Here is a 144179-nt window from a genome sequence, read left to right as displayed (position 1 = left end):
ACTTTTAAACAAATATTTGTCCTAGGATTTTTTAGGATAAAAATCAGTTCAAAGACATGAAACGTCATTGTGAAAATCTGTCTAAATCATATAAAAATTAATTTTGTCTTTTAAAATGTATTCTCAATATTTGCCTTCTAAATTAAATATTTGTGTGGCATCCATTCTAGATTCTGAAAAATACTCTCATGCAACTGCCAAAATTCTGATAGCTCCTCTCACTTAAACAGATGTAGTAATTGCTAGAAATTTCCTGAAAGAGTCAATCCTCCTGAGATTTCCTCCGCATGTGCCAATTAATATGGATAGTTGGAGAAGTGGCCAAATTTTTGTGATGTTTATCTGAAACAAATCACTGAGCCTGTCGTGGTTCATCCATTGCTAATGAGAGAATTAAATTTAAGCTTGTGTATTTATACTGTTGAGAATATTATTGGCAAAATCTGTATCACTCAGAAGCCAGGGTATATTTTATCATTAATTTCAATGGGGCCAGACTTTAATCCATTGTGAAAAAGCATAGTATAAAGCAGGCAGTTCTAAATGAAGCTACAGAGCGTTGCCTGTGATAGAATTTTGCAATCTTGCAAGAAGGTAAAGCACATAAACAGAACACAGCAGTGAAAATTTTCAAATTCTCTATTACCTTACACATTGAGGAAGTTGGATATAACACATATATTTAACAACTGCGAAGAAATTCTGTTCTACTCAAATTATGTCAATAGAAGTAAAACCAAGATTTGGACTTAGCAAGTAGTAAATTATAAATCGAGGGGGTCTTTTATTTTTCTCACATCAGTAATTTTTTATAATTTGTCATAAAGATACAGGCCCCTTTGACGTTTTGATCCACTTGTCCTTATTTAGCTTCCCAGTGTTAATTAATGAAATCAGCTGCTCTCCAGGTTTTCCTAAACATCCCAAAATTTTATCTTGTGCATTCGAGCTATTTCGCTAACTTCACCTTGGAGACTTTTTTGTCCTCTTTTTGGACATATAAATTTATATTCACTGTAATGCAAATTCATACAGCCTATTCTCATTATGTAGTGATAATGTTGCTTCATCTTCAAATCTCTTCCTCCTAATCAGATTGATTCCACTAGTTCAAAGACTTCACTGCATGGTTTTGCAATGCCCTTCCATATGAGATCACGAACAGTGGGTTGACTGTATTTTCTAGTCAAAATTAAACACCCATTCGTTCAACTTGATTTATGCTTAGTGACAGCTCTATGTATTTCTCATTGTGATGTGAATACATGAAGGGCACAGTATAAAGATGTGCTGAATTATATTGCATTGTGTGGAAAATGTGATTGGAATAATTACCAGTGTCCAAGTTTTTATCCCTTTTTTCATTAAAGTAGCTATTATGTCAATGGCAGAGACAAATAATAGAATTGTTTTATTAGTGTCTGTCTTGCCTAAAATGTGAATGACTAAAAAAGCAATAAAGACAACAAAAATATAACATAAAAAAAGAAAAGCACTTTTTAACAGGGTAGATGTAAATGTCACCAATGATGTAAGACCACATACGTTGTATTAATTATTCTGGCTTACATAAGTGCAAGTCAGAATATAAAAAGTGAGGGATTCTCGTAAAAAAGAAAATCAGATAAGATAACCACTATATTGTATCGTGCTTTCTGTTGAACAATATATTCAATTTCCTCTACAGTGTAGCACTTTAGAGCATGTTGTGCTGCATGAGCCAATGTTGACTAAATGTTCCAAATATATGTGGGATTTTTTCTATTTCTATAGTGTTTACAGAAATTTTGGATTGAAAAAAACCTGTCTGAACCAGTTCCAGACAAACTATGTGTCCTCTTAGGCTGTATATCACATTGCTACAATTATTATTATTCAGCATTAGTTACTAATATTTTTAGTAATGTTAACATTTTTTTCACAGTCATATATTATTGGCATGACATTATTATGGGTTTACTGCTTGCATCTCTGGCGAAACTATAACATTATGTACTTGTCATTGTCCATAGTACTTCTCCAGCTGTTGGGTAAATCTCAAAGTTTGGGCTATAATTTCAACTATAGACTCATTATTCCAGTCTGACAATGTACTGTTCTTTTCTGGGGGATGAAACTATAGTTCATAATCAAGCACAGATCACAAAGCTTCACTAAATGCTCTGTCCACAGATGGGTTGTGTAGTGTGGTCACCTTGTTTTTTATGAATGCACTTATTTCGACATCTTCTACGTGTTCTGTTTGAAAAATGACAATTCCTGAAGGGGTTTTTTCCTTGCATGGGAGTCATGATTCAGTAGTTTGCTCCAATTCAACAGAGTGTTTAAATGTGTTCTTTCAGACTATTCCAATTTGAAGCTAGTGTGAAATTTAAATTAGTTTTTAGCTGATCTATTTCTATGAAGCTAGGATAATTTACACCAGCTCAGAATATGTCGATAATACTTATGGTTTCATTCACAAAATTACCATCATAACAAGATGATTTTGCAGACTGATTAAAATTACAAGTTAATAAATTTTGACAAGAAAGGATGAAAAATTTTTGAAAGTTTGAAGTCAGCATTTTGTTTTAAAACAAGTCAGCAAGGACCAACTGCTGCAAGAAAGCACCAAGAGCAACTCTTATAATAAAAATTCCTTCCTGAGATGTGCTAAAGAATCAATATTTAAAGTCTCTTGCTCATTAATGTCATTGTTTAATGAAGATGGCAATTAGGAGTCGTGTGCTGTGCCCTTCACACTGAATGGCAGTAGTGAGAGTCACAGCACAAAATACTAATACTATCAAAACAATCACGTTCTTATGTAAATTGAAGTAACACTAGCAGAAATATAATTTAAAATTATAGTCTGGAAGGGCTATATTTGGAAATAACCATTTCTTAGATGACTATCACAGCATAATTCATTCAGTATCTAAAATCGGTTTTAAAATAATTGTCAAATTAAGCACTGGTCATACGGAACTACAAGACATTGAAAGCGAAGTGTCATAATAGTCAGAATTTACTTGTCCATGCTCCAAATGTTCTAAAAATAACATCACAGCTGTTTAAATTGTAAAATACCTATAACATTTTTCCATTAATATTTTTAATTTTTTTAATGAGGACACACTCATGAAAACAACAAAAAAAAAGATGTTGCTTTTTTTTATTTTATACAAAATGCATGAAAAAGTAAAACCCCATAATTCTCAGAAATAGAGAACAAAGTAGAATATTATTTTAAATATAACAAAACTATACTAGAGGATAAAAGAAAAAGTAAATTCTTTATAAACATTACAATGAATGATTTGAATATTGTGACTCATAAGCTTTAATCCCTGGAATCTATGAAAATTTCATAGCCTTTTAGGTATTTAAATCACATTTTAAAACTTCTCTTAACCTTAAGTCTGTTAGTGAAAGTTGATTTAATTTCTAAATCATTTAGACATGTCTGAAAATTTTACTTCTGGCTAAAGAAATTACTGAAGCTGTTTCATTACAAAGATTTCTACTTTGACTGCTTCTATTTTACAGTGTTCTCATGCAATAATAAAAGAGCAGAGGGAAGATGTAGGTCCCCAAGTTAATTTCAAAGTTAACAGGTGGATTTTCTGTTCCTTGTCAGCTGGATATAAAAATCTGTGCTGATCTTTGACAATGTGAATCTGTGAAGTATATTGGCTGTTATTTTCTTCATCCACAGTAAAACCAGAAAAGTATATTGACTGGTGCTTTCATTTTTAGTATGTGATTCCAAGTGCTGAATGCAGTCTTGTTACAATCTGTAGTTGCTGATAAGAATTAACAGTGTGAAAGATACGCTTGGCCTAGAGTTATGCAGCCTTTTATATTTCATGTAAGACATAGACAAGAATACTGCATGTTCACTCAAGTATTTGATTATGAGGCTGAAAAGCTGTTACATTAGTATGGCAGATAAATTATAAGATTCAGACCTTTGCAGTGAACAAAGGAAGAGGATGAATCAAAACAAACAGCAGTCTGCACATCTCTCCTAACCAAACCAAGAGAAAAAAAAGCCACAACAGTGTTAATCCAAATACAATGTAGACTGATAAACATATAATCTCAGTAGATAAAATATAACCTTTCTTTTAGAGTTAAGGATGCAGAGGAGGAAAGAAAAGAACAATAGCACAGATTATGTGGTGTTTATCATCTTTAGATATACATAGCTGAAGTTAAGCAAAGAAAAACTGCATAAAGGCTATTCCTTTTGTGACAGACTGAAATCTTTGCTGATTTCAGACAAGGGAACCTTGTACTATCTGAAACTGCAAATCCTACTCCAGAAATTCAATTCATCAGAGCATAGAGGATTAAGTAGGACTGAAGTGTGAACACTAAAAGGAAATGCTGATTAGTTGATTCCTCTCTCCTTTTTCCAGAAAATACCCCAACCTTTGCTCTGTTCAAACATTGTAAAATCTTTCTTTAGTGATGCAATCTTTTGAATGTTAGAACCGATTTTCTTTCCCACTGACCTGCATGGCACACCACTTTTAAATGATAGTTAATCACAGAGCAAACTTCTCGTAGGCCAGTACACATGGTGATGTACTGTTCAGCTCTTAGCTCTTTCCCAGACAATGCTTCACACTGCTGCACTGAACAAATCGCTATGGTGAAAGCCTTAATTTGATATAATTTCCTATTTTCTGAAAGCCCAGGCTGTGCCATCAGAAAGTAAACACAGTGTAATTCCTGTAGTTGAACAATTTAGGTAGCAGAAAGAGAAGGTTCATATATATATATATATAAAATTGTCTTGAATAGTTAAAGAAAAGAAGAAGCTGATGTTGTGGAGAAAATCTGCATTCTTTCTCAGATCCTTCTTTTCTGGTGGAGCCTAACTGATCAGAAATTTTTGACTGTTAGAAAAAGGACAACAGTGGAAGGCAATTTACTCATATCTGGACACATACTCACAGGGGTATAGTTTTCTTATTTGAAAAAACATCAAACAAAGGACTGAAGGAAAGATAAAAGTTCGAGATATGTAAGGAAGTCCTACATTATTCTGTGCATTAATATCTTACGTTTTTCTTAAGGATTTCTTTCCCTATTTCCATATACCTCAAAGCACTTTAAAAATCACATTTTCAGCAGGTGATAAGTATTCTCTCTTAAAATCTAAGACCTCTCTTTCCTTTCCTTTAAATGAGAAAACCAGAAAGAGAGACATCATAAATCATTGTCTTAAGTTTGTGAGAGGTTAAGTTTGTTAAGTAGAGGTGAAAGCTTTGTGGTGGGGTATAACTGAAAGAATTTTATTTCTATATTATGACATAAAATGTCGTGTCTACATTACAAAATGAAGCTCAGCCAGGAAAAGTATCTAACCAAAATAAGGAACCTGTTGATTAAATAGATTGCTAATGCCTTCACCACTCCATCGGCTTTAAACATTATATTATGTTACTTTTATGGCTAAGGCAAAAGCAATGAGATTGTTAAGTATTGAAAAAGTATAAGTCAGCAGTTCATAATTGTTTATGATTGCTACAACTGGAAAAAAAAAAAAATCCCAGTTATACTTCTGATTCATTTTCATGATCCATTGACCAGATGGTATGAGAAGCACCATTAATGAAGTATGAGTTTTCATGCAGTTTGGCCACCCAGCAAGAGATATGCTTTACCTTCTGCTGATTCTCTTTTTTAGTAAGCTCCCACAGCCAGGAAAGTCAATGTGTTAGGGACACATTAAAAAAAAATATGTATATATAATTTATAATTCAGTCGTCTTTGGATATCACTGACAACTACCATACTGCTTTTTAGAGTGACAGATTTCAACAGAGCATTGCCCTGTGAAATAGAGTACAGAGCCACACACTGTGAAAGGAAAAATGTAAAATCAAAGGAGTTTTGTAACAGCTACTATTCAGTGAGGTTTTAGATATTCTTAACAAAAGCAATCCAGGACTTTTTCTTTCTCATAAGAAGTTTGAAAACAAAATATATTTTATATATATTAACTCCGTAACAACATTAAAAACAAAAGGAAGTGGTTTTAAAAAAAGGCTTTCACATTTACACAAACATGAATGCATGGGCATATATGATAGAATTTTTTAGCTGTGCCATTCTATGTATTACCTGTATTTTCTTCATAAACCAATCTCATTATAGAAAAAATTCCTTTTGACATTTTTGCGCAACAGGTATAAAATAATGACCAAAATCCTAGTTCTAGTTTGGACCCCAAGACTCTTTTTAAAGTATTTCACTACTGCCCTTTGCATATCCTGGTAACTTAAGATGAAGGATGAACTGAAGGGTTTTGTTGAACTGTATATGGAAATTAACAAATGGTATCAAAGTACATTCTTACTTAGTTTTTGTATTCATTTCTGTTTTAACATCTCAAACTTGAATTTTCAAAATACTGCTGAATTAATGTACATAAACTGTAGTAGAAAAATTGACAAAGGAAATCACTAAGGTGGGACCAGGCATCTGAGGGGTGTGTGACATCAGTTATAATTCCCCAAGCCTACATATCAGATTTCAAAGTCAAGAAGGCAACATTTAGTACTCTGTTCATTACACTGGGAGGAGACGTTGTTGACCACTTTGTAGGAGAGTTTTTTAGTGGTTCAAAGAGCAATAGAAAGATATAATTTCATTACAGTAAGAGGTTATTACCTATGCTATTATAGACATTATTTTAAATAACTTTCATTATTACAGAGATTCATATTTGGGTCAAAAGCAATGCGAAGAGCAAGCAGCAAGAAATTTTGTAAAATGGCATTTATAAATAATATGGGAAGATATATACGGCCTAGTAATAAGTAAGTGTGCTCTTCGTGCTACTGTATGGATACCCATATATCGTGGTTTGAGAAGGCCCCCTTCCCTGGGTCTGAAAGTGGTTTGCTCCAGAGTGGCTCTTCTGATGCAGAGCCAATCAAAAGCTGTAGTTACACCTCTGTGAAATGACATATTTTGATGCACTGGAAGAGAAGCTTGGTGGCGCAGCAGGAATTAGAGACCACGAGTTAGAGAGAGAGAGGGGGCTGTACGGCCCATGGGGACCGGCAGCTTTCCCCCGGCTCCGGCCTGGGGCCAGGCACGGCACTGAACGTGAACGCAGAAAGAATTAGCTCCAGGGGTGACCGAGGGGGGATGGCTGAATTCGGGGGGGACCCCTGGGCCCCCGCAGCTTGGCTTGGCCGGGGGTGTGACAGTTTCCCCTCCATTTCCCCTCAGCAATCGTGAAGCAGAGCAGAAAGATACTCCTCAGGAGTTCTCTGGTCGGCCTCATTGACTTCCCTCACCATGAAGCAGGGGTGGTGATAGGCTGGCTGGACCCTGCCAGCCTTGGCAGGGAGGACGCTGGGCTGGTACCATGACTCTGAGCCAACAGCAGCTCAGAGTAGAGAAGCCCCTGCAAAGAAGCAGCAGAAGCAGCAATGAAACAGATGAACAAAGAGAGAAGCCTGTGTCCGGGACCTGAAACCAAGCTGGAACCTTCTTGGGGTATGGACTGAGCCAAAACCCCAAGAAGCCTTTGTCCCGGGGAGGGGTGGATCCTATTTAGGGGGACCCCGAAACTCTCGTGGAAGGAAACCTCCACGTGTCAGGGAAAAAACTTAAAGCTTTAGGTCCCTGTAACCCATGGTGAAGACATGGTGATGACACGTGTTTCCCTTGAAGCCCATGGTGAACTCTCAGTGGAAGCCGAGTGGTTAGAGGTGGGGTACTGAGGCCCCACACCCTATAGAAGACAGAGAGAGAAGATTTTCCAGCTACAGCAAATCGGAATGTGGCCCTGAGAGTGAAGGAGAGACTTCTTTCTCCTCCTGGACTTCTCTCCTGGGGGTAGAAGGCGTGATTTTTGTAAATACATGGGTTTATCATCATAGGAGGATTAGTTAGGATTGGTGTATATATTATCCTATAGTTTCTATTCTGTTAACCATAAATTTTGGTATTATTTCCCCATGCTGAGTTTGTTTGCCTGTCTGGAAACTTCTCTTACCTTTGAGCAACTTTGTGGGGGTTTGAAAAATTGGCACCTGGGTCAAACCATGACACTACATTCTCTGACCTCCATTGTTCATTTTATACCCAAAATTATACCCAATCTATTCCTACAAGAACTGTCACTACTGTAGATAATTTATGCATATCTAAAGGCTAAGGAAGAAAAAAAGACTAAAATTCAAAACAAGTCCTGTTGTTCTTTAAGAAGACAAAACTGTGTATATTGGCTTCACCCCTTTCAGCTCTGCTGTGAAATATTGAAGAAGATTTAGACAAAAGAAAAAGCTGGAAAAAATTGACATCCCAAATTGTGGCTAGACGAAACAGAGAGAGAAATTCAGAACAACAAAATCAAACTAACCTCAGAAAAACCTACAAAGTTTAATTCTCTGAGTAACTGAAAACAGAGAAAGTTAAATTGTTGCATGCGGCTTCTAAAGAATGTAGCATACTTGAAGTGTATGGACTAAACGTTTCAATAAACCACAGAGGGGTCATATGGAAATTATGAGGTCGTATTTAACTAAGTAGAATCACAAATGTACATTACAAAACCACAGAAAAATACAATGGTGATTTATGTCATAATCTCAGCTGAAGATTTCTGAACAATTTAATATTAGTTACAGTACTTCTGCACTGATGTGGTTTTGCATTTCTCCCAGTCTCCCTTCCTAAAAAGACAATGGTGCCAGAAGACTTCCAAGTTAATTATCTGCTGAGCACACTCATAGGCTGGCTACAGCTATTTGTAGGTGTCACTCACTACTCCAAGGTGTTGAACAAACTATTGGATCAGAAAGTACAAAAAGAAAAACAATAACTTCCTTTTTCCACACTGAAATACCAGGGGAAACAAAATGTTGCTTAGAATCTACAAGTGAAATTGGAATTTGCCAGTGTTAGGCCACTTGAATACTCTTATTTTCCTAAAAACTGTCCCAAGACTGTAAATTACCACAGTAATCGGTACCTCCATTTTCTCACTACTAAAATATGCAAAAGATAATTATTATCTACTCTATATTAGACATAGCACATGAACTGGTGTATAGTGATTATTGAGGTTGTTTCAAAATTATTCAGTGAGCCAAAGAAGGTTCATCACAGCTGTTAGGGATAAGAAACATCTGTCAGAAATTATATTTTAAATAAATTGAAATAGTTTTATAATGAGAAGACATCAATAGTGTGCTATGAAAGAATTCTCTTGGAATTCTGACATTTGTTGCAATAGAAAAAGCCAAAAAATAAATGAATAAAGCAATTATTAATATGAAATGAAATAATGATGAGATGTCACTTGCTTCATTTGAGATATTAATTGGGTGATAAGACAGAAATGATACAGATTAAAGCATATAAAAAGTAATTAATTTTCAAAAAAAAGTTAAAAAATATGAACATAGCATTAATGAATGCAGAGGCTTTCTTTGGGAGAGCAAGGAATGAATCTATCTTCTGCAGTGCTGAAGAGAAGAAATAGCTTTACACGTGTGCAAAAAGATACAAATAAACTGGACACCTGCAAAACCCTCTTATTTTAAATATTTAATCCTTAGAAATCTACTTCAGTACTGTTTTCAGAGCATCTGGCATAAAGCCAGGCATATCAAGTTTAGTGCCATACTGAAGATTATCAAAATTCAGAACTCAATTAACATGAAGATCTTTTAAACATAAGTTTCAGAACAGTGCTGCTTAGATAACAAAGGCAGGTGTAACAGTTCTGTAAGGTGATGAAATGAGCCTCGGAAGTGAATTGTGAGTCCGCAAACATAATAAAGAAGTAGTTCTGTGCATTATGAAATACCCCAGGCAACTCCCTGGAGCCTTGAAGAATATTTTTGTCTGTCCTTTTAATTTCAAATGTGGTGTTTGTTTTTTTCTGCAGAGAGAATAGAGTTTCACAAATTAATTTTTTTGTGAAACACTCTTTATCTGAAAAAAATTATCAAACAATTCAGTTAATATCTTCATGCAAGGCTACCTCAAAAGACATCTCTTGGTGAATCTTGTAAAGAGGAATGAAGGTTACCCAGTCTGTTACTTATTCAGACACAAATGAAATAATAATGAGACAAACAGTGGAAAGTGTTCCCATTCTTTCTTCTGTAAATACAGGAAACAAAGAAAAGGAATTTTAGTCTGGTTATTATTTGGAAGAATAAATTATTGGGGTGCAAACAGAAGACAGAAGAGATTCGCGTTGCTGTTGAAGAGTGACAGGCAAATACTCCTAATGATATCTAGACTGACCTTACCATGGAAACCAAAAAAGGGGAAAGAAATTAACAGGAGATAAAAGTAGCCAATTATCCTTCTGCAAGAACTTATGCTCTTACAATCATGACAGACCCTGGAGGAATCTAAATTTTTGAGACTGCCTTTTCTCACATGCTTTCATGTAGTGACAGAATGTATTCCACAGCAGCAGTGAGAAGTTAGCCAATAAGAAATAAGAGTTTTATTGTCTATTTTTATAAAATATTCACTGCCATTGAGCTGCAGAACGTGGAAAGATGTTATGAAATACCCATGTTCCAAATACCTCTAAAATTTTGCGTGTGTAAACTAATAATTTGTGCCTCTTTAGTGAAACTGCTTTGGCTGCTGATAGGAAACACTCTTGCTTACATTTGAACACACCTTTGTGTTTTAATGATGCAACAAAGGGCTCTTAGCTCTACTTGTATTGCAAAAGCTGGTCAAAATCTTGGGCTCCTGGTTCATGACAAATGCAATTTTTATGTAGAGGGTAATAATTTCTCCCTTTGGTGCCCTGTCTTTGCCTCTATGAATACCTCCCAAGGTGCAAGGACAGTAGCCTAATGCTCAGTTTGTGTCTGCCAAGGCCCCCAGATCCCTCCTTGAAGAGCTACTACCAATCAGGCAGCACCCAGACTGTGTCTGTACATCAGTGTTTCCTGCCCCAGAGCAGTGCTTGGCTTTGTCCTCATTGAAATACATGAGGTTCCTGTTGGCCTCTTCCTCCAGCCTGTCTACTTTTCTCTGGGTGGCAAGACTGTCCTTGAGTGCACCCTGTGGCACTGCCCCCCCCTTCCCTCCCCTCACCTCTGACTTTGATGCCACCTCTAAGATTTATCAGAATGCTCTCCCTCACCTTCTTCTTCAGGTCATTTAGATAGAGATGCTAAACAAAATGTGTCCTAGACAGACCCTTGCAATAGATGCTTGCCATAGATCTCCACGTAGAATAAGAACAATTAACAGCTACTCACTGATCCTGATCATCAAATCTGTTATTTAGGCATCTAGTTCTCTACTGATCCAAAACAGAAGTCCTAATTTTGATACAAATGTTGCTTTTCAGCTATCCACAGATGGAGACCATTTTATGCTGTTTACCTTGACTTTAGTAAAACTTTCAAAGCTGTATCATGCTCTGGATTTAGGGAATTTTGAAGTTAACTAATTAGAAATTCAACCTTTTCAAACAATACTCCTTAATCTCTTTGAAAACAAGACTTCAAAGCATGGTTGTGCTGTATGTACCTCAGTGGCACCTCAGTTTAGGAGCAAAGATCTTATCAGAGATTTCAAGATCCTTATTTAAAATGTAGCAATTAGTAAGAACAGTTTTTGTAGCAGTTACTAAATTTCCTAGAATTTTTTGGTTTCAAATACTTGAAGTTTAGTGACTTTAAATGAAAAAACCTTATTCACTCTCTTTTTGTCTATGCATTGCTTTATGATGCAATTTTTAAGACTGAAGCACCCTGTGATTCTTCAAATGTATAATCTACACTGCACAGATGAAAACAGAGAGGGTTTTTTATGGTGACTTCCATTTACCTGTTCTCCAAGATGTTTTTTTTTTTTCTTCTCATCTTTAAACTCATTCAACATGTATCTTACATATTAAAAATGCGCAAATCAGTGGCCTCATTAAAAGGGTCCATTTGTGTAGTAATATCACATATGAGCTGTCTGGACTCTGTCTGGTTTTAGTTTTCTCTGCTTACCAATATTATTTCACCTCTCCTGCTACAGGGCCTGATCACGTTTGTCTCACAAACTTCTCTTCCTCTTTTTACAGTTTCCCCTGGCTTAAGATGATTTTTTTTTACCCTGGTAACTTGTGTCATTGCCCACTCAGCTCATACCTGGTCCCTTTTCTTAATCCATATTTCATTACTCAGTCACAACCATAGTGTGTTTTAAAACTTTTACGGATAGTTACAATACTTTCTTCCCTTCTCACAAGTCTGCACTTAACAGAATTTATTTTTATCTCCTCAGGTTTTTTTATGGCAACATATTTCAATTTTGCCCGTACTCTTCTAAGATTGCTCTTTTTCATTCATTTGTTCAAGTGCTGGTGCATTCAGCTACAGGAAATAAAATTTTCCTGGTATCACTGCCAGCCTACATCCCAGCAGACAAGCAATACTGAGACACAGATGCCAAGGAGAACAGCTTGTCTATTGAAAGTGTTGGTTGTGGTAATACCTCAGATATATTTCCTCCACCTCTTAAAGAGAATATTATGCCCCTGAAGGAAGAAGGTGATCCAGAAGCCATAGACAGCTGGTCAACAGAAGGCCAGACTATTTGTCAAATTATTAAAGTGGGACAGTCAGTTGTGTTTCAGAATTGCTTTCTTATCTGGACTAGTTTTACAGGAAAATCTAAGTGACTACTCTGGCAACATTTACCTGAGAGATGAATCTCCCCTGTAAGGTAACTCTTACTTCTGGAGAAATGTCTGTATGACTATATTAGTGTGAGGTTATATTGCTCATAACCCAGGGAGGACACGGCATAATCAAACCTTACTTTGTTTCTTACGCTTTGAGAAGATTTATTTAGAAGATGTGAGACATCTTAAATATTTTAAATGGTGACATACTGATAGCAACATATGCTACGGTGACCTTAAAGATTGTTTATTAATATTCTTTTTCATTTAATTATTAGCAAGACTAATCTACTGCTTGCAGCACATTTAGAGTATAGTATTATGAGTGCCTATGAGCTTGAAACACTGATAATATCCTCTTCAACCTTGAAGCAAGTAGTTTTATGAACTACATATCTAATGCATATCATAGAATCATAGAATATGCTGATTTGGAAGGGACCCATCAGGATCATCCAGTCCAACCCCTGGCCCTACACAGAACATCCCAAGAATCATACCATGTGTCTGAGAGCATTATCCAAATGCTCTTTGAACTCAGAGAGGCTTGGTGTTGTCACCATTTCCCTGGGGAGCCTGGGAAAATCGTATTCTAATATACCCTTTTTGAATCTTTGACTGTGTCAGCTGCACTGTCTCTCTGCTTAATTTCCTCAAGGATTCACATGTCTGAAATTTCTTTCCTTCAAAGATGTGATCGGGTGCTTCATTTGTTTTGAGAGTACTGTGACACTTAATTATGAAATAATTTAAGGTTTCCTAAATGCTTATGCTTATAGTTTCTTTCCTCCAGACTTGTATTCATGATAATAAGAACAGCACTATTTTAGAAGCAAAAGAAAACAAACAAAAGAACCTTATCTCTAAACAATGAATTTTAAATTTTTTATTTATTTGGGTGCTTGTTTGTTTGTTATATGGGGTCTGTGTCCTGGGTCTGCTTGGAAAAGAAAACTTTTTTCAGGACCGCTATGGTCCTGTGTTTTAGATCTGTGTGGAAAAGAGTGTTGATAACATACCTGTGTTTTAATTATTTCTGAACAGTACTTGCACAGCATCAAGGCCTTCTCTGTTTATCACTAGCCTCCCCTAGGAAGTAGGCTGTGGATCAGAGTTTAGGAGGAGAAACAGCTGGAACAGTGGACCCAAACCGAGTAGAGGGATATACCATTCCATATAACATCATGCTCACTAATATAACTTGGGGGTGAGGGTGGGGGTTTCAAGGTAACTATTACTCAGAGACTGGTTGGCACCAGTTGGTAGTTGTGTTTGCATCACTTTTGGGGTTTTGGGTGTCTTTTTTAATTCACTTATTAAAATGTCTTTATCTCAATCCATGAGTTTTTCTTACATTTGCCCTTCAATTCTCTCTCCCATGATCCTGGGAGTGGGGAGTGAACAATTGGCTGGTGGGTGCTTAGTTGCTAGCTGGGATCAATCCACCACTCTCTGGGACTGAACAAGTTCTGTTTCTGTAAGATAAGATGCATATGGAAAACAGAAGATGTTATCATTCCACACACAAATATTTTTATGATGCTGTTAGCTTGACTTGTTCTGGATAATTTTGAACGTTGCTCATTTTTCAGATATAGTCTCATTTTTTTCGTAGTCATAAAGAATATTTTTATGGTTATTCCTAATGTTTCTATGTACCTGTGTATTCTTGATCTCCCAAGTACCATAGCACTTCCTGTAAACAGGAATTACAATTCAATATCTTGTAGCCATTTTCAAAAGTACTCCAAATTAGTCAATATATCTAAGTCTTTATTAAGAACTTCTTTTAAACTTCTGGAGAATGGAATTAACATTCAAAGATAAGACAGACTTGAAGCCAGAGATGTTTTATAGTTTTGGGGTCATTTGAATTGGAAATGAGAAATATTTATTTTCTAGCCTGAAAAGGGTGTCTCATGAGGACATATGTATTTATAAGTGTCCTTAACTTTAGAGGTTTGAAATGTCATGAAAGTAATGGCTCTTGGAATATTTCCACTGGTGGAGAAAATAAGCCTCTTGTTAGGTATTGACATGGGATCTAGCTGTTTGGTAGAGTTAAGTCAGGAACAATTTTCCACATCTAATTTTTAATCTTGATTTGAGTTCAAATTCTCTCTGAAGTTTCACATCCCCGAGCAGTGTCATGACTGAAATTTAGTGACAGGTCACATCACAGAGTTTTCAAAATGAGGTTTAAAAAATCTCACAGAACAGTCAAAACACTTTTTGAATGTTTTCCAACGCTATTAATTACATAAAAGGTGGCAGACTCTTCTAACATGTTTTCAGATCAACCAAATTTTGTAAGATATTTTGGCCTTTGCTTCAGTAATAAGAACAGAAGTTACATGGTAATCTTGCCCATCTTTCTTACCAGTGGAATACCCATTTGATCTAAATGCATGATGATTTATTTCTCTGTAAACTCAATCTTCCAATAAATCATATTTGTCTCCAGACTAGGTTCTTCCCTGTTTTAATTTTTGTTTACGCTGCTTTTTGATGTAATTTGCACAAATTTTGGCAATTCACTGACTCATCCTGTCTACTTAGCACCATAGTTCAGAGATGTTTCGTAGGAAGAGGAATTTCCTTGAAACTCATACTTTAACATTTAACAACTTCAGATATGAAAGAATATGTTTGTTTATCATGAAAATATGTAGCTTTATTAATTGAACAATAACTGAAATTGCACTCACAATTTGTTTTCTGGTTGATACCACCTAACAGAGATATAATGTTTGTCCAAATGAGAAGTATTACAGAATAAACCACCATATTTGTCAGCACCAGACTTTTAGCACGATATTCAAAAGTCTTCTCTTGTGAAAGAGGACATTTTCATAATAACAAAAGCAGGGTAAAGGAGACATCCTGTGCTGAAGGGACTATATCAGAAGCTTCACCTGCTAGTAGGTGTTACAGGTTTCAGAGAGGACTAGTCCTCCTGAAGATAGCCAGGGAAGTGCCTGAAAATAATCCTCAGTGGCATCTGGAATTCAAAAGATAAAACTGTGCAGCAGTAACAAGCTGGCGCATGGGAAAAATTCCCACTGATTAAAAGAAATGCATACTGCAGTGGAGTGATACAACTTGTGCAACATAGTGTCACATGTTAGGGCTGTTCTCTGGTTCTTATTCTAGGAAATAAAATCACTGGGGTTTTGACTTCTCAACAGGTTGGCTATTATGAAGGTCCACAAAGGCTATTGGTGACTATAGTTTTTGTATATTTTTCCTGCAGAAAAAGAATTTTTTGTTTGTGTTGATAGTGTATAATTGATCATGGTACTTAACTGTCACAGTTCTGAAACATCATCATAGGAGGCAATGCCAAACTGCTGTAAAATAATTAAAAACTTCTGTACCACAGAGCTCACATTCCAGTCATAAAAAAAGAAGTATGAGAAGAATAAGGTAAAAATTATGGATATGTGCTGCCCTGGAAGTCAGTAATTTTGAAACATTAAGAGCCTAAATACTGTCAAATTTCCTGGGGAAATTTTTGACAAAGGGTTTTGACAAGTGACAATGAAACACATATACTTAAGTTAGAGGACTAGCATTATAAATAATATTGAAGCTGTTTATTTCAATGTTTAGAAAAACAACAATGGTGTAGAGAATATTGAATACTGGTAGAGAATAAAGAACGATAAGTAGAGTTGCGATTGATGCCCTTAAAAGTAGTGCTTTTTTAGATAAGATATAGAGAGGTAAGTCAGAGAAAGAAGATGAAAACAAGGAAGTATTTATGGCTTTGATAACAGACAACATAAATAAACTTTGCAGCAGGATTTTATATGAATCCTAGAAAAAAAAATTATTTGTTTATTTATCAAGTCTAGGTGGTATAATGTTGCAGTACCTGAGACAGGACCTCAGCTTTGTGGGCAGTCATCAAAGGAAATGTCTTACAGATATATAGAACAAATTGAAAGATTAGTAAATTTCCAAATTAATAATGATATCCAGAGGGAATTGAATGTCATTTAGGATGATGATGTCAACAGGAAAAAAAAATATTCTTGGTGGATAAGAGAAGTTCAGGGCAATCTTCTGGATAAAAAGGAATGTGAGAAGAAAACCTACAAAATATAATGCATCCACTGATTTTAATGGTGGAAGAGCAAAGGAAGATTAGATGGTTATAAGAAGAGCAAAACAGAATTGTCATGAGAGAGGTCAGGGGAAGAAAGAGGATGAGGCAGAAGAAGGTATTAGAGGGAAAAAAAGATGAGTAGAAATGGATGGATAAATGAGGTGTGAGCATTGCAGTATGAGATAAAGGCATAAGCCCTAAACAAACAAAAAAAAGGTGAAAAAAACCCCATGAAACATGTAAGACAGTGACTCACCTAATGAATTAGCATTTTTAAGTGAAAATCTTTCCCAAAACACCTTGCAATTAATTCAATACAAATATGTTACAAATAAACCCCTATTCAGTTTTGAAGTCTTATAAAATTTTCTGACTTCTGATCTGGTTGTGTGAAGGGCATTGCTGCCCATTAAATCACTTCCCACAGTAAAAAAACACTTCTTTTATGACTCTGTCTGCATTGGCAACCAAACCCTAACTTTTAAGATCATTTTAATAGAGTGACATTGCTGCTGAATAGAAGTAAAGTGAAAATGCTGGAGGGCAAAGTGCAGGTACAATGGGACTTTAATCACGTTTCTGACCAAGGTATACTTCAGTTTTCATTGAAGTCAAGAGAAGACTGCTACTACTAACAGAGGATTTGGATCAAAAATACATGACAAGATGAAAATTCCATGGGATTATTTGTCCTTCCTTCTTTTTAATAGAGAAGGCAAACTCATAATTTTTCTTTTAGGGTTCTAATAATGTTTGGACTTATTTTCACATATTTAATGAAGAAAAAAATAAGATGAAAAATTATTTGTTTTGTTTCCTCTGCTTTGTCAGTTTTTTTTCCTTCCTAGACTAAAAAAATCAGAAGGAAAACAATTTAGAAGAGTCTTCAGAAAAGTGATACTTAGATGCCATTTTTAAAAAATGTTTCCCTTACCCCCATATATTTCTCTCTCTCCAACAAATATTTTTATATTATCTGGTTGGTTTAAATAGTTGCAGTACATTCCCTGCATGTGAAAAAACATACATGTTTTGACCTCCCTGCCCTCCTTGTTGGGTTAAGGTAAATGAAAACTCCTCTATTCTTTGCCTTTCACTGTTTCCTGAAAGAGCCTGCCTCTGTAGGTAATTAGGTATAAATGAGAGCAAGCTTTTCAATAAGATAGTGTTAATCAGAAAAGGAACAGTTACTTGGCAATGTCAGAACTGGTGGACAGAAAATTTACCATTTAGTTAGATATACTTGGATTATTCCTTTTTGTCAAGCCATGGTGATCAAGAATTATATAAAATACTATCTTTCAATAATATTTCCTTATGACTTTTTTCAGGCAGAAATGCCCTCTGGGCTTCTAATTCGATTAATGGAAACTGAATTCTAAAGAAATAAATCCATAAATAAAATATATGAATACTGAAGGTGCCTGTGGTCTAAAGCAATTAATATATGGATTTTTGGAAATCATCAAGATAAACTATTTAAACTGAAGTTTCTTGCTTATTCTTTAGCTATATAAGCACATTCTCCTTGCAAGCTACAGATACAACTATAGAAGAAATGTCAGTTAGAAAAGCAGTAGTCATTTTGCTACAGTCACTTCTTTTAGCTCAAAAATAGGAAAAAATAATCACAAATCTACTAAATATGGGGAGACTCAGACGCTGTAGGATGAATTGAGCATAACTGGAGAAGCCTAGGTATCTCAAAAAAACAAACTAAAAAATCCTCAATTTCCCTCCATTACATTTTCTATTGTCTCCATCATTCTTTCTACATCTCACAATAAATTTTTTTAGCAAAACCTCCACTGGTTTCTTTAAATAATTTTCAAATTAGAATAAGGTATAATATGAGGAATTGTTGTATCTTTATTATATCCCTGCTTGCCTTGCAGCAATTGCTATGTGGCTTCACTGCAGGGTTCAACTAATGTGAGGACAAGACAAGGTAACATGTAATTTTCACATGGGTAAACATGTCAAAGTAAACTCTTCACCTTAAAGACTTTAACTTGCACTAGTAACTCATATTAAAGCAACAAGCACCTTTGCTTTCACTGATTTTTTTTGTTGTATCCTGATTCCTTTGAGCTAAAAAAGGAATTCTGGGTACAAGAAAGTCAGATTCATTTTGAGATAAGAGCTTCAGCCCCATCTGAAAGAGAAGAAAGTATTTCTGTGTCACCTATTTCTTGACATTTCTTATACTTCCAACCTTTATTTATCTCCTTCTTTCAAAAAAAATTGGTGTCATTTACTGTCACCCAAACAATCATAACCCTTAGCTAAGCACTATGGCTTTGCTCAAATAACAGCCAAAATGAGCTGAAAATACTACTATAAAACAAGGGTTGTCAGTTTTGTCCCTTAGTCACATTTGAATTTGAAGAGAACTCAAGTAGAAGAAGAATTGAGAAGGATAAGGGGAAAGTAGGTTAAGATAGTAACAAATACAATGCAGTCTGGGATTACCAAGTAATTTCTATGCAAGCAAGGATTTTTTTTTCCTACTATATATAAAATAATTTGGCAGAGAAGAGTAATTTTTAAAGCCTTTTTGTCAAGTGACAGTAAAGTCTTAAACCCTGGCAGTACAGATAATAATAATGCCCCATAGTTATTTAAATAAATAGGATTCTTTCTCTAATCATCCTGACCTGAGACAATTAATAGCTGTAAACCCTTCTAATTGCTTCCTAGAATGGGATTACTTTCACCTGACTGAGTAAACTGACATTTTAAATTCCTTTTTACAGTATAACAGGATGTGTTCTGTTCAATGCTGCATTTCTAATGCTCCAGTGTTTGGAAGAAGGATATTTTGAATTTCATTCAAAATACCGAGGCAGGTGTTTACATAGATATCCCAAACTCAAAGAAAACACAACAAAAGCTAGCATTTAACTTTCAATAAGGAAGGACAGGCAATGAAACATGTCAAGTTCTGCAATCCTTAATAAACAGAATAACACAGTAGCTACTTAAACTTGTATCAAATTCATCTACCTGGTATGCAAACCTTGTCCCAAAGTAATTTTATTTCTTTAGAGTTACACTTTGTATGAAAAAATCACATGCTGACTTCAGAGGTTGTCTCTGCTGAATGAAAATGAATTGCACGTATTCTCAACAATGCAACTCAATTATAATAATTGAAACTGCCCTTGAAATTTAGAATTTGGTCTCTGATTACTCAAATATGCAAAAATATTACTTTTCCCCACCAAATTCTTACTGAAGAAGGAATGAATCTTATTGAAGATTTTGAAATATAAGGTAGACAAAAAGACTAAGGATATCAGTTTGGCAAGGATACACAAAACATTGTAACAAGTGAGTCATCTCACAAAGTCAAAGGAACAGCTTATCTTAGAAGCCTAACATATATGTTGAGGGAAAATAAAGGTTCACTTCAGATGAAAAAAGGCTATACTTAATGTATTCCTAAATCCAGAGAACGTGTCCTGTGGCAACATATGGTCTACATATTTAAAGGGTGTTAAAATGAGTTGAAAGTACTGATCAGTAACCTGGGATTCAAATGAAAGAAACCCTAAAATATCCTTAAAAACTGGACATTGTTGTAGCAGAGAAAGGTGAAAGTTTGGCTCCATAGCAATCATTATATGATTTTTTATGAACTCCAACAGATGTAGAATTCCAGTCAGATAGTTTAAATGTCCTTCAGAAGATTTTCAGAATTAAAAGTGATCTTAAAAAAATTAAATTCATTATTACATTAAAATATATAGTCAAGGCCACTAAAACCATTTTTTTTAATTATACAACACAAAATACAATTAGGAGAAATTAAAAAGTTTTTCAGGTCTCTTCATGAGGCATGCGTTACAATTTTTTCTCTCTAACATCATAGCAATGAGAGTTTTGACAGTTTAGAGTCGACTTAAATATTTTAACATAAGTTTTTATTTCTTTTAATATAAATATTAGCACTACATTTTCTGAATGTGTAGTACTTGGCCTTATAATAATTATATTAGCATACTCATTTCTTCTCTGGAAGTATAAATACGCACTTCTAACTTTTCCAAGTTTCTGAGAATCTCCCATGAAAATATTTTAATCATAGACAAATACAGATCAAAGGCATTCTGGAAGAAAATGTTGTTATGAAATATTTCTGACAATTTATGGATTTGTATTATGAAACTGTAAGCTAAACTGAACATTAAAAAAAACCCCAAATCTACTGCTTTTGGTTTACTTGTGTTACGTGGATCTTTTGTTTAATTTAGAGTAATGAAGGGATGTTGTCCAAATTGAAATGCTTCTACATCAGATTTAGATTTCCAAGTATATCTCTTAGTTCAAGGCTGAAAATTCTATTATACTGCACTAGAACAACAAGGTATATTTCTTCAAACAATGTAGATTGCACATTTTTGCTTTCGCAAGGTGATTTACATTGTAGCCACAGGTAGCAGGAGAACGCCTCCTTCTGTTATCTAATATTTGTGATGTTAAATGCAATTTAGGCAAAGAGACAGACACAGTCAGTTTTGTGTGTTCAGCAATACCATCCTAATCATGAGCAATTGTATTGTGAAGCAGACAGAATTTTCCATGGAGAAAGCATCAGCTGATTTCCAAACTGATTATAGGGCAGCTGGGCCAGTGAAATGGTTGCTGAAGGCAGTGCCACAGATGCTGTGAGAGGAGCAGAAGAGTAAAAATGGTTTGCTAGTGAGATGGGAACATACATGCATCTAGTGGATTAATCAGAGCTCTATTGCCAGTAGAGCCCCATATTCCTATCTCTTGATTCATCTGTCAAAAACATTGGTAAATAGTGGCCTGTGAGTATGTCACACCAGAAGGAAGAGCAGCATTGCTGCAATGACATCATGGCATTTGATAGCATGTTAGGGAATCTGACATCTTCTTAAAAATGGTACTTCTATATTTCTATATTTGTGAAGAGGTTAATCACTGATTTGTTTAGCTCATATAATCAAAACTTTCAAACATTGTGAAGGTAAATGGTTCATATTAGTTTTGTGTGAAATAAAAAATTTACTTTGAATCAAAAGCAATTTCCACAGACAGTATGTGTCTTCTGGATTTTTATTTTAGTTTTAATTTAAAGAAATTAGAACTCTAGGAAACAAAAAGGATCTTCAGAAAAATAGCAGAATTTTTATGTTAAATCATTTTCAAATTTGAATTTAAAGGAAAAAAATCCTTGTTTGGCTTGTCACTTAAATTTACTATCAAAATAAGCAATTTTTACATTATTTTTTGATGGTGTTGTTTTTCACCCAAAAAGTACTTATTTGAAAATCTTTTTGGTAGCAAAGCAAAGTATAAGTTCTCCTACCTAAATGAATTAACCTCCCATACTTTTGCTCATGATTTGAAAACCCCACTGTCTAATGCACGTGCTTTGCATGCAGCTCTTGTGGACTTAGTGCAACTGATGCACGTGACACATACCATTCATATTCAGATGTGCAATTCACCACACAACAGTAGTTTGGCTGTGTCTGGAAAGCCTTGGAACTACTATACACATACTGTACTTCTGATCTGTTTGTAAAGAATAAGACTGAAACCTCCAACCAAGCTGTAGCAGACATGACTGCTGGCATCAGGATGCCAAAAAACCATTGACAAGGGACTAAAACTGTTGAATGTTGCATGTTTTCGAAGGCCAGAAACACAGACAATCATTGATACATGGTTGTTCTGTATGCAATTCTTCTGATGTAACCATAAAATAAAACATACATCAACTTAGTTTATTTCAGAAAGCAAAAGCTAGCAAAGTTAAATAAAAGAAACATAGATGTCTGTTTCTCTCCTACAAAGAGGAACCAAGTTTCCTATCATCACAAAAATCATGCACTCTAGATCAGTTATTGACATTTCAACAGTTGTTATTATGGCTTATCAGGCCTCACATTCCTAACATTAGGAACATTATAGATGAGGTGCTCCAGTGTTGGGTAAAAAGATGGGGTGGTATGAGGAAGGATTTAGTGCAGGAATGTGATCACAGGTGGAAAGGAGGAGGGTGCAACACTAGTATTTCAAGGAATCTGGACCTGCTCTGCATATTGCACTCACAGTGCACATCAAAGCATTAGAGAAAGTTTCCAACTTTTTTATTGTGGAATGCATTTATTTTATCACCTTATAATACACGGCAATGCTACAAGGTGCTAATGTGCTTAAGTGATAAAGCATTAGCTGGTGAGTATTCAAGAAAGAACTGAGTGTTGAGTTACCTCTTTAAAGTTTAATGTGTAGGCATCAAGTTTTCCCTAATTCATAAATAAATTACGGTTCTTGAATTAACTGTTTTGTTTGCCCAGGAAGAAAATTTGCCTCTTCTGGCAGGCCTCTGCTCATTCTGTTTGCTGTATTTGCATCATGATTTTGTTCATTTATTTGGTTTCCTTCCTTTCTTTATACAGGTTTGCATCCTCGGGTGGTGTTCTTCTGAAAGCCAAATAGCCAAATCATGTAGTATACATCACCACATATCCTCAGATGCCTCCCCAGATGCTGTTTTAACCATGCCACCTAATTTACTGTAGTATTAGAACACTGAAAAAACATCACAGGAAAACAATCATACACACATCCTAAACCCTCTGAAATTTCTCACTGAGAGATCTGAAAGCATGATGTGCTTACTCACCACACAGAACATTACTCAATCTATCTTCACTAGCATCCATCATCTCCTCTTTTGAAGCTCATGCTGAGTTAAAGGCTGCTTTGTGTGTAAAAAGGCAATAATTAATAACATATTTGTATGTGAGAAGAGAGTTTTAATATTATCTTAAACAAGCAATTAGATGGAAAACAATGACACACTGACAACATTAGTACGTATAAAAAGGAGAATGAGTTAATCTTTTCATGTCAAAGAAAAACCTATTATTTTAATGCCTTGTCCAGTACACTTACATAATAGCACTATCATGATGTGTAGTTTATGTTCAATTTTAAACATATACTTATCCTAACAGTTCATATTCATTTAGTATGAACATACTTATTCTTTTTCCATGCTACTTTGAAAAATATTCTATAATATCATGCCATACATCAATTTCAGTGTTGAAAGGATAACTTAATTTATAGCCTGAAGCTATACAAACTTGATCTTATCAGTACAGCTGTCAAGAAATAATTTACTTGTCCTTTGAGAATTTTTGACCTATGAAATTTTTCCTATTTAAAATGAGACCAGAAAAGTCAAAATCCCTAAAACAAAATAGTGAGAGCTGATTAATCCTTCAGTCCATATCCAGTTTAATCACACATATTGTGTTTTTCATAGGCAACAACAGCCAAAAAATCTCACCACTGACTGGTTGCTTTAAAACATTTTTTTTTCTCTTTTTCACTTTGATAATTTTCATTTACACCATTCACCCCTAAAATTAGAAATATTAGTTAGCACTACTAGAATCTGCTCTATTTACAAGATCCCCAAATCTACACAGAGAAGAGCCATGGAAAACTGATTTTTTTGTCAATAAGTATACGACAGTTATGGATCTGTCTATGTGCTTAAAGGCAATTGTTAAACTTGAGAAACATCACACACACACATAGAAGACCAAAAATCAGAAAATGAGTAATTCTTGTCTACTTATTAAAAATCTGCAGTGACTCTACACTTTTTTGAAGCCCAACTCACACCTTTGGATTTGTAATTCTAAAAGTACACTCATTATTAAAAAGATGGGAGAATCAATACTATATATTCAGCACCTGATTAGCAGACACTAATCATGGTAATAATAAATCCTAAACAAATATTTTTTAAGTGTGTTTTAGACAAAAAACCCTCATGTTATTTTCTAAAAAATTGTGGACATCTATTGGTAGTTGTGTGATTATTTACACTTTGGGCGTTAAAAGTCTGATTATTAAAAATGAATTAGTGAAATCAAACCTTATGGCAACAGAGGAACACAACACAATGAAATGGAAACTGTCAGAATAAAGCAAATCTGCCCTGAAGTCCTATTAATCTGAGGCTTTATGATTGCCTACTGCTTGTACTAAGATGTGAACAACTGAAGTGTTGTAGGTTTGGGATATTTTTAATCTCTAAATGCAACAGCCATCAGTCAGAGGAGAAATTACATTTGACTAAATGAGTGTAGCTCTCCTTTGGGGTAAAAGGAACGTGTCATAATTATCACAATGAGGCTGGCATGGTGTCTGGGCTGCATTAATTTGTCTTGGAGGTCTTTAATGTCTCCAGAACGGTAGTTCACACAGACTGCATGCTTTTCCTGACACATCGAGCAATTTCCCAGGAGACCTTGTTTTGCTCTACAGTTTTAGGCAGCTTGACACAGACTGAGTTTCAGCAGTGCTCTGATTTCCCTAGGATTTATATTCTCCTTAATGCCAACAACAGTTTTTGTCCTTGGGGAAAGTTGCACATAGATGGATTTTTTTTTTTCATTTTTCATTAGGATTACGAATAAAACTGTGGTTCGAACTAGTAATAATACATAGTTTAAAACTAATCAGTGACATGTAGAATATTATCAAATTCTGTTCTCACTCTCACTGCATCCCTAACTTAAAAGGGGAGCAAATTCAATTTAATCTTTTAAGAAGCTTGGCAGAAGGTATATAAACTGAAAGGCAACAAGACAACTAATGTAGAACTTAGAGAAGGGAGTCTTGAAATAAATCCCAGAGGGTAGTTTTAAAAGAATGAAACCTACACTAGAGGAAATCTAGCAGCCACTGGTAAGCTAGTCCCTGCATTGATTCTGACCACAGGTCTGAAGAATGAAAGATCATTGCATTTTCCCTGACATGAAGGACCCTTTGACTTCACTAGTTTTGCAACTTAGCAGGAGTGAACTAATTTTGCAATACAAGCTTTTCAGAGTCATGTAGAGGAAATTCTTCTAATTCAGAGCCCCATTTTTAACAGTCCTTCAGCTCTTTTTGTATGTGTAAAACATACATTTGCAAGCTAAAGAGCAGCAGAGTGGTGCTTAGGGCTTAGACACTGGAGAAGAGTGTGTGAAAGTCCCCTCATACCTTATCAGATGCAGAAGGAAAAGAGCAGTGCAGTAACAGGAGAGCAAGTCTTGAGGCAGGATCATACCAGGCATCTGGTTGAAGTGATCAACAAAAGAGTGGCTGCTCCTTTTTAGTCTTTCCAGCAGGGCCCATATCAGTGCCTGAGGAGAAGAATTGTGACTGGTGATATGGTAAGATCAGGTCAGTGTTTGCTATTTGTTAATCTATTTGATCAGCTATGAGGGCCTCTAACATGCAGATTTCCTTATTACAGTGCCCTCAGCTCTCTGCTTGGCTTGAGAGGACAGAAGAGAATTCACTGTATTAACACCACATACACTAAATAGATAAGTTTGTCATCAAGGCAATGGAGTAACTTTTATGCATATAATGAAGATGATTTCTTGGTGGCAACTAGACAACATTGTCATTGAAGATTTAAAATTTGAGCAATAATAAAACTTACACAAGTCTTAATATTTTAATTTGCTACTATATATTTCAACAATCAAAATTACAGACTCAATACCCAGAAATAACTGAGGTAATTGGAAATGGTTGTACTCTTATTTACAAAAGAAATAAACTCTTTACTAACAAAACAGAAAAAGTGTTACTGGCAACATAATTATTGCAACACATTACTTAGGACTTGTATTGCTTATTCCCATACTTTAACTCTTTCAAGAATTGTGGTTTGCTTTGATTTGAGTCTTTTAATTTTTTTTTTCTTACTGCTACAGCTGATGCAACTTTAATTTTAAGTTTTCATCTTTATTTGTTTGTTATAGGTTAGAAATCCAAGAGGGGGAATTTTTTCTTCCCCCTGCCCCCACTGTAGGAAAGACGGAGTTTGAATGGAAAGGGGGAAGGGAGTCAATTATCCTTACAAAAGAACTAGCTGGCCAGGCCACATTCCTAGCTGATGGCCCATCAGAGGCTGGGGGGAGAGGGGAGGAGTTTTGGGGGGACGGGCTCTGCTCAGAGGGGAGAGAACAGACTGTGGAGTTTGCTCTCTAGAAGGGAGACAGAGTCTGCGTGTGGGCAGTTTTGGGAGAGGAGAGCCTTGAGGTCGGTTTTCTTTTGCTGGCCTCAGCTTCCTCGTAGGCTGCCTTTGCCTCCGGCCCGAGGTGTGTTTTCATCGGAGAGACCTTTGTGCTCACTGGGAGAAAAAGGAGGAGCCCTGAGACACCGTCATCTGAGGACCACAGTGAGTTCCATGGGGGTGGACTGTTTTCCCTTTCCCCCTTCTTCCATTGGGGGAAGGGTCCCCATATTCTTTTCGGCTTCTCCGGCGATCCAAGACCACCCCCTCAGACCCCCTTTCCCGCGTGATGACCACCAGAGCCCAACAGAGCCTCCTGCAGGTAAACTCAGAGAACTGAAGGCCCTGCACCTCCAGTGATCCAACAGTGCCCCCCGCCAACTGTGATTAGAACTGCTCTAGAAGACAGAGAATTATTCAGACTTTTGTTTGAAGGGAACTTCTGGGTACAGGACTATTGTTACTACAGTTATTGTTACTGTTCTTACCAATATAAATACTTCTTTTAATAAAGGGTTGTTATTTCTTCTTTTTTTTTTTCCCCACACTTCCTCGATTAAAGCCCCTTAATTTTTGAATTTACAATTGCTGAGAGAGAGGAGTTCGGTTTGTGTCATAATTCATCCTCTTTAGCAAACATTCCAGTCTCTTCAAACTGAGACATTGTTCCAAAACAAAATTTTAAAAGCGATGTGCACAACAGCTAAGATCAGAAACAGTAACACTTACTTTTTCCAGCTCATCTTTTCAGAGCAATGTCTTTGGACATGTTTTGGTTTAATTCCAGTAACTGGCTTCACAGGTTTTGATCTTTGGTTGCACAAATTCTTCTGGCCACTCTTTTAATCAAATAATAAATAATTTTCTAAAGACAGAGGACTCTAAAAAGAAAGAAATGGGAAACTGGCAGGATTCACATGAATATATTCATGTGAATGCTGTGATTTGCAACTGGATAAAATGTGCAAGCAAATGGAGCTCTGTTATCGCTACTTTAGCTTCCTGAACAATGTGTGTAACAGTCATTTGGCCACTGAATGCAGTGGTTAAAGCTGAGAAACACTGAATGTCTCCTGACAAGATAGAAGACAGCTCAACATTGCCAAAGGTAAGCTACATTTTTGCCGATGATAGTCTAATGCTGTATGAGCTTTAGAGGAAAAAATCCTCATCTAGGCACAGGTGGTATGTTGAACTGTACTGGAGAAAGACATACCTGTCCCCTCTCCCATCCCCAAACAACAGCAACAACAACAAAAACAAACAAGCAAACAAAAACTAGCAAAAAAACCACAATAAAAACTCCAATACAACCACCACCAAAACAAAACAAAACAAAACAAAACAACCCATCCTAAACAACCTCCCAAAAAGTCCCACAGACAGACAGAAAATTCTAAAACATCTCCATGCCAAAAACTGCTGCTGCTCAACTGGCAGGCAGCACACTGCTGAAGTTCTTACTGTTGTGTTAGAGAGCAGAAGCTGCATATTCTCTATCCGCTAACCAGGGCAATGTGGTGACAATTAAGTTTCCACAGGTTCAACTAAAGTGGTTTGAAATCAGCATTATCAGGGGAAGACGCAGTGCACAAGGGGAAATGCCTTAAGGTACTTTATGACTGAGAGGAGTAATCTCAGAAGTTTTATATGTGCTGTTACTTTGCATCCTTTACACTCACATTAAAATATCTTTGTCTATTTAAATTGTACCTTAGAATTACAGAATTGTTTAGTTTGGAAAAGACCGCTAAGATCATCAAGTCTAACTGTTAACCCAGCACTGCCAAATCCATCACTAAATTATGTCCCGAAGCACCACAACTACATGTCTTTTAAATACCTCCAAGGATGGTGAATCATTTATTTCCTTAGGCAGCCTGTTCCAGTGCTTGACAATCCTTTCCACGATGGAGTTTTTCTCAATATCTAGTCTAAACTTACACTCCATAATGTAAAATCAGTGTCTTGCCACATGCTTTCAAAACACTTTGCATAATATGTTGTCAAGTCCTTCAAAAGCCCTCTATTCTCCACAATAATAGAAATAGGTAATAGTAAAGACTGACTGTCACAACATAGAGACCCATTCAAACACAAGTTTATAAAGCCAGCTACGTCTAAACCACTTCTAGTCTGTCTGCTAAAGTAACTTGAATGTTTTGCTGTTTGGGGGGACTCAGAAACAAAGCACTCCAACACTCCATTTGGCCTTCATCCTAAGAGGGTGCCTATTCATTCCAGGACATTATTTTGAAGCTTGAGTTGTTCTGTACCTCTTAGAATAATGCTTTTTTGAGCACTGTATAGTGTTGTTCATAACATGCAAATATATTTTGGACTTTGAATAAATTCTGAATCTGAATAATTTCTGGATGCTTTATTAGAAAAGAAGATAACCAGATAATCAGGTCTCGTATTTGGATGCATTTATCTAATATATTTTCTGCTCATCCATCTCTTCTTTTTATTCTTATTGTGAGCTATGGTGCCTCCTGTTTTCTTTTTTTCTCCCCATTTCCATACCTAATTTAAGGTGCTTGGAAAACAACAGTTACTGATTTCAGGTCATGTAAAGACAATAGGTAAATAAAAAGTATAGCATTTTCATGTTAACCTCTATAAGTTCAAGTGTTGCTGTGTACATACTTACAGAATATGATAATGGGGTTTCCATTACCCTCCTGATAATATCCAGGATTTCAATATAACCTAGACAATATTGCCTCTGATATTTGTAAATAACTTACACAGCCCCCACAAGGGGCTCTCCTTTAAAAATTATGCTACTGTGACTAGAGTAACATTTATCAAAAATGCCTGTATTTTAGAGAAAACTGATTATATGAGACTTGGAGCCACATAAGTTTTCTAGTTAAGATAATTCACATTAAAACAATCACAGTTTTATGAAAATAAAGGCCAGGAAAACAAGAACTGTGTAGTTTACAATTCTGAAAAAGAAGGCATAGGGTTTTCATAATAAAAGGGTAGGCATATAAACATGAAAGCACAATATTAGTTCTCTTTCTCCTCTCCTCCTATCAGAGAGCACTGCTATTAGAGTTGACTGAAACAGAAATTTTTGTAAGTAGTCGAGAGTGGCTTTTATATTTTCAAACCAAAATTAAAGGGAAAAAAGCTAATAATTGAAACAAAAATCAAGAGTAATAAATATGATGTTGTTCTTTGCTTGTTTTTCTACTTTAAAATATTTAAATTAGAAAAATCTGAATCATCTGCTAATGCATGCCCAACCAGTAGAATCTATGAATCATTAAACACAACTGGTGTGACCACGTCAAACCACTTGCTTAACCTCTCAGTACTGCTATGTTTGTATGATCTACATAGATACCTTCTTGTAATTCAGCAGTATGACAAAGCCAAGCTCTGAGATAACATTGACCATCATACTTTTTTACAAATAACAATATGTCAAAATCTTCTTTCTTGCCCTTTTTTTCTGGTTGCCCTTTCATTCTTTCCTTCCAACCATGATGACTAGGAACATACTTAAATAAGAAATTGGGGAAAAATATGAATCTCAAATAATCAACATCATGAATTATAGACATTTCAGAACTCTGAGAGCTGGAACTGGAGGACAGGACTCATCTCACCTATCAGGAGTAGTTGAAAGTTAGGCAAAGAGCTGAGTTCCTCAGCAGGGTTCCCTCCATAGACAGCAGAGAGAAAGAAAAAAAAAATCCAGATGAGGTTGCTTAGCAACTTCAATTTTCTTCAAATATCTTAGACAGATATCTTAAAATGGGATGAATCTTCCTCTGGAGACCTCTTTTACCTTCCAATCATTATACATGAAATAACTTGAGGTGGCTGCCTAACTTCTGGATTAGTAAAAGACGTGAAATTAATTCCATCTCAAGATCCAATTACAGCAAAATTAGAGATTTTGGCAGTGCTCCAAGGACTGTAGTGGAAGGAAACTTGAATATTGCCACACAGAAGGTAAAGAATTCCATCCAAATAACCTGATGTTAAAAGAATAGATATTTCCCAAACTGGTGGAGTACAGCAATGGCGCGTGCTGAGAAGATTATGCATTTATGCGTTGTTTTACATCCATAAGCACAGAGCAACATGGGAGAGGTCTGGGAATATTTTGCACCAACAGACTAAGATCACTGTTAATAGACTTATTTATGCATGCACATTTATCCCAGTTTAAAAAGAGTGAAAGCTAATTTATTCAGTTTTGGGTTCATGCTTTACCTTTGTCATATCAAGGGGCAAAACATCATCTGACAGAGCTTTGTTTCATTTTAAAAAAAGATCATGCTTCTGCTATTTCCTTTATTCTAAACCAGCTTCTTCTCCAATATTAGAGGAAAAGAACTCTCCTCCCACGATTTTTTTCAGAAACTCTTCACAACTGTCATATATCACACACTCTAAGCAAAGAATCTCGGCATCAAGTTTATGAAGAAATGACAGCTGAACAGTTAGCTGTTTGCCTTGATTAATTTTTGAATGCACATACAAAGCTCCTAAGGACTCTTGCTGTGGAATTAAGAATGGAAATTTCACGTGGAGTTAACATACTTTCTGGTTGTGCCTTAGCAATCAGAAATACCACAGTATTTATTTTTATTTTCAGAAATTTTAACTGTGTCTATAGTTAACTGGTGACATTTACAATCCAGAGCACTTTACTTATGTCTCTTCTGAACTACAAGTATTTCTATTGTGCCCTGATTTTTTTTGTGTGTGTGTATAAACCTGAATGAGAGTGGGAGCAGTCTGAGATCAGTGTGCCTGATCTAAGATGAGTGCTTTGCTGTGGACCATTAAAATTGTGTTTCTATAATATGAAAGTGAGGGTGAGTAATGTTTGCCCATGGAAGTGGCACTGTTTCTAAAAGGTACTACATGTTTTGTTTATCTGCTTATTTTCTCTAGAAGATACTTAAACACTATTGTAGATTTAGTCTTCTGTTCTGTAAGTGGTATATGTGGAGGTTTATCCTGTACTGGGGCATATGTTCCATTGGAGTCTTGCATATTTTTATTAATATTTAATATTTAAGAAACCTTATTTTCTTAATGTTTGGAGATCAGTGTGATTTTTGTTTTTGAGTAGAAAGTGGATTCAGATTATCCAGATCAAATTATTGCCTTAACTTTATTTCCTGTACCAGAAGAATATTTAACTTCATTATTTCACCTCTGCAGGTAAACTAATTTGCTTCACAAGTACATCTTGTAAAAGTGTATTGCTATTGCAATTAATTGGATAGTTACTGTAGAGAGGTCAATAAATTTTCCACTCAGTGTGATTTTTCAAATTTCTGGGAAATGAGAGGCTTTATTCCCAAGCAAAATAATTTCAAAACATTTGCAGACTAAGATGCAAATGAAAGCTATTAGGATTAGGTCAATCAAATCAGTGCATTTAAATAATTTTATGAAGTTGCATTTCATGCATGAATCATATGCTCACAATTTTGTTCCCAAAAGAATTGATACAGGAAAAAAACAAGGAGCAACCAATATTTGTCAATACTTTCAGTGAATCAGTATTTCCAAGAAAAAATCTGTGTTAAAGATTGTTACCAGGTCTACAAATTCATGCAAAAAATGTTTATATAAGAATAAAAAATAAAGTTCTAAGCAAGTCAGTTTATAAAGCAGTTGTGACTTGAAACTCAACTTGACACACTTTCATGTAGATGACTATTTTCACTTTCTCTTCAAGTGTCAGTACCATCCATCCAATATTTGTCATTTTTACTTTAGTATACTTTAGTACTTTACTTTTTGTGTATGCAATAAATCATACTCTATGACAACTTTGGTAAATTGATTGAAAATCTGAACATTTCAGTTCTTATACATAGTTCCATTGGTTATTATGTACTTTCAAAATCTTAACCAGCTTTGAACTGATTAAAGGTGTGGAAATCATTAAGGCCTTGCTGCTGTAAAATCTGGTCTGATGTTTTAAAACTTCAGTCAGTTCAGCAGAACCTAACCCAGATTTATCTTATCGTAATATTTCAAAACAGTACATCTGCAGACCGAGGAAAGAAAGCAAGATAGCAGTGGTCAATACCATTGATTTATGGATGATGAAAAAAACAATTCAAAATAAATTAATAAATTTGAAACTACTAGGTTTTTCTAAAACTATTTTTCTACATATTTAACCCATAAAATCAAGTTAAATATGATATTGAATTCAAGTTTTGAATCTTGACTTACTAAGATAAATAAGCTTTCTCATTGAAATAAATGGATAAAGGGTGCATGTATGTAAATATGCATATGCACATGTACATATGCAAAAAACTCCAATAATTTTGCACCAACTATCTAAATAATCACTAGGTTTTTACCAAGCCAGGAAATATTTAAATTTAGGGAATTAATTTACTTTAAAAATACTGTATACAGACTAAGCTATGAAATGGATTATCACATATATTCTTATCTAAATATTTTACTCCTGTATTTCTCAAACCAGAAATATAAATAAGTCTGGAAATGTTAGCCTAATTCAATGATCTGTGTTACACCAGATTGCTTTATACATGTGTTTTAACTTTGAGCTGTTTAAAACAAAACAAAGTTTAGCAATGTCTAATTGTTCTTATCACGTTTTGATCTTGATGTATGTTGCTTCCCACATACATGTCTTCCATCCTCTCATGTCTTTTTTGGGAATTTGGAGCCATATAAAAAAATATATTTCTCCTTCAAACAAGACAGAGTGGCTGTTCCTTGCATAATTGTATCAAAGGAAGAGGTTCAGAAGTGGGAAAGAAGTAGGAGATTTTTTATTCTCTCTCTTATGACCCATCCTCTGTGTAGGATACACGTAGGCTGGGGCCAGCCAAAATCTAGTGCTTGCCAGGTCTGATTTAGCAATTCTTGGGAAGAAAGGGTTAAAACTGGAAGAATGGTAAGGAGGATGGTAGATTCACTCAAGTGACCTTGCAGCTGGGATTGCTGAGGCCTGGACAATAACAGTGTGGGAAATCGCCTATATTACACCTGCCGCTGTTTATCTTCTATCTGTTTTGAGAAGCAGAATTTCTGTGTAGAGATAACGTAGGTGTTTTGAGAGACTGGGAGGCACTCTCACTGATATTCTTGAGCTTCCTGTTTTGGGAGAGAGAAGATCAAAACTTAGAGATCATGAAAAAGCACAGAGATGACAGCATAGTGGTAAACTACACATGCATGGGCCCTTGATAAATGGGTTCAAATAGCAGACCTGCCTCCCGCCAGAATGGACTGAGCCTTACAATGCCTGTGGTCCTACTTGTGTGTGTCTGCCCAGGTGTTGCTTCGTGATCCTCCAGTTAGTGAGGTAATGAAATAAATTTACTCTTTGCATTGCAGTAGTGGTTTTGTGGTGTTCTGACTGCCTGCCTGTGGCTATTCACACAATGATGTTCCAACAGTCTTTCAAAGTTATGCACTTTATCATATTCTTTGACAAATGGATCATACAAATTCTTTCACAGAAAGAGAGAAGAAAGCTAGGAGAAAAGCTGGAAAAGAAGCTAATGGCAATCTTTTGAAATTATTAACTAAGCAAAAATATAGGTATGTTTCAGATTAGTTTTTCAACTAGTGGTAATTATTTGATCCTGTTTCTTTATGTGTCAGAATCTTAAAGGCTCTGGTGAAAACAAGCAGAGCTGAAGCTATCCAACTGTTAGCTTTGTTCATGTGTATCTCAGGGAGCTTTTCTTATTTATATGTTTCTTGATTGTTCCATTCTGTTCAGCACTGTTCTTTTTTGGCATCACACAGGGTCTCTTATTTAAGAAAGATTAAATACATATTTAAGATTTCTGACTATGGAAAAAACTCGAAGTGGCATAATGAAGGGAAGTTGTTACTACTAAACCCCAGACTAAGATTTCTTTACAGACCCTAGGAGATTTGTGGAAACATAGATTTGTGAAAATTCAGCTCTGCCTTGGCTTATAGGAAGCATGAGAAGGGATCACATAAGATATCAGTTCCACTGGCAGATTTCTGGATATCATCTGCTGACTACATATAGGTAGAAAAACCTAAGGATAAAAATAGATTATTCCTTTCCTCTTCTGAAGTTTTATTTGCTTTTAGTTTTGCTTAAACTGGTTAAGTACAAACATGTCAGGAAACGAAAAACCGATGGGAAACCGTGATTGAACTCCAAATGATTTAACATGGCAACCAGCCCAACTCTGTGCACTGCTGAGTGATCTTAGCCTCCGTGAAACAAGCAAATGTTTGGAATTTCAACGAAGAGTGGATATGTAATCGCTGTTTCCCATGAATGCTAGCAGACAAATCTTTATAAATGTAAAAAAAGAAAGATGAATATAATATTTATATGAAATATGAAACACAAGTACAGCCTGTCTTGCAATAAAAGCAATCCTGCCTTATCCTTTTGGTGCACTTTCTGTTTTTCCATATCTTTCCACTGCCCACGCTTTTTCAGAAGAAGCATTTTGTATTCCTCCCCTATATGGAGTAGCCTTTTGCGTGTTAGAGCACAGGCTTAGATTTCCACCCATCTCTCCCTATTTGCTGTCACACCTACGCTTTTTTCCTTTTTGGCCTACTTTTGATGTATATTCCATTTACAGTGTATGTTACAAAACTTTTTACCCCCATCATGCAACACCATTTGCATTAAAAAATGCTTCTTTTTTTTGGTGAACGCACGTAATTTCAATATTTTTTCTCTGTAGTAGTCACTGTGCCATATTTACAACACAATGAAAAATATATGTTAGAGAGTAGGCATTACACTGTCTAATATAAATAAAGTTGCTTGTTTTACTGCAAACCTGTAGATGGCATTAAGAAAAATGGGGCCACTCCCATTTATCTGAGTGTCCTATGACTGTTATGAACAGATCTATGACAGTCTTTAATCAGGGGTCCATTCCTCAGATGCCACTGAATAAACTCAAGACAGTATTGTGAAAAGATACTTTGTTCCTCTCACATTTCAGGGATTCCTCTGTGCCTGGATGATCTTGTATTATTGATTAGAGTAGCCACAATGTTCCCAGACAGAAGCCAAAAGAGCAAAAAAAAGCCAATACAATGAAAAAAGTAGAGCAATTACTCATGCCTTCTTATCATCCAGACATCTTCCTATTAGGAAAATACATTTTAGGATCCACAAGATTTAAGGCTACACTGGGACCTTGGGACATCAGAGATATACACTTGTCTGTAACTTTTCTTTTTGCTCTCTCATAGAACTACTGAAACAGAAGTTATGCTAAGTACTTTTTTTTCAGTAGTTCCACTGCTAAAGTGGACCAACTTTGGGATGAAACTACTAATTAAAACTTTGCTTCATGTGTTTTACCCAAAGTACATTAATTGATTTTTTTTCTGGCTCTAGATTTGGTTTTTAATTTTAGAAATATTAGACCAAATTCTGCAGTCCGTTATGGATACACAAATATTGTTTTCATGGATGTGTAGCATTCACAGAGAAGACCTAGTTCATTCAGAGCCAAATTTGACTCCCATCTAAATCGATGAAAGGCTCTGACTTATGTCTATGTGAATTGCATTAGTCACTTAATAATTTCAGAGGAGATCTAATGGTGAATTGGTTCTCGCTAAGAACAGTATACAGTGAATATTAGTCTGTTGAGCTCCTAAATGGTAGTATTAAAGCAATAATAAGAGCCTAAAGAAAAAATAAATAGTTTGCTTAGGTTTCCCACTTGTCTATTTGATGTAAACCTTCCTTTTGTTACAGTACAGTTTCTCCACAAGAATAAACTGGTATCTTCTTTCACTCCAACTACTGAAAGCACAGCCCTAATAACATTTCATAACTACAAATTAGACTCATGATTCATCTAAGAGGAAATTTTGGTCCTAAATTAATTATGCAACAAGACTGGAAAACTACACTTTGCAGCATTTCGTGTTATTCTATTGATGCCCGCAATGGACTTTTGATGAAAACTATCTTCAGGGCTTGTCAGTACAGCAACCAGCTCCTGAGAGTCCCATTTCAAATGTTTGTCTTATGTTGTTGACTGAAATAGTCATTAGTACCCAGAAACCCACAAAAAAATGAACAAATACATATATATATATATACATATGTATATCCAAATCCAGAACTTACAATACTTTAGTTCTCTCATTTTATTAGGAGACATGTTATGCTTCACTTGAAATGCTAGTTCAAGCAAACCACAATATTCTGTGATATTGAACATCTATAGTAGTACGGAGCAGTGATTACTTGTACCCAAACAGGCTGCACCAGAAAGCAGGAAACTCATTACTGTCCTGGTAAAACTGTGTATTTCAGACAATGACTTGAACAATATTAGTCACAATTCCCAAAACATCCCTTGCAACTTTATATTATGTCCACTTTCAGGTACAATGACAAGTTCATCATTATCAATAGCTGTAAGTGATGCTAGAGCTGTAAACCTACTGAGTTCAGGGGGAAATCTCACACACCTTGCCTTCTTTCACCTTAAAATCATTTGTCACTGTAGTAGTGTTAGATGATAATTTTGCATTATCCAATGTGTATTGCACACAAATAACACTGTATTGCTAGAGTAGATATTTAAAGTGATTTTTTTCTCCACATAATGCACAGGTTATGGGTATGCCTTTACTCCTATTATCAAAACACACCAAACTGAGGTGATAGCATGAGTCTCTGTATTTAAGCCTCATTTAATAAGAGGGTCCTTAACAAAGCCCTCCTCTTTGAACCCTCCCACTGCATTCAGTTGCAAATCACTGTTTGGCTGACAAAGCCGTCGTCCTGTCCCCCACAGCCCCAAACCTTCTCACGCTGAGCACTGCGGCTCTATCAGCAGTAACATCTCTGTGAGGGGCAGCAACACCTCTTCCTGTGAGGGACTGTTCTTATTAATCAGGGGCACTGAATGGAAACCAATCAGATAGAGAGTCCCTTTTGCTTCTGCTCGCTGCCTGCCTGACTTAAAAGTGATGCTGGGAGAGAGAGAGCCCTAGAGAGATGCAAGTGCATTCAGCGCTGGAGATACGGTAACATGCAGAAGGGAGGAAGCAGGTAGAGAAGCAGCAATGAACGGACAGAGCTAGGCTCACGCTGACAGACTCGGTGAGTAGATTAACTTTCTTTAGCACCGGAATTCCTGACAGCAGAAGAGCAGATGCTTTCTTTAAGAGTGTGTTAAAGATGTCTTACAGACACTTTTTAGGGAGGGTGTGTGTGGAGGGGCAGAATCAGCAGAACACTTTGGGGGTATTTCTCTTATACAATTCAGAAACACCTCCCTGCACACTAAATTGCTGAAATCTAAACATTTGTTGCTGTATATATGACAACTGATGTGCATATTAGAAAACTAGCAATGCATATGCTATTTGGCAATACTATTTGACGTTACTCAGTTTTTATTGCCATATAGCAGTAATGATACAGCCTAACTTTTGTGCAGGATGCTTTTTCACCTGTCCAGATAGAAGCTATCCTCTTTTTCTTTCTTTCATATTTGTTTTTCTGATAAACATCTAGGATGAAAAAATAGAGGTCTTTACTACTACTAAGAATGAAGTACCAATGCTTTAGCTTGTTTTTCTTTCGTGGGAGTAGCAAAATTAGCGGGGTTTTTTAATGTGTTGTAGGGAGAAGTGGCAACTCAGGGTTCAGAAAGACTGAGATCTGAGGGAGATGTCCCTTTGGATATCCATAGCAGTAAGTCAACAGGCTTAAAGTGCAAGGATGCTTTCCAGAAGTGCTTCCAAACAACCTTGTCAGCCCAATATATATAATCAGAGATTCACACAAGAAAGCAAGACAGAAAGCACAAAAGGTCACACTGACCACTTGATTCTGAAGTAACCAGCAGAAAACAATTGCCCGATGAATGACATTTTGCCTTTTCTTCTCACATGCAAGAAACACGCTGTCACATCCACTCAATTTCACTCTATAAGCTTAAAAAACAGAATGATGCTTATGAATTAAAAGGAAATTTATATACTTTGCTGTTGTAAGGCGATGTGCATACAGTAGCTACTCACCTTGTCACAGAATTAAGTCATAGGTCAGAAAATAGAATGGTATTTTCTTAAGATAATTTCCATTTTCAGTAGACAAATTTACAACCAATGTGTCAGTCTTGCTTTTATTAAAGTCAGTGTTAAAACTTGTATTTTACTGAAATTACAGCAAGATTATATTTCATTGCTGAATGTTACACTAGCTACTCATGGTAAGGATAAGTATGGATAAAAACACAAGTGTGATACTTGTAATAGTTTCAGTGATATGATCAAAAGGTTTGTTTAATAAATAATGTTGGCTGTAGCGATAGGAATTGTTAATGACAGATCTTTAAAAATTGTTGTTTCCAAGTCATTTTCCCTATTTGAAATGTTAATTTCTATTCCAAAAATTGAGTGGACTAATTAAATATTAATAAGCCTTGTGTTATTATTTTTCTATGATTTTTAAGAACTCTATTTAAAGAACTATGTTAGTTTTAAAAAAAAGTATTTTGCTATCTGTATGTCAATTTGACAGGTAAAATACGTTACCCTGTCATTTGTACTTCACTATGTAATAATGTAAATTCAAGACAGAATTAAATATGTTTATAGCTAATGTGATTTTTTTATTAAAAAACATAAAACTTTTACAAGGTCACATAATAAAGTCAAATATCTATGAAAGAAATGATTCTTTTTTAAAGTTAGATAAACAAGATTAATTTTAAATGGAGAAATGTAACTGTATTAGTATTACTAATACGTACTAATCTTGTACCTAAAATTGTTGCCAAGTCTTTTTAAACTTGATGAGGTGATTTCAGCAATCAAATTTTTTCATGTTTATCCTGTGAATGAAGTAGAGTATTTAATTTCAGAGGTTGTCTTGCAGCCATTATTGTGGAAAATTATGTTTTGTATGCAACCAATACCTCTCACCTAAACATGAAAAGCAGTTTGGTGATGCAGTTTGTAGAGAAAATGTGGAGAGAAACAGCTCTGTCATATGTTTTGGACAGCTCCACAGTAAAAGTGCTTCAAGCTTTCAGCATTTGCATGCTTTTCAGCAGAATTGACCATTTTGAAAAGGCTTTCCTTCCCTTCAGGCAGCAGCCCATGTGCAGGGATCTGTGCTCTACCCTCACCTAGCTGTTGCTCCACAAGGATGCTGATCCCAGCAGCAGTTGCATGGTGCTGGCAGAGACGCCCTCTCATCATGAGATTAGCCAAAAAGGATGACTGCATTCCCCAATTTATGCACCAAAAAAATGTAATAACTCAAATCCACTAGTTTAAATGTCATCACCCACAATGCTGCAGAAAGAACTTAATTCTGACAGTCATTTATACCCTGGCATCAGGACATGGTTTCTGAATTTGTAAAATATGGGTTGCAAGTAATCTACTGGCAGAAGCATTTGAGAAGTAGAGCCAGAAAGTAACAGGACTGACAATTTCCTCTGAAGACAAGATTGTTTGGGAGATAAAACAAGGTAGACTAATGTCTCCTGTTGACTGATGATAACCGGACACGTGAAGGAACAACCATTACCTCAGAATTTTCATTTATTATAGGATGCCACAAACACACAGATTCTTACAACTGTTTTCAGAGAGAAACAGAAGCACAGAACTGTTCTCCTTTTCTTTCTCCTTCCCCATCTTTTCCCAGTTTTGAAAACTGTTCTGCAGTCATGGGAGGACCTTACTGAAAATCAGAATTCAGTAATGATCACTGACTAAAAATTCTCCCAATTTCTGCACAAACCTCATGCTTATAAAAAACCTGGATTATATAGACTGGGATATAAGACAGTAAGACACTATAGATATATAATGTTATGTGTTTCTTCTATGAAGTCAGAGCTATTTAACTGCAGAAGGCAACTGGAGCAAAAGCCTAGAGAAAAATGCATCTCCCACTCATATCAGAACGTCTTCTGAATTTCTAAGGCTTGCAGCAGGTGTTACATGCAAATGTTATCTGTAGAAGCACTAATGTTTGAACATGAATAGGGATGCCTGAAAGCTAACTGCATTCCACATGTGAGAGAGTTTATGAAAAGTCATTTGTAGGAATAAATCCAAAATTTTGCTAAAGGGGGTGGGAAGAGAAGGAAAATAAAGCAAGGAAATGAATAAAAAGGATTTTTATAAAAGCAGTCATTGTCATTTTAACAACCTTCTCATTTTGCCTTTTAAACACATGTGAAATTTCTGAATGGCAAAAGATGACTTATTTTCCTGACTCTCAGTGACTGATCATGATAAAAACCCCAGTGGCATCAAGGACTACTTGCTGAGCGTGATTGGAGAAGCATATCTTAAGCAGATCATATCACGTGTTTGCAGTACAAAATCCCAGCAAAACTGAGCCTTGGTTACTCCCAGGAAAATGTTGTTACTAACTTCAGGAGAAAGAAAAAATACTGGATGTATGGTGCAGCTCAAAAGAAAGCTCTAAAATGAGTATGTTTTGGAAAGAAAATAATTCTTTAATGCCTAGTATGTAAAGTTATTATAGAAAAGATAGGAAATTAAGTATACTACTTATAATCTCTGATCCACAATCTTGGAAAGATAACAAAAGGACGTGGGTGGCACTGTTTTCATCCCACACACAGGTATTATTGCACAGAAGGTTGACTTGATCTCAGTTATGGAGTAGCTCTGTGTCAGAGCCAGGGGTAGAATGGGGTCTCCCCTTTCACAATCCTTCAATTTCTCTGTATGAGTACATCAATATTCATATATCCTTGAATACTTAAATTTGATACCATAAACAACCACAGATGTTTCTCTGGAAATATATTTCTGCCACTGCAAAATAGAATGCTTAAAGTGATGGCTAATGTATTCCATTGTTAGTAAAATGCAAAAGTCTATAATTAAGTTTCACACTTTTTAACAGTAAGAGTAATAGCAACATGAAGACAGAATCATTTTAGATTCTGTTTCCCTATCTCATACAAACATAGCTTTCATATTCGCTAACTCCTGATACGAAAATGCAAATACTAGAGAGGTTTATGTAAGTAAAAATTTTGTGTGTGCTGGACAATATTCAAGTTGCTTTGTCCTCAAAAACCCTATTTGAGGGAAAAAAAACCCCAGCTTCATGAAAATTCTGCCTGGAAGGATATTACAGTTTTAGACCATGCATGTTGATACTTAGAGATTCCAATTTCCAAAAAATACTAACAGCATTTTCCTGTTGTATATAAGGATGTTAAGAAAAGCTTCTAAACCAATTGCCCAAATTCAAAACATGATCTTTGTAAATAACACTCAAGAAAGACTCTGTGAAATAAAGAAAACTGGGAATAAAGAAAACTGGGAATAGTATTTTTATGTTTGGGGATGGAAACAGTAGGCCTTTCCATCCTTTTAGACAAACTACACAACAACTTTCATAAGGAGATTATCTCAATTTACATATTTTTAATAGTTCAGTTGAAGTCAATTAATAATGCATACAGGTCTATTGGCAATACATACATGAATAATTAGATTTAGCCATTACTTTCAAAAAATTATGACCTATAATACTGATAATCAGTGGTGTAGAATTTGACATTTATATTTTGGCACCTCTTAAAAAAGAATTCAATAAAACATCGAGTTGTAAAAGACTGTTCAATAAAGGAAATGTAAAAAATATAGTGATCTAACAACCTCAGTTAAAGATCTTACCAAAATAATTGTTCTTTATTTCCTCTGTATTCCATCATTCAATATTTGCTCCTAGGGAGATGATGAAGAGGTAAAGTGAAAAAGATGTGAGTTGGGGATAAAGGAGAAGTTAATCCCATTACTTCTGTTTGAAAGAAAAGTAGGTTCAGTAGAAATTAAAATTAGTATTTTGAAATCCAGCAGTGATAAGTTCTGTATGACTGGAAAGTATCAGTAAACTATTCAAAGCTGGTTTTAACAAATACAAATAACCTCAGTTTATGAACAGAACTTTTATATATGTATATATATACATATATATACATTTATACATATATACATACAAATAGAAATGTAAACCCAAGCATAACTTATGCAAATTCTAAGAGGAATGATAAAATATTTTTAAAAAGAATATATTAAAATGGGTTTGTTTAAGTTTGCAGTGCTGTTTTCTGGATGAATTTGCCTGCTTACTTTGTTGTTTATCAAAATACTTTTACATGGTTTGAATTATTCTTTGTAATTTTTTTTTATATTAATAGATTTAAATATCAAGCTTTGCAGTGAGAAGCTATTGCAAAAAAGTTCTTTCTTCTGATTCTTAAGACATAGGTGCTGGTTGTGGGTAATCTCCTGGAACTCATTTTGCCTGTGTAGTAAAAGAAAAACAATCAGGAAAACATACTTATTTCAAAAGGAAACTCTTGTAGTTGTTTAAACTACATGTCAGGAGAGCTGTTTGTACTTGTGCCACATTCCGGAACCCGTATTTAGAATGACTAACATTTTGCAATAAGACTAGTCCCACTGAAGCCAGTGAAATTGCTTTTGTGCATTTCCCTTACCCAGAGTAAAAATAAGTGCTGAATCTGTGTTCTTATAACAATTCTATCTGATGAAAATTTCTATTTCCCTCAGAGTAAACATAAAAATATTATGTTACAGAAAATATTTTCCCATTTCCTGAAAGATTTGCAATAATCCTTACATTTGCTTCCCAAATGTAAAAGGTAATTTCACTCTTAATGAGAATTCAGACTTGCTGAAAAAATGGAAATATATTTAAAAAATAATGTAGACTCTTCATTCCTTTCTGTTAATAGCATCCCATGGATTACCAGAAACTAAGCCAGATCTTGCTCTTAGTGGTTTTAAATTTTTGTTATACATGACTTCTGTCCTTACTAAGACAGCTTTCCGGATTGTATTTATACCTTTTCTAGGGGTAAGATAATAAGTAAAACTTGTATTCTAAATAAAATTAACTAATCTCTTCAATTTCCTTAATGGAAATAGAACTACTTTATCTATAGCACTGAAGATATTGTTCTTTGCTTAGTAGTAGTAGTAGTAGTAGTAGTAGTAATAGCAGCAGCAGCAAGGCTGAGAACTCATGTATCACTTGAAGTAATGATTTTGTAACGTTTTAATAGCATTTGTCACATTTTGATAAAATCCAAGCTTCTGGTAGTGCCTGCTGTTCCCATTATTGTCCTTCTGAAAAATCTACCCATGATGGTGAACCATCCATGCGGCAAACAAAAGGACTTTCAAATAAGAAAAGTATATAATGCCTTTAATGTACTTCTAACCACTTTTTAAGGCAATTAAAGACGAGAAACTCTCAAAGAGGTTGGTACAGCTACAAGTGGCCAAAAAAACCCTACTGGTTAAGAACCTTTCCCTGAAGCTTTAATTCAAGAAAGGGGGAAATATCATCAGTGAAGTCAAAAGGGGGAGTAAATTAGGAAGTGGCTAGACTGCACCATAGTTTGATGGTTTTGTCCAAAAAAAAAAAAGAAACAAAAATTAAAATAAAAGATGTTCACCCATACTGAAAGGTTAAATTTAATAGATAATGCCTTAGGAATATACATAGTGTTGCACATTCAGAAATGTAACTCTTAGCACTGCTAGAATGAAAGATTTAGCACTTCTGACAATGGTGCTCATTATAATAATTTATTTGCCATTTGAACTTGTGCTCATGCAACTCACATTTACATTTCAGAGCAAATTTTCCTAACAGCTCCCTACAATGTAGATCCACAAAAAATAAACTTCTCAAATTCATAAGGGCCCTCTACGTTTTTTCTGTCCCAAATATGTTGAGACTCTAGTTCATAACGCTCCCAAAACTAGAAGCCTACAGGTTGAATAGATTTTTAACTACTTTAAAGATTATGTTTGCAAAGCATTTGTTTGATTAAATAGTGAACTGCAGTTATACACAGACACAGGACCATAGTTACCTTGATTACTCAAGAGATACACTCAGTAACGTCTAGTAATATATAAATGACGATTTCAAATAAATAGAAAAGATTTCCTAAAAATTGCATATGAGAACAAATGGTTCCTGTGTAGTTTGTGTCTAACACACTAGGAGAAGCATATATTCATAGTTTAAGTTTTGATTAGAACTAAAATGGGTCTTAAGGATTAACCAGTACAGGATTAAAGTTCCTGGTCTCATGACATAAAATGGATCTCAATTTCTATTTAAAAAGTATTTCACTACTTTTTAACTGGCAGATAAAGTGTATAAACTCAGGAGAAAGTGATACTTTTCTGAAAGTGCAGATAGTTAGAAACAGTAGCATTGTATGTCACTGAGAACTTTCATGAGATCTACATGTGGTGGTCCCAAACAATACAAAGCCAAGGCTTTGTATTTACATGCATTGACTAACCCCGTGTAATTGGTAAAGTGCTGAGAGCTATTAGAAGAAACCTTACCAACCTGGTACAAAGTATCACTAGCTGGAAGGAACGAAGGAAGGGAGAAAGGAAGGAGAGAAGGAAGGAAGGCAGGCTTCCTCTCCAAGAAGAGTAGATTAACAAAGTTGAAGCAGCATAAAGATGTATGCAAACAAGGAGAAGATTCTGGATTACTTGTTTTGAGGTAATTTAAAATGCAATAGTGTGGGTAGCTATAATAAAAATAGGACCAAAATGAATGCTATAATTTATCTATACCCTTTCTGTGCAAATAGCATCAGAATCAATAATTTGTACAGACTGAAAACCGAAATCTGAAAAAAATGCTTTAAGGAACATAAATAGGGGGACATTGCAGTAGAATTGAAAATAAATGAGTCACATTAATTTTCTGCTTCCTTCACCTCTAGTTAATTGGCACTAATTAAATTTCATGCTAGTCAGCCTGTGAGTTTAGTAGGTAATTAAAAAAAGCCCTGAAATTTCATTGCTTGTGGTGAAAATATACATGTATTAGTGTATACATATATCTATATCAGTATCTGTGTCACTACTGATATAATTTTAGAGGCAGAGGTGACATAGAGAGATTTAGAGATCTAGATATATCCACACGTATCTACATATATCTGTGTAAATATAGCTATACCTTTATATGTATAATTACATCAATAGAGATTTTTAAATTTTTGTTTTATTTTTTATTTGCTCAGCATCTGTGTCATGAAAGTCATGCATGTATTTGCACTGTAAGGTCTCCAGTGGCAAACTGAGTTCTAAACAGGAACTGGTAAGGTAAGATGCCTACATGCTCTGCGTTGAGGAGGACTCTGAAGGTCGTTTCAAGTTTCTATTCTATCACATCAAACCCAGAGAGGTAAATATCAGAGGAAAACACAGCAAAACATCTGTTCTGTCTACATTATCAATCCAGAATCATAGAATGGTTTGAGTTGGAAGGCAACTTTAAAGAACATCTAGTTCAACCCCTCTGCCGTGGACAGGGACACCTTGCACTAGATCAGGTTGCTCTAAGCCCCATTCAACCTAGTCTTGAACACTGTCAGTAACAGAACTTCTACAACTTCTCTGGGCAACCTGTTCCAGTGTCTCAACACCTTTGCTGTAAAATATTTCTTCCTTATGTCCAATCTAAACCTTTTCCTGTTTCAGTTTAAAGTCATTGTTTCGCATTGAGTTTTTTATCTACCAGTGCTCCCAAGTCCTTCTCAATGGGGCTGCTCTCAATTTTTTCATCCCAGTCTGTAATACTGGGAATTGCCCCAACCAAGGTGCAGGACCTTGGAATTGACCTTGCTGAACTTCATGAGATTTGCACAGGCAGAATCCTCAAGCCTGTCGAGGTCCCTCTGGATGATGTTCCTTCCCTCAAGTATATCAACTGCACCACTCATCTTAGTCTCATCTGAAAACTCTCTGAGTGTGCATTTAATCTCACTGTCTATATGGTTAATAAAGACATAAAATAGTATTGGTCCCATTAGAGAGCCTTAAGGAACACCACTGATTACTGGTTTCCACTTGGACATTGAGACATTGACAGTAAATTTTTGGATGAGGCCATCCAGCCAATTCCTTATCCATCCAACCTGTATGTCTCCAATTTAGCAGCAGGACTATTGTGGAGGCCTCAAAGGCCTTACAGAAGTCCAGGTACATGACCTTTGTAGGTCCTTGTCCACTGATGCAGTCAGTCCATCACTGAAGGCCACGAGATTAGTCAGGCAGGAGTCACCCTTGGTAAAGCCGTGTTGGCTGTCCCTAATTACCTCTTTGCCTTCCTTATGCTTTAACAGGAGGATCTGTTTCATAATCATACCAGGCACAGAGGTGAAGCTGACTGGCCAGCAGTTCCCAGGATCCTCTGTCAAATCAGCGTCATTTTATTCCTTCAAGATTATAGAAAAAAAATTCCAGTTCATTCAATAAATTTCTTTTTGAGGGAAAAATTCCATGAAAGAGGAACTTTTGACTATATCACATTAATACAATTACATGGCATGACTGGTTGGTAACTTTCAGTGAAGCACTTAAATAGCCATACACTGTCTACCTCATTACATGTATTGACAATTTTTGTACCTTCAGAAAATTCAAGCAATATTTTCAACATGGGCTTTTTAGCTTCTATCACTGTTTCTCATCTGAAAGAGTAAAGATTCAGGAAATCTGGAATCTTTTAGCTACAATGCAGTTTTTGGAATATCTTCAGCCTTACTGTGTGGTCATCTAAATGATCAGCCCCAAGGTAGACAAAGCAATATCTCTAATGACTTGAATTTAAATGTCCCTTTACAATGCAAATAAAAGTTGACTTCTTATTCCTACTTCACTTAATCTGTCCTGAAGTTTAGCTGTATCCTAATAACTGACAAGTCAAATGATGTGAGCATCTACTTTAAACAGAAATTTTCAACCCAGTAACCACTATCAAGTATCTGAAGGACAGCAAGGACAAGGAAGACATAGACATGTTCTTTGGGTTTTTGTAGGTAGTCAGTAGTCATTAATTCTAGGGCACACTGAACGAAGAATGAGATTTTCATCATTACCACAGAGCATCCAAGATTTTTTATACTATTTATAAAAAAAGACAATTGAAGATTTCAAGATTTAAATATGAAAGTAGTCATAGAACAAAGTTACCAAACAAGCAATTGCTTTCTCAGGTGTGGATGGCAAACAGCAGCACCAATCTCGTTTAAAAGATGGAGAACTGTTATTTGCCCTGAAATATAATGGTGTTCATATTTGAAGGCAGCATGTATTGTAGTGGTTTTTTTTTCTTCAAGACATGGAATGTTACCATATGATATGTTAAACAGTTGTAACTAGGAATTGATTTACCTTAATACTCTTCCGGTAATATTCATTACTGTATGTTAAAACTTGTAGGTTGCCTCACTGAGAATTTAATGAGTATTTGTCAATGTTCATTTGTTTTATTGACTACGGTCCTACAAAAGTACATGCAAAAGAAATTTAAACTCAGTGTAAAAAACTCAATATTAAATGCAAAAACTTACATATCCTATATTTTGGTGATATATATATATATTTATATTTATGTGCATTTATGAGCATAAATAAGTGTAATTAAAAAGTAGCAGCTGAAGTACTTAGTCATGAGAGTCATGTACATTATAATTTCTTAGAGTGCATTTGGTCGTGAGCGGGAGTACCACAATATCCCAGTAGAAACTTAATTTACATGAAGCCACTTACAAAAATTATTATCTGAAAGAATGGCAGCAGTATCGTAACATTTCCAACATTTATCTCTTTTCATACTCTGTACAACTCCCTTGGATCTAGCCTCACTGCCTTCTGGAGCAACCAGCCCCATTGTATTCCTGCTGTGGTTTGAGCCAGAAAACTATTGAGTTTTATGGGGACAGAGAGACCTGCTGATTTGAAGAGAGGAAAGTAGAGAGTTCAGAGGTATCCTTGAGTGATCCTCAACCTGAAGGAAGCGAGGAAAAAGAGGGTGGCAGCCTCCACTGTAGTGTGATGTATCAGCAAAAAAATCCTTTTCCCTTATTCTGGAGATGAAACTGGTGCAACAAGTGTAGGAAAAGATCTTTCTCCTTACTCCAAGTCTCACTGATCTGTTATCCAAAAGAATTAATGTCATCATCATGTTTATCTTAACAATTTATTGATATGACATATTGAGAAGGTTAAGATTAAGAATCGTTACTGTCTGTACTCCATCATTAGGAGAACTCCAGGAAAGGCCAAGAATTGGGCTAAAGCAACCCGGCCTAAGTACATGTACCCACAGCACTGGATATCCAGAGCTTATCATGCTCTTAGGGCAGCCATTGTTCAGATGAGTTATATACTCTTCTATCATATTTATGTCCCCTGATAGTCACTGCCTGGCAAAAAATTATAATAATTAAGTAATATAAAGGTTAATATTTCTGCATTCCCCCAACATGGAAAATACTACCTATTAGTTAAGTGAAAGTCAACTTATCCTTTGTAAATTAAAGATACTGAACCCAGTTCTTACAGAACAGCACAATACTACCTAGATCACTAGGGATACACTGGTTTAAGTGAATGTTTCTCACCCTATGAGACTGCAAATTTTTAAGGAATCCATTTCTAGGACACCTACACAAAAATATACAGGGCAATTACAAGCAGATTGAAATTTGTCATACAGAATCCCGCTTTCTTGATGGAAAATACTTATAGTGTCTGTAATCTGTACTAATCAAAAAGGAAAAAAAATAGAATAATATGTATCTACTGCATTTTCAATAGAAAATGGTTTATAAAAAAAGATATGTGGCCTAAGTAGCCTTGTTTGTGTTCATAGATTGAAAATACTGGAGGAAAACAAAGGCAGAGATTGTGAAAGAATAGGGAGTGGAGAATTTTTTATTCATGCTTTGTTTTGATTTTGATACCACTAAGAAATCTGAAGGACAAGACAATAATCAGGAAGGCACAGACAGTGAAGTTTTAAAAAAGAGATGTTTTAACCATTCTAGTTTTAATATGAAGCTATTAACAAGTTGCATAGATACAAGCCTGCATTTTTTAAGTTCAAGTTTTGCCTTTGACTTCACCTTAGATAAGAATAACCAATTAATTTTACTTCTGAATTTGAATCCTGTCAATTTCCTGGTACAACAGGATAGTGCAAACAGTCATAGTTTGTTGTTCAGTAAAAAAAATACATGAACTCGAATAATAGGCTTTTTCATTGAGCATAGAATAAAATACTGAAACCTTGAAGAAGAAACACTAGAACACAAGAAAATTATACAAATACTATTATCACATCATATGCAGTGTCTTTGCAAAGATATGATTCTATCTCACTGATCTGGAAGAAGATCACTGCTATATTAGAGACCAAGTAAATTAGTATTCCCATTGTGTCCCTCAGAAATTGCCAATTATCAGTCAGTAATTACAACAAAGTATTTCAAAGTGTTCTATGAGAGCAGTCAAGTATAAGCTTCAGGTAAACAACAGAAGTGCACATAGTCCTGATGTAAAAAGCTCATCATGGTCCAGCTGAATATTCCCATGGACATCAGTAACATTTAGATACAATCTTTATAAAGGGAGGAAATATTGTCACAGTCATTAACAGGCCAAGCAGAGGACTGGAGAGCTGCAAAGGGACAGAAAATGCACTGCACGCTTGAGCAGCAGCTTGTTCAGGAATGCCTGAAGTGCCTGACCCTCACCAGGGTCTGCAGGCTGGGCAGTAGTAATAGGGTGGAAATGGTCAACTGTTGTACAGTAAGGGCTAATGTTAAATTATTAGATATTTTTCTTTCCAGTCTCTTCATATCCTTCCTGCTGCACAGAGGTCAGTATGTGTGCAGAATCCATGTTAATTTGTATAATGTGCAAGTGTATATAAAGTGAGTAGACAGCATTACATTGCAAAGTCAATTATAATACAATATGTGAACAAAATTATTTGAATAACTTTTTTTTTAAATGCATTCTGTTCTGTGCAGAAGTCATCAGTATTCAAACAAATAAGTGGAATAAAATCCATGTTCCTTTTAAAGTAAATGTCAGAGGAAAGAGTATTGCAAAATGCCAACAGACTGATTACTGATACATCAGAAGATAAAGTTAGAGGAAAATACAGATAGTGTAAAGAGGCTTCTTTCTGCATAGGTTGGGAGAGAAAGTATAGGTTCTTCAGCTACCAAAATGAGATTGAAATATAATTTTAGTATAACTTAAAATTTTATAAATAGAATATTGTGAACTTATTGTTTATAAAAAATAAATTAATTTATTAGATAAAATAAATATTTATACATGAGTACTACATAATAAGAACAATAGCTAAACACACAGTACAGATTTATAAATTGTAGAGAGCGCTAAAAATCTTTGGTTAAAAAAATCAAAATCAAATATATACATATAAAATGTTGAAGAAGCCATGGCTTTAGAAGGCATTCAAATGTATATATCACTGAATAAAATTTCATTAAAATTAATGACAGACAAAATGGAAAAACCATAGAAATGCAGCAGAAACCTAACCGCAAGCCACTGCAGTTAGCAGAATATTTTTACTGACTTATATGACTTGGAAGAAAGTTCTATGTCCTGAAAATACTAAAACAGGGAAAAATATGAACAATGTTATGCATACCTAAGAAGAGAAAATGCAGTGCATGTAGGAAAGGGAAAAAAACCCAAAACATCCCTACAAAAATTAATTGCATATTGAAATAATGTCGTGTGTAAGTGATGAAGCAAAAAAGAATGGAAATAAGGAGTGCCTTACCACACTTAAGCTTTGAACGAATGCCAAAATAAAGACATACTGAAATAAACACATCAGAAAAATGCAGAATACATTGGCTTTCAGAAAGAAAATGTAAAATTATAATTTTATGAGTCATAGAGAAGTCACCAGAAATTGGGAATTCCAACTATGAAGTAACTACCTAAATTCTTAGTAAGGCCACTTTTTAGTGTAGGTGAAGATACAACCTGCATTAAAAACAGACAGTAATTAAGTAATCATAGTTCACTGTACAACAGAGGACTTACATGATTAAAACAAGACAAATTGAAATTATGAATGTTTTTGACTTTGTTATGGAGTATTCAAAGTCTGATGCCACGCAAAAAAACTTCATTGAATATAATTAGAGGAAACATGAACATATTTTCAAATGCCAACAGGGAAAACAGAAAGTAAAAACATGGCTAGAGTAAGCACTTTTATTTTTAATTACATTTGCAAGGATCATATCCAAATGACGAAAGTTTCACATGTAGCATATTTTTTGATGCATTGTCTTTTATAATTTCAAAACACACAAGCTGGTGTCAACAAATGTATTTTCTTACGTATTCATCAGGACAAAAAGGGGCAGCTATAGATCAAGAAAGTTCAACCTCAAGTTCATAATTTCTTTTCTGATGACTTAATAGCGGCTGATAATGTATTTTTTTATGGTATGAAATTAACTGCTCTGTAAGATTATTCACTTTCATTATGACAGAAATGGAAGGGGGGTTCAATCTGGAAATTAAGATAAAGGATTCCATTTTGTCTTAGATAACAAGGCCTTCAATAATTAAAGTGATGTTATTATTTCATCTAAACTACTAAAAAATTCCATGTCACAACAGAAATGGTGAAGTAGAAAGCTGTTTTGATATTGTAAGGCAATAAAATAAAAGATCATGAAATATCAATGGTAAAACTGAAAAGCACAAATTTTAAAAGATACCAACTAAAGAATGTCTCTTTTACAGGAAATTTGAAAAAAATGCTGGTAATGAGAGTAAATTAAAAAAGGTGAAATATTCTCAACAAATAAAAACTTGTTGAAGATAAATATCTGTAAATGAACTTCTCTTTTTTTGTAGATTTTGAGTTCAAATGTTGGATAATTTGAATGTTCGAATGTTGAATAATTTGCTGGAGCAAATTATTGGGAGGCCAAGTCACAAGCTGTTACAAGGTGCATCATAGGCTGGATTGACCATAGGTCATAAAGAGATATGAGATAAGAAAAAACTACTAAAGAATTTCAGACTGCAGAACAAACTTCCTAGATGCTTTTTTTCAGCTAAAGTCTTTTAAGGTGGAATGCTTATTCTGTTATGCTTTGTTTAGTTGTTTGCTTTACTCAAGAAAATCTGCAGTCCTTCTTGTCTACTTTGCAATGGAGTCACTCTTAAAACTTATCATAACCCAAATAACACAGAAATTTTCCTAAATCTTATCTATATATTTTATTGCAGTAGGAACTGTTAGGTGACTTCAGATACCACCGGAATAAATATTGATTTGTGTGAATGATGGTTACTCCCAGACATGTGTATCTTTAATGTTCCACTAAAAGTAGTAGAGACTCTTAAATACATGGAGAAAGTACTGTTATTAAGTATATTTCCAGTGAGAAAAAAATCTCAAAATAAATGAAACCATAGATCCAGTGTAACGTATCTGTTACAGAACTTCTGAACATTTATAAAACTAGTTTAATTTCTGGGCCCACTCATACTTAGCAGCTCTGAAAAAGTCAGATCCATGTTTCTTGAGACGTTTAACTGGAAAAAGTGATTCTAATGTACAGCCAAACTTTATCTAACAAATAGATGCTATGGATGGAATGTTTACATTTAACTTTATCCACTTCTCTGAAGAATACTTATTCTCCTATCCTGCAGCTTTGTTGTTCTCAAGTGTTTGTAACCTCTCTCCTTTTTCCTCATCTCCTTGATGCACTTACTTTTTCCTTCTTATTTACTCAGCATTCATTTCACCATGGTTTAGATTACATAGTTCAGGGTATGAAGTTTCATTTTACTTAAGAATAGGAATGAAAATACTAGAAGAAATCACATTCTATACAAGGAGGAGCATATTTTCATATATGCTTTCAGCCACAGACTTTGTATTTGGACTTGAATCTCTAGGATGTGGTCTGTCTTTTCTCAGTGACCAAATAGGTCTGTAATATCAACATTTATGTTTCTTTCTGCCAATTACATTGCTACAAAATAAATGAGATATAGTCACAGATAAACCATCAGGAGAGCTTTTTATCTATAAATCAACATGAAAATCAAATACTTTAATTAAAAAAAATATTACAAAGCAATTAAACAGCTGTGAATACTCCTCTGACCCTAAGAATACCACAAGTCCTTCCTCACATAGGTTGACTGGGCTGTGCCGGAAGCCCAGTGTGGCACAGAGAACTCTCAGGAAGAGGAAAAGAGAATGCTGAAAAGAAATTATGAAAGTAAAGCCCATATTATTCATCACTATGTGCTTTTCTATTCTACTCTTTCGGATACATTGTTGTCCACTGACCTTTCAGATACGAAGGCAATCCAGTCCATTTTTTCCAAAATATAGGGAATGTATTTCTGAATACTGTGTTCCTCCAAGCAAAGGTTTAATAACTGGATGTCTCATCGGTATTAAGAGTGATATTTTATGTCAATCTCACTTTTTACAGAGATAAGCACAGTATGTTTAGAAAATACCTCAGGCACTTTCCTTTGATAGTTGTGTATATATATATTCTATTTCAAAAGACGAAAAAAAGTAAAAGGACACTAATCTCTTTTCTCAAAATTGATAAAATGAACGCAGTGGAATTAAGAGCAAGAAAAATTATTCCAACCTTTTTTTTTTTTTATGACAAGATGTTTTGTTAAAGCATATTTGGGTTTAGTGTAACCATTTCACTCAGCTCCATCAAGATCATGAACATGTATTATCTAGTTTTGGGCTGTATTGCTTATCAATATAAAAAAACAAAAGAGTAAAAAGCCACCTCAGAGCAAGCATCATCTTTAAGAAAAAAGGAATAGAAGAATTTATGCAGTGGAAAGATATAGTATAATGTTATGGCTCCCTCTTTTGGATAGCAGATATCTAGTATTCAATAATAAGAAAACTCATTATGCCCTTAATGCAAAAAAAAATAACACAAGACTCTACTTTTCCCCCAGACCCAGTGTAACAGTAATTAATGCAGTCAATATAAACAAGATTTTTGTCAGTTTCTTGCAAAATGCAATAATATTGCAGGTCTCTACATTACATAAAAATAGACATGCACTTCCCAGACAGCACTGTAGTTAGAATATTTTTGAAATACGTTAAACATTAGTCTATCAAGTACCTATAAAAACTGGAACATGAAATTCTCTGATGGATTGCTCTTTATTTTAGCAGTGTTGTTGATACAGAATAAAGAACAATAAATGGAAGATTGATGAAAGCACTTAATCTAACTTACCCTCTGGACAAGTGACCAGAAAGGAACAAATTTTATTCCTAAAGTGTTATTACTTCATTTATAACTGTGAGTGAAAAATAAAATGAATGGTCATGTGGATTCTTTGCTTAAAATTTTCAGCATAAATACAGCTTAGTTGAAAAGCCACAGATTTATATGCATTGATTTGGGGAAATTTTTAAACATACCTTTGAAGAATAAAAAGAAGTATAGTATTTTTAGAATTAAAAAAAAATAAATCTGTAAAATAAAACATGCTTTATTAAATGGGAAAGTGAGAAAAGAGTAAAACTGTTAAAAGATGTAGATCAACACAAAATAGTGACTCCTAACAGAGCCTAAACTCCTATGGTTTAAGATTTTTCCTAATGTAAAAACTGGTAATCAATGCTAGCTTTATAGACATTGCTATTTAATTCTGAATTTGGATTTTGCTTTCACAAGTATTGGCAGCATACCATCATTCTTCTACATTAGTATCTAAGCATAATTTCATGTTACATAACAGGTTCAATTTTCTCCATATATCCATGTATGCTGCTGTGAGACAAGTAGGAATAAAATTTTTGGAAAAAAATGTCCCTGAATAATTCAGTAACACTATTCATGACTTCAGCTGTGTCAGCTAGAAGTCAGTTTATTTCACTCAAAACCCCTTCCTGTTGCTCTCTTATTACCTTTATGTAAAATATTGATGGGGCAGATATATAAAAATTAATTGGTTTACAGGTTTTGTGTAGCACTTTCTATTTCTAAAAATAGCCATTCGTGAACATTCATTAAGATGCTGAGCTATACAATTTTAAAATTATCTGGATTTATATCAACTAACTTAAAATTGTTATATCATGATGCTCATTTTTATTACACAATTGCAACACGTTTTCCCTTCACAGCACCCTGACTGCAATAAGAAAATTGCATTTGGCTATGTTGGATCATTATTATTCATTCTATTTATTTGTAACAGTTACTATAACATGTTTATTATATAATCAACACTGCGGCAATGAGATTTAGATGAAGGTACATCTCTTCCATGAAGAACTGCCTGTGGACAGTGCATATAATGGCAGTTTTTCAGAGTCAGGAAAAAAGGACAATTTAGCATGCCTTATTAAAAGTAGAAATTAAGCTGCTTCACTATCTGATACTTTGTACTCCAAGCCATACTACTAAAACATGACAAAAATATTGGCTATAATAATGATTGAAGAATCACAAAGGTAAAAAGAAGGAGGAAATTCACTTATAGAAAGCATAAGTTTGTTTCATATAAAATATCTATTCCTATTCAAACCAAGAAAAGATTAAAAAAGAGTGCCTGGCATACACATCCCTATGTTTAGATGAACTATACAATTTCTTTTTTCCTGTTAAGTGCTTAAGTTGTTTTCTATGAAGTCACATGTTCTTGATTTGTCTTAACAGTATGAAGCTCAGACAAAGTTATATCTCCTCATATAACCTTTTCCCTCATTTTTGTTTTGAATGCAAGAAGGAAGGGAGAAAGTCACAGGCATTTGAGTTTATTCAATAAAGTTTTGAAGTCTTTTCAGGCAAAGCTAGACAAAACACAAAGCAGAAATAGAGCAGGAAACATAAAGCAAATGTTTCACTATACCAACTTTTTTCAACTGTATTTCTAAATTTTTTTCACTCTGAAATTGAAACCGTATACAAGTTTTCATGCAGTTATATTTTTTGCTTCTTACTGACTTTTAACAAAAAGGACAAGAAAAATATAGGGGATAATTCTGGAATGATATATGAAAAGTACTCCGTGTGTTTGGAATTGATCCTAATAAATCACATTAAAATCTGCATGTTCTGGGAATTCATGCTAAGATATAGATTATTAAACTCTTACATCTGGTTCAGGTTTTACTGAAGGAAACATGCCACATGCCATTTTAAAGCTAACTGGTATTTTAAGAGAAATAAACTGGTTAATTCCTTTTCTGGTAGCTAGAAACAAAGGAACAAAATAACAAAAGACATAGCAAAACAGTTGGTGTCTGCAATAATAACTGCAGTGTCATTAGAGCACAATTAAATTATTAAATGCATATGCAGATGACATATTTCTCTACCATTAGACTCAGTTCCAGGTGGGTCTGAAGTCTTCTGAAGTTGCCTATCATGGGAGCAATAATAAACCAACATATAAAGTCTTCACTTGTGGTACAAATTTGAGGGCAAATTCAGGAAATACTACAGAAAATCTTGAAACCTCATTGGGGAAAAGATATAATCAAAACTTCAACACAAAATTGAACATTAACACCTGCAGTAGCTCAGAGTTCTTGGTGGGCTTCTCTGCAGGACTGTCAAGCACCAGAGGAAGTTTGACTGGCTGCATCTAGGCTACTAGATCTTGGGAGAGAGTATAAACCCTTGCGAAACAAATAGCAGAACAGGTCTTCACTAAAAAAACATATACACCCAACATCCAGGGCTATGTATCAGTGTGATACACCTTCTGTCATTTCCTCAGAGGCTGGGGAAACAAACTGCAGCGATTAAGAACTAAAAACTTGTTTTGGAAGTTCCATGAAAAACTTTACCATCAGTGCTGTGCTTGTTTCTACGCCGTGTTCTGTGGTTCATTTGTCACAGTTTTCAGGAAAATATAGGAGTTATAAACCTCTAAGGAATAAATGCCACATTGGTTTGTTTGTTTATTAATTTATTTGACCAGGGACTCAGCAGAAAATCTCATTTCAGTACAGTGGGATTTCAAGTTGTAGTAAATGGCAGGGACTTCATGCATACTATCAAGAATCTTAAAAATTTCAGTATTGAAACCAATGAAATATTCATTATTTTTTCTAAACTTTCACTTAAATTTCCTTGGTACTTGAGGGTCTCAAAAGCAATACAGAGTTTTAAAAACAGTTTCAGTTCTATGAGGAATAAGTTGCAGGAACAAAGTCTGAGACCCAAATGAATGAAACTGTTAACAAGTCCTCTGAAAGAGTCATCAAGCATAAGGATAGCTTAGATCACTTTGATAAGATCTAGTTTTGCGAGAAGGCTTTTGACAGGCCACTCACCAAAAGCTCTCAAGCACTCATGAAGTAGAAGTGAAGGTCCCTGCATATATCAGTAATTGATACAATAAAAATAATTTTAATTAATGTTATTTTAATTTAATTTAAATAAGTAATATTTAAATAAATTGATTTAATTTATTACATTGATTAAATGATTGAAATCAGCAGGAAGAAGTAAATACGAGTTTTCACATTGAAATGTATGTTGCAGTGTTCTGCAGGGATCTGTACTAGGGCCAGTACTATACATACTCATAAATGAAATGAGAACAGGCTTGAATACCATGTGATAAACTTTGCAAGTGACATTCAGCATGAGCTGGGATAAAGTTAATTTTCTTCATAGTGACTACTATGGGGCTGTGTTTTGGATTTATGGTGAAAACAGCACTGATAATGCAGAATAGTTTTCATTATTGCTGAGCAGTGCTTACACAGAGTCAAGGACTTTTCTGCTCCTCACAGCACCCCACCATCGAGCAGGCTGTGGGTGCACAAGAAGTTGAGAGAGGACACAGCTGGAACTGCTGACCCTAACTGATCCAAGGGATATTCCAGACCATATAGCACCATGCTCAGCATATAAAACTGTGGGGAGAAATATACTTCATCTGGCAAAGAAACTTTGTAATGTACTTGTCCATAACTTTTCAGCGTTATTATGTCAATTTAGCTTGTACCAACTGGCACTCTCCCAGAAAATTCCTGGGGTGATTTCTCGTAGGTGGTATTGACATGGTAACGCTACTTTGGACTGAGGCAGGGGAGAGAAGAAGAAGAGAGTTTAGCCATATGGATTTGAGCCTTGCCATGCCAACTGATTTCTACCTTACAGTGGTCTAGTAGTAAGTGGTTTGTCATATTTACATTTGAAATCTATGTAATAGAGTGAGCGGGCACCCAAATGATGCATGATTCAATTGTTATGAAATTATGTAAAGCCACACACATTTTAAACCCCAGATTATACATTTAGAATAACAAAGTCTGGCTACTGCCATGGGGAATAACAACATAATGTAACAATAGATAATAATAGGAAAACTTTAGCCCAGGGCTCTGCAGCGGTTAAAAAAAAAGCAAACGATGCCATATATCATGATGAAATTAAGTAGAAAAAGCAATTAAGATGCTGTTTATATATTCACAAAGCAACAAATTATGATTGCCAATCTCAAGAGACATACCAAAAAACCAGAAGAGATTCAAAAGAGAGTTGCAGGTGCAATCAAGTCTGGCACAGCTTTCACATAAGAAATGATTAAGCAAGCAGTCCCAGAACTTTCCATCTTGGAAAAGAGACAGCTGAAGGAGAAATTGATTTGTCTATACATTCATCAGTGGCAAAGAGAGCGGAGAAGGAATGACTATTTGTTGTGGCTTCCAACAACAGTACTAGTTGTCAAATGAAGATGTCAGTTACAATGTTCAAAAAGAGTTGATTCTTTTCACAAGTTCGTTAAAATATGTGTCTCCTTGCAGAATATTGTTTCTCTGAGAAGCATATGTGCTTCCAAAGCAAAAGCTGAGAAAGTCAAGGCGAAGAGAATCTACTGGGGACTATTAGATACCTAATATTTGGAGACTGAGAAAACATACTGAAGAAAAACCATTATATGTTTCTCCATGCTTATGCACTATCATGGGTGTCTGTTTGTTAAAGACAGTCACATTTTGTACTATCAGGATACTAACAGAATAAGCAATACTTTTATTACACTTATTTTGAATTTATTCATATTTTGCATTTATCTTTCGTTAATCAAGTCAAATGCCTTGCAAGTGAAAGATGCTTTTGTTGGAGGAATATTTTTAGTTATTTCAGACCCAGAAATAAGGAAAAGAAAGTAATTGTACTTTGTGTTTCTGAGACCCATATTATTCTTGCAAGTGATAGAATTATGATTTGTAGGTATTTTAAGGTGTTTGTTACGGAAATAAAGGATGAGGCCTCAGCTGCATCAAACTCCTTTCAGATTACCTTAGATAAACAAATAAAAAAAAATTATGTTAAGTTTATGCACTATTTCTGTGCACAAATTCTTGTGCTTCCAAGAGTCCTGCTCAGCTCTGAGAATGAGACTTTTCTTGATTTTGTGATCCCATTGGAGACAGCAGAAGGGCATAAAGGAGGTTGAACTCTAATAAATGACAGCATTCAGCAGCTGCTCAATTCCTTCAGGAAGGAAGCAGCAACAATGGGCTACAATTACCTTCCGAATTTGCTAAGTAACTTTAATTGGTCAGCAATTAAGTTTTTCCAGTCCAGAGAAGTGAATGTATACTCCCTTGCAGGCAGTAATTAAGTCCTTCTCCATAGGAACAAGATTTCTAATGACTCAGATGTACATGAGTACAATCCCCCAACAAAAACATAAAAGGATGGCAGAGATTAAAGTTTTTTTAAAAATCTTTGCGATACTAGCTTGAAGATATCTTTATTCTGGGAAATTCTGGCTTGTAACAAGCTCTTGGGCCATTATAAAAGCTGTAGACTCAGAAAGTTTAGCAAGCTCTCATCCTGGTACATACCATGCTTAGGAAATATGCAGAGATAGAAGGCACATGATGTAGACTCTTAGAATGCCTAGTTAGTTGCTGGTTGTGTGACCAGAGTAGATTGCTGTATAATGAAGCAATAAGAAAGAGGCATTTGGCAAAAGAATGTAGTCCTAGCTAACAGAACTGGTAAATCCAGTCATTAACAGTGCTGCCATAGGTGAATCTCATCTGCTTCATGCAGAGAGACTAATGACAATTGATGTGTCTGGAAAATAGGGGCCTACGCCTCCAGATATGGCTTGGGTTTGTATCTGGCAGACAGAAGGCTATGCTGTTTACAAAAAGTAAACCAACCAATCGACCAACCAACCAACCAAAAAAAAAAACAAACAAAAAATCTCGCAAAAATAAATGCCTTAATTTTGACACCTGCAGGGTATCAATATCAAAGTACAGACAATATGTTTATGAATGACAGAACATGAGACAATCTTAAAGGGGAAGCAAAGAGAGGAATTTTGCTTTTATTTTTCTTCATGTGTCTGAAGGCTATTCTTTAAAACCATGAATGTAATGAATGTGTTGCATTTGTAAATAAGGTGTGGCATAAAAACTTATTAATGCAGTTTCATTATATGATGAGTGAAATGTGTTCCCTGTAGAGAAAAATCAATACTAAAGATCAAAGGAATATCTTCAAAAGGCCTTGCTTTAAGGGTTTACAAGTGCTATATTTCCTAGTTTCCCTCATGCTGATGAAAAGCAGATCCTGTAAAAATGTTCATTATTAGAGAAAAAGAGTAATCTTTTTATTTTTCAGTGTGAAATTGTACATTTTACATTTGTAATCTAGTGACCTGCTGCCTCAGAAGTAGATGTTTTAAAACTCTCTTTTTAGCTTTATTGAATACCATTGCTAAGAATTGAAAGACCCATATATAGGATGGGTCAGAAGTGCTGCAGGCTTCATTCACTATCTGATAGGAGGGTGCTTGGAGGACGAACAGTTCAGAAACAGTTTCATTTGCTCTTCAGAAGATACTTGCTCCAGAGAAGGGCAGATGGCATTTTCACTGCCCAGGGACAGTTAATCACAGCTGTATCTCTGCACAATTCTGCCATCAGGGATTGCTCAAATATGAATCAACACATTCTCTTACCAGATCCACCCACCCTGGGCACTGGCGTTACTCACTGTATGTGCTATAGAGAAGGTGACTGAGGCCACAATGAGGTGAATTTGAACCTGTGTTTCCAATGTACATAACCAAGAGGCTGGTAAAGCTCTGAAATAACCCTCTTTTGTCACAGCAAGATAAATGTTTCTTATAATGCACCTACAAACCATAGGTTCATTTACCTAAAGACAGTAATTCAACAGACAAATTGCTATTATTTCACACTCCCTAAAACTTTATTTATATTAGTGTGACTCCTTGAGTGAGGTAGCTAAGGAAACCTGCACTGGTGTCCAAGACATAAAGAATTGCATTCAGCTGTTTCCTAGCAAAATTTTCAGATGAGCTTACCTCTACTGTATGTAGAACTGCTGAACAGATCAGCAACACAATGGCAAAAAGCAGTTCTGAAAATCTATTCTGAAAGGTTTGCAGTGGTAGCTGCTGAGTAGAGAAGTGTTTCTTTATTAGTGTGACCCCTACTTCTGTGCCTGAATTAGATTTGAGTACTTGTACTCAAAGAATGGGTGTTCATCAGCCAAAAAACTATTCCTTAAGTTTTGGGGATCCCTCAAAAACTAATTCAGGTCTCACAGAAATAAATGAAAACACCTTTCCGGATTACCTCAGATTCAGTCTATATGCACATTGTTTCCTTTTAATCCTTTCAATCTCAGCCCCAAACCAATCTTTATCCATGAAGAAGAGAGAGAGAAGAAAAAAACTTTAGGAAGAAGATATATTCATGTCTATAGGATTACTGCTCTCAGAGGATGTGAATGTTGCAGCATGTGTATGCATACCTGGGCTATCTTTAGCGAGGGAAGTGATAAAAGTGAACCTACAGTGGCACAGATCCAGTCTCTACCTAAGTCTTGGTATTATCAGTGGCAGTGTGCTGTTTATAGCACAGCCTCTTGTTGCTATAGCTTCATCATTCTTAGTGTTCAGTCCAGGTGGATTAAAGCTACATTCAGATATTTTGTTTTCAAAAGAAAGACTGACAAAGCCAATGAGACTTCTTCCCAATGAGACTTCTTCCATTCATGTAGGCTACACAAGATTTATACTTGGTATACCCTGTTAAAATACATACTTTAGTTTTACAGATTCTTTGGATCATCCTGAACATTAGTTGCATCTTTGTTATTTAGAGATTAAAGCTCAATATCAAGTGCTGCTGCTGCAGTTAACTCTGTTATTTTTAGCTATACACGAGCACCACATCCTTTTTCTTTTAGAACAGAATTCTACTTCACTGTTAACAAATGAAACAAACTAATGTGGGATACATCATCAAGTTGCCGAAGGTTAGCTTTTCTTCATGTCATGCTTGTGAGTGGCTGCACTAATTAAAAACATTGCCATGGCAATTGCTATAGAAACATTTAAATTGGCATCATCAGTAACAAATCCCTGCTATTGATCCCAGCAAGGCTTATTTCACACTACACCTGAAGAATCTAAATAGAATATTTTGCATTCAAAAGGACTTTAAAAGATAATTTTTTCCAGTTGTTACTGTGCTCAGGAGGATAATATTTTTCATACAGAAGTAATTCATTTACCTGGAACTGTTGCAGGATTCTAATATCACTCCTTACTGCACGGAGACACTGCAATGGTTCTAGACTACACCATATATCCCTCAAACCACACAAAAGAAAAAATACTTATTACCTCCACTTAGATCTGCTGATTTGCAAAATGGGGAAGAAGTGCAGGTTCTCCAAAATTTTTGGCATTAACATGTTTAACACATGAACACCCCAACTGGAAGAGAAGTTTCCAATACAAATAGGAAGAAAACCATTTTCCACTGTTTGACAAGAACAATAAGTTGACATTGTACTGATTAAATGATGGAAGAGAAACAAAGTGGGAGAGAGTACATGTAGAATATTGATTGATTGCTTAGAAAAAAAATATTCTCCCTGTTTTCAGACTAAAGACCTTTGCTCCTTTTAGAAGAAATCAATTTAGATGTTTATCATAATGTTCAGCAGACCCTATTAGATTGAGACTAATAACCCTCTCTTTACACCTACTAGCACCAATTATTGTAAAAAAAAAAAAAAAAAAAACCAGGAAAAAATGGGCTGTAACTTCGTTTGTTTGTTTGCTTGTTTTTATTCTTCTTGACATTAAGGATTCTTTCTCTTCAGTACTAGTGAATTTCTTCTCCTAATTATCAAGGAAATCAGTAGAGGGCAGCGCTACACAGAAAACCACACGTTTTCAGCAATCTCAGTTTAACTTCTGCCCTGGCTGGGACAAACTGTCGGAACCTTGATTACTCTGAGAAAAAAACCTCCGTGAAAAATTGGTATTTGCAAAGAGATAATTTCTTACAGCAGGGTCAGAACATCTGTGTACAGTGCATTGAGTTCCTTTGAAAAGCTGGTCTTACTTTTCCATACTACACCAGAATCCTTTGTTTTAGTGTTAAACTACACCTTCTGAGTGTACCAAATGCAACTGCTGACCCACTTCGACAGCTGACTATAAGATAAATTGTAAAAGCCAATGGCCCCCTTGAAGAGTTTCTTTGAGTACAAAGAAAAGAGTAGTATAAACATCATATGGCAAATAGTGTTTGGACAGAAAGGAATTAGGGCAATTTCAGGAAATTAAAAATGTGTTGTTTTGAAAAATAAAAGTGAAGCATTTGAAATTTTATTTACATTTGAAATTATCATGAAACCGAACATGCAATCATACATCTCAAAATGGCCAAATGAAAATATATTGATATCACCTGTATCTCCCCTTGTTTCCAAAAAAAGAGTAAAAACAAAACAGACTGAATCATCTGAGTGTTAGGCTTGTCTAAGTTTTGATATGAAGACATTTTAAAGAGAAAATTTAAACTGTTTGGAATTTTTGCACAACTTGCCTTTGACAGCAGTCTTTTAAGGATAAGAGGTTTTGTAAAACATATTTTTATGATTTTTAGTAGTTTCATAGATTCATTATTTATTAAAATGTTGCCAAATTTGTACATAATTTTCAGAACTTTTTGTCTATTTTATGGTTTGTTATGTTTTAATCCAGAAAAGCTGATACGCTCCAAGAAATTCGAGAAATAAGTTAGTCATGACCTTAAATATATAAAAACATTTTTTATATGTATATATATAAAATAACATGTATTAGAATAGTTGAGAAGTAAAACAAAATTGGTATCAAAGCAAAATTAATCAAATCCAAAATTTAATCAGTACGAACATTTGAACATTAATATTCAGAATGTTGTGACGATGAATTCTTGAACGACAGTCCAACAAAAAGTGTTGTGATGGAGCTATGAAGGAGCACTATTTGAGGGCACACCAAGCAAGACCATCTCTAGAAGACAAGAGATTTAATAAGAGTTACAGAGTATGCCATTTTTTTGAAGGTGTCTCTCTTCAAATCAGAATCACATTCTAAAGCCAAAGTCTCAGCCTCAGACTTTATATATATTGTGTGCAAAATTGTGTGTATATATACTGTGTGTAAAATGCAGGCCCTGCATTTTACTTCATTGGACAAACTTGATAGCCTGCCTTTCGAATACTGTATTTCCAACATATCTACTTTCATTTTACAACACCTTAAGCAGAATCTAATTTACAAAGCATGAAGAGTCTCTGCAATTTGCCTCAGATGTTGCAGTGCGATGAATTTGAAACACATATGATAATGTTCTACATTGATAAATAGTTTTATTCAGTGAAAAAAACTGATTCAGTCTATATTTTACAGGGAATTCAAATCATCAAACTTAAACACGGATAAAAGATTGGCTGAGGGTTTTTTTTCTTTTGATCTGTGTCCAGTAAATTTCAATCACTAGGCAAGATCATCATGTACTCAAATGTTTTCCAGTTAACGTCAAAATTTACTGGTATTAAATTAACCACAGGAGAGTTGTACTTTGTCCCTCTGCCTGCAACAGGAACATACTGAGCATTACAAGGGAGAAAACAAGAATTCAAAGAAAATACATCCACAAATGTATGCCAAGATCTATGTACATTCATAATTTTATGCAAATAGAGTTAATTTACTTTACGCTTTGATTCTTCAATTAAAATAAAAAGCAAAAGAAGACAAGCTTTCCTGAACTATATACATGATCTTCTGCATAAATCTGACACCTATCGAATTGTTTTCTTTTCGTTTTGGAACATGATCTTAGAAAGTGATAAATATTCCAAGCCTTCACTTCTTTCTCTGCTAAAACTCTGTTTGAAGTTACTAAAACGTTGAGACTTTGATCCTCCTTCAGGATTGCTAGCTAAGATCCTGAGTCCATGCAGGATATAATCATTTTAAGAAAACTTCACACAAGGGCACAATTCTATTAATTTAATCATTAAGGTCTTTAGAGTACAATTCATTGAATGTTTTCCAATAAACAGACTCTCAACAGACTAATAATTTTCACAAAAAGCATCTTATTTCCAAAATATCTTTTTGTACAAAAAGAGACTGCCTTCCCTTCCACCAAAAAATAACACAACTAACAGCAGAGTGAAAGTAGCTGTTAGTAATATTGGGTTGCAGAAGAAAGAAGGATAGGTTTATATGTGTTTTTTTTAATTTAAAGATTTCATTATTCTAAAATTTCTGAGTGCTGTGACCCCATGCTACAATCACTGTTAATGGACTAGGACTCTAAAAGAAAATGTAGTTTTGCTGCTGAATTATTTTCCTATGATTTCTGTAATATACAATGACAGCTCAGCAAAAGATATCCTAATGCAAAAACAGATTTATCATGAAAAAGTTTATGGAAAAGACTGGGACATTAGGCACCTAAGCTGCACTGCCAGATAAAGAGTATGAATTTAATTTGGTTTGATTAAATATTGCTTACAAACTTCCACACAAACCATCAAAGCCATTTTCAGAGAAATAATAATTACAGTAAAGTTCTATATCATAAAAGTTTCCATTCATTCGTCCAGGATTCAGGGAAAAAAAAATACATTCCAAATGGAGAATTCTGTTCCAAATGCAGAGGTTTTTTTAACCCCAGAAGGATTCCTATGAACCCATACTTATCTAAAAAGTAATTTTCTTTCTTGTTTAAAGAACTCGTTAAAGACATTAGTAATACTTTATAAATTTCATTTTATGAGTTCTTTTCTGCAGAAATAGAAGAAGATACTCTGGACAACTGGGGGCTAACAAGGAGGAAGAATGGGTTATATTAATCACGAAGTAACAGACAATTCATATTTGCAGACCATTCTGAATAGATATTAAGGGAGGATAACATCAGACTGAGCTGGGAGAGATTAGATTGGAAGGCTTCTTATTATTTGGACTGTTTCCTTGTGTCAGGATGCTGGTGGTAGCTAAAGTTTTCAGATGAACTATTTTACTCAGATTGTGTTTTAAATCAATGTCTATATACCATGTGAGAGAGTGAACTAGAAAAAGATGAAAAAGACATTAAAGAACTTGATCTTAAACTCTCTGAGTAATTTTTATGATTATTTGTCACTGACATGAGGTATTGTTGTGATCACCAGATTGTGTTCCTGTTTCCTAAGGGAAAAAAAGTTGTTGCAACTTATCCAAATACTTTTCTCCATCCCCTAGGTTCTACTTACAAGAGGAATATAACATTTGAAAAAAATTTTTCTGGTGAATTATTAGAGGAGTGGAGGCTAACAGCATCTCTGTAAATGATGAGGACTTACTCCTTCCTGACAGTTTTGCTTTGGAGCTATATGTTTCATGTGATTCACATGATGCCATCCCAAAAAAGGACTAACAAGCACTCACACAGTGAAAAGATAACAGAATTGTCAGAGAATGATGGAAAAACACTGCACCGCACCAAGCGTGGTTGGATGTGGAATCAATTTTTCTTGCTGGAGGAATACACAGGTCCAGATACTCAATACGTGGGCAAGGTAAGCCTTGTGTTTAAAGGATTCTCTAAAGATGATGTATCTGACACCCTTGGTTATTTCACTCCTTCTTCACAGCTGTTTTGCTTTTTATACAGCAGTGGTCCCAATTTCTCATTAAGTCAAAGCACACCACAGACCCCCTGGGGTTTCCACGATTGTTAGAAGTTGTGAGAGACGTGAAGTAGTTCAGTGAAAAGAAAATAGGAAACTGTTCAGACTAAAACATTCCAATTTCTTATTACATATGCCTATGCAAGTTTTATCACTTTTTCAACTGTTAAACATAAATATTAGATAAGGGAATAGAAAAGTTATGCCTTCATTCATCTACCTTGAGGCATTTGCCAGTATGCTGGGCTGTGTACTTCTTCAAGCGAAATCTAGAATTCTGTTAATAATAAAATTGCTGTCTATCCACAATTCCAAGTATGGATGAAGTGTTGGAGGTGAAAAAAATCTAGTTTTCATCACTTCTGAAATAAACTGATATCTTTAATTAATGACTTGAAGGACTTTACATTCTTTGAAATCTATCTACATCCACTATTGCCAACAATGCCACCCCTGAATTACAGTTGTCTGCAGTCCTATCTTTTCTGATAACACAAGACTCAGATTTCCGGATATTTAGTCGTTTGTGGAGTCTCACCATCCATAGATATGACTTGTGGTCTGGTACAACCAAACAAACTTGGTAAATATCTAGAATATATCCAGAATTACTTAAAAATTAAGGAAATGTCTATCTTAATGGCTTAAGGTGAAAAATATCCTTTCTAGTTTCTGTCATTTATCCCCAGTGTTGTCACTGGCTGTTATTGTCAAGTAGCTCTCTCATTTTGGGGCGCCTAGATACAGAATTGATTGAGACATTTATAGTCAAAAGTTCCAAAATGTTTCTGACCATTAACTAGTGTCTCTGGTCATGGAAGACATGATCATCTGGAAAATGTGAAAATCATCTCTCTCTATTAAGAAACCAATGTCAAAGAAGCTAAACATGGTAACTATGAACTTGATTCTGACCTTGTTTCTAGCAACACTACACCATACAATTTTGGTTTTAGTGAAAGAAATTCTGACTTGCAGTAGCAGAAATGAGAGCAAATAATTGCTAGATCTGTTTATCAGTGTGTAAAATAAGAAGTTTTGTTGTAGAAAAAGGGGTCTTCAATAAAGAGTGAACTAACTGCATAGAGATATTTCTCAAAAAAATTGTTTGCAAGTATAATTTAGTATTGAGTAGACTTGCCAAGAAAACATACAAAAAGGTACACAATAATATAGAATTCCATAGATGTAAGTTCTACCTAGACTCACAGAATTACTTTTTTTAATAGAAAGCTGTCGTAGAGAGAAGTGTCAAACATAAGAGCTGATTCCATCTTAACGATTTTTCACGTCACTGCAAAATATTACACAAAGACCCTGAGAGAGGTCAACATCACTGATTCTCTAAAGAGATGGAAATCACCCCAAATATTACCCTGTGTTCCAAAGAGAAGGAGTTGCATTGAAGTGATGAACTCCATATGGTTGCATAAATTTTATAACAGTTTATAAGATGAGGAAATTATCATAGTTCTGTCCTCCGTGGTATAAAACCATGGTAAATATGTTTGAGTTAGTTCAAATTATCCTAGGTACATGTGACATACAGCACCAAGAGGAGCTGCTACAACAAGAAGTCAAATAGGGAATCTTTTTTAAAGAAAAAAAACCCCAACAACTTCTTTGAACAATATTATTCTGAGGAAGGCTTAAATCTCAGGTTTACTATTCTCCTGCTCAAAGTGATGATAATTAGCAAATTGGTATGTGTGAGGAAAGAACACTTTTATTCCAACCCATGGGAACTAGTTCATAGCAAGTATTCTTATTCAAGCCCTTTTTAAGATGGATATGCACAGGCAGATGGATTACTGGGGTAGAACAATAAATGTAGCACTAAAAATTAAATAAACTGAATTAAGAAAGTATCAGGAAATAAAATTCTAAGAGATCATAGCCATAATACTCAAAAATTATTTTTCCTACTCTAGTTCAATTTTCGTACAATTTTTATCTGTTAAGTCATTGAATGTGTTTTGTTACTAATGCCACTTTATTGAAGCTTTATTTTGTTATGAGTGCATTCTGTTATTGGCAGTGGGGGAGCATCACTCAGTATGACATAATGAGATAAAATTTGTTTCCTAAGAAGGATGAGTACATAGAATGGGGAGCTATTCTGTGAAATCCACACACCTCTCTTTCTTACTGCTCAGACACCAGCCCAGTTTAGACCAGAGCAGGGAAACTGGGTACTTGCTTTTACTGGTGGACTGTCCAAGTCCTGACTGGCAGTCTGGCTCCATGAGAGGACTTCCTCTGCTCAGGGTCCACTCAACATCAAATGTTCCTGGAGTGCAAAGTTTCTCCGTCATATCTAAGATATTATAATCTTAAATATTACTTTTTAATGTTAGATTGTTGTCAGCCAATGGCCTCACTAGCCAAGTAGCCCCAGGATCTCTTTCCCCATAACTAAGGCCAAGGAGCAGTTTTATTGGGACCACTCTCACCCTGTGGTCTCCTTCCCAAATATCCTCCAAGAATGGAAAGTTATCAACAGCTCCATGCCTGATTTTTTATTTTTTTCCTAAAAATGCCAAACTTAGAGCTGGTAAATGCAATCACGTCTCATTTATCTGAGTTGGTAGGTCTCACCCTGTGACAAGAAGTAAATAAAAAAAAGATCTCTGGTGTACTTGTAAGGTAGATGAAAAACCGAGCTCCATGCAAACCTGGTGCATGGCTCACAGATTGCTAACAGAGCTAATATAGTGTTAATGGACCCTGAAAAGCTAGAACAGAGCTTATTTTGCTAATTACAGTTAGATAGCTTTTAGGTAAAAACAGTGATAGTGTTGATAGGTGACATAAAATACAGGCCACTAAGTGCATCTGATATGCTTGGCAGAAATTGAAAATATTGTTTGATGAGCAAAGGAAGTTAGCATTCAACAGCTGCCAAAAGGCTTGATGGCTAGAGCAATTTTAGTAAGGAAATTTCTCAGAGAACAATCACCCTTCAAGAACAGGGGACATATGCAGAACAATTGTCTTGTGAACGTGATGGGAGTCAAGGTAAATCCAGACAACTTACAGTGTATCCCTCTCTCATCTTTCTTCTCTTCTCTCAATTCGGAGGATCCATCTCATATACAGGCAAATGCATAAAAAATAAGTGTGTAGGAAGTCTTTAAACTTATTGGATTCTACTACTCATACCTGCAAAAATGCAAGAACTGCTCATGGTATCCTTTATTCTCTTATCCTTTTAAATTATATTCATGAAATTATTAGAGAAACCAGTGGATCCATCATGCTAGATATTGTTTAAAAAATGCACAGGGAGATAAACTCTGGAGAGTTTGCAACTGCAATATTCAGTCAGACACAGGTAAGGTAAGCAGTATGACAGTCCTGCTTAAAAATTTAGTCAAGAAGAAAAAATAAATTCTAAAACATAAAAATGGCCATATTCTTTCAAGATACCTGTTACCTAGTGTGAATGCTGAATAATATTTCAATGAGATCATTAATGTGAGGAATTTTCAGAGGATATAGTGAGAGGAATTGTAACTCATTCTGCCTACTGAAGTGGATTCAATATAGCATTCAGAATTAAATTTATGAGATTAATTTCTTTTTAAAGGAAGAAAAAAACCTAATAAGTATTTTTGTGAAATATAAAGGTGTTGAGAAAATAAACACCTGGCGATATATCATACTGTGGCATTCTTTGGTTTCTGAAATTTCCTTTTTTTTCACTAGTGAGGATCAATAGATCCAACTTCTCAGCTGCTACTAACTTTAAGCCTCGTGTGGAACCTAAAAAATGAATGTTAAAACTGACTTTTTATGAGAAAGCATATCAAATGTACTCACTTACTAACAAACACTACAAAGAGACAATAATCTAAAAAAAAGGACATGCAATCCAGGAAGTATTAAAATGTTGATGAGGATGACGTTCATTAATTAAAGAAAAAACTAATCAAATACACAGAAGGCTCTTAGCAGGTAGCCCTTGAGGAACAATTGGTTTTATTTTACAAAGATAATATTGATTTTATGTATCTCTATTTCTTCATGACATACCTGACACCCACTGAATGGATATCACTTGTGCAAAATGAGAAATACCATTAACTCTGTCATTATGAAGTATCCCTAGACAAGAAGAAATAGGCCTAAGCAAAATCATCAGCCATTTTGGAAAACACAGTTCTTTACATTTTGCAACAATATACTGAAGTGATTTCAAGGGACAAGATTTTTCCTTCCTTAAGTCATTCAATTACATTTTTTACCTGAAAGTTAGTCTCTCCCTATATTAAAAAGGCACTTTGCTAATCAAAGGATGATAATCTTGATAGGCAGATAATGTGTGAAGTTCCATGCAATATATGTTGGACCCAATCATATACTTACAATCAAACACCTGCTGTATCCCAGAATTTTAAAATGAAGAAACAAACAAGAATAAAAACATTTTTGTAAACTACCTGCAACTGTTCTTTCTCATATTAAGGGGGGAAATACAAAAGCAAATAAAAAATAAATTACACTGCTCAAAATTAGTTCCTCCATAAATAGACTCCTTTTTAATTACTTCCATAAAAATAAATGAAGTGGGTTTTGCATGTTATGAGCATCATTTAGATTGGATGCAAACTGAAGAAAAATCTCTGTTCTACCTCCAGCTGACCAATGAATTTGATTCATGTCACCTTTCAATGCGTCTTCATAAGAAATATAAGGTGAAAATAAAAATAATCAGAGGGTGGGTTTTTTGGGGAGGAGTGTTTGTTTTGGGTTTTGGTGGGGTAGGGTATAACATATATTAAATACAACCATTTATTTCTTGTAACCTACATTTAAAAATATTCAAACATCTGCAAATGAGGTTGTATGCTATAGCAGTCTGCCTTACAGAAAAGAGAGACACAAAACCAAAAGAACTTCATATAACAACTAAAGAAGTCTCACTGCATTGCCAACAGATTTGCTGTTATTTAATACAGAACTTCACTCAATTTCCCTTTTGTACTGTACATTTTGGTTTTTTCTTATTTAATGGAATTGGAAAGTAGTTCCTTGTAAATATAGAATGAAAATGTACTAATGCCTGAAAATATTATTTCACAGTACTTTGCAGTTTGCCTTTGGTACACCACAGAATTCTAGAGCAGGCTCCTTCTTAATAAGCAAAGCAGCAGAAAAGTCATAAAATGGAATCAGTAAAGCCCTTCCTTCTTTAGTCTTATCCCCACTTATTAATGTCTTTTCAACTTGTTGCTGAGGCCTTGGCCATACTCAACCTCTTCTTTGAGCAGTTTGGGAAGAAGAAGCTTATGGCCCAAACAGGTGACCCACTGAGCTGACTCGACAGCACTACAGTGCCCAAATTGGCAGTAAACTTAATTGCTCCATCCCAAAGCATAATGTTCTCATCCATAATAGTTTTTATTAATTATATAATATTATTTTCTTTATGTAATGAAATCTTATCTTGATCTTACCTTTAGAGTATGGGAGAGAACTTTTCTGCTTGTGACTTTAATCAATTTATGTAATTTATCCATAGGGATTTCTTTACAGCATTTGTTATTTTCCCTCTGTAGAGTCATTTTAAGAATGACCTGTTCTTAGGATGAGAGAACATGCAGATGCACTATCTTTTCAGTCTTTCAAATGTGTTCTCTACTTTTTTATATCTGCATCCCACTTGTAAAACTGTTGCAATGAGTACAGCACATAAATGCTGCTAAAAACAGCGTGTTTTTTGATATCTTTTAACTTAGTAGTATGGTAAGTTTCAAGAAAACAATAGAATCATAAACAATCATATGCTACTGACCCACAATCATTTAGAAGTATAATTAAACTGGGTGCAGACTTCATCACAATCTTAGTATGTTCCATCTAGTATGCACTATATCCCAAAGCCATCTTATAAACTCCAAATTTTGAAGAAGATTAAATAATATCTATTGATTAGAATATTTACTATTAAAGTAAAATCAATATTTTGAGATTAAACAAAAGAAGAAAATTTAGTGGGGTCTCCTCTGTCTCCTCCTTTTGTCTTTACTTTCCTCTCTCAGACCTCAAGTTTTTCCTTGTATTTGAATAAATACAGGGAAATAATGATGTATTAAAAGAGAAAGGGAAAAAAAAGTAAGGACAGAAAATATCAAAGGAATGAGAAAAAGTCTGACCAATATTTTAAAAAATAAAGAACAGAAAACTTATTTGATTAATAAATTATTAAAGTATCTCCACTTACATTGCATTCTTCAGTTAGTACATTTCTTCAACAAATATTTGGTCTAGATTCAAGCAGATATATCTCTAGGCAGATGTATTTCCTAAATAAAATTGAAACAGGCAAACAAAAAAAAAAGATAAAAAAGTGCCATAACAAGTTCTTGTCTTAGACACATGCGCAACTTAACTGCAAACACCAATAAAGAGCCATAGGTTTACTTGTTTAAAAATAATTTATTTTCTGAAGGCCAACATAAACCTTATTGAAAAATTGCTTATTTTTGTCGAAAAAATAGTAAAAATCAAAGTTTTCAATAAAATTTCATTGCTAAAATGAAGGTTGAAGGGCCAGGGAAGAAAGAAGAAAATTGTGAAAGACAATTGTTACATCTTCCAAACACAATAGAACTGTTTTGTTTTGAAGGAAGGACAGCAGTTCATTTCTGATAACCTAAATACATTTTTAATTGAAGTTTCAAAAATAATGAAGAGATCTAGTCACATCATGCACAACCCAAGTATAAACAGTTTAAATACAAAAAAACTTGAATGTTACATTGCAATAATAGGCCTAAGCTAGAATTTTGCTGTCAAATTTGAACATCATATTTCACAAAGTAAAGAATTATTTCTGAAAACAACTGCAATGATCAGAGACTTCAAAGACATGAATAACAAGAGTGAGTTGGCATTGTTTGGTACAGATGGAGCAGCTGTCATGAGATCTGACAGCTTCTGTTTCTTCAACTACATAAAAGACTGCTAAAAAATCTGAAGTTCTTGTCATGTTCAGGGCAAGAAGTTGGGTTCATATTGTCACAAGATTGATTTACATTCACCATCAGAAAAAAGTTTTTGATAGTAAATACAGTCAATACAGTGAAGTACTAGGTAAAGAATGCTCAGAGAAGCAGAATTGTCTTCTTACTGTAGGTTTTCACGAAAAACTAAAAAAAACCACAGGCCAGAAAGTTGACATTGATCCTACCTGGAGGCAGGAGGATGGGTATCTCTTTTGGTCTGTGTCTGTTTTCCTCTCAAGGATTCTGTGTGTGTTTTTCAAGTTCAATTGCTAAATTAGCTGAATTGGTTGCGGGGAAAAAAAAAAAAACAAACAAAGAACAAAAAATAAATCCAAAGGATAAGAAATACAAAATAAGGAAATCCTCAAACCTTTTATTGTGAACTTTTCCCTTTCTCCTTTTCCTTGCTTTTTTCATTTCCTTGTCCCTTCTCCTCCCCTATCCTCTTCTAGGACAGAACATCCAGTATGCAATGATTTCCATTAAAAAAAAAAAAAAAGCTGCCAAATATGTGGCTTTTTAGGTGTTTTGCACTTAATGAAAAAAGGAGAATTTGCAAGATAATTTTCTAAAATTTTGCAACTCTAACTTAAAACTTCATCCGTGGCATAAATGCATCTAAAAAATTATTGAGCTATTTTTAAAGCCAAAGCCAATGCAAGACAATTCAACAAAGGCAAAACGACAATAATTTTACCATTCTTTTCCCTTTTTCCTCTCTCCCTCCATGCTTCTTTTTGGACAAAAATTATGATCACCCAGCCCCCAGTGTAGCAAAGGCTATTGTTTGGAGTTTAGTTTATAGTTCATTACAACACTTGCTTTTGGCTTAGTCACAGCTTCCCTTCCCCGGGTATCTCCTGAGTGTACTCAAAGCACAAGGGGGGTGAGACAGGAAAACAGTAATGGAGGTCAGGGGCTGTGCACAGTGGAGGCCCCCCAGTGGAGATTACCGGGATTGAGGGTGTTGACAAGCTAATAAAAAACAAGAGTTGAAGTAAAAACATCTGGTTTAAACACATAGTGAGCATGGAAAATGAAGTCCTCTTCTGTCTCCGGTGGTTATTTTCCAGTTGCCATTTAAAATATAGTTGTCATTTTAATAAAAAGCGGCTTTTCTGAGCTTAAAAGGCTCTTGTTCTTGTCAAGCTCCTCATGTGAAAAGGCCTAAGAAGGTCTGCCTCCAAGACCTGGCTGGCTCAGGAACCTGGCTCTACAAGTAATCGTTATTCGTAGAATAGCCCTATCTTTTTACAACTTCATGGGCTGATATTTCTCAGCTTTGCAGCTTTAAGCCTGGAAAGAGAAGATTAGACTTCTGGCAATCTGCAGACCTATCATTGTCTGTTATCAGGCAATCATTTAGGGTGCATAAAAAGGTGAAAGGGTGAGGAAAATTGCATTTCACAAGATATTATTCATTATCTTGTTTATTTATTCCATTGATTACATTAGGGGAGCAATTCTGAAAAGGGGAAGTGTTTTGACTAAATTGTAGTTTACTGATACCTGCCAGCCTGTTGATAAAAACTGCTCAAAACTCGTCAGAACAAAACAATATTATGACTACCTAAAAAGATCAATTTGACTGCTTCGGAGGATGGTATGGTGCAATGCCTTGTCTCTCGGACATGTGTTTATGAATAGTCACCTTGATGACAAATAGGGAGACTGTCAACAAACAACTGCCAAGAAGAGCAAGTCTTTTATCTCTGTATGTGCCTGATACATCAACTCCTGTCTATTGCAGGATTCATCACATATTTCAGTCTTCTGAAAACTGAGAAAAAATGTTAGTCTAGTCCATGTAATTAGTCAATTTAGCACTATGCCAGGCATCAATCAAAAGAGGAACTTGTAATCTCTCATCAGTTACAGAAATACATAATTACGGACATATCATTGCTGTATGTATTGCTGTAGCAGTACAAACACACTGGGGTAACTTCTGCTCACTCTTACATAACTCTAAGGTCAAGGTGTGGCATGAAATCTCTCTTTTCTGTTTTTACACAGCAGAATTTAATAAAAATTATGAGAAAGCATTACAGCCTCCATGAACATTTTAAAAGTTACCAATTTCTCCCTGTCTTGTTTCACATTTTAGGGAAGTATCCCCATTTCAGATGTCAAATTGTGAGTGTGAAGAAATGACAACCAGGATGATAATATTAAATGAGTTCTTTAACTGAAGAGAAATTTTTGTTATGTGTTCTCCATTTCTGTAGAAGGAGCCTAAGGAAAAATTCTCCTTTTTTTTAGTTGTAAAACTTAACAAAATCTCAAAGAGGTCTTTGGAATGGCTAATTCAGCTACAGGTGTAAATTTTTAGCCTAGATCTTCCCATAAAAAAATAATAATTGGTATAATAAATACTTGATAATGCTGAAAATAATTATTAATAAAATTTGATTAAATATTTGCTTTGTATAAATTTTGCTTTTTTTTTCCATCTGTAAAATGTAATTGCCAACACTTCTCTAACAACGCTTTTCCTCTTAACATGTCTATGTATGAGGTGTTTCCACACAATATTACAAAAAAAGCTCTAGAATATAATGAAAACAGCCATGAAGTATTGGGTCGAACAATATATCAGGACACACTATGAAAAGGAGGAAAATACAGAACCAAATATTTAATATCTGCTTACTTTGTGAACAGTGCTTGAATGTTTGAATTTGTGATACAAATGACAGCTTTAACTTTGCCTATTGTATAACAATAACAAAGATAGAAATACTAAGTGAGATATTGTTATACTTCTAGTCAAGCATTCATAAAATGCATTTACTTAACTTAAAATTTGTGATTGTTGTCAATGCCTGTAGCTATTTTTGCCCCTTGAACTTTCAGCTGTTGCTACATATTTCTGGTTAAGAGTTGAAATAAATTAAGTTTCCAAATATTGAGAATAAATATGGTTCTCATAAAAAAGTTCTGGTTTACAACTTCTACGCAGCTTAAGTGGAATTAACACTAATATATCAAGCTGATAAAAATGTTGCAAGTATTGATGCAACTTTTAAAAATGGTGCTTTTCTGATAGTTCAGTCTTACAGGGATTGTGGAAGTAAACATATTTTTCTTTCTAATAAGCATTTGTGATGAATAAACACTGTCAAATACCAGGAGGTAACAGAGCATTAAATCTTCATATGTAACTGGGTCAGGTAGCTGACTGATAGGACCAAAGTAACAAATGAAAAACAAAATATTGAAAGTGTTTGCTTACCTTGTCTCTCTAGCACTGTAACATTTGCATTTAAAATGGTAAGACTAAAGTCCCACAATAATTTTAAAAAAATGGAAAAAATAATGTAGGTTCTGTGTAAAACAAGTGACTAAAAGAAATAATCATGTATATTTACCTTTTATTTTAAACCTATATTATATATAAACAAGTGGTGTGGACAATAAAATGAATTTAAAGAGAAATTTGGCATGGGAGCAAGTATTTCTGTATCTATTGTCACTGAAGTAAATGGAAGTAGGGTTGTGGCAAAAAAGCAAAATCAATTATTAAAATGTTTTTTTTTTTTACTATCATTCTAAGTTTCACTGAACATTCAAATACACTAATCTCTGTAAAGCCTAGCAATTATGAAGTCAAAGAGGTAACAGTTTGATTCTCACCCACTCCATATGAAAAATGTAGAATCACATGCAGAAAGGCGTGAAGGGCAAAATGCGAATCTATAGCAGAAGGAATTCTTTAGTCCTTCAAAAGTACTGATAGAAACAGGAATCGGTCATTCTGTTTTTATCTGCACTTAATTTTCTTTGTACTTGAGGTGGCTAAATCTGGTCTAACTTGAAAATATGTAAAAGAAAAAGAAATAACAAAAAAGAGTTTAAAGTCATTCTATGCTTCTAAAATACTATGAGAAAATATGTGTGTGTATCTCTATAACACTGTTTTATCTTCAGGATAAAGAAAGGATTTATGTTGATCCCTTTGATGAGGATAAAAGAGAACAGGATAAGTAAAATGCTATAATAATGATGCTGGGATTATTTTTAATAATTTCCACTTGCATAAGTATCATTCAATAAAATATATCAAAGTATTTTCCATTAAATGAACAGTACCTGTTGTGAGACAGGCAATTCCATATCTCTTCTTCTGAGGAGAAAACTGCAGCAAAATTGCTGAAACAGTGATTTGAGGTCAGAGAGTGAGTCAATGACAACAGTTAGATGCAGAACTGAATAGCCACTGTATAGGGACAAATTTAGCATAATGGCAGGGCTTATGTATTTGTAGAGGTCCAGACAAGAAAGGACAGTTCTCATAAAGAGTAAAAACTAGTTGAAAAAAAAAAAAAAAAGAAAAAAAGAGCACTTTTAATACCTTATTTCGAATATTAGCAAAATCTCAAGTTCTGTCTTAAAACCTATCTCCAAATGATTAACAAGACATGTGACTCTAGACAAAGTCATAGGATAATTAGTAAAACAATAAGGTTTTATTTTATGTGCTGTGTGCTTTTCCAAAGTACAGAGCAATTCTTTAGACAAAAAATGGTTTCACCAAAGAATGAAGACTGTCAGCATTGAAGACTCCAGTTCCCCAAAAATCCCCAAAAGTCTTTTTTTTTCATAAATTTAATAGAAAGTTAGTATCAATAGATTCAGATTTTTTTTCTGGTCTAATTACGTGCAAAAGCCTTGACTATCCTTGCTGTTAAACTAACAATAATTTAACTATTCCCTTATGCTCCTCCTCCTGGGCTTCTTTTTCATTAATATTTGCATTATGAATTTAAAAAAAAAAAAAAAAAAAAAAAAGGCAGCAAACCTCTTCAATAACTCCTGAATTTTTTAATGTCTCCATATTAATATCACTTCATATGATCAGCTTGCAGATTCAGCTATTAAATTAAACATTCTTTTGATGAAGCAACCTGTTCATCTGCAGGGCTTTATGCTTGCTTTAGGGCCTTATGCTTTGATTTGTCTAGGCAATACTTCTCTTTCATGGAGTTTTTATCTGAAGCCTCAGGCAGCCTTATCCTGGCTGTCCTCTAAGTCAAAGTCTTCATAGTCTTCATGTTTATTCAGACAGGTACAATCAGCCTCTGGTTTATGCAGAACCTGAAGCCCATCTCAGGCCCCCTTCAAATAGAGTTACACTTATCAGTTTCTGTTTTGCCATGAAAATTATTAAGTAGTTTTGTTAACTATTCCAGCCACCACCTTGTCTTTGCCGCCATTACAGTTATGATCTTCCAAAGATGGTATTTTGAAACAAGATTTAAAAGAACCATACAAGTAAGCAATGAAAATTTCAGTAAGTACAAAATCAATGACAAATAAGAAAAAGAAAAAGATGTTACCCTAAATATTCCATTCCTAACTACTGGTTTTCATCATGCTCTTCTTGGAAAAATAGCTTCACTTAGAAAGCTACATTATCACAAGACAAATTCAAGGCTTGATGCTTATTAAGTTCTGTCCTGATTACAAACCTTTTTCTTTGATACACCTTCCTTTGAGAATCTGCTTCCCAGATTTTACCAGGAGTTGGGCATGTGCCTATGTACCTTGGAGCAGGCATGGGGCAGGAGAATTGCACTCAGGCTGATGAAGGCATGACATAGATACCTCTACAGTGTACCTTCACTGAGTACTCTTCAGTTGGCATGGCAGCTTACATTTGCAATACAGTCAGCAGGATAGAGAAACAGTATAATACTTTAATATGTCTGTTTCTTTTTTTGTTTGCTTGATGCTTTAAGTTAAGCAATGACCTTACCTACTTTCTACCACTGTTCATTTGAAAATTCAGTTGTAGATAAACATTTAAAATATCTAAAGTGTCACCACTTAACAACAGCGTTCTGAAATGAATATTGAGGAATGAACAAAAATCTTTTTGTGAGCTGTGTACAGTGTCCACAAAATATTTAGTTTATCAGTTTGCAAAACAGGATCATAGGAAAAATGTGTCATTTTAAAGTGAAGCTTTGTGATAGAGATCATTATGGATCAATAGTTCAACGTAATAATTTTTTAGGTTTGAAATGCATTCATGTAAAAGCAAATTTGGTTTAGGAATAGTAAATGACTTCAAATATTTTTAATATTTCTGGAAACTACATATAGTTGAACAGCTTAAGAAAAATGCGTATTCTGGGATCTGCTTCCTTTTAGTCAGCAGGACAACAGTCTGGTTTTGTTTGTTTGGTGCTGCAAACCTAGAAGTCTGTTTACATTTTTAAAGCCAAAAAAGACGCTTATCATATTGGCTTACATCTCAACATCTTACTATTCCATTATACTGTATGAATTTCTAAAAATCATGCAGTTCTGATCTATAAATATTTGCCTGCATATATATCTATATACACATATATATACATAAAATTATGACTAGAAGTGGTAAACTACTCCTGTTATTGATGTATCCTTCAGGTCATTGTGGATGACCCATCCCTAGAAACAGTATGACATTCAGGATATTCAGCCAATGCAGTACTTGTCCAGAGGTAGGGCAATGAGTAACCATATAAGTTCAAGGACATCAGATTCATAAAACAAAACAAAACATAACACAACACAAACCCACACACAGGTCTATTCTAATCTGAAAGTTCTAGATGCTGAGGCCAGGGAGGCAGGGACTGTAAAATAATTAAAAATTATAGTGGCCATACTGAGTACTCTCTCAAACCAGCATCTCCTATTGCTTCTGAAATAAAGCATTTGGCTAGAAGAACAATTGGTCTCCCCTATTAAAGTATTTCTTATAAGGGTATTGGTGTAGACCTGAACTCAGATCAATTAGTTTTGTAAGGGGTAAGGGATAATCCTTATCCATGTGACAAATTCATGTTGCTTCCATGGCCAGAGCTTTTATTCCTGTCTATCTCTGTGCACATCTTTTGGAACTACAGTGCACTTTGAGTGCCTCTAAAACAGCAAGAGATATTGCACACACAGACAGATTTCACTCAGGAGCTTCTAGTGAGAGAAATCCATGAAAAAGATATCCTTTGTTATTGTGAAGTCTTTAAAATAATGATAGATATAACATCCATTCCAGGGATTGATTAAAGTGACACTGTTTGATGTTATGATGTGATCATTTCTGACCTGTGGACACAACTGATAACTACAGTCACTTCCTGTAAATCTGTATCTCATGTTATGGAACAGACAAATGACAGTGTATGGCAAACCATAAAAAAAAAAAAAAAAGTTTGCTCTTTTTGTCAGGCTGAAAACCTGTTACCCAGCCAGTGATTTTGAGAGTAGAGAGAGAAAAAATTTTATGTGCTCTGAAATCCAGTTCTTTGTACAGAAGTAAGAATGTAACCACTTTTGCAGATTTGACTACAGCTTAGCATTTAGGGCAAAGGAGATACAAAAGGTATGCAGGGAAAGGAGATGCTTGAGAATATAGCTCTCATTTCCAGGACTTCCCCCTTAAGTATAAGGGGGAAGGGATATATATGGAATTTTCCTATATTGTCTTTGTATCACCAGAACCAAAACACTACTAAAAATTCTGCTGAACCCTTCCGGAATGGAAACCAGATTTACGCTTACTTACTAAGTCAAAATCAGCACCTGCAGCTAATGTCAGCAGTGTTTTTCACTATATCATTCTCTAGAGAATTCCTAACAATAGACAGCTGAACACAAGAACCAGATGCTGGAAAACAGAAGATAAGAAAAGTAAATGTCATTTGCCTTGTTTAATATACAGTCACTTAGGTTACCATCACACACAGAGTTTGGCTGTTTAATTAAGAAGTTTGTGCTGATGTCACAAATTAAGTCAGGTAAATACATTGCCATTTAGCATATACATAAAACTTTTGATTAAACATATATAAATAGAAAATTCAAGCAATGCTTATACTGCTACTTCAATCTACACTAAAGAACTACTGCAGCTATTAAGACAACTTCAGAGCTTTTAATTACTTAAAATGATAATGAAGGAGAATATTGGCTGAGCTGCTGTTGATGATGTATCCTAGCTGTTGTGAATCTCACAAAGGTCTGAAATCATAGAGTAGGGGTAGTGGTCAATATTCTGCCTGTCACTAGCCCTCAATGAGAGATTTTATGTCTGGGATGCTACAAGTTCTTATTTCAAGTACATCACTTTCATTTTTTGATAAGAATTAATCTATTTTATTTTAAGTAATATTCATCCATCCTCTTTCACAAATACTGTCTCTTTCCCACCTCTACATAAATAACCTTTTTTACTTGGAGTAAGCTTAGAGCAATAGCTACAGTCAAGTTTCCTGGGGTCAAATCAATTTGTGGCTTAATACATATTGGGACTTGGAAAACTCAATTTCTTTGTGTTTCACATCTTCAGAATAAATAGCATAGTATAATCACCATATATGAATAGAAATTTGATGTAAATAGACACATGACTTTTTAGAAGAAACATACGCATGTTTTCCAGTACTTAGCATGTTTCTTCACTCAGGCCAGGAGCTTTAGCTAAAAACTGTGATTAAAAGATGTTTGAGGAAACCTAAAAATTAAGAAATTTTCTTTATTTTCCACTAGTTTCAGAAAGGGTCCCTTTGGACACTTATGAATAGCTTATGCTTTCCTGTTCCTTCCCATTGCTAACTATTTATGCTTATTGCTTTCAAATTTAAAAAGATATAAGCATAGTTGAAAGGATCATACTAAATCTGACAGTTCGTGACACTTTCTCAGGTTCAGATTTCAAGCTATGTACAGTCTATTATTGTTTCTCTATACATTTTCCAGAGTCAGTAGGTCTGGATATATTACAGCCAAAACTCAACATTTTGTAGCTGTCAAGTTATTAATGTAATGCTTCATTATGTTAATTTCATGAAAAATACTTTCAAATTGAAGTTATATATGGCTTGAAGCCTTTGCCTTAAGCTATGCTATGAAAGATAAAGTCAAGGAAAAGACTTTGCAGCCAAGGTTAAGTTATGACTGCCCATGACATGTGGGATGGAACTAAATGATCTTTAAGGTCCCTTACAATCTATGATTCTATGTGAAAGCACCTTAGCTGCACCAGGAACTAAATATACAGTGGTTTTGTGGTGGAGGAGGAATATTTTCCATCTGGAGCATAAATTCCACATGAAATAAAAAAAGAGCAGAGATATGTTTGGGCAGCTGAATTATGGCTTATCAAAACTTTAAACAGAAATACATTTGGCATAATAAGACACTACCAATGCAACTTTTTTCAATTTTCGTTTTCACAGGGAGGAAAAATCTTTGTCCTTTATAGCTTTCAGTTTTCTTCTGCTGATTTGTGATAATCTCAAAGCAAAATAACTAGCACCACTACACTTCATACTTTATTGTTATTCCTCCTGAAACTGGAAGAAAACAGCCCCAGCAAGTAAACCCTAATATACTCCTTTAAGAAAGGCCTTTGAATTATACATACTGAAATGAAACCCTATTCCAACCAAAATTAGTGAACAACATGCAATAAGCTATGCTCCAAATATCTGGAATTCATGTCCAGGTATTCACAAACTCACCATTAACATTTTCAGTGTTTCATGTAAATATAAATACAATCTAAATTTACTGGTGGAAGTGGAAAGAAATAACAGAAAAGACTGCTGTAGAGCAGATTCCTTAGAAATTGCATCACACAGATGTAATACAAAAATAAAATTAATCCCATTAAATTATCATAGCAAATTACAGATATTATGAAAATACTTCTTTACGAGATGTAGTTAACAAACACTGTGAGGACATTAAAATTGTCTAATGCAATTTGTAGGACTTTTGCTCAAAGAACTTTTTACTTCTACTAATACGCAACACTAAATAGCAAGTAAGGATGAACACCCAAGCACAGTATTGCACAATATACAATGCAACGTCTTTGACAGTGAATATAGGAAGAAAGGTAACACACTGTATCTAGTGTATCTATCCAGAATTGCTTTCCCATGCCAAGAAAAGACCCAGTTTTGCATCTTCTTCTCATTCCTCCCTGTCACGGTCTAAGAAGAGCAAATAAAAATAGCTAAGACAGATAGGAACCTCCAATTACTCTTCTGTGTGACCAGGATACTACAGTGTTTGGAGTTTCAGATGTTTGGGCCTGGGACTGGGCATACTCAAGAATTCACTTGTCCTCCAGATCATATTTCAATCACCTGCCTATCTATCTGGTAAATTTTTGACACATCTGAAAAAAACCACACAATACTTCTGACTTTAAAACTCTGTATTTGCACCATTTGACCCTTCAAGGCGCATCCACATTCTAACTATGACTGCTGCTCAGTGCAATCCTGACTCTTTGACATACCCTTGGAGAGGTTGACTTGTGTTCTGGTAGCAGTTTCGCCACAACCATGTGGAAATAAGCATGGTCTTCATCTCCCATTAAAATATGCAGATATGCCAATTTAGTGCCACTAAAAAGAGTTCATTTGACCACAACAACACCCCAGCATATCTTCTTCACTTTAAAATAAGGAAAGAAAATTTTTCACACTTACTAGAAGGTATTTACAGGAAAATAGAACATGGGGTATCAGGATTCCTCTGCTGGAGACAACTGTGTGGGTGGAGGCAGTGAAGGTAAGAGATCTGAAGTAATAAACCTTTTTCTGTACCATGATACAGAGGTAGGATGTAAACCACCTAAGTTGAAAACATTAGTAGAGGGTGTACCTTCTCCTGATGTGTTTATGTCTTTACCTTCCCCTCACTCCTCTCTACAAGAGAGATTATACCTCTTTTCTGAATTTAGGCAGCAAATAAATGTTTTCACTGTATTTATTCATAACAATCTTGCTAGTGATAAGTAGCTCTTCTTGCTCTTTTTTCTCCTTTTCTTCTGCAACAATAGTTGTACAGAAGCAAACTGCAAATAAAATGAAAGTTAAATGATGTCAGGCAATTTCTTGCTTCTAAATGCAGAAAAAGCATTCATATCACTATATAATTTGGTAACTATGTTCATTGATTCTCCCCTCTTCCATTGATTATATGTCTACCTAACTTGAAAAGACTTATTATTTACTAGAAAGAACTGAGAAAGATCAGCTGTAGAGTTTACAGGAATTTAAATTTAAAATTGAATTGATAAGAAACAGTCAAGTACTCTTAAACATTGACCTTTAAGAAACTCTTTTCTAAGGCAACAGTTTTTCTTTTTCCTTTATATTTTGTTTTGCCATTCCATACTAATTCCTGAACTTGATAATTTATGAACTATATTTTTGCTCTAAAGAATGATGATATCTCCTCTATGGTGTATAATAATAAGAGTTTTGAGAGAAGTCATGAATTAGGCTCAGACAGAATACATAGTCAAATGAAATACTTCTGAAACCAAGAAGTTATGTGCTATAACCACCTTTTGTTGACAAATATTGAGTACTTCATAAGGGTGAAGTGTAAGCCAAAGGAGCAAGGTATTTGATTTAGGGAAAATAGCATTATGCTACAGAACTGTGAGATAATCTGCTGTTTCTTTACTCATTTATTTATTGGAAATTACAGTAACAGTGACCCATGTAAATTTATGTCAAGATTTTTGAGAACATCAATATTTCAGTTATCACATCACGTAAAAATTCAGTTTTGCAAAACTGAATAGACAGGCTAATTTGAGATGAACGTTTTTCCTATGTAAATAAAGAAAAAAGATTGAGAGAGCACTTATAAGTATGCCCATATTTATCAGACATATATTGTTACAGAAATAGCTAATCATCACTCCCATAAACATTAGCAATGTCTTTATCTCTGATGATCCACAGGAAAAGTATTGAGAACTGTTTAGCCAGCCACACAGAAGACTATAGAAAGAGAAATATGTGAAAAATAATAAAGAAATCCAGATATTCAGCAGTGCGTCTGGGTTATGTCTTCATTCCAGCATGTTTCAAATTAATTCATGGGGATGGCATTTGTTATCAGAGTGGTGACTATGTATTCAGTGTATTCATAATGTCTGATCCAATATATTACCCACTTTTGTTTGAGTTTGTTTGGTTTTTTCTTTGTCAGTTTGATTTGAGGTATTTTTGTTGTTTTGGTTTTTTTTCTTTATCATTTTTTAAAGTGCTTCATGCTTTCTCTGATCTGCAGAATGAACAATTTATGATATAAGAAAGGAAATATTTGACAAGTTGTTTTTTCCACCCATGTAGGGTTTTTGCTTGCTAACCTACCCCACCCCAAACAGAGAAAAAAAGGTCATGTAGAGTAAACCAAACCATTTCAACTTTCTGTTATGTTTCTATTAGTAAATTGGGAATAAGAGGTGGAACTCTTAATTCTTAGGAAATCACTATCTATTCACAATTTCATCATGCTTGAAAATCCTGTTTATCATTTCATAGAAACATGAGATAAGTAGGAAGCTTAAAATCCACATCACAGTTTGAACTAGCTGACATCTTTGTAGTTTGTTTAAAAAGACAGATAAAATAAATTAACCTAATCTCTGTGAGTCTATGAAAAGCAGGGTAAAGGAATGCCACTGGACAGATGTGATTTCTTTGTCAGAACCACTTGTTAGCACAGAAAAGATCATTGCTCCCATTACTTGCTTATTGTTGTCACTTTCAAGATGTTGTTGACCCTGGAATAGAAGCAGAGTTGCTCATCTGAGCAGTCAAAATGAGACTGCCAAGCTAACAGTATTTACATTCACAGCCTGATACTCATCTGCATCTGTATTCTTTTACTGTATAGGATCTCTTTTTAACAGATGACCAGCTCTGTGCTAACTGCAAGTTAAGTTATGTTCTCTGAAAGATTCTTTAGGCAGCAGAACTGCCTGGGAAAAACATTTAGAAGGTTTTCAAAAATGAAATACATTACTACCACACTTTACCATATTAAAATATAATTCCAGATATAATTTCCAATAAAATGCATATTATGTAATTATTATTTCTTATAAAATTTCATGTATACTGTATATGCCTATTTAAATAAAGAATTTAACTTTCTGTTCTAAATCAAGACAAATTTAAAAATCTCATTCTACTTCCTACCACATTCTTTTATTTTTCAGTTCAGAACTGTGCAATATTTTCCTTCAGTAATGAATGTACAACTACTTAACTTTTGAGAACTTATATAATGTAAGCATGTACATGACTAATGTTAGTGCTATAAACAGTTTAATAAATTGCTGATTAGTCAGTGATGACTCATAGTGTGAAAATCAAGAAGTGCTTCCTTATATTAAGTGTTGAGAAAGGATGTTATTTTCTCAGAGGCTCCAACTTCCCTAAACCTTATGTTAAATTATTTCCCTTCTTCTTACCCATGGGATTGATCCCTCATGGTGTCCCTAGGCACAGTTCTTACTCTGGCTGAACCCTTGGCTGGCTGAACATGTTAAGGAGGCACATAAAAAAAAAAGGCATTGTAACAAATAATTGGACATTTTAAAGACTCAAAAAAAAGCTGACTTGTCTTCATGAGAAAGCTGAGTTCAGGTGGTACTCATCAGTCCTAAAGATCTGATTCTTATTTGCACATTTTAAAAAATCTTCTAACTCAAGAAAGAAGATAAAACCATGTTTAGGTCACAAGGTGAGGAATATCTCAATAAGAAGGAAGGCGCACTGTTTCTGAGGAACAGGAAATTGTCCTGTGTGACACAAGACAAAATCATCTGACTGAAAAAAATATGCCATATTTTGTATTTGACATGTCTACCCTTTTTTGCTAAACCAGATATGAATATAAGAATCAAATATTTTTCATGAACTTTGAAACTGATTACTTAATGCTCTGTATTCTGTGTCAAGATTCCCATAAGGTATTGAAGTTTGTTTTCTCTGTATTGCCTGTAGAGCTGCAAGTTGATAGGAATATCTTTTTTTGAGTGCTAAAGGCATGTTGTGTATAACTGTTTCAACTGACTGTTTGCAATCCTTAATAATTTTCACAGCTATTTATTACATATATACTCTGATTATGCTAAGTGCTAAAACTGGATGGTCATCCCATCCAGCCTTACCTCTGGAAGCCCAAAATAACAACTACATAATATTTGGTGACTAGTGTTATGCTACAATGTTAAAATATAGGAAAAAATTAAAGTGAAGAATTTGAACAAAATCCATTGCAATCATTCTTCAGATAGGTAGAGTAATAAAAAATTTGCAATGGTTCATGAGGCAAACACTGGCACGAAGCCAGAAACACAGCAAAATGTGACAAAAATAACTTACTGCTCTAGTGACTATTTAGAGTCATACCTTTACTGATCCTGTATTTTCTGATACTGATAACTGATATTTTCTCAGGTTGATGATATACTATATTTTTTCTACTCATAGAAGTAAAAAAATGCTGGGATAATGCTCTGTCCCAATTGATAAACACTCAGGTCACTGATCTGTGGCCAGATGTGACTATAAGCATATATCTAAGGAAAGCATCCTGCAGAAGCTCAAAAAAGGGACTGTGTGTCCCTGCAAATGAAATTAGAAGAATAGACTTCTGAAGAAGAGCATTATGTGAGAATTTCTAGTACCTATGTCAGCTTCAGTGGCTTGTTTTGTCTTTGGTTTCAGACACTTTTTCATAATGGTGCTATATGGAAAAATAACCAGTGCCTGTAAGTTCACAGTGACAGTGTTTTGAACCCTTAACAAGAGATGGAGTAGAAAAAGGACTGTTAAACCCCTCCTTATCCTTTGAAAATTTACCTCCAAGTGTTCTGAACCCTTAACAAGAGATGGAGTAGAAAAAGGACTGTTAAACCCCTCCTTATCCTTTGAAAATTTACCTCCTAGTGTTCTCGAAAATTATTTCTCCTGTGTGGGGAGGACTAGAAGGAAAAAAATAATTAACTGAGGTAAGATGTTCCTAAAGGGAAAAAAAATGAAAGGAAGACAACTAGAAACATAAATTACTTAAATCAGAATGGTTATAAGTGATTTGTGGAAGTTCAGAAGCTCTAATCCTTAAAACCCATTTCTTCTATGTTGTTTCAAGTTAACTGGTTGCCTTATCAGCAACCAGTAAATGGCAAGGCAAGGATTATTTACCTGGGAGTTCTACACCCCCTGTCATCTTCAAAAAGGTGAGTTCTGGTCATTTCTGGTCAGATTGTTCAAAGAAATATAATTTTTTGTTTTAAGTTGGTCATTTTAAATACTATTCCAATATATTCTAATTAAATACTATTCCAACACATCCTCCTGTGTCCTTATGAGTTTGATAAGAGCTATTTTTTGTGTATTACTGAGTCTAAAATTTTCAATTTTTCCAACAGTGAAACAGAAGATAACCACTACTGACCCCAATTATAGTCAAGATTGTACAGACTTATTCATATATCCTGAATTATTTGGTCTGTAATAATAATACATATATTTATAGAATTCTTCTTTTCTACCTCTCTGAAGCTACACACTGACCAAGATAAAGGAGATGGAAATTTAAAATACATATTAACAGGAGATGGGGCTGGCAGTCTGTTCATTATAGATGAAAATACAGGAGATATTCATGCTGCAAAGAAATTGGACAGAGAAGAAAAGTCCCTGTATGTGCTACGTGCCAAGGCTATAGACAGAAAAACTGGAAGACAAGTGGAGCCAGAGTCTGAATTTATCATTAAAATCCATGATATCAATGACAATGAACCAAAATTCACCAAGGACATGTACACCGCCAGTGTTCCAGAGATGTCTGGAGTCGGTAGGTAAAAACTTATCCTTATGTCGAATACAAATGCATTTGAGCTGATTTGGAACTTATAAGTAATTTTATTTGAGACACTTACAATTAGCTTCTCTGAATATCCATGGAACAATTTCTGTTGCCAGTAACGTATCATAAATGATTAGTTTCTGCTTTTATTCATTTGTTTGATCTTCATCCACTTTTTAATCCTATTTCCATGCTATAAGCTACTCTTTGCTCTTTTAAGACCAGGAGAATCATCAAGGAAATGTAGCATATACGGTTGTCTTATCAGTTTTGTTGCACCTGAGAATATCACTTACATAAAATGTATCATCTTTGTATTTTGAAGTATAAGCTTTGAAAAACTTCTGTACCTTTAGACACAAACAACTTTAAACATCTAAGTATGTAAATCAATTAATATATCAAAATGATGCAAAATATATTCCTACAAATGTATTTTTTTAATTATTTTTTCTCTTTGGTATCAATATTGATTGTTGTGGTGGTAGTAGTGTTTGGTTTTTTTTAATGTGAATTTGTCTTTTTGGTCATGACTTTTTTGATACCATATGAACTCTGTCCCCAGAGAACAAACTAGTTTTGCCTCAAAAATATTTGTCTTCATGGGTAAAAACTTACAGCTACTTATAACTGCTGCACTGAAAAATAAAAATGTGGAGTTGCATTAGAAGTTCTTTGAAAAATATATCATAAAAGGAAATGCAATTACCTGAGTTTTGTTTAAATATAAAAAGTCATAGATAATATTCACCAGCACACATTCATCAGAAGTAATCATGATTGCCTAAGTGCTCCACTCTCTTGCAGCTGAGACAGTCTCTTTGAAAAGATGAGTAAGCATAAAACACATAGGCTAAGGAAAACAATTACAGATAAATTCTCAAGAGTTATTTATTTGTCATGAGTAATTGTAATGGTTTGCAAAATCAGTCCAGGTTGATGGCATTGTTAAGAGAGATAATAAAATACCCCTTGACTCTTGTGATTAATACGCATATTTGCAAAATAATTTCCAGAAGCTAATAATTATCTCTGAGAGCAGTAGAAGTAAAACAGAACAGGATTTTATTGTATAATTGTAACGCTATAAAATATTATTTTATAAAAATAAAATACTGTATATTTAGAAAATATTTTATAGTAATGAAATATTATTTTATAATAATGAGAAGGGAAGACCTACACTACTATGTGTAATGAGAAGAGTCTTAGTATGCTTCTTTTAAAGATACATAGAATATAGAGAAATTCTTTCCATTCAGAGTTTTCTCTGCTGATAATCACTGAAAGAAAAATTTTGTCAGTACACCTGTCATATGTAATTTGAAATATATTTTTAAGGAAGGAACTCTCTGGGAAGAGATTGGGCAGAAAAGATGATGGCTATGTTTAACATTATCACTTAATTTGAGTTCATTAGAGTAAATGGAGACACATGAATAAAAGAGAACCAAATAAAATCCAGTGCTTTGGCACTGCCTGAGAAATATAAAGTCTATGAAATGTCTATATTTGATGAGAAGGATGACAGTATATGTACTTTAAGTTGAGAAAGTGTCCACAAAAAACCCAAGTAAAGGTGAGTTATACTGTGAAGAAGAGTTTATATCCTTTTCCTCGGGAAAAAGGATATAAACAATAAAAAATGCCTTTTGGTTTCCAATATGAAGGCAAAAATAGAGATCTGAGTTATTCTTTCCTCAACATTTCCATTTAGGGATATAAAAACTACACTGGAATGGGAAGTCTTAGTGTGTGAATTTGAATGAGTAAAAGTAGTTTTATAATTTATTTAAGTGGAGAGAATAAGAACCAAAATCCAGACCAGTCCATTCTAGAAACAGACATTCTGTGTTGCTGAAGTCAGTCATAAGAATTCTAATTCAAGAGTCAGGATATACATATAAGTAAATAAGGATTATGCACGTATATATTCCTTCTTGGAGTCTCTTTATTCTGTTCTTCCAGATAAGGAAGTGAATGCTATAATTGGAGAAAGCAACTTAAATAGAAGCCTAAATTCTAGTTTTTTAAGGCAGACGGGCCAAACTTTTCGTTTGTTTGGTACTGTAGAATTTAAAATTGAATTTGACGTTGTAGAGTTGTGGTAATTAAGTCATAGAATGATAAAATTATAGAATATCCTGAGTTGGAAAGGAATCTCAGGGACATTGAAGTTCAACTCCTGGCCCTCCATGACACAGCCCCAAGAATCACAACATGTTCCTGAGAGCATTGTCCAAACACTTCTTGAACTCTGTCAGGCTTGGTACTGTGACCACTTCCCTGGGGAGCCTATTCCAGTGGCCAGCCATCCTTTGGGTGAAGAAATTTTTCCTAATATCCAACCTAAACCTCCCCTGACACAATTTCAGGCCATTCCCTCAGGTCCTGCCACTGATCACCACAGAGAAGGGATTGGTGTCTGCCCCTCCTCTTCCCCTCACAAGGAAGTTGAAGACTACAATGAGGTCTCCCCTCAATCTCCTCTCTTCCAGGCTGAACAGACCAGGTGATGTCAGCCATGCCTCATACGACTTCCCCTCAAGGCCCTTCACCATCTTCATAACCCTCCTTTCTATGCTTTGGACACCTCTCTAATGGTGTCCAAAGATGCTAATTTCTGTCTTTCTAATTTCTTTCTTATATTATGACACACAAAACTGCACATTATTTGAGATGAGACTGCAGAATACAGCAGGACAATCACCTCCTTTGACTGGCTGGCAGTGCTGTGCTTGATGCACCCTAGGACACGGTTGGCTCTCCTTGTTGCCAAGTCATGAAGTAAGAACAAAGTGAAAAATTATTGATTGAGCAATGCATATTAGGGCTGTTGCTGCTGTGAAAGTGCAACTGAAAGAAAAGGAGAGAAAATACAGTGAAAGATGAAAGAAAAGTAAAAGAAAGAAAGAAAGAAAGAGAAAGAAAAAGAAAGAAAAAGAAAGAGAAAGAAATTACTATATATATGTTATACACATTTTAAGAAATAGATATACTCAGGACAAACAAGTCAAAAATCTGTGGGAAAATCCCAGTTTATTCCAATTCTTTACCTCTTCCCAATTTTCTGTCTCAAAATGCAATTTTTTTCTTGACTATTATATTTATTATGTTTGCCAAGTCCAAAAAATACGACAGCAGATATTTATGAAAGCTCAGGGAAATGTCACTAAGATTGATAAATTGAAGAGGAATCTACACTAGCAATGTTTCCAGCTGCATGTATATCTGTTATTCAAATTACATATCATACTATGTACTTCTCAGTGTGTTACTGACTGTTTCTTGGAATAAGTATGTCTAAAGCACACAAGGGAAAATGGTAAATCAACACCTTTGACAGAATGTGTGATTTTCAGTACCAATGAGCAAATCTCAGTCATGTTTAACTAGTTTGGTTGTGAGAAGAGTGAAAGCATAACATGGATTTTCAGCACAACCTATTCAAGCCTGGGGGAAATACAAATGCTTATTTGCGCACTAGTTTGTGCAGCCATCAAGCTATAAATAAATTAGCCTTGCTATGTCTAAATGGGATCCAGTTCACCATTTACCTAAAATGATGTGTAGTAAATTTAGTACTGGAAACACTCAAAGCCACTGAACTGGGCTGACTGCAGTGGCATTTCAGATAAATGTTATGGAAATGATCACATTAAACGTTCACAGTGATATTAACTTAAAAAGTTAAATGAGAAAGTTAGTTTAAAAGATTCTAAAACTCAATCATATGGAATTCTCATTAAAAATATCTACTGTACTGAAGAACTGGAGGGTAATAACTGCTATAGATATATTTTTGAAGAATAGTGGATTTGACTGGAAGAATCCTGAGATTTATGTCAGACTTTGTAAATTAATTCAATAAAAAATAATTCCAAGAATGGAGAAAAAAAAGTCAAGAAAGACTCATTAATCAAAACATAATATAGAAAGTAAATTTACAAAAAACATTCACATTTTAAATTGATGGAATACTAATGTTGTAAAGTACAATCTTGATCACAGTGAAGAATACGTGGATTTGAAGCATGATCTATTCTGATTTGCCTATCAAAAAACCTGAAAACTTCAGAGAAGCTAAATACATATTTTGCATCATGAGAATAATCTTTTAATTTCCTCTTCATGTAGAAGTAAGAGTACAGCCTTGATCATTCTTAAAATCTACTAATTTCATCTTCAAGGCTTACATAAGTAACTTATGGTCCAAGTATTTTTCCAAGTGCAACATAATTGCTAAAAAAACCCAAATAAAATAAAATAAAAACTAACATCACACTTCATGTTGAAAAACACTTATTAAGAAATTTTTAAAAAGGGAGGTTAGCAATGAGGTGTCCTGTAGAATTCAATCCCTTTGGGCACCAGGATGAATATTACATCTTCTGTACCTTCTTTGTTAATTTTTATCTCATTAAGCATCTTTAACATGTAGCTGATGAGTACTTCACAACATATTTTTAATCTTTACATTTATCTTATTAAGAGAAGGGACAATGTCTAATTTAACTTAGCAGTCATTTCTTCAGACTTAACTTCTTCTTTCTAGATTTTATGGATCTAACCAAAGACATCTAACATAGTTCAGGATTTCTACATGACAAGATTTGTATAAGTATAGAGGAGCTTGTTTTAAATGGTTAAATTTAGAACATATAACTTTTGCATTATACTACTTTTATTGAAAATAGAATTCAAGAGGTTTTCATTAGCTGATCAATGAGATTTGATGCAAGAATGTTATATATGAAATATAAATATGGCCATTTTTATCTCAGGCATACAGGATTATAGCATGATTAAACAGGCCTTGTATTTAACATCTACTTTAAACAAAATATATATACATATATAAAAGACATATACATGAAGAAAAAGAGAGATGAAATTGCAGTAAAACACACAGGATAAAATGCATTAACATTACCATTTTTATTACTGCGCTATTGTCTGTGAGCACAGTAGTATATACAGAAACAACAATTATACAATTATTCTCTTAGAAGTTCTATTATCATTGTTCATTTTTTTCTATAGTATCTCGAGAATCTATAATCATCACAACTACTACTGCATTTAAGTAAGACTACACTGCATTCTGATATTATTTTTAGTTACATCATGTTTTCAGCATCACATAACCATAAACATATTCTTCAAGAACAGTTTGTTCCTTTGTATAGGAAGATCTTATAAGAACAAGTAGACCTTACCGTAAAAAAAAAAAAAAAAAAAAAGAAAGAAACTGAGCTAAATGCAGTAACCATCACATTTTCTATTTTTGAATTTGCTTATGTCAGTAACCATTAATCTACAGATGTGTATAAACAACTAAAGGGAGGCAGCTTTCATCTTTCATGTTTCAGCAGGAAATAATTATATTTTCTCCTCTGCATATTTTCCCTGGTTTCAGATGTTTATAAAAAGAAGCTATGAATGACTGTCTTTGACACAAGCTTATGAAAACTACTTTGCTAACTTGCAAAATTTCAAAATGCTAATTGTTAATCTGCACTCTATTTTAAAATGAATTATTGAGTTAGCTTTAAGATAAAGATATATTTCAAATAAATATTTTATTCAAACACTTCATATTCTACATTCTGCCACTAAAATATAAAATTAGAATTCCTTTTAGTCAAAATAGGCATGACAGCATAAATCCAGTAGCTAGAATACTTCCTATATTTGTTTTTTATTTGCCACTAGAATTAAAGAATTTCAAAACCTCTAAAGCTGTTAGAATCTGCATACAGTTAACCTTTTTATAAGCAGATTTTTTGTCTTAATTTATGCTCTTTATCATTTTCTTACAAGAAAAAAATTCCTTCAAAAAATAAAAAAAAAAAATATAAAATAAGAGTTCAATGCCCAGTAACATTCTCTTTAAACCACCAAGGTGAAAAAGTCATAAACCTCTTGTTGTTAAATAGCTAAAAATTTGCATGTTTCCAGGATGTTTTCCAAGAACTTTGGAGTATTTGTTTTTGTTTTTTTTTCTTTCAGTTTTGATCATGCATTCTGTTAAGGACACGTATAGAATTTTTATTTACAATAAGCTTGCACTACATTTTTATTAGGAAAATGTATAGAAGGATTTTACATTTGGCATGAGACAGAACTCTTTCATAGTAGTATCACGGGGTGCTCTAGAACTTCAGATGTCCAGGGAATAAAAGAAAACCATTGGAACACCAAAGAAATCTTATTTAGATCATGAGTATTTTTGCTTTAAATTATTCTATCATTTGTCTATACATTTATCTATGTATATAATACAGATAGCATTTTCTTAGCAAAAAGGATGTCTACTCAACAAGCAACTTATTGCATCTCTGATACTTTAAAGAGGTCATTTTGAATTTGTACATCTCTGCTGATTTCAAGCTGGATGTTACATAAGTGATAGGATCTCCCTGTATGGTCTTCATTTCATGATCAATGTATATACTCTCTGCAATATTCAAATATCCATTTACAACTACTATTATTTTTTGTTACCAACTGAAGGTAAAATAAACACCTAAAATATAATATAAGCAATCACATAAAAAACTAATATGTATATATTGTGTATATCATATAATCACAGAATGGTTTGGGTTGGAAGGGACCATAAAGATCATCTAGTTCCCCCTTCCCTGCCATGGGCAGGGGTACCTTCCACTAGGTTACTCAGAGCTCCATCCAGCCTGGCCTTGAATGCTCACAGGGACTGGTCCAGCTTCTCTGGTCAACTTGTTCCAGGTCCTCACCACCCTCACAGTAAAGAATTTCTTCCTAATATCTAGTCTAAACCTACACTTTTTTAGTTTAAAACCATTTCCCTTGTCACATAACTACATGCCCTTGTAAATATTCTCTCTCCCTCTTTCTCGTTGTCCTCCTTCTGGTACTGGAGGGTGGCAATTAGGTCACTCCGAAGCCGCCTTTTCTCTAGGCTGAACAATTCCAATTTTCTTAACCTTTCCTCAGAGAAGACATTCTCCATCATGCTAATCATTTGGTGGCCCACCTCTCAACTTGCTCCAACAGGTCAATGTCCTTCCTGTGCTGGGGGCCCCAGAGCTGGTTGCAGCACTGCAGTTATGGTTCTCACCAGAGCAGAGTAGAGGGACAGAATCACTTCACTCGCCCTGCTGGCCACACTGCTTTTAATGTAGCCCAGGACACTTTTGGTTTTCTGGGCTGCAAGTGCACGTTGCCAGCTCATGTCCAGCCTCTCATCCACCAGCAGCCCCAAGTCCTTCTTGGTTGCTTTTGATCTGTTCATTCTCCAGCCTGTATTGATACTACGGGTTGCCCCAACCCAGGTGCAGCACCTTGCGCTTGGAATGTTAATAGTCATGAGATTCCCATGACCTCACTTCTCAAGTTTGTCCACGTCCCTCTGGATGATATCCAGTCCTTCAGATGTGTCAACTGCAACACTCAGCTTGGTGTCATCTACAAGTGTGCTGAGGGTACACTCAATCCCTTTGTCTATGTCATCAAAGAAGAAACTAAATAACACTGGTCCCAGTACAGACCCCTGAGGGACACCACTTGTCACTGATGTCCATTGGGACTCTGATACATTGACCTCTGCCTTCTGGATGCGACCACCCAATGAATTCCTTATCCACCAAACAGTCCACCCATCAAATCCATCTCTTGCCAGTTTCAAGAGAAGGATGTTGTGGGGGACCGTGTCAAAGGCTTTACGGAAGTCCTGATAGATAACATCTGTAACCCTTCCCTTGTTCACCGATGCAGTCACTCCATCATAGAAGGCCACTAGCTTGGTCAGGCAGGACTTGCCCTTGATGAATTCATGCTGGTTGTCTTGAATCATCTCTCTGTCCTTCATATGCCTTAGCATAACTTCTAGGAGGATCTGTTCCATCATCTTCCCATGCACAGACACGAAGCTGACAGGCCAGTAGTTCCAAGGGTCTTCCTTTCTACCCCTTTTAAAGATGGGTGCAATGTTTCCCCTTTTTCAGTTACCTGGGACTTCATCTGACTGCCATGAATTTTCAAATATCATGGAGAGTGGCTTGGCAACTACATCAACCAATTCCCTCAGGACTCTGGTATGTATCTTATTGGGTCCCATAGGCATGTATATTTGGGTTCCTCAGTTGGTCAACCTGATCTTTATTTACAGTGAGAAGCACTTTGCTTCCCCAGTCCGCATCCTACTATCCATTATGTCGAGACATGTGGAAACAGTGGTTCTCCTTGAAGACTGAGGCAAAAAAGTTGTGTATGTCAACCTTTACCTCATCCATTGTTACTGACTAACCAGTGTTGTTTATCAGCGGGGGTAAACTTTCTTTGACCTTCTTTTTCTGGTTAACATATCTGTAGAAGCCCTACTTGTTATTCTTTGCGTCCCTTGCCAAGATCAGTTTCAGCTTCATCTTGGACTTCCACACCCCATCCCTGCACAGCTGTATTTCATCATTATCCTCTTCCCAGGTTACCTGTCCTTGTTTCTATTGCATGTGCATTTGCTTCTTTCCCCTTAGTTTGACCAGCCGTTCCCTACTCAGTCGTGCTGGTCACTTGCCTTCCTCGCTTGTTTCTTGCTCCTGGGAATTGCTAGCTCTTGTGCTCTACGGAATATTTCCATAAAGATCTGCCAGCTCTGTTCCACTCCCTTGTCCCTGAGGGCAGCCTTCCACAGGATCCCACTGGCTATCTTCCTGAAGAGCTGAAAAAATACTTTCCTAAATTCAGGGGCCTAACTTTACTCCTTACCTGACCTACATCCCTCAGGACTGCAAACTCTGCCAAGACACGATCACTGCAGCCCAGGTTGCCTTTGATTTTTATGTACCTAATTAGCTCACTTTCCTTGGTGTCCAACAGAGCCCATAACGCACCCCTTCTGGTAGACTTGTCTATTACCTGGCTCAAAACTCAAAGTTATCCTTCAAGCATTCGAGGAGTCTCCTGAATTGCCTACAGTTTACCATGCTAATTTCCCAGCAGATGCTGGGGTGGTTGAAGTCCTCCAGAAGGAAGACTCCTGTAGCTGGAGCGAGCAGACTTCATCAGTAGGCTCCCTTGATCAAGCAGCCTGCAATAGACGTAAGCCATAAGGTTCCGTTTGTTGCCTTGGTCTCTGATTCCTACCCACAGGCTTTCAACATGCTCATGGCTGTTCTTCTGAAACAGTTTTTCCCACTCAATCCACTTCTTTACGTAGGGGACAATACCTCCCCCTCTACTTCTTCCCCTGTCTCTTCTGTGCAGCCTGTAGCCATCAATAGTTGCACTCTAATAATGGAATTTATCCCACCAAGTTTCAGTAATAGCAACTAGGTTCTAGCAGGATGGTGGCTTTCAACTCCTCCTATTTCTCGCCCATGCTGCCTGCATTGCTCTAAAGGAACCTCATCTGGGCTGTCAAGCACGTTGCCTTCCTAGAGGAACACCACTGAATTCCTTTGAGATATTTCACTGGTGTTTCCGTCTTGGCTTCTGTTTACCTCCAGAGTCCATTTCTCATCTCTGTAGGAGTGCAAGTGTGCTCCAGTGTAGCTGGCACACTTCTGAGTCACCCTTGCTAGCACCCTGTCCCTTTAATCTTTGCATCTTATCCCACAGCTTGCTGGAGGCAAGCCTGATATCTGTGAAGGTAAAGAGGAAATTTAAGTAAATAAATCATGTTTATAAAATTTGGGAAATTTCTGATAAGTCATCAGAAATACCATCTTTTCTTTGAAGTTTATGCAGAATGTATTAATGTCACACTTGAAAAAATTGAGAGACACCGAAAATTCAGAAAAGTGAGGAACACAAGGTTCAATGTAGTGCTTCTGAAGAATTCAAATAATTTACAAATTTAAGGTTTACAGAACATTTTAATATTGCAGATAAGATCTCAAGCTAGAGACAAAAGAAATGGCTCTCTTTTTCTCCTTCTGGTCTCTCTGCTCCCAGGTGTTCTGTCTTATGCCTTTTCCACTGTCTCTGTGAACTCAAAAGAAGAAAGTTTAAGCAGCTAAATCATCATAAAAGTGTGTTGTTTAAGGTCAATGTTCCTTTTCTGCTACTCTTGTTCCCTGGTTCAGATCACATGAGGTTAAATGCCAGAGCTGATGCTAGGGAAGTGGCAAGAGTGTGCAATGTATAGCAGGTAAAAGCAGGAGACACTCTTTCATCCAACAGTATCAAACTTCAGCTAAAGGATCACTTGACATATCTATTTTTCTTCGGCTCCAAATCCCTCTAATCTTTTTATTTTTTTTTTGGGGGGGGGGGGGGGGGAAGGGAGGTGGAGAGAAGTTTGTTTTCTTATTAAAACACCACAATTCTGAGACAGCACAATGAGAAAACCAGAACCATTTACTCACTCATTGTGAGTAACAGCTCACTCATGGTGCTATAAGAAATTGGGGTTTTGTAGATGTGCTGTCAGCAAGTAAAAGTAGCTAGTGTTTGCTGTTAACATAGAAAAACATAAATATGTCTGTCCTGGGAGAACTGAGCCACTGTCAAATCATTGTCAGTGTGCGACCTACTGTGAGCATCCTTAGACCTCCACCTGCTGACCCTTCCTTATGTTCTGGTCTAAAGTATTTCTCATAGGAAGAAATAAGGTGACAGCAGTTCAAATGCAGCAATTAGTAAGCAGGATGGGTGACTTTTAAAGCACTCTATGGGACTTCAGGATTTGTCAGCTGGTTAACCTAAAGTTTGGAGATGCATCTTTAAACTGACCACAAACTCTTAAATTCCCACCAATTAGTAGAAGACTAGAAAAGTTCTACATCATAAATATGTCTTATTGTGTTCAGCTACTACAGCAATGGACATTGCAGTGCCTTGGAGTGACAGTTTCCTTGCCAAGTGGAATTTTCAGGCCTGGGCTATGTTAAATATGCCTCCCCTTTATATCACTCTGAAATGATTCAGTGCAATACTGTTTGCCTGGCTACTTTATTGCAAAAAATTTATAATTTTTCATTATCGGTGTACATTGAAAACAAAACAAAATGGGAAAAAAAATCCCAAAACCACATACCAAAAAACCTCCCAAAAACAAAATAACCAGAGACCTGCACCTCTCTAAATTAGAGCCTGGAATTAGCATTAAAAGTTCCTGTCCCATACTTACACTAAACATTTTTTGATGTATCAATTTTTCTTAATTTTATTTCATTAGATTTTCAGCTATAACACTATAATCTCTGAACAGAAGCATAGTGGACCTGGATTCTTTACATCAGCACTTTTGCTCATACTGCAGTGCAATACAATGGGATACATTTTGCATCATTAGAGATGCTGTCCCTCTGATACAATGATATTGTCCCTCTGATAAGGTCCTTTCATCTTTCATGGCTTCACATCTGAAAACTAAAAATCTCACTGACATTCCGAAGCTATTAAGGAACAGCCATGTTGCTGCAGCCAATATGTATACCTCTTGATATGAATATACACACTTTTACACACATACTTTGATATAAACATGTTACAATTCACAGCCATGTGCAACCTGTTTTCAGAGCCACAGTAAATAGAGTTCCTATGCATGATGCCAGTTTACAGATAGCTAATTTATTCCCTTGTGAGCTTTTGCAGCTACCAGCCACCAAATAATCTTCCTTGTTTTGAGAAAAAGTATACGAGTTGCAGTGAGCCCCTTCTGACATTTATGGGACCATACTGAAACCTGCAGCAATTGAACAGCTCATACTAAGGACTGGCACTAATTAACAGCACTGATATTAGGAACACTTGTGTCTTTATCAGAAGGAACATGTCAAATAGAGGCATACATATGTTATGTCCTTCTTTAAAACTAAAATATGGCAGACATTAAATTAAACAGGTTAGTAGTGGAGAGGAGTTAATCTGTTGTCTAAGGACAGATTTTTGCCTTAAAAGTGTTAATGTTAATGTCACGATTTATATCACGTTGATGCACAGGGTTCTTTCCTGACACCATGTAATTAAGTCCTTTGTGCAGTTTTGGCTGTTTGACAAAATTCTTGCTCTTCATTTAAATGATTTTTGAGAATGGGATTTCTCATTGTTGGTTCTGTAGTTGGCTGGGAAGGCTGTTCACACAGATTTAAGTCAAGAATTGTAATTAACTAGATATAAGGTAAACCTGTTTGAGAATTTTTTATATATAGCCATAAAAGATATTTACAAACTACATCAAGAAATATAATTTCTTTTTTATTATTATTTTTTGTTAAATAATTTTGTTAAATCAAATCATATCTGGGATGCTCACTTAGTCTAATCTACTGAACACAGAATATTTTCAGTTGTTTATAAAAGGAAAAACAGCTTTCTGAATGCTTGAATATACATTTTAGTTGCTAACATTATGCAACTAAGTGTAAAATTTCAGGGATTTACTTTTGTATTTTCTTTTTAATCCTACTAACACATATATGCATGTATTTTAAAAGTAAAACACAACGCTAGAGTTGTTTCTGTGTTTTTGGTTTGGTTTGATTTGGTTTGCTTTTGCATACCACATTTCTCTATAACTTCTAAGTATCTCTAAAATATATAAATAAGATACAATGCATCATATTTGAGTGCATGATAAAACATATTTTTTCTAACACACTATAAATTAAAGTAATTAATCATTAAACACAGAGTAAAATGTACAGAAAGATGCTTTGACATAATTTTCAATCTTCCAAAGAGGTAGTAGTCTCATCAAACAGATCAATCTGTAACAAAACAAAGGTCCAGACTCAACTCTTTGTTTATCCTGTACACCTCTTTTTGTGAGCTATCCCCCTCCAACCTAATTCTCAGTTTTAGTAGAGTCACTGAAAAATGAAACCTTTATCTCATGTGAATCTTAATTATTAGAACCACTTCTATTACAAATGATTTAGCCGCAGCATACCAGCAGCCTAAGAGTAGGAAGATCAGAAAAGAAACATTACCTGTCCCCAAGAAGTCAACTATTTGCCTTAACAGATATGATAAAATAGTTCTTTACAGACATAGAAGGACTATGAAATCTCTGCTCATAATGGATACAGTATTAATAAATAAGTAAATTTATCACTTAAAATGTGCTAATATGTATATATACAAAAAGATATGTATATATATATGTTACATAAACACGACATTTTTAAACTTAAATTGTTAAAGTAAGTATGAGAATTTATTACAATTTTTTAGCAACGTAGATGATGAATTATAGAAATGACAGTTACTGCATTTGTGGTTTCTTAGTCCAATTAATAATCAGCTTTAATTCTGTTATCCAACAGTATTTTTCTTTTTGCCAATCATATAGTAATTTTGGAAATTTTCTGGACTATACACACCCTTCACAGACTCAAGAAAATGAAGGAAAAAAAGCCTTATCCTGGATTAGCTTGTCTAAGTCCTGCCTATTTGAAAACTATTTTGTATTATTCCCACTGATACTCATCTGTTACTAAGTATGTGAACAAGATGGGTTAACGCATTTCTCTTGGAAATCACTGTATTTTTCTCAGTATCTTGCAAAATGCACATCTGCAAGTTTTCACAATGGCAGCAATCCTGATGTTCATATTTACCTTATTATCTACTATCTCACCAAGTGCCTGAGAACTGTTTCCAGAATAGCTTTTTCCTACAACCTCATAGATGTGTGACACTGTGAAATTAAGATCAAACATGTTTAAGATCTGTACAAGTATTAGTTTTATTTCTTATAGAAGTTGTTCGTATTTTCATTTTTAAAATATATTACTCACACAAATGAAAACCCCCATCAAACCAGAACAAAACAACTTAATGTCCTCTGAAGTATGCACACATGCATGAATATCTTGCATTTAACTGTCAGTAAACCCCAGATTCTCATCAAAGCTTCCTGTCAGAAAGCCAACTTAATAACAGTTATTTCATTCTGCTCTAAGGCAAATGATAAATAACCTGTGATAAATAAGGCTATGTACACAGTATACTGGAGGTGTAAACAAAAAATTGAAAGGTTTATTTCCTCATAAAGTCAAAATATGTGACAGTTGCGAAAAAAAAAAAAAAACAACACCTAAAGGAGAGACACATCTTTAGCACACAGAGATGGTTAAGAGAGAGGAAAGGAAAAAAAATAATCTTATATTTCATGGTCTAGAAGACTAATACTTACTGACTTCATGACTACGATTTTAAAAGACACCTTGACTATTGGGAACATGTGTCTACCTGAGGAAGATAAACAAACTGTTTAAATGCATATGTCAAATTAATTTTCGCTGAGATCTAATCAACCCAGTGTCTAAACCTTTTGAAATTGGCTCAGGTATTTTTAAGAATATTTCCCAACCAAGCAATTTGTAATCAACACCTTTAATTTTTCTCAACCAGAAGTTTTCAAATTTATATGTCCAAATGAGATTGTCCTCATGATGTGCATCATTTACTGTGACCGTAATCCTGCAGTTAATAGCCAACACACTTGTAATTGATTTGCCAACATTGTGAAAAGTCTTTAGCAGAACGATTCTGCCTGTGAATCATTTGACAGATTATTCTCAAGACCTTTAAACACTTTTGAAGATAAATAAAATATCTAGAAATAATAGCAGAAGAGTCCCATGAGTGACCTTAGTTAATATTCTATCTCTATACATGTACCTACACCCACACATATATATAAATACATCTGTATTTACTTTTTTATGCCTATGCAAGCTCTAGAAGTGTTTTGCTTTTGTCTAAAAATGATACTTTAACTGATGTAATTTTAAAAAACAAACGATGAAAATAACCCTGAAATTTGCTTCCTTTTCTTTGCTTTAGACTCCATGTCTCTTCAAAATCGTAGGTCTTTATTGTTATTTTCACAGATGACATCACAATATCTAAACATGACAGAAGCAAGAGATTTTCATGAATCACATATTACAAAATAATGCAAATTTGGGGTTACCATAATAACCTCATTAACTACATTTTTATGGAAAATTACTATTTTCCACAGCTGTATTAATGTTTAAAGAGACAATCTTTATCCAAGCAGGATTTCCCACAGATGATAAAGATGACTCCAAGTAAAATAAATATAGGATCAGCCTATAGTGTTAAAAATAATTATTTACATTCTCATGGTCATAATAGAGATTCACATGTGATTCTAAAATGCATCTGTTTGCAGAGCTTGCAAAAGGTAGAAGCTCCCTAAAGGTTTCTATTAATTCACATTACAGACAAATTTTGAAGACATAAATGAGAGTAAGCTTCTAGTTCCCTTTCATAAATAGAAATCCAAAGCTAATAGGTAAATGCAGAAGCTGAGCTCAGAAAAGGACAAAATGAAAAATAAGTGCAGAAAGTTAACTTGTTCCTTCTCAAAAAAAAAACAAACGTAAACTTCTATGTGATGTATTGCAAAATAAATAACAGTATAGGAATGTATTCTTTTAAGCTTGCTTTTTTTTTTGAATGAGAACTTTACAAATTGTATGGAGGACCACAAGTAACTTCTTTTGAGAAAAGGGCAAAGCAGAAAATGTCTTAAAGTTGTGCTACATGAACAAAGGGAGCTAATAAATAATATTCCTATGATTAATTAATTATTTTGTAAATTAAAAATTATAAATAGAACTAAAGCCTTCTCTGGAACTGTTGGCTAGGAATAGAGATTTCTAACCAACAGATAATCATGCTGCAACCTTTATGAACTACTGCTTCGTCTAATGGGATCAACAGGGACAAGTTCTTCCTATGTTTATCATAAAAGCAGCTGAAAGTTTTTTCTCTCTGTTGGAGTATTCCAGAAATTAAGATGGGGCAAAGGATGAAAAATATTAGCTCTCATCTTATAAAAGGAAGCAAGTAGTGGAGTTGTGATTGACCTGTCATGGAGAACAGTTGTCAGGTCCCACAGCTGGCCCATTTCCACATACTCTGTAAAAGCATTGTGGTCAGATTAGGAGTAACCAAGGTAATTAAGTGCCATATTATAGAATTACTTGTTGCTCCTTCAACATGTTGATTTCATTAGACACTATTTCTATTTGGAACAACTCTACCATATGCATAGCAGCTTCAGGCCCAGAAACATGCTACTGGTGACGTTCATCATTATTTTGAATAGAAATTTTGAGGATTATTCAGTGATTATTTTAATTTTGAGGTTTAGTTAATTTTTAAACATGGACTGTAGACATTTGTTCTGCTTAAAAGAAGTGTGTTTTCTAATTGTAAGTATATACAGAATATTGAACAAAATGAAGAGGACTTCTAAGATGTAGTTCATTTATTATGGACGGTAGATCACTTTATACTGTACCTCTTTATTCACTAGAAAACGCAATGTAAAAGCTAATCTACATTAACACTTAAAAGAGTCTGACTACTCTTTTCTCTGTTTCATCTCTGACATTTGATTGCACCAGTATTACTGTTTCAGGAAAGAGTAAAAGACTTTATGGTGAGAAGGAGGAGAAGGAGCTTCACAAAAGAATAAACTTAGAGTTGTTCACCCACCAATCCTTCAAATTATTCCTAATTTTTTACTGTTTCCCACTTGTTAATGCATATATAATGCTTTTCAAATTCTCATGCAGGGTATCTGATACACTTCACAGTTACAATTACTGTCAAAGGAAACCTAAGTTACTGTATCAAGGTATTGAACAGCAGGAGGATGAGGGCAGAATCTTTGTTGAGTTTTAGCAGTTCTTTTCTAGTTCAAATTTTGACATTATGTTACAGCAGTATATGTATTATATTCACTGGAAAATGCAGCATTTCAGGCAGATTATAGACAGGTCAGATTATAGTTTAGTCACATTGCACCTTTCTCACTACAGTGAGATAATCATTAGCAGGTAGTTACTTCTTTAATGCAAGTTTTGATAACATAGTTTAAAATGGGACTTCTTTGTCATCGAAAAGGAAACATCAAACAAACCCCAAAACCATCAAAATGCAGCACACACAAAAAACTATAAGCATTGTTTCCCCATAATGTTTACAAAATAAATGAGACTGTTTCTGAAGTAAAACTGCATAGAAATAGCATCTTGTATTTCTGAAATGAGTGGTAAGGTCCATCTGCTTTTAATGCTTGTCTTTCTTACATCTCTCACAATTTACTTTTGGTCAAATTAGCAGGGGTTGCAGTGACTGTTTGCGTACACCACAGTGGTGCAAAGTTTGTGATTCCTGCATGAGAGATCAGTGGACACTGAAATTCAAGGCACAGTACCCATTTGCAGTAGCTGGTATATCAGCTGACTTCTCAATCAGACATTTTCTGAGACAATATACACAAAAATAAGACAGCATGTTTTCAAGTGAACCTAAGTTTCACCTCATATCTATGCAGTAGACTAGTAAAAATAAAAATTAATTATTTATTACATGTCCTTTTTATGTCACCTTTTTGCATCAGCTCTTTTTTTTTCCTCCTTTTTTAGATTTTTCTTCTCAATATATATGGCTGAACTACATTCTAAGTTCCTTTCTAATTCCCCATTGTTGTTTTATTGCTTTTATTGAATCTGGTTCCTCAGATTCTTTATTTATTCTAAGTTGGCTTCATTTTTTTTTTCTCAGTAATGGCCATTTACTCCTCTTCTAGTGTTAGATCATTTATCTATTTACCTGTTGACATTTGCTCCTTTTCTGCTTTTACTCTTTCCTTTCCTTTGCTCTATGAAATCTTTCATGTTACCAACCTCCTGTCCTTTTCTGCATCGAAGGAAGAGCAGTCTTGTGAAAGCTCCACTAAATTATGGTCATGCACAAAAAGAGCAAAGTTCACTTTGCAGTGAAGTTGAAATTCCTTCAGCTTCCTAGGTAGATTTGTTTTACAATCAAAATATGAGAGTTGTAGCTTAACCTTATTTAGCCCTGCCTTTTGTATACAAAGTAGTCAGAAGTGAAGTCATCCAACTGATGTGGTAATGAGATCCTTGATGGTGAGTCCAATGTTTTTGGGCTTGGATGGTGCCATCTAGCTCCTATTGCATAATGTGTCCAGTTCATTGCCTAAGCACAGCCTACTATGGAGGCAACCATCTGTTCACAAAGAAAAAGGTAGTTTAACATCTCTCAGTTTCTGTAGCTCACTTAAAATTTTACTTATGTCTTCAGCAGGGGCATCTCCATAGTATGCCTGCATAATCATTGGAGCCTTATTGCCTGAGCAAACTACCTGTCCACTCATTTTTTTTAGGCTTCTAGCCATACAAAATTCCTTATTCCAGAGGTTTTCCAGAGCTCATCCAAATCTTTTTTGCTTGTAAAAGTAATCCTCTTCTAAAATCTTCCCTCTGTAAATAAACTTGACAAACAGCAGATTGTCATTGTGCTTGAAAACAGGAAGCAAGCACAAGAGTTTCTCCTTTAGGGAGATAAAGTCCTTCCTGCCTCTTCACTTGCCCCAGCTGGTCTTCTATTTCTGAAAATGAAACAGACTTTCTGCACATGCACAGACAAAACTTCTCTGTAAAAACCAGAACTTTTAAATAATTGCCAATTTTGACAGAAGTTGACTTGAAAAAAAAGAATAGAAATGAAGCTGTCTCATAATGTAAGAGACATCCTGTTCCAGTGTTTTCAGATTTTTTTATTTTCAAATTATTTTTGAATGCTTTCTATTAGAAGGCCAAAGTCTAAGCCTTTTTATTTTTCCTTAAAATGAGAATTTTTAATTGTTCTGAAATCCTACTTTTATAAAAATGTCAGAATCAAAATGCATTTTGAAGTTAGAGCATTGCCTTTTGTAAAAAAAATTGACATGGTTCTGAATGATATTTAAATCACTATCTGTCATTTTTTGATCCAATATTCATGGTGGAATCTTGAAACATACATTAGTAACAACATAATCTGCTCATTTTCTTCACCCAAGATTGAGAATACTGTTCAAAATGAAGGTTACAGAACAAGTTATCAGTAAAAATAGCATTTTCCAATAGAGGCATATATATTCTTCTGATTGGCAGGATTCATGTCAACCAAAGGAGCCAAGTAGGAACAAGAGTTGCATGCTGAACAGCATGACTTCATATGAAAATGTAGCAAAATGTGTTCCTCTCTTTTAGTGGAAGACCTCTTTTGCACTACAGCAATACTCTTCAGTGTTGCGATGCACTCCGGTGTCATGCTGGGAGACCTAATTATACCAGTGGGACTCTTTCAAACACAGCACAAAGGATAGAAAGCATTTTAAACATAATTTATAAAAACATTCTCATTTCAAATGTTGCGTTTTTTTTCAAATTTATGTCTCACTCCTCATAAGTTCTAGTAGTCTGTGTTAGCGACATTCAGTTCTGACATTTGAATTATATTGTCCTAGATATGGAGTGATGCTCTCTCTAACTCATTTTTCCTTTTTGGACTCTACATTCTGACATGAACATACATCAATACATATGAACAGACAAACACACACGCACCAACACTACTTTCACAGATTTAGCATAGATTTACCTTCTCTCAGGTTACCTTCACAATTATCCTTCTGCATTTTTCTGCCTTTACATTGGGACCCCATACATCACAGAAATGTTATCAAAGTGCTTGAGCTTCCAGACTCAAAGCAAAGAAAAAAAGGGGGGGAAATGCTGATGCTATAGCACTCATGAAGCTTGGTAAATCCAACATATACAGCAAACTCCTATTTCTTGCCTACTGTGTGTAGATAGAGAATCCTTGAGAGACAAAGCTACTAAAATGATCAGTAAGCTGTGTTAAAGAAGTATTGAGAATTTGTCAAAACAAATAAAAAAGAAAAAGAAAAAGAAAAAGAAAAAGAAAAAGAAAAAGAAAAAGAAAAAGAAAAAGAAAAAGAAAAAGAAAAAGAAAAAGAAAAAGAAAAAGAAAAAGAAAAAGAAAAAGAAAAAGAAAAAGAAAAAGAAAAAGAAAAAGAAAAAGAAAAAGAAAAAGAAAAAGAAAAAGAAAGAGAAAAAGAAAAAGAAAAAGCAAAGAAAAGAAAAAAAGAAAAGTACACATCTCTTGAGAACTCTGAGATTTATTTATCATCCTGAGATGGAATAGGCTGGCTGGTTTGGGTTGAGTTGAACTGGACTTTGTTTTGCAGAGGAGTGGTGTTATCACTGCTTAGACTGCTATTGTAGTCATTCTCACATTTTCTTGGTGATCTTTCACACCAATTTGCTCCTGTGATGTATTTGATCTTGACTGGCTGCCAAAAGCCCACCCAGCTATCTCCTGCTGAAAAAAAAACGGAGAGAAAAGAAGATGGAAAAGCTCATGGATTGAAATACAGACTGAGTGATTGCTTATCAATTACCATCATGTCCAAAACAGACTTCACTTGGGAAAATCAATTTAATTTATTGCCCACTAAAAATAGTTGGATGGTAAGAAAAAAGATAAACACTAAAATACATTCCTTCACTCCCAGTTCTTCCCAGACTCCACTTCCTCCCTTCATTCCTGCTGTATTCATCAATACAGGTGCTAAGAGGCTGCTTGTGAAGTAATCTAGACTATAAATGAACAAATGAATAAATAGATAATTCTATGGGTACCATTCAAATGGGGTAAAGAAAAGACATACTTTACTTAAAAAGTTCCAAACTGTTTTTGCTTCATTGCCAGTGATTTCATAATTAGTGTTGAGTTCCATTATTTCACCACCTTTTTTTCACTCCCACTTCAAACCCAAAAAACTGAGAGAAGTTTCTTTCCTCGTGAAAGAACCTTTCACAAGCATTACCTATCTTTTGTGAGTATCCTCCTTTATGACACAGCAGACTGTGTCAGAGAAGAAAGTTAACTGCAGGCTGACACTGAATTTTCTGAGGATATACTTTTGTTAATCATTTTTCACAGTTGTACAGTTAGTTTCTTAGAAAGAATGAGCTTTGTAACACTATTTATTCACCATCTCAAAAGTTTCTGTAGGGTTACATCTTCTGGACTGTCCTCAGCAACCATAATTATATGGCACTTGAGCCTCAGGAAAGAAAGATAGACATTCCAATGAGACAAAGACAGAAATTTCCTAAAGACTGCCCTGAGCTCTGTAATATACCTGCCTTAAAAAACAAAAACCAAACCAACCAAACAAAAAAACCCAACTCAAAAGAAATTCAAAGATTCAGCAACTTTTTTCATCAAAACAGTAGACTAGGAAAAGAAAGAAAGAACATTGATGTGCATGCATTGTTATAACCATGACAGTGTCTAGATCAGGAGACCACACCAATGACTTTTCCTGATGAAGGTATTTTAGTTGGTTTCTTTTTTGTTTATTTTGGAGGGGCAAGGTGGGAGGGTGGGATGGACATATATACCTACATTTCTCTTGATTCTTAACTTCTAGATGCCATAATGACAGACAGTATAAGCATTTGAGTCTACTGATTACCTTTATGGGTTCTTTTAGGCTAGCGAGGGATATTGACTCTCCCTGTTAGTCTTGAGGAGGCATGGGATTTAACTTACTTGCTTTTCTGAAAATAGATAAGACTAATGGAACTTTACCATTCTCAAAAAGCTGTCTTCATTTTTTGTCCAGATGAGCAGTTCTGCTGAACAGTTAGTGATAAAAATGTCCTTAAATATTAATTTCTTTGGGATTATCTTTGCAGCTAAGCTTGGCACACAGATGACCTCCAACTGTTTAACCAGGCAAAAAAGTAATCCAGATAGCTGATGGCAAAAATCCTCTTTAGAGTTTGATGACTTGTGACAGATCATTTTTACAGCTTTGTTCTGCTAGTTTGTTGCAGAGAAAGAAGTATTCCTCCTCTCTTGACATGGTTTTTAGATAACCTGAAATAGTGGAAATTGTTACTGTTATCTAGGTAAAATTATTATTTGTAAAGCTGTATTATGTACTATGAAAAAAATAGTTGCATCTAACAGGATTTCATATTAATATGAAACATGTTTTAATTACTCTGGATTTCTATTTTCCCCCATTCCCTGCATATGCTGAAAAGCGACAGTAGAGATGATTCATTTCAATTCCACTAGTCCCAGGCAAATGAGCATCTTCTAAATTTTTAGTCAAGTTGCAAGTTATCTGGGTAAACTTCAATCTAGAGAGGTGGAAGATCTAAAAAAAAGGAATAGGGAATGATGTTCACTTAAATGAACAGTGCTCAATAGACCTTTTTCTTTCAAGGAAAGTGAGATACATAAAAAATACCTAGCCAAAAATAGGGTAAAGAGCTTCTACTCAGTCAGCCTTCTTCCCCTGGCAAGGAGTGAAGGACCTTTACACTTCCAGCTATTGGACTGCCTGCATTTGTCTAGACATTTGTCAGCTCAAAATTTGGTTAACAAAATGCATTTTGACATCTTGAAAAGTACTAAGAAATAAAAGCTTGTGAAGAACAGCTTTGTCCTTTTATATATCTTATAAAAAAATCTTTACAGACTTTCATTTGCTTTTAATCCATAAACTATACCAAATTTATTGACTCACAGTACTCTTGATCCCATATAGCCTATAGTGTCTTCATTATGATCACAGGACATGGGTGAGCTATTATCACACAAAATAAGTGAATGCTGAAAAAAAAATAGTTATCATTTAATGACATTTATTTGCTGAATAGATGGATAACTTTGACAAAGAGAGAAAAAAACCCAACCAAACAAACACCAAAAACTCAATTTTTCATTGCAAATCCAAGCTATTTTTTAAGGGCATCTTTAAAATCAGTTAGGATGAGACAAAATTTTACATTCAGTCTGATTTCAGATATTTGGAGTTTGCCATCTAGGCAGAAAATGTGTATGGGAAAATTTGCTTTAGGTTTATTTATCGATTAAGGCAAACCTTTGAGTGAACAGTTTCAGCTGAGGTCATGTACCAGAGAACAATACTCAAATCTGTTTGATCACCAAAGAACCTAATGCTGTATTGGGTTTCAAAGATGTGTCAGTCCCTATGTGTTTACTTGTGTTTAATTGAAGCATGAATCATAAGTGATAATAAATTTAGGTTTAGTCACAAGGAAGATGAGATTTGATTTTATTTTAGTGTTTCTTGGATAGGGTAACTCTGGATTTGTCCACTGGATACTGTTTGACTTCTTTCTGAATTCAGCACTGCCACAATTGTAAGCGGTTTACAAGAACGATGCCTTGTTTACAAGAAATAGATGCCTTCTTAAAATCTGCTGATTCCTTGTTTTGTACCCATTTAGGTACATCTGTTATTCAGGTGACAGCCACAGACGCTGATGATGCCAACTATGGAAACAGTGCCAAAGTAGTGTACAGCATCCTCCAGGGGCAGCCATATTTCTCAGTGGATCCAGAAACAGGTTAGCAATTCATTCAGTCTTACTTCTTGCAATAACAGAGACAGGATGCAGGGACCAAGATACTTTTTGTTTCCATTTCAGTACTGGAACAGGTGTATGACATCATATGACTTGACACAAAGCTGATACCATTAAATGAAAACTGGAATCCCAATAAAAGTACAGCTTTTCTGTTAAAATGAAATTATTGAGGAAGAACTGTTTTAAACGCTATGAGTAAGATTTCCAGAAGATGACTGTTAATTGTAAAAGGTCAAAAAGAACTATCAAAATGAGTCACATGCCTATTTTACACCAATTTCTGGGATTTTCATGTGTTTGTCCTTAAGAAAAGGAAATAGCAGATGAACAAATTCACATTATAGGGTGAAAACAAAAGAAAAATCTCATAGGTAATTAATTATTTCTAAAAGTTTGGAATTGATTCCTGACCACTGACAATTTTTAACTGAAGATGCTTTTTGAAACTGTATTCTAATTCCAATTCTTATTAGAATGAAGCAAGAATGTCGTGGTTTGGAAAAAACCTTTCCCCCCCGGGACTGGTGATAGTCTGGCCCAGGGGTAGTGTTTTTAATACTAGGCCAATTAAAAAACTTGGTGCCCCCTGCAGAGAGGTGGTGGTGTGGTGCCCAATTGGCCAGCCAGAGGGCTGCAACCCGTGGGCAGACACAGCACTGGAGCGGAGCCAGTGCGAGCGGAGAAGTGGCTGGAGCATGAATCTTGTAAAGCACGAATGAAAGTCTTTTTCACTGTTATGTAGAAAATTGTATAAGAAAAACCCAAAAATTTAGAAAAATGTGTGAACTTCGGATATCTATAATTCAAAATTAGGGTTCAAAAAAGAAACATTCAACCACAGCCTCTCCTCTAGACGAGTCCTAAGGGACTCAAGACTTGGTAGGAATTGCATTAGCTTGTTCCTGCATGTTATCAAAATTGTTCTAGTTTGAGAACTGAGAATTTAAGAGCTACTTTGCCCAGAACCCCTGAAGTTCCTAATCCATTCAGCATAATCAGAAGATGGCTAAAATCCTTTTGAAACAATTTCCTTTTTAGAATACAGCAAGGGCATGGTATAAGAAAGAAAATGAGTCACAAGGCTACAGTTTTAAAAGGGAGCAAACCGATTTTGCCTTGGATAACAGTGTTTGGCTTTTTCCTACCTTTTTCAATTTCTCTCTTTTTTCTCTTTTTCCCCAGTCCCTTACACAAACATCTTTAACAAGCATGATCAGGGAAACAGGACCAGTATCATATGGACAATAACTGATGGTAGCAGGTGGTTAGGCAGGCATTTGTTTTGCGGCAGACCTGGGCTGTCACCTTTGGTTCAGGGATTATCTTTCATTTTAAACCAATTTACTGTTTAATGTTACATATACTAACAAGCCTAGGTATGGTAATCAGAATCTGGTAATCCTGGATCAGACATAAATACCATAACCACTAAACTACAAAGGGGTTTTTTCTCTCATTCTAGAAGCAGAAATTTTCCAGAGTTGTTTTCTCTTTGTTGGGTGATTTTTTGTATAATATCTAACATCCTATAAAAGAGCATTCTTCTGAGAAAGGAAGGGCAGGGGTGGGAATCCTCCAAGCAGAAAAGGACAAAATATTTAAATTTTTCCACTTCTCAAGAGAAAACTCTCATCACTCCAGCCCTGCAAAGCCACCACCCTTCTAAATAAAAATAAGAAAAAGGAAAACAAAACAACAAAACCAAACAAAAACAAACAAACAAACAAACAAAAAAAAAAAGGACAAACCAAAACAAACAAACAAACAAAAACCAAAAAAGCTCTGCTTGGTTTTCTAAAAAAAAATGTGTATGCCCACTTTAATGAAAAGGTCTTTTGGTTTTCTCACCTGAGGCCCCTATTCTTTTTGTGTGCCATACAAGACCTTGCTGTATTTAAATTACATTTATGAAATTTTTGAAACTGAACACCCAAAAACGAATTTTCCAACACTAATTTTACAATCTTGTCCAATTCTTTTGTTAGCTATAGCCCTAGCTGATTTACAGTGTCCATCACTGAGCATTACAATCTATGATCTATTGCGGCCCAGAATAATGAATGCAGGGCATGTTAGAGTTAGCCTTGTGTTATAATATAAAAACTTCACCAGAGCTGGACATAACACAATGTATTAAAATAATAACTGGGGTTAGTAAATGAAAAAATTCATTAATTCAACAGATATATTGATATTTTTGTCATTGAAAGAATAATTAAATTGATTTAGCACATCAAAAACAATGACTAATGTCTCTGTTACATTTATTTATCTTTCTCCTTAAGATCACAGTAAATCAGTTATAGATTGAAAGGCTTATTGCTGTATATCTTGTTGTGATTGCTATGGATTATCATCTGCACAGTATATCTTATATGAATCCATTTAAAAATTCTGAGTTCAAAGTGGGTGGTGCTTCTCCTTCACTGCTCTGTCTCTCCTTTTTCTCACTTCTTCAAGGCATAATCAAGACTGCTTTACCGGACATGAGCAGAGAAAACAGGGAACAGTATCAAGTGGTCATCCAGGCCAAAGACATGGGAGGCCAGATGGGAGGACTATCAGGGACCACCACCGTGAATATCACACTGACTGATGTCAACGACAATCCACCTCGCTTCCCCCAGAGTATGGAGCATCTAATAGTTCTGTTTTCCAAAGAACCTTTCTAGAATCACCTGGTTTGCTTTGTCCACCTGGAAACTTTTTTTCATTATTTTGGTAGTGTAAATACTGGCCCACTGCTGTGTCTGTTTACACTGCAGCATTATTAAGGGAAATGGGAATCTCTGCCTACATTTTTTTAATAGCAAATTATTTCTTGGAATGATAAAGTTGCTTCTCACTTTTACTCTGCTTACAGGTATATAAGATGTAACGATGACTTAGGCTAACTGAAGGGACTTGAAAGCCTTCAGAGAAATTTAATTACAAAATATAGGGTTCAGTTTTGGGAGTCATTTTTAGTTCCGTATGTTTAGGCAAGCAAATAGGTCAGCAAATTTTCTAATGTTCTGCCTTGCCCAAAGTTGATCAGGTGGTATGCTGTGCTTGCAGTCTAAACATTTGCTTTAGGTACTTGTAATTTCTGTTCAGTTCTTGATGTTGAGTGATTTTGAAAATCTAGGCCAGTCTGACACAATAAAGTTTTTTTTAATACATCTGTAGAATAAAAACTGGCAAATAACAGAAAGCTGCACAATACAAAAAGCTTTACAGTAGCACACTGCAGATCTTTTCATCCTAGGCCTCTGGTTTAAATCCAATCTCAAATTGTTATAGTCAGTGTCTGATAACTGTTTGATAGGCTGCAGATAGGAGAAATTTACAGCCTCAGTTCAGTGCCTGCTGGAAAAATGTCCACATTATAAATTTTGAATTGCTCGTTCATGCTGATGAGGGACCTGACTCTCTTTCAGATTCACTTAGGACTGAACAAACAGAGCTGATTTAGAAAATGTTCCTCCAGACTTGAAGAAACTTGAAAAACACTTCAGTACCATGACAATAAGTACAACCAGAGCAGTACAAACAGGTCAACCCAGAGCAGATTTAAAAAAAATAATGAAAAATTTTGGCAGGATGGAAGAATGAATTTCAAATAACTATTTTAATCTCTATCCATGATTACCGATAACTTTAAAAAAACGAGAGGAAGTACTGCAACACTCATAAAGAGAAGATAATTTGAATTCACATTCAGAGTGAATTCACTTCTTGAGAATTCACTTGCTGAAAATCAACTTCACATGGCAAACTCAAACAGCAATTTTTAGCTAAATTGCCTGTTTGACTTTATGAGGGGATACTTTTTAAACATGTATAGCATGACAGAGCCTGTTATATTTCGGCAAATAAGAATTCTTGAACCTAATTTAGTATAGTAGATTGCATTGCAAGTCTTGCTGTTGAATAAAATAAAATAAAATAAAAAATTAAAAATGTATAGAACTGCAAAATACCTTAAGGTTTCCAATCTCCTCAGCATGTGTTCCTTATGATGCTCCTCTTTCAGAATTAACTAAAGGCTCGGGTCTATGGAAGTTCTTATGATTATTTCAATAATCTTTGTGTTTGGTACTTTATAGAGAAATTTACACAATTTGATGCCTCATACAATATTCTCTGCAGCGTTTGACTTCAAACACCACTGAAACACATTGGATGGCATATAGAAGGCTTGCTGTGGAATCTGTTCAGTGGTGCAATTTTAATTTTGCTGATGACCCTTCCCTGTCATTTTCTTTCTCCTCAGCAGGGTGGTTTTCAATACTTCCTAGGAAATCAAACATAAAGAAACATCTGAAGGATTTGAGTTCTTCTTAGATAGCTATGAAGCAGGGCATACCTTCAAAGAACTATCTAGTTCTGGAAGTTTGCTTCTTACAAAAACGTTTGTCTTCCATTTTTTCCTGTGTGAGGCAACAATAAGTGAAAATGTTGCCAGAACAGAGGGTGAATGGCAATTGCAAGCAGCACCAGTTAATATCAAGGTATTTAAGAACTAAAGCTTAATTTTTTAGAGGGACAGAAGAAAATAAAATGGCACTGTGAAGTACTGGTTGTTCAGACTGCATTAAGACAAAACAGATTTTCTGTTTTGTTTTGTTTCCTGAAAGAAATCCTGGACATCCAGAAGACTTAGGTCTAAATGGAATTTAAATGGCACCATAATGGAAATCTTACACATTTTGAATTTTATTGTACTCTAACCCAAACATCCACCTCACATGCCAAAAATGTGTGACATTCACACAGGATCACAAAAATGAGGAATACTTTCAAATGAAAAAGCACTAAAGGGAGTTATTTGTCTGGAAGGAGTAATAAGTACCATGATTAAATCTGTTCTTATGGTATTTCTGGCTCACCTGCCAAACCCTTGAATTTGTCAAGGGTTCAAGCCTTCAAACTCTTGGTTTAGCTTTCAAGAATCCTACCTTTTTCCCATTTTCAGATTGGTTTAAGGAAACAAATGCACTTTGGTCTGTGTGGATTGTAGTCAAACAGGCTGCTCCAAGTTTTCACTTACAACCTTGAATTTGCAACAGTTTGGCATCAAGCATTAGATTCCATTTTGTTGCACATCTATATTAATATAAGGTATTTGCAGTGATTCTCTTTTGTGCTTTGTACAACTGGGGACAGAAACTCATCCAGTACTCAGATGTTTGGTATTTCCTTGTATTAAATGGAACACTGAGGATCCTTTAGGAGTCTTAAAAGACAGTAAAGAGCATGTAAATACAGGAAATATGGTAGTTGCAAGAAAGATAGTTGACTGTACTTCACTACAAGTCAACACAATTTATACGGGTTCTTACTGAACCCTTTCAATAAGGATTGTACATTTTATCAGGTGCTAATTTTGTCAGACTCTTAAGGTATTTTTCCAATGCTACTACCTCATTCAGTAAATTAATATGAATTTACATGGAAAAAAAAGATCAAAAGAAATACCAGATCCTGGCATCTCATGCAAAATCTGAACATATCAAATTTATTTTTTTTTACATTTTCTTGGTAGTAAATAACTGAAAATACTGATTTTGAATTTTTTTTTTTGTCTTGCTTGTGATGAAAAGTCTTCAATCCTTGTTCTGACTGGTCAGGAAATCCATCCAATTAATACTTCTGCAACAGCATGTCTTTAAAATTTGGTTTTTATTACAAATATTGTCAGAAAATACACATAAATTCACTTTTCATGTACATGGGCAAGATTAAAATGTCTTTGTAATCAGATTTCTTTTAGAAAACCCTGATTATAAAAACATTAAATGAAACCAACCATTAAAAGAGCACAAAAAGTATATGCAGAGTAAATTAAGGAAAATCTGAATGAATCTGCATTTCAATTAACTGTAGCAATTAACATGAACATATATCCAAATGAACATATATCCATGACTCTTTAGTAGGTTTTGCCAATAGTGGATGAATTAATTGCTTTCACACAGAACACCTATCTGAATACATATTTCAAAAGAATAAAAAAAGATCCTGATTTTATTTTAGTCTGTTTCCAAAATCCTCTGTGCTTTTTACAATGCTTATGCATTGAGAAAACAAAACTAAATCCCTTTCTATATCTAAATATATCTAGGAACATTTCTAGAAAACTGAGAGAATATATTTACATACATATAATTTTAGATAATCAAGATAAGAACTGATACCTTATTGTTTAGCTTCTCTGCACCTTACAGATGAAGAAAAAAAAGAAAAAAAAAAAACAACAAAACAAAGGTACAGTACTAAATGGCTTTGAAGAATAACTTGAAATTTTTGTAACAGTTTGTCAATCAACTCTGAACCCTGTTTTAAAGTTTAGTATGATGACTAAGAGCACTTTTCTTAGCGTGTTTGGAACTTCAAGTTACTTAAGTAAATTCATGTGAAATTGGAGGGGGTTTTTATTCAGAAGAAAAAGTTTCTCAAAACAATAAATACTTGAATTTGCTCTCCCAGGAACCTACCAATTCAGCTCTCCTGAATCCGCACCACCTGGGACTCCTCTTGGCAGAATTAAAGCCAATGACCCTGACGTGGGAGAAAATGCAGAGATTGAGTACAGCATCTCCAGTGGGGATGGATCAGACATGTTTGATATCGTCACTGACAAGGACACACAGGAAGGGATTATAACTGTCAAAAAGGTTTATTTTTTCCTCCCTCTCTTTTATATGTACTTAGCTCTCCAAGTGTTACAGTTATTTTTCTTTTTCCAGGGGAAGGGAGGGTAGATCTCACAAGGGGTCAGGCTGCCAAGGAGCTGTTGTATTAGTTTTGTTCTTCTCTTTCTTCAGCAGATATCTGTTATTTTCAAGTCTCAAGGGAAATTTACTGGCATGTCACTTCACATAAAGCAATATTTCAGTGTCTGCTGTCTGTTCAATATATATAGTCTCGCACACAGTACTTTCAAATTAGGATTGTGAAAAGCTAGAGGGGTTCAGTTTATAGTGGGATTTGTCAGCTGATTGCTGTGGTAAGACTTACCAGGTTGAGAGGCTCACCTGAAGTTTGATGAACTTACATGTCCAAGCCTAAACTCTCCCTCTCTAATTGTGCAACAGCCTCCAGGACCTGAAATCTGTCTCAGTTTAGGTCCAACCATGGTGAAACTTTGGTTGTTACATATTATGTCAGTGAAAATCCAAAGAGCAAAGTCATGGGTAGAAACCTAATTCAAAATACCATCTCTGACATATTTATTAGTTGTTTTTCAAAATTCAGCCTGTTAAACTCTGAACACTCTTTCCAGTTCTATTGTTATTGAATATATTGAAAATTAATTGATTTCTCTCTATATAATATAGATCTATAAACATATTTGGAAACATGTATATTTATGTATGTACATATGTGTAGATATGAATGTCTGTATATGTATGCATATATGGATATGAATAATGTAAGTGTCATATTGGAAATCAGATTTCACGGTTTTTCTTTTCACTGTGGAATATGGAGTTCAGGAACAAGTCTGGATTGCTCCTGATGCCAAACAGGCAAGGGTAGATGGTAATGGAGTAAAGAAAAGGTAAATATGACAGAACATTTAGTAACAGAGAAAATTACTCTTCTTCCTACCAATGAGATAAGACAAATAAGACTTTAAACAACTCCTACTTGTGGACTGAGTGACAGTTCTGTCTTTCTTTCTTTGTATTTTATATAGGTTGAACTCTTCTGGTTTTTATAAACCTAAACAAGTAGTAGGCAGAGGGATCATGTTTGCCTTACTCTCCTATACCAATTCTTATTTTTCTTCTGCCTAGAAAAAGACCTAATATACTCAATCTTCCCCAGGATGCATTAAAGTTTAGAGCTTTCACTTCTAAAAATGTTTCCATTTTTAATTCAGCATTATAAAACTCACATTTTTTGTAAAGTGACATAATTTTCTTTATTATTATTATTTGATCCTCAGCATCTGGATTTTGAAAACAAGGTGCTATATACCTTAAGAGTGGAAGCAACAAATGCTCATCCTGATCCTCGTTTTCTTCAGCTGGGGCCATTCAAAGACACGGCTTTGGTCAAAATTTCTATTGAAGACATTGATGAACCTCCAATGTTCAGCAGACCCTGGTATTTAATAGAGGTAGATGAAGATGCCAGGGAAGGAAGCATTATTGGGCAAGTTGTAGCCCAAGATCCAGATATAGCAAAGAATGCAATAAAGTAAGACTTTACACAATATAAAATGCTTTGGATGTGGGGCAATCTCATGCATGGAGAGTGTTGAGAGTGCAATGTATTAGGAGACTGAGTAATTAAGCACATGTGGTCTCTTGAAAAGTGTCAAACAGAGAGCTACGGAGCTTGTGAAAACAGATACAATTAACGCAATTAACAGTGTAGACAATGCTTTTGAAGAATAGCCTATAGGTATTATGTAAAAAGAAAGGAGAGGTCAGCATTTAACTGCTGGCATGTTCTAGTACTTTCACCAAACTCTTCATAAAGTTTTGGTTTATATCATGTAAAAACTCAAAATTATGTATTTCTATGTTCTGTGAAGCTTGATAGCAGTCAGCCTTCTGTACATAATATTGTCTACCATGTTCTATAGCTTAACAATTTAATGATCACAGTATATTGAATAAGAAGCAATTGCTAGAAAGTCATAACAATTAGAGGTGAGGGTTCAGCACTGTAAAATTTCTGTAATTCTGCTATTATTATCTGCAGTGACAAATACAGCACTTAAATTTGTGTATTTACCATGCAAGTGATTATGAAACCATATCTCTGCATTTCTGAACAAGCCTTTTATATCTTGCAGAAGAACACGTTGAGGTAGGAAGTGTGAGAGGAGGAAGAGAATAAAATATTTTTAAGTAAACTATGTATAACATCTCAATCTAACTTGATAGTGACTCAAAACTAGTAGGCTAATTAAAAAACACCTGTAAAATAAGTTTTCCTTTGCTGGGTAAGAACAAAGCAAAAGCAAGAATCATAAAATGAGATTTTAAGATATTTCATCTGAAACAGCAACTAACATGAAGATTTTTCTGGTGAGTTTGATTGTCCTTGTGACACCCCAAAAATATTATTTTAAAAGTTGATACTTACTTATATCTGCAATGTGTGTCCTTTGGTGACAGAGTTCTCTAAGAGACAATTAATTTGCATAAAATCTTATCTAAAAATATCTGGTTTTAGTTGTTATTTCAGAATTCACTTTATGAGCTGAAATGTAAGTTCCAATATCGATCTACAAACCGCCCACATAATAATTTGCTCTTCCTCCTGCTCATTAGTCTTAAAAACTTGTTTCTCACTATTTGTAGCATGTAGGCAGCTACAGGAAGGGTTAGGTTACTTGTTAAGAAAACATTCTTGATTAACCAGAGTTAAAATTAGAAAACTTTTAGAGATGGCTGTAAGCTAAACTGGAGACTGCAACAGGAGAAAGTAATGCTCAGTTCTACTGTATCTTGACAGATATTCTGTGGATCGACACACTGACCTTGACAGAATATTCAACATCTATTCAGGAAATGGATCCTTATTCATCTCAAAGCCACTTGACCGAGAAGAAACTCCCTGGCACAACATCACTGTCATAGCAACTGAAATGAGTAAGTTGAAGAAAATTTATCTCAGAGGAATATTAGAATTGAGAAAAGAACTAAATTCTGCAGTATCTATGACTTGTTTCATTAGTTTTGCTATTATTTGGATATTATCAATATACAGAGCAACTTTAAATGAACATCTAAAATTTCAATTTATTACTTTAAGATTGGTTTTGCACATTTTTGAAAAGATAATTTGTAATTCTCAGGCTCAACAAAACCATGTACTATATATACATATGACAAGTTAAGTGGTTCTCTGATAATTCACAGACAATAATTTGGTGCAGGTGTGATGCACTGGCTCTGACCCAAGTTAAGTCTTTGGGAAAATCATTGGGAAAAAAAAATAAAAAATTGTCCATGACATATCAATAATACATTGTCAGAATGGCCACGGTAAATGGGAAGAAGTTACGCTTTGCCTCAACTGCTTTAACTTATTTCGGAAACTGGCTTTGTTTGAAACCAAGGAAAATTCTTTCCCCCCACTTCTGAAGCAAACCTTAGGCCTTAGTCTTTCACTTGGATTCCTTACTATTCTGCTAGAAACTCATAGATATGGATGTCTCTTGCCTACTTTTTTTTCCAGGCAACAGTAATCAAAGGGGAAACAGAGACACTAATTTTAGTGAACAACTTTTCTCCCTTACCTCATTCTCTGTACAGATTCCCCAGGAGTCAGTGTGCTTAACAGCTTGGGATTTAGGTAATATGGAGAGATGAATCCTATCCCCATTTTCAGAAAGACTGATATCTTTTCCTCATAAATTCTTTTCTTTTTTTGTCAAACGTTCTCCATTTTTGATATGTGTAATGTGAGAACCTTTTCTGGCAACAGCTTGAGATTGGAGGTCAAATTCGTGAGGAGTGATTGATCACATCTTACCTACCTCCTTTTATTGTTTTGTTTTTTACGTTTTGGGGAGAAAGGACAACTTTGTTTTGTTGGGGTTTTTTTTGTGGTTTTATGTGTGTGGTTGTGTTGTCGTTGTTGACTGACACTGTTTTACTGCTTTATTGATTTGAAAAAGTAAATGTTCTTGACAGCTCGACCCCGTGAAACAACTTTTGCAATGAATCATTTGCTGTACTGATGTATGGAATACAAAGCAATAATAACTCCGTCACCTGTTTTTAATGCAAATCCATTTAAGTATACTTTATATTATTTCAAAACCTACATACCATAATAAAAAATTGTTTCAGATATAAATAGGGCTTTTATATAAACGGAATGTACATCAGTAGAAAATAAAACATAATTGTTTTAGTATAATAAAAATGAACATTTCTAATGTCTGTTGGAAAAAATGTATTGGACTATTTTCACAGACATACCTCCTTGTATTGTAATATAAATAATTTTCTTTTTCCAGATAATCCCAAACAAAGTAGCCAGATACCTGTCTTCATCCGGATTTTAGACATAAATGATCATGCACCAGAGTTTGCCAACTACTATGAAACATTTGTTTGTGAAAATGCAAAAGCAGGACAGGTAAACCAATACTTATGTTACTGAAGAACTTGCAATGAAACTATTCTGGAATGCCATCATGGATACTTCAACATATGTTAATTTGGGTAGCTGCAAAATAACCCAGCCTCTTTATTTCTTATCTTATACAGAAAATATCAGTTGATTCAAAAAAGGAGGAGATAAAAGATGAAGGATAATACCCTAGTATAATAACATTGAATATAATACAAAATGACAGTTTTAGGTGGCTTTCCTTTTCTAGTATAAGAACATATTTTTGGGAAAAAGTTGTGTATGACGCTACAAAATCCTTTACACTGTTTTATAATTCAATTTCTTTCTGGATTTTATCAAAGCCTTGGTTAATGTAGCCACAACTTCAAGTACACAAAACAGGAAATCTTTATTATACTTCAGAAGAGAAGAAGTGAAAAATGAACTCTTACAAAAATAAAAGGCAATGTAGCTGCTTCCACTGTAAGTTGAAACCCAGTTTGGTATTATGTTGAATCTGGTCAAAGCTCATATATATCCCTTTATAAACAATCTCAGAATTGGATTTGAGTAAGTAGACAGACCAATAGAACTCAGAGCCAGTATATTACAGAAATCTCTTAATATTACTGATGTTACAACATCATCTGCTTATGGTAATGTCAGTCAGTCTTTCAGTTTTAAATCCTGTGAAGAAATATATGTTATTATGACCTCGAGATTATCTTTCAGGAATAGGCCTAAGATCATACATGAGCTTCTTGTCTAGACTGATTCATTCTTGACAGGAAGAAAAATCTTGAGATCATTATTTTTGCCAGCACAAACGTGTGTGTGTTCCTACTCCAGCAAAGAAAGTCCAAGCTGGAACCCTAAGCTTGGTTTAGGTCTATCCTCATATCTCACTAATTTTATGCTGTCATCATCCAACCAAATCTGGCTGACTTCACAGACAGTATGTGTATAATATTTTGGTTTTAGAGCACAGTGACCATACAACATTCAAAGACTTTACAAAGATGATGGATATGGATACACATCAGGAAGCATAGCATGCTTATGTTTTACCTTGGTTGCTGCCCACTATTGTGTTTAACGTAGTTTCAGAGGCTCTACTGAAAGTAGCATAGATGGTACCTGAGATGAGTCTAGAATTTCAGGTACTGAGAACACTGTACAGAGAAAGAACATGTAATTTACCAGTCGCAATTCAAATGATGTTTTATGAATAGTTTAACAGATAGAAAAAGGGGAAAAAAGTAGAAAAAGAGGATACAATAGATTATTGTAGACTGCATTCAATTCTATTTATTATAGTTAGAATGACAGAGGATAGTTGGATTAAAATTACTTGGCTTTAATGGTACTTGACCATTATTTTAATTATTTTTTTAGAAAGTTTTACTATTTTTCATGCAAATGACATAAATAGATGAATATACATATCAAAAGCAGTGATGAATTAAATTAGAAAAGTGGAAGGAATTATAATATCAGAAAAATGAGCAAAGAGCACTTTTCAAAACAACTGAAGTTTATGATTATAACATTCTGTCCTAACCAGTAACTTAAATTGTCACTGCAAAAATATAGTTTAAGAATGTACAAAAATTCCCTAAACTTTTGGCTATTCTAACAATATTGTTTTGGTTTATGATTTATAAGTCTTTTTTTTCAGGTGGAATACATTCAGAGAACTCTATCCATTAATTTCAATCAGATATCATAGAACCTAAATTCTGTTTGTGCATCAGTGTCATTGCAGAAGATGAAACTGAAGCAAATAAATCTTAAATCTCGGTATAATGGCTGATAGAAAAGCGAGTCATGTATTTTAATTGCATAACAAAAAAATTTTTTTCTAAAGCTTACAAATGAAGATTTTATTGAAATTATTCTTGTGCAATTTTATCAAGCGGCAAACACAGGTTTTGTTATATATTTGAAGAAGTTCAACCCAGGCATATTGCCTGTCAGTTTCCTTAAGTCCATTTCCATCTAGTCTGGCATACTTGATGAAATATTAATGTATGAAATTTCATTTACCTTTCTGGTAAATTCTGTGCTTTCCTAAAAACAGAGATGACAGAGACCCATACAACAGGCATACTGTTGTTCAGACCTCCCATACATCTAGTTTACCAACATAATTCCAGCAATTATTTTCCTGGAAAACTGGAAAACTCCCCAAAACTACTAGAAAGACAGTATGCACTGAGTGTAGCTACAGAAAAATGACAGAGCCAGATTGTTCTTCTATTTATTAATAATTGGATTCTTCAAGACAGGCACCTTGAATACATGTATGGATATTTACAGATAGTTGACTACCTTTAGTACGTGAGACTACTTTTATTTTGGTGCTTAAAAATAACAAGTCTAGAGATAGAAACTTGAATATTTTGGCCAAGGATGCTAAGTTCCAGATAGCCTGTATTACTCGTGTCTAGCAGTCCCCTGTAATACAAGAAAGATATGGAATCATGTGTTCATTTAGTACTGCTCCACCTTATTTTGGAGATCACCTAAACCAGCTGTCTTATTAGAAACATTGCTGCTTCCTGACACATCACAGCACTGCTTCTACATCTGATGCACATAGCAAAAGAGACAGACTGAGAACTTAAATATATTTAGTTAATTTCTAATTTTTTTTTTTTTAACTACACTTTTTTATTAATCACACTGCTCTCTAAATCTCAGGTGCATCAGGAAGCAGTCAGACTGATCAAACATTGCTCTCTGCTAGCAAGTGACATTACTTATTTGCAACATCAGTAGATATTAGAGGCTGCACTTGTGTTTTTCAGGTAGCCTTAGGAGGGTCAGAGGAAAGAAATACCAGCAGAGTCTCTCCTCCTCTTTTGCCTCCAAATAACAATTATATGACTGGGGAGAAACATTATCACTAAAGGTTCATAAAAAACTGTGTTCACTAGGCTGGAACACATTTGTCACCATGTGAATCTCATTCCACCAGCTAGTACACTGGCTAAAGAAAAGTATGAAGCAGCCTTCCTCTCATTCAATTTAGAAATCCCTAATCCTTTAATGGCATGCTGGAGCCCCAGGGACTGTTGTGGGGAAGGCTCTGGTAAAAGTTCTCTCATGGCCTTGTCACAGGAATTAATTGGGTCTTTTTAGTTGGATTAGAGGATGAGTCCTCTCCATGGAAACCAAGAAGATTTACTTGAAAAGGAAAGTGATTTAACTGAACAATTTGTTGGTTAAAAAGTTGGCTAATTTCAACACCCACCCATAATAATATTGAAGAAAATAACCTGGGTCACTTTTTTTAAAAAAAATTTTTTATTTTTTTTCCAACTGGTGCTATATTTTTTCCTGCCATTCAGAGGCTCTCAGACATCAGAATGGAGAAAGTTTGTTTCCTCCTTCAGAGAGCTGGCTGATTTTTCATTTCGTTACTCTGCATAGCCTCCCTCTCTTCTAAAGATAGAGCAGATTTCTAAAGATAGAGATCACTTTTTCTCATGTGGCCACTGATAATTATGAGTCATGACTTGTTTATACATTGTAGCTGCTTCTCTAGGTAGACACCTATTGGATTGATTTAGTAAGAGACCCGTGTAACAATCTGTCTCTCTTTTGAAGTAAGAATTGAACTGCAAGAGAGAGTTTTCCAACTCCTGATAAGCATTCAGTCCTGCTTTAAAACTGCCAACAAATTTCTGGAACAGAGCCAAGATCTGATTACCAAACTGCTTTGCTTTACTAAACACGAACCTTTGTTGAGTGCCAGGCATGTATTCTAGCTTGTGCACATGTGATGGAGGCTGTTTCCTGCAGCTAGGAGCTTACAGGTGTATATCCTAGAGTTGTGCTTGTTCATGTGTGATCACTCAAGCCGCATAATGACAAGATGGACATCCTGTGACAGTTGGATTGATTTTGAAACACTTCTATGAATCATAACATTGCTTCACTCCTAGAGAAATGTAGCCACTTCAAAACATTCTACATAATCTTCATCCCTCACATTTACACTGTGCTGTTTGTTTACTAACTGTTACATTCAAGATTAGTTAGGGATTGGCCCTACTAGATCATAGAGGCAGGAAAAAGAAGCAAGGGAAAGAAAGGACAGGAGAAATATAAAGATGTTCTTCTGCCGTTCCCCAATAACATTTGCGCACTACTATGTTCTCATGGTTGTCTAAAACACAGTCTCTCTTACCACATTTTTCCCCATAGTTTATTGCAGACAAACTAGTGAGATCTTTTCAGATTCCTAGAAAAATACTTGCAGCTGAAAACAAGATTGATTACTTCAAAGAATGACAAAACCAGTGTGCTGAGGTCTAGAATTTGTTCTGTTCTCTCCTATACCACTTCTGAAAAATGTTAGACAAAAACAAATGTTAAAATTTCCCCAACATTCCTTCCTTAAATGCCTAGTAGTATTTTAAAGTCTAATCTCTGAAACAGCTGAAAGTAGATAAGTGACATTAGACAATATGTCTGTTGTATAATAACCAGATTTAACTAAGAGAATAATATAACAAGAATGAAAGCCCAAACGATTCAAGTGGATTAAAAGCCTAGACTCTACAACTCTACAGTTGCATACAGAAACAAAAAAATTCAGCAGCTGTTACTGTATATCTAGCTTAGCAACATCTGTCTCCAGTGGTCTTACTTCTTTGTGACTAGAAGTACAATTTTTATGTTATATGGTAATGATATTATTTTAATACTTCAGAAGGCACTGTCTACAACACTGACCATCTTTAAATTATTTTTCACTGTCTTATAGGGAATTTCAAAATAAGAAATTTTGAAAAAAAAAAAAGAAAAAAAGAAGGCTTAAATACCAGACAGCAACCACAAACATGCTGCTGTTTTGAAAAGGAGTAGCAGCAGATTTAGTTGTGTACATTCTATTTGTCTCAGATTTTATTTTATTAATTGAAATGTTTAACCTGAAAATACATCATATCTGTCCACCCATGGACTTCATCTTGTTCATCTTTCTTCAATGAACTTTTCAAGAATCTTTACGAAGCATGTGGCTGCAGGTTTAAGTGTATACCCTGGACCCAATGTGCAACTGTCATTTATTTGCATGACATGCCAAGCCAGCACAGGCTGAAAAGCTCATCTAAAATGTGACTAGCTGTTGCCAACCTCTGTACTGTTAAAAATGCACTATTATCTTAACATTTGCTTATGGTTCCTATATTCCTTTTAAAGGCATTCCCAAGGCTGAACTCATGACCCAAGTCTTCTACTTGTGCAGGTGTCTGCATCCACAAATGCAGCCTCAGGAGCACTAAAAGCATGCTCTGATGTGCAAAGTGAATCTTCCTATTTCAGAATTCCCCCACCTAGCTTTTACTTGCTTTCTCTCTTTTAAACAACTTGAAGAAAACTAGAGAGCAGCCTTTGTCTAAGGACATATCAAGTACACATAAGAAATCTGTTAGTAGGCTGTGTATTTAGCCCCAATCACTTTTTCAGACATGAGTATGAATAACTATAAACTAGACTGACTGTCACAATTTTGACTGTGATGTAAAGTCATGGCCTTAAAAACACAGCATCCAGGAGAAAAAAAAATCCAAACAAACAGTACAAAAGAGTATTATAATTGAACCTTTGCCATGTTTGGAAAAAGAAAAACAAAACAATGGGAAACAGGTCCAAACCCTTTAACAGAATCTCTGTCTTCATCATTAAAGAAATAAACAGAATAATGGAATCATAGAATCATGTAATGATTTGGATTGGATAGGACCTTAAAGATTATCTAGTTCCAACCCTCTTGGCCATGGTCAGGAATGTCACCCACTAGACTGGTTGGGTTGCTCAGGGCCTCATCCAACCTGGCTTGGAACTCTTCCAGGGATGGACCATTCACAATGTCTCTGAGCAATCTGTTTTAGTGCCTCGCTATTCTTTGAATAAAGAATTCTTTTCCAATGTCTAATCTAAATCTCTCCTGTTTTAGTTTAAAACCATTCCCTCTTGTCCTGTCACTGCCTGCCTGTGTAGAGAAGTCAGACTCCCTCTTTTTAATAAGACCCCTTTAGGTACTGGAGAACCACAATAATTTCGCTCCCGAGCCTTATCTTCTCCACGCTCAACAATTTTGCTATCTTATCCTATCTTCATAGGAGAGGTGCTCCAGACCCCTGATCATCTTCGTTTCCCTCCTCTTGACTCGCTTCAATAGACCCATATCTCTCTTGTGCTGAGGATGCCAGACATAGATGCAGTTCTCCAAGTGGAGTCTCTCAAGGGCAGAGTAGAGTGGTAGAATCAACTCCCTCGATCTGTTGACCACATGACTTTTGATGCAGCCCAGGACACACTTGGTCTTCTGTGCTGCGAGTGCACATTGCTGGGTCATATCCAGCTTTTTTCCATCAGAACCCTCAAGTCCTTCTCTGCAAGTCTGCTCTCAATGAGTTCTTCTCCCAGTCTGTACTCATATCTGGGATTGCCCTAGCCCAGGTGCAACACTTTACACTTGGACTTGTTGAACTTCATGAGATTCTTGTAGGTCCACTTCTCAAGTTTTCCAGGTCCCTCTGGATGGGATCTCTTCCTTCTGCTGTGTCAGCTGCACTACTCAGCTTCATGTCATCTGCAAACTTGCTGAAGATGCACTTTATCTCACTGTCTGTCATGACAAAGATATTAAAGAGCATCTGTCTCAAGACACTGGCCTTGTCAGAGCACCAGTAAAAATCACGACTAAACAGCACGAGTCCCAAGATCTTCGAGAAATGTTTCCATTGAGAATAATTCCTCATTCACAATACATTTTACATTGTCAAACTGCTACCAACACCTTGTTCTGAATGTAAAGAGAAAACTTTATGTCAATGCTTATGTTTAAATTTTCATTACCCTCAAAGAAAAGCGACCTCTAAAAACTTGAATCCATCGAATAAGAACCACTCAAGAGTATGACACTGTTTCTTAAAACATACAGGAGTGCATATGCACATGCACATGCATAGGCAGCTGTCAAAAAAATAGTGACAATAATGCTATATTTTCTAAAGTGTACTCATTTACATAGGAAAGTATGAAAGAAAGAAAAGAATGGGAATGCTTTTTATCTTCTCTAAGCCTGATACTCTTGAAATATATTCCGGTAAAAGTAATTTTCTTGAAATAAGTCTTCCCTCATAAATCTTACAGCATCAGAGATCTTTCTCTGAAGCCTTGGTGAAGAGCTATCATAATTCAATGTCCATAACTGCATCTAAATGGTAGAATATATTTCCGACAAGAAATTACAAAATGTACACAAAACACTAAATTTATTCATATAAATGTGATACTTAAAAATAGATTTGTTTCATTTCTGCAGAAATTATCATTGACATCATTCTCTGTTATTTACAGCTGTATAACTGAAAAAAAAATCCTTAATTAGATAAAATTTCTAATTTCCTTTCACCTATTCATCATTTAACACAATTCACCTGCAATCATCCATTCTCATTGTTCTTTTATTCTCCCGTCTTTTCTGGTAGAAGAACAGCTGGTTCTCAACTTATGAATCCAACAGTTAGAACAGGTAATAAGGTTGGGGGTTTTTTATTTCTTCTTCTGCCTTACCTTCAACAATAATTTTTCATTGTAATTAGGTTCCTCTATGCCTCATACAATTGTGCTTCTCCATGTGATTTGCACTTGAAGAGAATCAAATCCAGATCTTACAAATACCCCACTGATTGAATCTCAAAAAGCCCCAAGATACTAAATTGCAATTTTTAGTAGTTATTACATGAGGATATGGGTATTTTCTCCTTAGGTTTTTCAGCAGGTAACTCCACAAATAATGTCACTTATTCTCTCTTCTCTTTGGTATTTTTTTTTTTTTGGTAACACTATTATTAGACATTGTAAAACTAAAATTAAGTCCAATCCTTGTCCTGCTTGCTGTACTAATGGTTTCAGAGGGAGATTACAGCAAAGATCAAAGCAATGGGACATTGGAAAAATGTTGGCATAAACAGAGACTCAGAAACATACTGAACAAGGTACTTAACCATAAATGAGAGTTTGAGTAATCTTGGGAAAAAATAATGATTTAAAGAACAGTGCTTTAAGTGCTTTAAAAGTGATCTTAACATGTACTTATTATTCTAATTGCACTTAGAAACTGCCTAATCCTGCTTTCAATATAGTCAGATCCTTTTGTGCAAGGCTGATGCTCACAAATTACCTTTCAAGTTCCTCAATATGCCTCAAAAATAAAAGAAAATTATAAAAAAAGTATTGTAGCTGTTTTAGAAAGAGTTGCTAGGAGTTGAACAAGCTAAACTCAGACCTCTCTACTGTTTTTGTGTTATGTTTGTTTTAATTGGACCTTAATATTACTAGCTGTAATAAAATTATCCCAAAGTTAACTAGAAAAAAATGGTTTGAATACCCATGATGTAGTACAGCACCCTAGCAGCAGCATGTTTCTGAATGTTACAGTAATAAAAATGCTTTATTTTGTAACCCTATAAATATGTTTGCCTAAAACAGTGTTCCATTCTGTGAGATACTAAACGCCCTCCAAAATTTAACTGTATCCTCCAGTCCTACTCAAGCTGATGTTCAGAGAAAGTACATAAGTAAAAGTAATTCCTTATTTGATTCGTGCAAAGCCAAAGGTTGTATCAGTGCTACTTTTCAACTACCGTATTTCTTGAAGAAGTCATGCTGCACCTTCTGTGGAAATAAAAGAAAAACAAACAACAAAGTCTTTGATAAAAAGTTGTTTTGATGTCTGCAGGATTTCAAGACAACCTGTGCAATGGAAATACCTGAAAACTCAAGTCAGTCATTGGCTCTCTTGTAGCTTTGAAAGAAACAAACTCATTCTGCCTTTAAGTTTAGATGCCATAGGAATGCACCTCTACTGAGTTAAAGCGTCCTCAGTTGAGACTCACTCCTTGGTCTTATGCCAAGAAGTTTTGTCATCTTGTTATTGAACCCAAACATGTCCTTGCAAGCCAAGGTGGACTAGGGACTACTCTCTAGTGTGACACCCATCAGGAAGGGCAAAGGATAGAACAGTCATTTATACAGCTTACTGGCATTACTGTGACTCATGTAGTGTGGCATTTTAACTGTTGCAAGTCCATTCATAAACCACAGCTACTCCCAGGCAATTTCTCCTTCCTCAGTTCTGGAGCTGTTTCCCTTAGCCTCTATCTATCAGTCCAGACAGACAGAGAAAGCAGAAAAAGAGTCAAATTACTAGTGCATATGCATGCCTATACACACATGAGTAGAGTACACATATTTGCACATTTTGATGCAACAGAAAAGCTTGTGCAATCCAGAGGTACTGCTGAGGCTTCTTTTTTTTAGTCCTCTCTGCTCTCACCCTATACTGCTACGTTTATCACTCATTCCCAGCTGGGCTTGAGTGGCCTTGTTAGGGCAGCTATTAAGTTCCACAGTAAGAGCTTTCAATTTAGGAGGGAGTAAAGCATCTCATTTTATTACCTCAGGAGAATCAAGCATCCTGCCAGTGCAGTATTCCAATTTATCGCCAGGAGCAGATGAGGTGGATTGAGAATCAGACCCAGTCAACAACTGGTTTACACAATATCATTGCTACGATGAGGCCACAGGAGGTTTACAGCTTATACAGAAGGGGAATTGTTTGTGTAACACTGCAAGATTATGAGTACAAATCAAAGCACATGGCTGTTTTGCAGTGAGGACTGGATCCTTTTCCATCCTTTGTTATGTATTTAAATAATAAAACAAAGTATTTACCAAAACCTCTACTAGTTTATGTAGGAAACATTTGGTTTAAGACATCTGTTTATGTCTTCAGATAGAGATTCATTGGATTATTACTGGACATGAAAAGCAGAGGTTTGAAACACATGATTTCTAAAATAGCATAAAATACTCTTTTCCTTATAGCTGATACAGACTGTGAGCGCAATTGACAAAGATCAGCCTCCTCGAGGACACAAATTTTTCTTTGAGTTGGCGCCAGAATTTGCTGTTCACCCTAACTTCTCCATTGTAGACAACAAAGGTAATTGCTGACTGTACCACCCCCTCCCCAATATCACATAAAACTTAATCCAGAAACATTTATTGATTCTGCTTTTCCGTTCTAGATAACACAGCAGGAATTCTGACTAGAAGAAATGGATACAGCCGTAGTAAGATGAGTACCTATTTTCTGCCAATCATAATATTTGACAACGACTACCCGATCCAGAGCAGCACGGGCACGCTGACCATTCGAGTGTGTGCCTGCGACAGCCGGGGGAACATGCAGTCCTGCAGTGCTGAGGCCTTGCTCCTCCCTGCCGGCCTCAGCACAGGAGCACTGGTTGCCATTCTCCTCTGCATCATTATCCTCCTAGGCAAGTACCTGTGATGAGATCTTTACTTGACTAGGCAAAGGTCATTATTCACATGACCCACAGAACAATATTTCATACCTGATATGGTCTTTTTCTTGATTTTTTTTTTTTTTACCAACTGTTGTCTAAGAGGGAAAAGGGACAGGGAGAGGGGGAGAGGCAGGTACTATGGGCTGTTTGTCATCATCACTATTCAGAAGAATATGTAAAAGGAATGAGACTGCACTATTTAGATTAAATAAATTTGAAAATATAGGTCAGTTTTAGATACCGTGCTTATTTGAATAATGTTTTTACTATAATCAGATCTTCATTTAGATCCAGAACTTTAAAATCATATCCCTGAATCTGAGTGTTAAGTTTTGCAGTGACTAAATGATATAAATTATACTAGCTATTAAATGGTGAATGGTTTATATTCTTTTCTGCTCAGGAAATGTTTAGCTCAAAAACATAGAAATTTTTGATTGCTTGCAAGTAATAGCAAGAACAGCTGACTAAATAAAGTGTGATCGCAGAGTTAGGTGGGTGTTTGGAGAGTGGAAGCATTAGAAAAATGCATTGATACATGAGAAAACTAGAATAAATGCTACTCATACTCTGGTGTTAAGAACAAAAAAATTGCAACTTGCGTGTTTTGCTTACCAGAGAAGTGCCTCCTTAAAAGTGCCATCATCTTAACTTTCCAGTAAAAGTCTGCAGAAAACCTCTTCCACCTGCCGTAGCAAACACAGCTAGGCAAGGGGACAATGAGAAGCTACAGGTATTGGTTTATATAATTATAAGAAGATCACTTTTTTTCCCCCTAGTTTCTAGACTGGATTCAAGATACCTCCAGTAAATATTCAGAGGGTCACAGAGTTTATTAGGAGAGGGGCAATATCTAGGAACTATATTTGTAATTTTGGGCATAGGGAAGGGAGGATACTTGAGCTCTGACAAACTGATTTTCAATGGGCAACATTGCCCAGGCATAGTTTGAGCAGCAGAACTTGCAGGGAACCCCTGCCAGCAGACAATTATGCTTCAGTTCTGCCAGACCTAGCTGTTCACCTTGCAAAGTTCTTCACACCAGTCAACAGGCTCTGCATCTTCAAAACCATCCTTCATGCCCCAACATAGAGTATGAAAAGATGGAGCATGGAAGGTATGCCCTTACTCACTCACAGTGAAAATATTACTCTGATCAGCTGCAATCCTTTTAGTACAGAAGAATGCACTAAAAAAGAAAATCTAAATGTGCCTTAGGATCACATCAATAGCACATGAGACTCAGAACAGGATCAGGGACCATTGTCATGCAGAGCAAATATGACCACGTCCTGTCTCTAGCCCCAGGGTTAGAGGCCCTGCTCTACTTAGCGTTACAGACACATCTGAAATGAAAGAAGTATATGGCTGTAGAGCATCTAAACAGAACTGTTGGTCTACAGCTAGTGTGATACTCAGCATCTTATTTAATTTTTTAATGAGGTGCAGTGTTTTAGAATAGTAGACTGATGTCAACATGCCCAACATAGGAGAAACCTATTAAGTACCAGGCTGTGAAAGACACTTCTTCATAGTAACCTTTTAGTGATCTGCCCTTGTCTCATATATGGAGTTCTTAAACTTACTTAAGTGTGCTATTTCTTGTCTAGCATTATGAAAGCTTGAAAAAAAGTGGCTCCTGTATAGATAGAAAGAAAAAAAAGCTAACAAAACAGAACAGAACAGAACAGCCTTTATATTCACAACATTATACTATGGCATGTGGAAGATTTCTGTTCCCTTCTCCCTACCTGCAGCATGTCCAATCTTACCTTTTATTCATCAGTACTCAAATCACTCAGAGTAAAAACTTAGCTCCTAAGACTCAACAAAAGCATTGAGCACTGTTGTAATGTATGGTTTAGCAACCACTGTTGTACCTCATTGACAGGTAGTCTTTCTGACCTCTCCTATTTACTCCAGCTACTGCAGCTAGGGTCAGATTTTAAAATGCAATTAAGCATTGAATTCCTCCTAAAATCAATAGCATTACAATGTATTTAAAAACCTTAACTTCATTTTTTTCATCTGCTTTTGCAGAGGTTCATTTTTGTGTCAATCCTCACCTCTTCAGAAGAAAGTCATTCAACTAGCACTTAAACTAGGAGGATCATATTTTTCAAAAGAAACAGTAGCAAAGACTGGATTTCAATTCTTGCAGTCATTGAAGCCAAAAATGGTTTTGTCAATAATATTGATAGCTGAAGGTCTTCAGGTTCTTATTTTCAGAAGGACCTGTAGATCTCATATTTAAAAGTGAATTAGACACTTAGGAATACCTAAATCACAAGCTTTCAAGTGTGCAAATTACTTTTGCCAGGAGATTCAACTATACTCGAGGAAATCACCCTTAATGACTGCCAGAAATGTGGTACTTCACAAAACTAAAAATAAAGTCAAACTTTAGTAGGATCATATATTGTAAGGCATTGTCTGCTTTTTAACTTCAACTTAATTGTATATCTATTTAAAATATATAATATTTTGATCATTGCTCCCATAGGTTTTAAAAAAGCTTATTTTTTTTCACTGCTATAAAATCATTAATACTTTTTCTTATTACCTTCAACTTGGAGACAACTTTTATCAATATTTTCCTACTAAAAATCCCATTCCAGCCTAAAAACTTTTCTGGTTCAGCAGATGATATAAAATATTTGCTCATTTATTTCACTGCTAACTACATATTTCTTCATTTATCTTTTGTTTCCTTTTAGTATTAGTTGTCTTGTTTACGGCTCTCAAGAGACAGAGGAAGAAAGAACCCTTGATCATCTCCAAGGATGATGTTCGGGACAACATTGTGACCTACAATGATGAAGGAGGTGGGGAAGAAGATACCCAGGCTTTTGACATTGGTACACTGAGAAATCCAGAAGCGAGGGAGGAAAGTAAGATGAGAAGAGATGTCATCCCAGAAACAATATTTCAAATAAGGCGGACCGCACCTCTTTGGGAAAACATCGATGTCCAAGATTTTATTCACAGAAGGTTAAAGGAAAATGATTTAGACCCAGCTGCCCCTCCTTATGATTCACTAGCAACATATGCCTATGAAGGAAATGATTCCATAGCAAATTCACTCAGTTCCCTGGAGTCACTTACCACTGAAGGCAATCAAGACTATGAGTACCTCAGTGACTGGGGACCTCGGTTTAAAAAACTGGCAGATATGTATGGTGGAGAGGATAGTGATCGAGACTGAGAAAATAATCTGTGACCTGGTCAGTGTTAGTGGAATTCATGTCTATGTTACTAGATAAAGTGGCCTACTCTCTCTTACTTGGGAATAAAAAATTTACAAAAAATAAGTGTTGTCTTAGTAAGGGTTTGCTTAATCAATAAGTCAACGTGAATGAATATGAATGATTTAGATTTTTAAAAATCTATAATTCACCCTCTCTGCCTAGAAGCCTCAGATGAAAGGGTTTTATTTAGAATGAAAAGAAAAAAAAAAGGCTTTTTGTGCCTTTAATAATGACATGGAAACTCCATTTTTTTAAATTGCTTTGCATTACTTTTCCTACTGTCTTGGACAGTGTGAACCTGCATTGTAACATAATCTCAAAAATATACTTCAAACCGATTAATATTACTGCCATATTTCTTGAGTTAAAGAATTTCTGTGTGTTGATTCATCCCAATATTTTTATATATGTATATTTATATTTTTGTATTTTTATTAAATAAATTAGTATTTATAAAAACACTACCTACTCACGTACTTTGTTAATCGTGAAGAACTGTCCAATCTGTCTGAGCAAAGGAAACTGCATATTGTGCAATACTTCATTTTTTAATGCATCTTCTTATATTGGATTAGTGGTTAAAATGTACTGTGCAAGAATGATATAGACAGAGTGCTCTGTAATAGGAATGGAGTGTAGAAAAACTATTTTGAGAAAGTAATTATAAATAAACGCACTCTGATTTGCAATGTGTATTACTATATGACACAATAATATAGTTTCATGGTGAAACTCACTCCCACTTCTTATATGAACAGGTGACCAGTTAGCAGACTTAACAAGTATATGTCTAAGGATTTAAAGAAGTATAAAAGTTTAGTCTGGTATATATGAAAACAATTTTATAATATATCTTTTTAAAAATGGATAATTAAGCAAACATCAACAATGAAAGGAAGGCTTTTGTATTCTAATCTCATTGGAATAATAAGAGAAAATTGGAGGGCTTTGAGAAAATTAGACAAATCTAATGTTACTAATAGTTTCTTTTAAATAAAAGTGAGCCAAGCAATAAAACCAAAGTCCAACTAATATTTTATTAAAGATGTTAATCTTTTATCCCTCTAGAGAAGTGCATACATTTGCATATTTCCTAAAGTCTTAATAGCAGTCGTCAAGTATATATTTGTGTTTAAAATATATTTGCTGGAATAGCTTTTATGCAATGCACATTCTTTGTCACAATAAGAGGATAAGAGGAATTTAAATGTGTCACGTTATCTAACTGGGGGTTGAAGGGTTTGTCCACATTTGTTTAATAAAAAAGAAAAATAAAGACCCTCAAATGTATGGAAAAAAATGAAATATGTCAACAATGTATGATGTACACTATCCATAGAATTTCCATTTTTAGTATCAACTTTGGAGAAAACCAATTTCATACAGATTTTCAAAGTAACAATGTTTTAAGGTTTTCTCTATGTTACCTAGCTATTTTTCAGGTCCTTTCAGAAAGAAACTTAAGAAACAGATTGACAATGTAATATGGACTATTAAGGCACTCATCTCTTATCAAAAAGATCTCTTATCAAAAAGAAACTTAAGAAACAGATTGACAATGTAATATGGACTATTAAGGCACTCATCTCTTATCAAAAAGATTATAAAAAGGCTCCAGTAAAGGCCTTTCAGCCAGACATAGGAGCACACTCCTGCCTAATATTTTCCTCTCTATTATTTTGACCCTTAGATTATTTATCAAAAATATTTCTTTATTATTATTTATTTTATCCTTCTACTAGGCTCTTCTGTCAACCCCAAGACATCTCACTTCAAGTTTTCTCACACTGAACTCCTTTTTGTGGGGAGCAGAATGTGTGTGTTTGTAACTGTGATTCCGAGTAAGAACCTGAACATCTTGCTGTGAGCTGCATGTCAGGTCTGCAACATTATGTTGCAAACAAAATACTCTAGTGACACAAAAAAGTCAAAATAACATGCACGCATGTGTCAGCTATGTACATGGATGTGATGCAGTGGCAAGACATCAGTGTATAATTTGATGGCATAGGAATGCATGAATCTGGTTTTTGTCTTTTGGAGGTAAAAGCAAAAGATTTATGGAGTGTATGTCCTCAACATTGTTGCTGACAAAGTAAAGAACACAGAAATCCATTAGTCTTTGAATTCAATTCCCATAATTTTAAGGCACTGCCTTAAGATGAGATAGAAAAAATAAAAACAACAACAACAACAACAACAACAAAACACAAAAAACAACAGCAAAAAAACCAAACCAAAACAAACAAACAAAAAACCACACAAAAACCCCCCAACCCCCCCGAAAAAACCCAAAACACCAAAGAATAAAAGTTATGTCCCTGAAGAGAAATGACTGGGGGTGAGGGAAGCAAGAGGGAGTGTGGTGAAACTCAAAAAAAAACCAAAATAGAAATAGAATAGAGCATATAAACCTCTTTGACTTATAGAAATTGTACACCAGACATCATCTTACAAAGTAGATTGGACTAAGAGGAGTGTTTCAGCGATCAGAAGTCTGAATATCAAACAGTGAAGTAAAATGGCAGGAGAGAGGAAAATGAAAATATATCTGTCCTCAAGTAAGGACAGATACAGACAAGGTATATGTCCGTGGAGTTCACTAAGTTTTTAAGATGACAAGACTTGGTGCAGGACACATGAGAGTTCCAGTGGAATTTCAAAGAGGCTTCTAGTGAAAGCACGATGAAAGAAACGGGGTGTGAGAAATTCTTATTCCTTCAAGACATATAAAATTAATTAAGAAATTGTATTTTCCATAAAGAAATAATCTTATTTCTGTATTTTAGGATTTTAGTTTGCTTTTCTTCAATGACAGAAAGAAAAAGGGAGTATTGTGGAAGTCACCTCACAAAAGGCTCTGGTAGAGATATGTCCTCGATATCCTTATGTCATGGTACCACTGTTGTACTTTGGGAAGAGCAGAAAGTCCAGAAAATCAACAAATAAAAGTACCTCCTTGCCTTCTCTTACTGTAAGTTTTCTCATCCTGTGAGTCATTGTCACTAAAATAAAGAGAGGGATCTTTAACCTTTTTCTTCAGCAAGAGAATGAGACTTTCCCATGCTTAGGAAAATGAGTCGTGACTCTAAGAACCCTGCATTCCTTAAAGCAACATATGTTTAAAAGATGACCTACATGGATTTAAAGCTCACAGAATTTCACATAGTTGACATAGCAAAACAAGTAATTTCTCAAAATTGCTAAAGATTTCAAGCATTCTTACAATGAATAAAAGTAGTTGACACTTTATCACCTGACATGTCTAACTGGTAGTTCTTTGAGCTTGTTCATTCAAATGGACTACATAAACTATATATTTATTTTTTTTTTAAATTGCCTTTTTCTTTTTTTAATGGATCTTCTTTTGCTCTTGTGTTTGAAACAACACAGTAAACAGCACATCACAGATGGGGAATTTATATTCACAGTGGAAACTACTGTGAACAGGCAAAGGGTCAGGTAGAGGAACTAATAGGAAATTTCATAGCATTGACAGATCCAGAAATCTACATTTTCAGACTATAAAGGTGGCAGAAAAACTTCAGATCACCCTTTGACTAACTTCTATTTTCAATTAGCAAGTTCAAACTGATGGAGTTATGTACATAATTTTTTGATAATTTAAAAATATTTTTGTGAAACAAATACAAACATAGTTCATAATTCAATGAACAAACAGGAATTTTGATGGCGAAGGAAAGGAGATTGGATACTAAACATGTATCTGAACAACTCAATTTGAAGTCCAGTTACTAGTAAGTCATCTTTTAACCATCAGTGAAGCAATGGCTGTATGATTTCTCTAAGTCCTAAAGGCAGCATCACACTCAGACCTTGCTGCTACATTGTATTTGGATTCCAAAAGATACAGAGAAGGAAAAGAAGGTTATGAGAAACCTCTTGGAATTTGGTGGCTATTTTTGGTTTCACATATCTATATTTGGAGGATCTCGGTGAGATCCAGCGTGGATACTACGACTCTCATGTTATGGAAGGAGCCAACTGACACAGAAAATGTCTTTGACTTGTCCAGTCTGATAGTACTGATGAAGTTATTAGCTTCCTTTGGCATTTTAAGATGAGTGACATTGATGGATACAACTTACAAAAAGTCCAACAAAAAAGACCAGGATTCAGCTGAATAGGCAAAAAATATTGGTCCAATAATGGGCAGAAGTGCTAAATAACACAGTAGGATATGCCATACCAGTTAAACATTATGAAGTAAAGAGAGAGATAAGAAGTCAGAACTCCTTCCAGTGATGCTTCTGCAGATGTTCCTTCCTCTGTGAGAGAACAGAGGCACAGAAGTGCTGGGTATTTCATGTTTATATACTTCTTTATCCTCTGTGAAGTCAACAGTGCTTAGCAAAATTCTGGATCCATGGGATTGCCTAAAACTTCAGACATGTCTCTCTGGGGAGTTCAAGGTCATAAGACCTTAGAACAGGCTCAAGAGAAAGGAGAAAACTATTTTTTTTTTTGTGTTAATCTTACCAAGGATCTACTTTTCTGCCATTCAGATGTGTTGTGGTTCACTGCAAAGGAGAAGTAGTTGGAAACACTTAGAATTTACAAGACTAACTCAGGATCTTTTGCAGAAAAACTACTTGTGACTGCTAAGACCTAAGATAAATTTAGTAACTTCTGAGGAAATAATGTTATATGTAGTGATCATTCTGAATTGACTTAATTTTGAACAGACTCTTTCCAGGCTTAAGAAAAAATAAGCTGAGAAAAAAGAGTAAAAATGTACACAGAAAAATTTCAACTGAATGTTCAAAAAAACCCAACAAAACAACAAAAAACTAAAAACAAACAAACAAACAACCAAAACCAAAGCCTAACAGAAATCCATTCCACCTTGATGGAGGTCTTCTTTGTAATGTTTATGTATTTGCTATTTCTTTTCATTTAAACTGAATTTTTGTACCATTCACATAGAGTTACAAGCTTATTCTGGTAAATCGTCTTATCAGTAAAAAATAATTCTGGAGACAATCTCCTATAGAAAGTTACATCTTTCAATTAAATACTCAGACAGACTCCTCATTATGCCAGATTAAGCGTTCTAAGTACAACCACCACTGTACATAAACATTCCCAAAATTTTTAGTCCTTTGATTAAATGGCTGTTTTCAGAACAGCATAGTCACACAGAGAACAAAACAAAAAGATATATGAAACTTTCCCTTAGTGCTTTTCTTATGCATTGATGACAACAGATATTAACACCTTTTGTTCTGCCAAAGGCATTTCAACTGCTAATGGCCTAATTTACACTGAAAGTTGTATTTTAAAGTTATATTTATACACCATTCCTCACTTATGCTAAGCAGACAGCACACATAAGTGTTCAGGTCATTGCATATTGAAGTATTGTTACACTTTATGTTTTACAATTGAACTTTTAGAAAAACTTGAGCAGTTCCAGAAACAAAAGCAAACACAAAAGAAAAAAAAACAACGAACCAACCAAACAAAAGAAAGCAGATGAATTTTAGAAGCATTTTCAGGAACATGACATGGATATTATTTTATTTGTATGCATCTGTTTTTTCATTTTATATGTAGGGGTGAGTGAATATATATGCATATATTAAAAAAATCCCCACTTTATTATCTATAGGGTTAACCTTTAGGTACCACACTTATTCAAACAGAGATGCCCATC

The 144179-nt window shown here is 35.0% G+C and overlaps 1 protein-coding gene across 2 annotated transcripts; it reads left to right on the top strand.

The window, feature by feature from the left end:
• The first annotated feature begins 37611 nt into the window (after positions 1–37611).
• Positions 37612–138966, top strand: CDH9 (cadherin 9). 2 transcript variants are annotated; one of them, XM_064662172.1, is made up of 12 exons: positions 37612–37978; positions 67393–67709; positions 90214–90508; positions 113650–113769; positions 116251–116418; positions 120262–120449; positions 121727–121980; positions 123250–123386; positions 124763–124884; positions 134770–134887; positions 134973–135224; positions 137972–138966. In XM_064662172.1, the coding sequence occupies exons 2-12, from the start codon at positions 67479–67481 to the stop codon at positions 138457–138459; spliced, it is 2373 nt and encodes a 790-aa protein (XP_064518242.1). In that variant the 5' UTR covers positions 37612–37978; positions 67393–67478; the 3' UTR covers positions 138460–138966. The 2 variants fall into 2 exon arrangements, with proteins under 2 accessions (XP_064518242.1, XP_064518253.1); XM_064662183.1 differs by lacking the exons at positions 37612–37978; positions 90214–90508 and having other exon boundaries at positions 67613–67709.
• Positions 138967–144179: the final 5213 nt, after the last annotated feature.

The sequence above is a fragment of the Pseudopipra pipra genome, chromosome 1 (genome assembly GCF_036250125.1).
Source record: "Pseudopipra pipra isolate bDixPip1 chromosome 1, bDixPip1.hap1, whole genome shotgun sequence".
Taxonomy (NCBI): domain Eukaryota; kingdom Metazoa; phylum Chordata; class Aves; order Passeriformes; family Pipridae; genus Pseudopipra; species Pseudopipra pipra.
The sequence above is the reverse complement of the archived record's forward strand: the minus strand, read 5'-3'. Positions and strand labels throughout refer to the sequence as shown.

Coding starts and splice junctions, on each gene's coding strand:
- CDH9 (XM_064662172.1), top strand. CDS start 67,479: ATGATGAGGACTTACTCCTTCCTGACAGTTTTGCTTTGGAGCTATATG. Junction 116,419..120,261: donor TCCACCTCGCTTCCCCCAGA/GTATGGAGCATC, acceptor TTGCTCTCCCAG/GAACCTACCAATTCAGCTCT. Junction 135,225..137,971: donor CTGCATCATTATCCTCCTAG/GCAAGTACCTGT, acceptor GTTTCCTTTTAG/TATTAGTTGTCTTGTTTACG.